General features: G+C 31.4%; 7 protein-coding genes and 3 long non-coding RNA genes across 16 annotated transcripts; 5 read left to right on the top strand and 5 right to left on the bottom strand.

The window, feature by feature from the left end:
• The first annotated feature begins 5,616 nt into the window (after positions 1 to 5,616).
• On the top strand, positions 5,617 to 14,143 carry LOC129322816 (uncharacterized). 2 transcript variants are annotated; one of them, XM_054969223.1, is made up of 6 exons: positions 5,617 to 5,635; positions 5,789 to 6,043; positions 7,978 to 8,177; positions 12,264 to 12,365; positions 13,424 to 13,475; positions 13,931 to 14,143. In XM_054969223.1, the coding sequence occupies exons 2-6, from the start codon at positions 5,953 to 5,955 to the stop codon at positions 14,047 to 14,049; spliced, it is 564 nt and encodes a 187-aa protein (XP_054825198.1). In that variant the 5' UTR covers positions 5,617 to 5,635; positions 5,789 to 5,952; the 3' UTR covers positions 14,050 to 14,143. The 2 variants fall into 2 exon arrangements, with proteins under 2 accessions (XP_054825198.1, XP_054825197.1); XM_054969222.1 differs by lacking the exon at positions 5,617 to 5,635 and having other exon boundaries at positions 5,680 to 6,043.
• Positions 14,144 to 15,784: 1,641 nt separating this feature from the next.
• LOC129322480 (uncharacterized) lies at positions 15,785 to 18,823 on the top strand. The gene is made up of 5 exons (XM_054968792.1): positions 15,785 to 15,833; positions 16,313 to 16,344; positions 16,462 to 16,469; positions 16,910 to 17,009; positions 17,102 to 18,823. The coding sequence occupies exons 1-5, from the start codon at positions 15,785 to 15,787 to the stop codon at positions 18,821 to 18,823; spliced, it is 1,911 nt and encodes a 636-aa protein (XP_054824767.1).
• Positions 18,824 to 23,982: 5,159 nt separating this feature from the next.
• Positions 23,983 to 24,768, top strand: LOC129322481 (probable nucleolar protein 5-1). Its single transcript, XM_054968793.1, has 3 exons — positions 23,983 to 24,190; positions 24,248 to 24,318; positions 24,397 to 24,768. The coding sequence occupies exons 1-3, from the start codon at positions 23,983 to 23,985 to the stop codon at positions 24,766 to 24,768; spliced, it is 651 nt and encodes a 216-aa protein (XP_054824768.1).
• Positions 24,769 to 30,352: 5,584 nt separating this feature from the next.
• On the top strand, positions 30,353 to 37,935 carry LOC129321366 (uncharacterized). Its single transcript, XR_008595985.1, has 6 exons — positions 30,353 to 31,320; positions 36,220 to 36,437; positions 37,124 to 37,216; positions 37,318 to 37,392; positions 37,470 to 37,765; positions 37,859 to 37,935. It is a non-coding gene; the product is annotated as an uncharacterized LOC129321366 (long non-coding RNA).
• A 9,643-nt stretch (positions 37,936 to 47,578) lies between these two features.
• LOC129284473 (uncharacterized) lies at positions 47,579 to 48,943 on the bottom strand. Of its 2 annotated transcripts, none has more exons than XM_054919966.1 (3): positions 48,761 to 48,943; positions 48,548 to 48,629; positions 47,579 to 48,385 (listed from the first exon to the last, which is right to left on the bottom strand). In XM_054919966.1, exons 1-3 carry the CDS (start codon positions 48,770 to 48,772, stop codon positions 47,964 to 47,966), a joined length of 516 nt encoding a protein of 171 aa, XP_054775941.1. In that variant the 5' UTR covers positions 48,773 to 48,943; the 3' UTR covers positions 47,579 to 47,963. The 2 variants fall into 2 exon arrangements, with proteins under 2 accessions (XP_054775941.1, XP_054775940.1); XM_054919965.1 differs by having other exon boundaries at positions 47,579 to 48,394; positions 48,761 to 48,936.
• Positions 48,944 to 49,778: 835 nt separating this feature from the next.
• On the top strand, positions 49,779 to 50,635 carry LOC129321661 (uncharacterized). The gene is made up of 2 exons (XR_008596057.1): positions 49,779 to 49,917; positions 50,277 to 50,635. It is a non-coding gene; the product is annotated as an uncharacterized LOC129321661 (long non-coding RNA).
• A 1,387-nt stretch (positions 50,636 to 52,022) lies between these two features.
• Positions 52,023 to 53,361, bottom strand: LOC129284455 (protein PYRICULARIA ORYZAE RESISTANCE 21-like). Of its 2 annotated transcripts, none has more exons than XM_054919945.1 (3): positions 53,207 to 53,361; positions 52,992 to 53,073; positions 52,023 to 52,835 (listed from the first exon to the last, which is right to left on the bottom strand). In XM_054919945.1, exons 1-3 carry the CDS (start codon positions 53,216 to 53,218, stop codon positions 52,267 to 52,269), a joined length of 663 nt encoding a protein of 220 aa, XP_054775920.1. In that variant the 5' UTR covers positions 53,219 to 53,361; the 3' UTR covers positions 52,023 to 52,266. The 2 variants fall into 2 exon arrangements, with proteins under 2 accessions (XP_054775920.1, XP_054775919.1); XM_054919944.1 differs by having other exon boundaries at positions 52,023 to 52,844.
• A 4,028-nt stretch (positions 53,362 to 57,389) lies between these two features.
• On the bottom strand, positions 57,390 to 61,205 carry LOC129322483 (uncharacterized). The gene is made up of 5 exons (XM_054968794.1): positions 61,200 to 61,205; positions 60,967 to 61,071; positions 60,735 to 60,875; positions 58,317 to 58,398; positions 57,390 to 58,111 (listed from the first exon to the last, which is right to left on the bottom strand). Exons 1-5 carry the CDS (start codon positions 61,203 to 61,205, stop codon positions 57,567 to 57,569), a joined length of 879 nt encoding a protein of 292 aa, XP_054824769.1. The 3' UTR covers positions 57,390 to 57,566.
• Positions 61,206 to 81,878: 20,673 nt separating this feature from the next.
• On the bottom strand, positions 81,879 to 89,052 carry LOC129284526 (uncharacterized). 4 transcript variants are annotated; one of them, XR_008586882.1, is made up of 7 exons: positions 88,960 to 89,048; positions 88,797 to 88,851; positions 85,202 to 86,959; positions 84,288 to 84,372; positions 83,606 to 83,730; positions 82,371 to 82,459; positions 81,879 to 82,002 (listed from the first exon to the last, which is right to left on the bottom strand). It is a non-coding gene; the product is annotated as an uncharacterized LOC129284526 (long non-coding RNA). The 4 variants fall into 4 exon arrangements; XR_008586883.1 differs by lacking the exons at positions 81,879 to 82,002; positions 82,371 to 82,459 and having other exon boundaries at positions 83,318 to 83,730; positions 85,202 to 85,262; positions 85,667 to 86,959; positions 88,960 to 89,052; XR_008586884.1 differs by lacking the exons at positions 81,879 to 82,002; positions 82,371 to 82,459 and having other exon boundaries at positions 83,318 to 83,730; positions 85,202 to 85,717; positions 86,556 to 86,959; positions 88,960 to 89,047.
• Positions 89,053 to 115,148: 26,096 nt separating this feature from the next.
• On the bottom strand, positions 115,149 to 115,993 carry LOC129322484 (protein PYRICULARIA ORYZAE RESISTANCE 21-like). The gene is made up of 3 exons (XM_054968795.1): positions 115,982 to 115,993; positions 115,767 to 115,848; positions 115,149 to 115,609 (listed from the first exon to the last, which is right to left on the bottom strand). The coding sequence occupies exons 1-3, from the start codon at positions 115,991 to 115,993 to the stop codon at positions 115,149 to 115,151; spliced, it is 555 nt and encodes a 184-aa protein (XP_054824770.1).
• Between the last annotated feature and the right edge of the window lie 28,186 nt (positions 115,994 to 144,179).

The raw sequence follows: 144,179 nt of genomic DNA on the forward strand, positions 1-144,179 counted from the left end.
TAAATTAATATGGAAAAAATTTGTGAGCATGCCTGACAAATAATTTACATGTAATTTCTAGTAGATTACATGTAAATTAAATACACAGAGAGCACATCCCTATCAATCCTCAAAAATTACATAAAAATAACTATAGATTACATGTAAATCAATATGTGAAAAACTCACAAGTATGACTAAAGAATAATTTACATGTAATCTCTAGCAGATTACATCTAAATTAAACACATAGAGAGTGCATCCTTGTTAGTGCCCTAAAATTATATGAAAATAAATAAAGATCACATGTAAATTAATATATGAAGAAATTCATGAGTATGACTAAGGAATGATTTACATGTAATATTAAGTGGATTACATGTAAATCAAACATACAGAGAGCACATCACTGCCAATGCCCTTGAATTACATGAAAATAACTATAAATTACATGAGAATGACTAAGCCAAAAGCTTTGCACTCTAAACTAGATCCCATGCACCTAAGCCATAATGCATGCACTTTAAGCCAAAAGCCTTACATCCAAGCCATATCTCCTGCACCTAAACTAGAACCCTTGCACCCAAGTCATAAGCTTTGCACTTTAAGTAAGAAACTTTGCACCCAAGCTATACCTCTGGCACCTAAGCCAAAATCCTTGCACCTTTTAGTTCTGGTACCCTAAATCAAAAAATATTTTATAGGGAGTAAGAATAACATCATGCCTATGTTAAATTACATCTTACCCTATACAAAAAATAAATAAAGGAACACTCACAATAAGTTCCATTTTGTTTAACTATTATACATTAAATAGCAAGCCATATTAACCTATAAATGTTGTGGATTGAACAACGGATGACAGGTAATTTCCCCTAAAAAACAAGTAAATGTCAAGAAAGAGATTGAACAACAATAATTTCAATGAAAAAATATTAATTTCATTAGGTTTGATCTCTCTTTATATTAAGTACAATAAAAAAGATAAACAAAGATCATAAGGCACCCCACATCAAAAAATAGACTATGAGGGGTAAGAATGATATCATACCCATGTTAAACTACATCTTACTCTATACAAAAAATAAATAAGGGGTATAACTGTAAGTTTACTTTAAAATACAATTAAATTTTCATTCAATCTTCTAAGAGAATTCCTTGATCAGCATTTTCTTGTAGTTCACTTGAGTTATGTGACGCAAGCAAGAGCTTCTTGACTCAAACTTATTTTTTTCTCCTCTTTAGACAAAACCTTATGCTTCTATGTGTCTAAAACATTATGCTTGAAATAAAAATTATTAGCCATCACAAGTAGGCCATTCAAGCATTAATTGATCACTACATTATGAGGTGACATTTAGAAAACCTTCTCTTCAAGGTAGAAGAATCAAATATTTAAAAAAGAATAAAAATGAAGTTGGTCTCAGTTACATAGTTTCAGGGATTCTTTCAAACTACTGAAGGTAAAAAAAATTCAAAAACTTGTGCAGGAGTGATGAGATGAACTAAAATATTTTTCATGATCACATTTTATAAATTGTAGCATGTGTGAACAGCAATCATTCTTCATTTAGAACAAGAAAGCAAGCAACACAATGAAATTTTTTCAAGCCTATTATAGTACCTGAAAATGGTTTTGGAAACTCAATATTAGATGGAAATTTTCAATAGATTTTTAGCAATGCATACATTCTCAAAGAAAAATGAAATTTTGACACCACCAACAATGCTTGAACAAGAAGGGTTAATGAAGAAATCCACTTACAATGAAGTCATGTTTTAAAGACAAGCTTTCTCAGTTTAAGGCTTAAAATCATAATTCATATCACATCTAAATTGAAAATTTGTTTGAATTCATAAATGAACAAAAAAGGAATGCAATAATTAAGGTGAATATTATATACATGACAAAACAATCAAAAAAACCCATTTGCTAGTATTTGCTAGTATTATATCTTCAAGTTTAATGCTGATGATGTAAAGTCCCTTAATTCATCCGAACTTTACTATTTTAAATAGACAATCACAATACAATAACAATACAATATCATAGTAATAGCCCTCAATTTATTGTTAAAATGCGGGATCCTGATTTCATCAAAAGTAAGTTCACATAAGAGGACTAATAGAAGTGTAAACATAAATCTCAAGACTCAATAAGGCACAACCACTTTTTGAGAAACATGCCATGCATCATGACTCATACCACCATGCACCACGACTTGTGGTACAGAGCAACATGCCCTATTTCTCTCTGTACAATGCTCCGCGGCATGGCACACAAAGCACCACAGTACATATGATAGTAAATTTTGCTATCATATGATAGTTCAAAAGGCAAACTTTTATCATTCACCAATTTCACATCCAACATCCGATTAGAGTGATTCAAAAGCCTACATAAAGCTTGCAACATATTCTATCTAATAAGATAAGTTTGGATACAATCCAACAGTTAGATCTAAAATTAGATACATGGGTGTAAAAAGCTACTTTTTCTTTCTAAAACTTGCACCCTAAGTGTTCAATTCTCATTCCTTATCCTATTAGACCATTTTAGACCTTGAACCAAGTTTAAAAGGACCATATATGCCCAATTAACATTACAAACACATATATCACATCATATACTTATTTTGACCTCTCAATGCCTCATTACACACTTGTAGGCTTATATAAGGCATAATACATTTAACCATATACACATATATACTTATTCCCCTTTAATCATCCAACTTCCTCATATGAGGCTAAGTCTTACTATATGGTCAAGAATCACAAATATACTCAACTCTTATAAATAGGGCTTAGCCTTACCATTTTTGTCAAGTTCACACACACATATACACACATAATTTCACAAGAAGTTATCTAATAAGATACACTTGCTTGATTGGAATTTAAGCCTACCCATGTACCCACTACTGTGGTACCCTCAGTGAGATGTAGAATCATATACACAAGCAAGTTTTCAACCACAATTCATATACATGTTCACATATTCATATTCACTTACACTTATGCATCCTAGTTGGTAACTCGGATCTCTAATAACAAATTTATGCATTCATTATATAACTAGGTAGTCATACCACTACCACTAGAGGCTACTCTTTTCTTGCCTCCTTTCCTGGCTTTCTTGTGTTCTCTTCACTTGTGTACAAAGGTAATTGGGATGTATGTCATACTCTATTACTCTTAAACACAAGTGAAGAGAGTAGGAGAAGGTTACGAAAGGAAGCAAGGAAAGAATAGCCTTGATTAATAGTGATATGACTATCATTAAATGAAATGAATGTATAGATGTGTTTTTAGAGTTTGAGTTGCCAACTAGGATGCATGAATTTATGTGAATATGAGGAAGTGAGTTGTGTTGTGAAACTTGCTTTTATATAGTATATGATGTTGCATTGTGTCGAAGGTATCTTAGTGGAGGATATGTGGGTAGGCTTAAATACGAAACAAGCAAGTATATGTTGTGTTGTAACTTGTTCCACTTGTGTATATATATGTTGATTGTAATTTGAATGTGAATTGTGTTGTTATGTGAACTTGACATAAATGATAAGAACTTGACACAAATGGTTAGGCAAAGCCTCATTTGGAAGAGTTGAGTAAATTTGTGATTTCTTATCATATGGTGAGATGGAGCCCCACATGTAAGAGTCGGAGGGTTAAAAGTGAAACAATTCTAGTTGTATATGTGATTATGTGTTGTACATGTGTTTTTCTCATATAAGACTACAATTGTGTAATGTGACTTTGAGAGGCTAGAATGGGTTATTGAGCATTTAGGGTGTAATTTTTTGAAAGAAAAAGTGACTTTTTATACCCGAGTGTCCAATTTTAGATCAAACCATCAAATCGAGTCCAAACTTATTTCATTGGCTAGTGTACATCGTAAACTTTGACTTCATATAATGCTTACTTTATAATCATTAGCCTATAAGCTATCCAAATGACCATAACACCCTCCTAACTCATTTATTCACCAAATTCTTCATTTCTAACCTAATCCTTCAAGCTAATTTGAGCCTAAACTCTTAAGACTCAACCATTTAATGCCAGACAAGTTGCAAAACCTTAGTTTCACATTCAAAAGCCCTTTTTAAATCTTTCTTTTAAATTTTAATTCCTTAAAACTTCTGTTTCAATTTCTCTACTGACTAAACTTAGAGAAAATGGGGTAGAAATGTAGTGTAGCACTATACGATACTTACTTGATAAGTCATTGGCCAAAACAAACTCACGAGCTCTTAAAAATTGATGCCTTAGTAGATCCAAGCTTTCTTGCCTCTTACACACGATTTCCTCAACCTCCTCTTCTGATTTTATGAGCTGACCATGTCAACTTTAAATGAATTCCGTGCAATGTGCTACAGCGCATGTAGCACTTGCCATGGCACATGACACAGTGAGGTTAATTTCACTTATGCTCGCGCGTTATATCCCGAATTGCCATTCTATCATCTATTCATATAACCATACTAACCAATCAGCACAACATATTAACTCAACATCCAAAACCATAATCAATTCACTAGTTACTAATATACTCTTGATTAACAACTAGTTCCTTGGATTGAAATTCAAGATGTTATAGGTGAAGAAGCATTAAAGGCTCAGAGAAGTTTTTTTAGAAAGTTTAGCAACACAAACTTTAAAAGTTGAACATACAAGCATAATTGCCATTATAGCAGTAGCTTCCATAACCCATGATAGAGGATTCCACATAAAACACAATTACTTCAAAAATTTGCTCTCCTGAAAGAATATTTACCAAAAAAACTAGCACTTTTTATTTTTTATTTAGCTTTGATTGAAAAACAGTGCTAGGAGAAGGGAAAGCTATGGGATAGGACAAGTTTTGAACCTTTTTCTCTTTAAGTTTGTTATGCTCGAAAATGATGAGTCTCTCTTCAGCTTTGCTTTCAAGGGAAGGAGATGATTAAAAACCAAATGAAGAGGAAACAGAAGCAACAAAACTAAAAGAAGACGAAGAGGAGAACGAAATTGGTGCTGAGTGTGGTAGGAACCACTTGGTAGTGAGGAAGTGAAAAAACATTCGACCTCTGTCACAGCCAACTTGTCGAAGCTTAGCTAGTGATTTTATTGTGGAGGTTGAGACCATCTCAACTTGTGAGATAAGGCAGCATTGTCGATCAAAGAGTTGTTGGCAATGATATTGGCAATGTGATGATGACCTGAATAAAAGGGCACAACCAGAGTAAGATACAGACACGATGAAGAGTGGGTGAGGCACATGGGGTATTTTAGTAAAATGAGGAAGTAGTTAAATAAATAAAATAACAACCTTAGTCTTTTAATAACATTTGATTCTTAAGGTTAATTTTTATTTCAACTAAATCATTTTCACCAATTTTTTCAAATAAAAAAAGGAGGAATAATATTCAGTAATATCTCGGGTTGGAATAAACAGCACTAACGATTTTGATAGGTGCTAGTTATAGGTTTCTTTCCTTTTGTTTTTTGTTTTTAAATATTGGGTTAAGTTGTTCCCATTTTACTATTTTAGCATGCAATTGTTTTGAGAATTGGTCTGATAATGCATGTATAGTTTCTAATTTTTATCTTCACGCTGGAAACAAATTTGGGACTTTATGATGCATTTGGGAGAACATTATAAGGAACACAAGTAAGAAACTATATCACTGAAAATTAAATTTGAGAACTTATGAGGATATAAATTACAAGTCTTCTCACTGTCTTGTCGGTTAGGTTTTCCAAACATTCGTGCGGATTTAAATTTGATTTTTAATAATCCCAACAATCTGAATTTTACATGCAGGCGGGTGTTTGATAGAATAGCTCAATAGGTTTGCCTTCTTGGTGGGGTTGATGTAATAAGAATTTGGGTGCTTAACGCGCCCGTGAGTTTTTTCCGGCCTTCGTCTCCCTTATTGCTATTTCTTTTTGCCACAACCGTCTTGCGATTTGATTGTTTGGATTGAAATGGAGGGTCCTCCTTCCAACGATCTTTGTTCGGTGTGCCACGGAGACTACAACAATCCTTGCCAAGCCAATTGCTCACACTGGTTTTGCGGTAATTTTCATTCGCTTCTTCTCACTTGTTGGTTGCTGAGATAATATATATATGTGTGTGTGTGTGTGTGTGTGTGTGTGTGTGTATTTTATAGCTATTGAGTATCTTATCTGTTCTTGCCTTTTCCTTCAGTTTTTGTATGATTGGTTAATTTCGAGAAATTTCACTTGCAAGGATATATAGAAAGCTGAATGGGTTTTGATTATATCACACCCCTAAAACATCATGGCACCCGATGGTGCAGAAATCATGAAATTTCTGAACAGCTTTCAGGTTCTTTAGAGTTCCATGCTTTTTCATAATGAGATTTTCTTTTTTAGGAATATTGTCCTATGCGTGTGGCAATTGGAGCAAGCCTGAACTGCCGAGTTGGTTTTAAGCAAGTCATCTGTAATTTAATATGGGGGCAACATTCTTATCTGTGCTTTCAAAAGGAGAAATACAGCTCAGCTTAAGGAATATGTCATTATATTTCAAATGGAGAAACTGTTGTCAGTACTCAGTATGAATTTAAGATATAGGATACGCTAGTTAAGTTTCCGCATCTCCAGTTTTTGGTTATTGTATTTTTGCAGGAAATTCTTGGGGAACTTTATATTTTTGGTCTATTAGTTATTATTTTCAAGTGAAAATAATTTCTCCCAAACTGTATTCGTCCTATATTTTTATAACGAAGATGGAAACATTCTCATAGAATCATTTTCTGTTAATATTCTTTCCATTGATGTCATGTGCATACGATCTCATTTTTGTCTATTTCTTCATTATTCTCTTCCCTTTTACCTTTTATTTTTTATTTGCGACCTTTAAATTGTAATCTATTTTTAAACATTGGGAAAGCATAATCAAATTTTTTTAGTCAAATTGTAGAGTATGCTTTCCGATAAGGGTTGAGTTTGGAAACTTTTGGCTTGAAATAAGTTAAAAAGGAAAGGAAAGAAAGAAAAGCTTCCTGATGATGATTCTATATAACATGTCATAATGATTAGAAAGCAGAGATTAGAAATATGTAGTTGCCTTTTGAAATTGTGTCGTTTTGATAAGTTGGTGTGTTTTAATCATGTGCTGTCTCGTGAATATCTTTTTCTGGCATGCGTCTTCTGCTTCTTGGTGTCATTTATGTTTTATGTCTTGTTTGTGTGTGGGTTGCTGAATCAGCTTAGGAGGTTAGGATCATACAGTAGTGCAGGAACTATTTTGTAATCAACCCCAAATGTAATCATGAGTTTGTCAATCTTATCTATATTAGGTGTATTATGCATGTTCTGTTAGCAGGATTTTAAGTAATCAGAAATCGGATTTCGATCTTTTGGCCTTCATATACCAATGTAAAATGGTGCTGATGGTAACACCTGCATTAAAACAGAGGTGGAGGGCATGATGGTGGGATCAGGAATGTATATACACGTTCTCAAGAAATCAGAAATGGACTTCATATTACTAATGTCCTCATGATTGTGGGTTTTTCAATTGTTTTCTTGTCTTTATTCTCCCTAGCATTTCATGTTACTACCAGTAGCACTTTTCTTTCATTGGTGAGATAATGATCATTGCAATTTCATACTGTGCTGGTTTCAGCACAGACAAATTTAGCCATAGGTGAGATTGGCATGATTCATTTAAGGAAACAAAAAGGGCGAAGATCTTCATGAAACAGTTTCTTACTAAAATTAGCTGAGGATGGATTGCCCTAAACTATAATACAGTGGGATTAAATTTTGGATTTCAATTTTTTATATTTAAAATGGCTTCTAGTTTGCTCTCCCATGAAAATTTTATAGGCCAAAAACTTATGATTTTGTACTGATAGTTCATAATTCATGAGGCTTAGTTACATTACCCTTCCTTCATGGTTTAATATGCTTCTTGTACCCAAAAAATTGCTTCTAAAATAGTGAAGTCAATAAGGTTTCTTCCATTCATCCTCTCTTCAGGAAGTTGTATTATGCAAGTGTGGCGCCATGGATCAACTGTCAGGCCATGTAAATGCCCCCTATGTCGTCGTCAAATTACTTTGCTGGTTCCAACAGAGGACTTGTTGAGGCAGCGATATGACCCTGAAGTTGCTGAGGTTCTACAAAATATTGAGGCATACAATCGTTTGTTTGGTGGTCAGGCAACTGGTCTTGTTCAGGTACTCATGCATCGACAATGTTCTTTTGCTCTATCTTTTCTTTCAACTTCCTTCCATTTCAATTTCTTTAGCACTAATATTGATTCATTAAATTAACCAAGGAGAATAAGAAATTATTCTTCATTTTTTTTTTGCTACATCATATTTTCTATATGACGTAATATAGTTTATGAGAGAAATATTGCTATTTTTCATGTCTTCCCAGCACATCAGTTTCCATTATTGTAGTATTCAATTCATACTGTTACTAACACATTATTTGTGTGCCTTTTAATGACATATTTGTGATTGGAATAAAAATGTTATTGAAATCACTCGATGTCTTTTCCTTAATGGATGATGAAACTCTGCAACTCAAGTATTATTTATGCCCAAAAGTTGCAAAATTCCTCTGTTTCAATATAAGAATTCAGAGAATAAATTGAATAAATTCCAGAAGTTACATCGCAAGGCATGAAAATCACATAAAATTTGAAAGATATATCACAAGGATAAATCATCGTAACTTTTCAAGTTGCTAGACGCTCCTCAAACAGTCACCATGTCTGTATTCCCCTCTTGCCTGCCTAAGCCTACATTACCTCTGCCAAAGTCAAAATGCTTGTTTGTGGTATTCTCAATTCATTCATTCCACTCATGGGCCTGGGCCTGGCTTTGGGCTACCAATCCCTTCCTCTTCCATTGATAACTCCTTGGAGTCTCATTTGCATTAGACTCTGTGCTTCGGCACCTCCTCTGGTGGTTTGGTCTCACTAGGCCCAAGTACATAAGTGGGTTCCATGTGGACTTCAAGCACAACAAGGATTCTAGGGAAACTTAGGAATAAAAATGAGAGCAAAAGTTTTTATTGTTAAGCTGAATGACTTGTCCTTCTGAAATCCGAGAGCTAAAGCCAAACAAATGTTGTAGGGATTTCCCATTTGGCAATGCCTCATTGATATTGTTATCAATTCCCTGGCTTGACTGGCTATCAGAGATAGCTCATACCATCTGAGGCTCTTCCCGCAATAAATTTGTTTGCTTCTGTTTCAATTGGAACACAAAACTCAGATTTACAGCTCCAAATAGTAAACCAGATGATCAGAATATGTTGGACCAGGGACCTAGCAATGTTTATGGTGGAAAGAATTCTAGGTAGCCAGAAAGTGTCCCCAAGAAGAATTAACTCTCACATGCTACATGAGATGAGGATGGAGGGGAGGGCCTTCCAGAACAAACAAACGTGGTTATTATTATGTATGTGAGCTGGGAGCTTAGTAGAGTAGAGGGGCGTAGAAAGAATTCAGTCTGCATTAGGGGGATTTGCTTGCTTGCATTTTACTTGCATCTTTTCTTGACGTATTCCATTTCTTCTGCAATTTTACTATTTTCTTCTGGGAGGATTTGCTTGTCTTACCAAATGCCAGAGAATATAAATGAAGTGTGGTTCTGAAAAATATTATTCTCCATCCAAGGGCCCAAAACTAAATAGGATATTCAGCATCATCATGGAAGTTTCCCATCCATTTTACTTTGCTAAAATATCGTAGCCTATATCTTAGCGTTTGCCTATTAATATAATACACCTTCTACTATATACTCCAGATTGTCAAAAGAATGATGGGATAAGTGGCTGTGTTTGCTCAAATTATTGAACCATGTATGACTAATATCCGGTGGTATCCTATTTATCATCTGAGACCGGTACTGGTTCTATCTAGTACTTTCTGTAGACTAGACAGAAGCATAAACAGTTGTAGTTTTGTATATCCCAACATTCTTCCCAAGCCTGACTTCTATAAAGGCCACATCCATAGAACAAACAATGAAGATTTTTGAAGTACAAAAGTAATTGTTTGAATTTTGAAAATTGGGCATGTATAACGTACAATTGTTCAAGGGAATAAGCATGGGCTGGGCTGCATCTGATCGGCATGTCAGAACATAATTTCATCAATGTTCTTGGATGTGTATAAAACATGAACTAGACTTTAAGACCTGTTCAATAAAACCAGGCCTTTGATCATGAATATGGTACTAGTTTTAAATTCCTTTGGATTATGGAACTTTGTATTTAGAGTTAGTTTAAGATTCTTGGCTTTATTAGTTGTTTAAGATACTTGCTCATCTTCTACTAAATATTTTCCTTTATTCATTTAAGAAGTTAGATTTTGATCTCATATTTTAGTAGTGATTTTTCTTCCTTCTCCCTCTCTCTCTCTCTCTCTCTACTTATTTTTTCTTCCTTCATTCTCTCTATTTATGATCCTATCAGTAAATTTATTTCTTCTTACATTCTTCTATGATGTCTTTTGGTGGAAATTTATTTTTCCCCCAAGATGCATCCTAGTTACTAATTTGGCCTCTCTTAAGAAAACTTTTCATAATTCCTTGCTTGTACATTTGTTCCTCTCAAGAAACTGTTCCTGGTATTTCTTGTTTCCCCCACTTCTATTTGATGAAATCATGAAAGAGACATCAATTCTTGGAGTTTTGCAATTCCCAGTGTGCAATGATGGTAATGGCCTAAAGAATCTAACCACCCCTCCCCCAAAAAGAAAAAACAAAAAATAAAAAACAAAATACAAAATATTCATCTTCATTCAATCTAGCTGAAAAACATTGACAACTTTATCTTGCAAGAAAGATAATCTAAATCTTCATATTTTTTAATACTTTCATTTTGTCTTGGCTGCGTTTATGCTTCTGTTGGATCTCCATAAACTGGTCCAAAGCTTCTTCTCACAGTTTCTGCATACATCCTATGGAATCCTACTGCTACTGCCTTCTTGATTTCTGTCATACATTTTAAGCCATTTGAATCTTTCTACATCTGAATGCAAATTAACAGTGGTTTTGTTCATCTCTTCTGTTGTTTTTTAAGTTAGCCATTTCTTAGAATCATTGGCTGCACAAATTGTTCGATTAAGAGGGGTAGAGGAAGGCCTAAGAGAATAATCTTGGAAGTTGTTGAACGCGATCTCTTAATTAATAATATTCCTAAAAGTTTGATAAATGATAGAGCACAATGGCATCTTGCAATCCATGTAGCCGACCCCATCTAGTGAGATAAAGGCTTGTTGTTGTTGTCGTTGTCGTTATTGGCTGCACAAATTATTATTCCTCGTTAGGGTTAAATAGAAACCTTAGGCAACTGACCTGCCTAGCATGGCCATAAAATTAGGAAGAATTTTTTCTAAAAAATAAAATCTAATCTAAACAGAAAATAAGAAACTAAGTAGCTGTTTGGGATCCCATTTAGTTGGCTCAAACTATAGTTTGTAGGCCTAAAAGCTTGTTAGGTAGGGGTTAAAAAAATATGTTCGGATAAGAGTAATTGGCAAATGAGCTTTTCTTTCCTTACTATAGGTAGGTCAAAAGCTAGATTTTGAAGCTTTTATATTAGTTGCATTGCGAATGTAACCATTGGCAACATTTAATGTATTTTAAAATTACTGAACAACTCATTTATCCATCCATATAATTTTGAAATTTGACATTTTTATGATTTGTGATTTATATATATATTTTTCTTTTTTAAATAGATCTAATTTAGCTTTTCAGTAGTTTAAAATATTTTTTAGAATAATATGTCAACTCTTATTTTTATAATTATAATTCTAATGTTTTTTCTTAAGTTTATCAATTTGCATACTTATAATTTATATATATATATATGTGGTTGTGAGACATAAAATTCATGTCATTTTCAGTCATTGTACCTGCATTTTAATTATATCATTCAAACAAATTTTAATTTGTCAAATTGACTCTTTTATAGAAAAGTATCCAAACATAAATCACATTATAATATCTAACTTGTACTCTAATTTCAATTTACAAACTGTAGTTTTGCAAATATTAATCCAAACAAGTTCTACATTACTGCTTAATAAATTAATAATAAAGAAAAAACAAGTTTTTTAATTGCCAAAATTGAAGCGCTTGTATGGTTTGTTACATCATATTACAGTGTTTACAGCTGCTAGGCAGTATGAGATTCTGGTATTCACTTTTCAAAGTTTGATCTGATTTTTTTGCATCTTGCATTGTTATATAACTTATTTTATTTTTTTAATTATGTAATGAGTTGACATCTTTTGACAGAGAATGCAAGATCTTCCTTTTCTCTTGCGAAGGCTGCTGCGAGAGCTGATGGATCCTCACAGAACACTTCCCCTTGTCATTAAGGCTCGTGTCTACATTGCAGTTAAGTACAGCTTCGCAACGTTGAATAATTTTAGTATATTGAATTTCACTGAAAGTCTTGCACAAGTTGAATGACTTTAGTATGTTAAATTTCACTAGTCTTGCGCAAAAAGAGCTTTATGCATCTCTTTGTTTTTCATTTTACTCGTCATGTTTGTATCTTTTGACCCTCATGATTTTTATCAGCTTGTTGGAAGGGAGTACTCCTGGTTACTGAATCATTTATGTAATGCTTTATTTTTTTTTTTTATGAAAAAAAAATCTCATAATGAAATAATGGTATGAACTTGTAAGAATGTAGTATTTCTCTTTACAGTATTCCTCATGTGAGACTAATATAGCAGGACTTTTTTTGTTAATCCTAAATCGGTATTTAGCACTGCAACTGAAATAGACACGTAGCAGAATTAGGCTAGAAATTTGGGTTGGTGACTTATGCTGCTGATTTGAAATAGCGTTGGCAGTTAAAAGTAGCAACATTGCCCCCAAAAGAGAGGGGGGGGGGGACAATGTTGTGGGAGATAATTTTGTTCTTAATTTATTGGAGAAACTTGTAATGCGTTAAAACTTATTAACTGTAACTTTTGGAATTTGTTAAGAAGATTTGCAGCATGTTATATATGCAATCCTGTAATGAGAAAATTAACACTCACAATTCAAATGCCTTTGAATGGTCAAGGTTTGATCCTCTGATCTCATAATAAATTTTCCTCTCTAGAATTCTCTAAGTCCCTCTATATCGGTCCAGATGCCTTGGTAAGAAGCAAAAATATAAAACTATGCGGGCTATGAGGGATTGTGGCCCAGGATGGCATGCGTGGCAAATAATAGGAAGGATATGGATGTAAAAGCTCTAGGGAACATAGTATAGATTTGATTTTATTGTCATATAGAGAACACAGAATAGTTTCTGATCGTGGAACTGCATACCATTGCGAGACGTAAGGTTTGATTGCTGATCTACCATCCATTGATAATTTCCTATTCTGCTTCTGATGCGAAATCAAGTTGCTTTAGTGGATTATCTTGTGCAAATCGTCATTGTGCCTTTTGTACAGATGATATCAAGTGCTGCCTACATTGTAAGCCCTGTTGACATTATTCCAGAAGGTATATATGCTCATTGTATATTGGGTTAATGCGAGGGAAAAAAAATATTCAGAAATTTTTTTCTCAAGGAACTTTTGGTATCCTTATCCTTAAATCAATAATGATATAAATACTTAGAAATTTTTTCTCTAGAAACTTCTGATATCTTTAAATCAATAATGGTATATGAGTATCCATTAATTTTATAAGAGGCCAACTTTCCCCGATTCATTAAAATGGCCTGACAGTCAAACATTTGTTGTCCTTAGAACTTAAGAATCAACATTAGGCCATTTTAATAGATTGAGAAAAGTTGGTCTCTTTTTTAAATTAATCAGTATCCATGCACCATTATGGAGAAAGGATACCAGAAAAAGTTATTGGTTATTTTTACACCTTAATCCTTGTATTTGATTTGTTGAACTTGAATGATCATTCCAGTAAATAACTATTGCTTCTTCTCTTCATTCCTGCAGCGATACTGGGAATATTTGGTTTGTTGGATGATGTCCTTATTGCGCTCATCTGCTTCCTTTATGTTGCTTCTGTTTATAGATCAGTACTCTATTTCCGTCATGGGGGCTCCCGGGCCTGAACCGGTATAATTTGCACTGCAAGGTCCTTGACAATATGTGCTTGTTTACATTGTTTTATACGTAATTTGTTATACATTTGCTTTTTCTTTCTTTGTTCGCCCCCTATTTTTGTTCTGGCCAACCAAGTAGTTTCATAATTGTATCCTGTCTAATGACAATTAACACGTAATGAAAGTGAACGAAGAACTTGATTAACATCCGGGATCAATGGAAAGTTGAAATCTTATAATACTCTTCCCAGTTTTAAACATGAGAGATGATGTAGATAACTATTTTGTGGTTTTTTTTTTATACGTTAATTTATATACTTAATCTCATAAAAAATATCAATATTTCGAGTATTGCCCTTTAATGCGATAAATGACTACAGTGTCAACTCGAGATTAAAAACAATCCAATCACACCATGAGATTAAATTCTAAATTCAAGTCACCAATAAATGAGGGAAGGGTAGGATTAGAAAAAATAAATGTAACTACATGTAATTTTATATTTTGGATCAAGTAGAATGTTTAGATATTGTTTTATAGTTAGGATCGAGTGAAGTGCTTAATTCTCTTATTAGCATGACCATCCAAAGCATGTTTCGTTGGCTTTTTATAATGGTATTAGTAATCGTGGTAGTCCACGTTCATAGTTCCATCCATGTAAATCTTGTTAGAAATCGCAACACATCTAAAGGGGGTGAGTTCAGTGTTTATCAAAATTTTCAATTTTTTTAAACATCTTGGAAAATAGAGTACATGTATGTTTAAGAAAAATTAAGTTTTAAACTTTGTTTATAAGAATGTTGGGAGTTTTACGTAAGAATGTTTTAGATCAATTTAAAAGTGAAAGTTTTAAGTAAGAGCTTGTAAACACTTGAAGTGCAGTTTTAATGCAAAAACATAGCGTAAATAAGAGTTGTTGGAAATGTAAAAACACAATAGATTGAGAAAGTTTGATTCAAGGGAAAATGACAATTACAAACCTTAAAAAAGTAAAACCATTTTAAATGACTGTGGTCTTTATTTACAATTAAAATTTTAACAAGTTTACAGAATTACCTTTAAAAGCAAATGCAGCAAATATCTTATCAAAGTGTCATTTATTCAGCGTGAAATCCTTCTCCTAGCTTCAAAACTGCTTGATTTGCCTTAAATGTTGGTTTTCGTGTGAAGTGGGGCGTCTTGTAACCTATATTTTGGTCTTCGATAAAGTGCGTCATCTAACAATCTACATACGTGCATTCCTTTGTTTTTTTGGTTTAAATATGTGGACCTGTGACTGGTTTGATAGTGTTGTAAGCGTAACTACTGAAATCATTAACATGAGATGAGAATATTTGCAACCATAGTTGTGAGAACTAGGAACCATATTTGGAATTGGATTGTTTCCAACTTTGGTTTCTAGTTTTTCCAATTATATCAACAATATTTCCAATTTATGTTAGCTAATTCCATTAGTTAATATTTATCTAACAAATTGCATGTGCACACATTTAAACCAGAGAAATAAAGATATATTGGCATCATGCCAGTATTATATCTCAAGAATGTTAGCTAATTTCATAAGGGAGAATCAGTCTAAAGTCCCATGAAAGCACTTTAAATACGCTAAGGTCCCATGAATTTAAAAAATAGCTGCCAGGTCCCTAGGGACCTAAGGGTGAATAAGTCTGAAAGTGAAATTACCCATTTGCCCTCTAGCATTGAAAATAAGATTTTGCTTGCGCGCGCACGTCTGAGGAAACCCATGATCAGCAATAGTGAAGGTTGCTGCATATCCATGGTTGTTGATCACGGTAGGATCATCTTCACTTCCTCACGTCCATGATTACAACCGTTGTCTTCATCTAAGTGAGTTGGGAGTGTTTCTTCTGTAACAGCAGCATTTCATCGGCAGAAAATAAATTTTCTAGGTAAACGATAGTTGGCCGTAAACGATTACGTAAATTACCGATCAACAGTAGCATATCCATTGTTAGCTGGGTAAACGATTTCTTGTGCGTTAATGATTTCATTATTGTCTAAGGGTAGGATAATGCTTTCTGGGTAAACCTACGATCATTCAGTTTGCATAGCTGATATATGGAATAATCTGGCGCAACACTGTTCCGTTGACAAATATCTGATATGAATATCCCTCTACATGTTGTCAATAGTGTTTTGTTGTGTTGTCAATATGAGATGAATAGTTGTCAATACACTATACTGTGCAGGCTAACCAGTAAAAATGCAAGCACTACTGGAAAACATGTATTATGTTATTTTTTTCATATAGGACAATTTATATATCATTCTCAAGCATCTGAGGTAAGCTTGTTTTGTTGAAAAATCTCTGCTATTAATGAACACTATGTCTTGTCAATAGTGGATAAATATGTTGTTAATATACATTGTTTAGTTGTCAATATACTGTGTGTGGTGCAGGTTGACCTGTAAGATGGCAAGTTCTTCAGGAGAACATATATTATGTTTTTTCCATATAGGGGGGCATTTTCAAAATGATGACTAAGGAAGTATGCAATATGTTGGGGGGAGTGTTAGAACTAGAACAATAAAGGAAAGGACAACATATGAAGAGTTGACAAGAATGATATCATCAATTATAGGAAATGAAAGTAATATAATCAAGTTAAAATTCACAGTCAATGTTGATACATGTACACTTGTAGATTTAGTTGATGATGATGGAGTAGAACATCTGATCAAATATAACAAACAAAGTGGATATGTGTATGTAGTTGCAAATGGGAATGACACCATAGAAGCATCAATGGATTGCCCATTAGAGAACCAACATGTATAAGTTGTGTAAATTTGTTTGTTAATGCAAATATGTTGGAAAGAACAATTGTAATGTTGTCATTGAATGCAGGATTGATAATTTATTGAGAGTTTCAGATGGATGCTCTTTCTCTCCACCAAGTATCTATCCTGAGATTGAAGACTCGGAATTAGCATGCGCTGTACAAATGGTACCTACACCAATACCTGAAATGAGTTCTATGAAATGGAAGGATTTGTTAGTAGGTAAATGACAGTTTTTTCCTAATGTTGATGCCTTTAGACAAGCATTGTACAAGTTAGCATCTCTCACAAGTTTTCATACAAGTTTAAGAAGAATAACAAAGAGAAGATCATTGCATATTGCAAGGTGGAGGGCTGTGAATGGAACATTGCAGCATATTCAATAGGGAAAGATAATGAGATTTTAAGGGTTACAAAATTCAACAATGATGACACCCATAATGAGCAAGACAACCTTATTGTGTCACACCCGGCAAGGTCAAAATTAACATCATCAATCATGGTTGATGCTCTAAGGTCTAATATAGATAAAGGTGCCAATGAACTTGTAAGAGACTTGTATAGAGAGTATGGTGTGCGATTGAGCTACAGTCAAGCCTATATGGGAAGAGAAAAAGCATTGCGGGAAATACATGGTCGTGCAGAAGATTCTTATAGCATAATTCCTTGGATTTGTGATCGATTAATGGAAACTGATCCGATGACAGTTGCAAAATGGAATGCCTCAAATAATAGATTTGAGAGGCTATTCATTGCTTATGGATGCTCTATATCTGGTTTTTTAGGAGGTTGTCGAGCCATACTTTATGCGGACGGATGTCACCTAAGCAGTCCATATAAGGGAACAATGCTGTCAGCATGTACATATGACGCTGATAATGACTTATTTTCGGTAGCATATGCCATTGTTAGTAGGGAAACATTAGAAGATTGGTCTTGGTTTCTTCAAAATGTCAAAGACATAACAAGATCAGTGGAATTAACAATTGTTTCTAATCGAAATAATGCGATTATTGGTGCCGTGCAAGCTATATTTGGTAGTGGTGAGAGACATGCATTTTGCTACCGTCATGTGAAGGAAAATTTTAACACAGCATTTACGAAAATCAATAGAGGTAAGACGTGTACCTCGAGCAATATAAAAGATAATGCATTGAAATTACTTGATGCAATTGCCTATGCAAGGCATGAGGCTGAATTTAATGTTGCAATGGGGAATCTAAGATTGTTTTGTCCACAATTGGCACAATGGGTTGAAACCCAAGGGGATGTACATCAATGGGCTCAATGCAAGTTTGGATATAAACGATGGAATAATATCACAACTAATCTTGCAGAATCCTTTAATGCTTGGATTGTGAAAGAGAGAAAACACAATGTTAATGTCTTGATTCATGAGCATAGAGAGAAATTGGTAAAGAAGATGGTCGCTAGCAAAGCGGCTATGGGAAATTGGAAACATGGTGTCAAGCCTAACGTTGAGGCAAAAGTTATGGAGCAAGTTGTGAGAGCTGAAAATTTACACGCACAAATTTATAGAGAAAATTTGATCTCTATGCAAACTATATCAGTTAATGGACTAATACACTTGAATGTTGATCTTGCAGCACGTACATGCTCTTGTTTAGCATGGCAAATGAGTGGAATACCTTGTGCACATGCTTGTGTAGCAATCAAGCTACTTCATGGCAATGTGTACAATTTTGTGGATGAATGTTACAAGTTTACTGCTCAAGAACAGATATATGCCACCAGTGTGAAGCCGATAGCCACACATGACTGTCCACATCCAGAAGCATTGACGGTGACAAATTTATTAACCGAAACCTTTTTGGAGCCACCAATGACTAGAAGGCCTCTTGGTAGGCCAAAGAGTAAAAGAAGGGAATCTCAATTCCAAAACAAAAAGGTGTACCGTTGTGGAATATGCCATGAGATTGGTCATACCTCCAAGACTTGCAAGAATCCTAATCCATGCTAGAAAATATTACAGACAAGTGTATTTTTTTGTTTATATATATGGAAGTTGTTTTTGTTTACTTTTTGGTTTATTGTACATAATGTATTAGCACTTTTCAATAGCAAATGCATAAATTGTAAATGACTTGATACCTTATAGTCAAAGACTAATGGCAAGTAGTCAATAAGTTCTTGCACCTGGTTGATTTTTGTAAGGATTAACAGCACCAAGTGCGTCAACACTTGTCAATAGAGAATTAACACATTGTCAATATAGTTATATCCACTTGTCAATAGGCAACGGAAGTAGTCAACAGGTTCTTACACCTTGTTGAATTTTAAAGAGAATAATAGCACTTATTGCTTCAGCACTTGTCAATGTCGAATTACTACCTTGCCAATATAGTTAATAGTACTTGTCAATATCCAAAACTAAGTAGTCAACAGGTTCTTGCACCTTGTTGAATTTTAAAGGAAATAACAGCACTTACTGCCTCAGCAATTGTCAATGACGAATTACTACCTCGTCAATATAGTTAATAGTACTTGTCAATCTCCAAAGCTAAGTAGTCAACTGGTTCATTTAACTAGCTGATTTTCCAAGGAAACGACAGCACTTACTACCTCAGCACTTGTCAATGGCGAATTACTACCTTGTCAATATAGTTAATAGTACTTATCAATCTCCAAAGCTAAGTAGTCAACTGGTTCATTTAACTAACTGATTTTCCAAGGAAACGACAGCACTTACTACCTCAGCACTTGTCAATGGTGAATTACTACCTTGTCAATATAGTTAATAGTACTTGTCAATCTCCAAAGCTAAGTAGTCAACTGGTTCATTTAACTAGCTGATTTTCCAAGGAAACGACAGCACTTACTACCTCAGCACTTGTCAATGGCGAATTACTACCTTGTCAATATAGTTAATAGTACTTGTCAATCTCCAAAGCTAAGTAGTCAACTGGTTCATTTAACTAGCTGATTTTCCAAGGAAACGACAACACTTACTACCTCAGCACTTGTCAATGGCGAATTACTACCTTGTCAATATAGTTAATAGTACTTGTCAATCTCCAAAACTAAGTAGTCAACTGGTTCATTTAACTAGCTGATTTTCCAAGGAAACGACAGCACTTACTACCTCAGCACTTGTCAATAGCGAATTACTACCTTGTCAATATAGTTAATAGTACTTGTCAATCTCCAAAGCTAAGTAGTCAACTGGTTCATTTAACTAGCTGATTTTCTAAGGAAATGACAGCACTTACTACCTCAGCACTTGTCAATGGCGAATTACTACCTTGTCAATATAGTTAATAGTACTTATCAATCTCTAAAGCTAAGTAGTCAACTGGTTCATTTAACTAGCTGATTTTTTAAGGAAACGACAGCACTTACTACCTCAGCACTTGTCAATGGCGAATTACTACCTTCTCAATATAGTTATTACTACTTATCAACGGTGAATTATTAACTTGTTAATGTACTTATAGACACTTGTTAATAAAGTGATAACAACTTGTTGACATGCAATTAATAAAACAGATTGTCTGCCACATTTACAAACTTGTAATCAGCTTTTATAACCAGCGTTATCTAAGTTAACTACACAAAATGAGCTAACTATACAAAGGGATATGATGATCAATAAAATTATATCCTAAGGTTCTATAAAAAATCTTCTATTTCCTTTTCCTCGTCGCTTGGGATCCTTTTAACAAGGACATGGCTTCGGGCTCCTTCACATTGTTACCATGACTCAGTAGCCACCACAAGAGTTCTACCTTCTTCTTATAGAGGTCATCCTGCACCACAAGTAAGTCTTATAAGGGACAACAACAAATATGTAGTACAAGAAAAAGGGAAAATGTAAAGCAAAGAATGCATACGTTAGAGTATTTTGGCATCGTATACCCACTCTTATCCACAGTGTTGTCCCACGATTGTAACCATGTCATAATGTGCACCCCACAAGTATGGCTAAAAACAAAATAAAAAACATAACGTAAAATTAATTTTTCACATGTAAATATAAGCTTAATGATGTATAAACATAAAAGGAACTCACGTATCAGTTTGCACATGAACTTTAGCCCATATAATGTCCGTGCTAACATCATCCTCAAACAATTGTGGCTTGACTGCACGAAGTAGAGAGTGAAAGCAATTCCTCTGCAAACTCAAGACTTGCAATGTTAGTAATGTTAATTTACAACTAATCAAGAAGACAACGACAAATATAGATGTTGGTAATGTTGAGTGACAAGTATAGACATACGCATCCTCTTACTATCATTTCTTTGGGATCTAGTTGTCCTTTCTTCTTCTTCTTCTTCTCCTTTCCCTTGCCCTTCTTCTCAACATTCTCTTCTTCTTCTTCTTCCTGCTGTCTTTAGAAATAATCCCTGTTACTGACCAATGAATCTAACACATAGAAATTCTTACTCTTGGTCTCAAAGACATAGCAAAACCAGTGACTATGGAAAAGAGTTGGGCCAAAAATGAAATCACAATCAGCAATGTTATATCCAACAAACTCAGGAAATATTTCTCCCTTGTTGTCATCTACCGTCCATTTCAATGGGTTGCTGATCATTTTTAGCATGAATTTAGAACCAAAGATATGTCTTCGGACTTTCCCTTCTTTTTCCTTTTGGTCACCTACCAAAGTTCGGGCAACCATTGACATCACCCTATCACTAATCCATCTCTTTCCACTAAAACATTGTAGCTCTGCACGAGTCAAGTAGTAATTATACAAATCTACAATGATCCTGTTGAAGAAGAAGGAAAAATTAAATAGATTGTCACTAATACTTTAGTCAGTCAATTTTTAGGCACAATATAGGGACTTACTTGTCTCCCTCATCTTCCTCACATGGTGTTATGCATATTTGAAATAATTGCTCCTTCTCATCCATTTTTCTCTTCTTTCCAACATTAGTTCTAACCCATAGAGATTTCACAGCAGATCTTTTATATCTTTTTAATCTTCTAGGATGTTTACTTGATTGTTCTTCTCCTCTTCCTTCCTCATCCTCGACAGAATCTTTCCCTCCTACACCTGCCTCCTTAGCCTCTTCCTCCTTTGAATCGTCATTGTTGCCCTTTTCTTTAGGAGAACCTTGCTGTTCATCATCTTTTTCTTTATCTTCTTCACCTTCTAATTTTTCTTCTTCATTCTCTTCCTCTTTTGATTGTTCAGCTCCTTCTTCATTGTATTCTTCCTCTTCTAATTTTTCTTCTTTATTCTCTTCCTCTTTTGATTGTTCAACCCCTTCTTCGTTATATTCTTCCTCTTCTAATTTTTCTTCTTCATTTTTTTCCTCTGAAGCTGTCCCCTCATCAACAAGTCCTTCCTCTTCTATTTTTTCATCTTCATTCTTTCCCTCAGAATCTATCCCTTTATCATCATCTTCTTCCTCTTGTGATTTTTCACCTTCTTCCTCTCTTGAGCCTTGTCCAAGCGGCATTGATTGTAAGCTCATTAACTCCTCTCCAATGTCAGACACAAACAACAGCACTTTTCCATACAGCCTCCTTACTTCCTGCAAAACAATTACTAACTCAGTGCATAAATAAGACCATATATATTTGTCCATTGTACTCTATTTTATACATACCGGGTGAACAAATGTCGATTCTTGATACACCTTGGTAGATGAACTACCATGTACAGTAGTTGGCTAATGCAAGATGCCTCGATTGCCTTTTTTCTCCAACTTTATTCTTATATTCACTTTATCATCGTCCCAATATTTTAGAGCATCTACGGCTTTTGGACAACCTTGGCCAACTGGAAAATTCTGGAAGCCCCATACCTAAAAACTTGACAAATCAGTATAAACATAAAACCTTTACATGGAAAACTTTGAAAGGCTATCACTTTGGATTAATGTAAATTGAACACACACTTACCATTAGAAAGTAGATACATCCCCCAACGTTCTTCCTCGTCCTTCCCTTCCCTTTGCTCAGCTGTTTCTTGTAGTCTTCTACCTCCTTGCAAAGTTCATTAAAAATGAACGTACCCCAATCATATGCGCTTGGTTTCTTTTATGTCTCATAAACGACCTTCAATATACAGTCGCTAACCTTAAGACTTGCGGTTGGCAATAGCAAGGTTCCCAATGCATACATTACAAAAAGTAACTCAAATTTAGCTACCTCCTTTCCAGATATAATCATTTCAGCTATTTCCTTGTAAGGCATTTTATAGTAAGTATTTCTTAAATTCTTAAAAGCTCTATCATTCACATTGACATCCCCAGTAATCTGCTTACCCTCACTACGTAAGCCCATCAAGTCATTCACATCCTTGGCCTTCATTTGCTTGATTTTCCCCCTTATGCATATTTCACGAGTTGGGGGGTCAAAGGCACGCATCAACTCTCCACAAATATCTCTTTGAATTTTTTTACAAGACACATCAAGAAGCCTATGGAATCCTAGCTTCTCAACCCTTTTTTGTAATTTCTCATCTTTCTTAACATATTTTGCCACTTCACCAAATTGGCTAGGAGAGCAGCGCGTATGAAATGGTACGGTATATCTCTTCACTGTTGTCTTTGCTTTATCTTTCATCTTCCTTTATCTAGAAAACAAATAGAAAAGTTCAATTACATGTGTTGAAAAGAGATATATGCATACTAGTCATTACTAAGTTCCAACTCACAGATTTCTACACTAGTATTGTTTATTAGTAAGAAAAAAACACAAGTCACAAAGGCATGACGGTTCACTAGTTATGACAGTTCTCTAGTCAATAGAGCATACTGTTATTGTCAGTGGAGTTTATGGTTGTAGTCATTGAAGTAATTAGTTGTCATTCATGGAATAAATGATTTTGGTTAATACAGCATATGGTTGTTGTCAACAAAGAAAGCAGTTGTCGTCAATGGAGAAATTCATCCATATTTAAAATTACATATTTTTAAGCAGATTTAGAAGTTAAACTAACCACAATAAAAATATAAAATGCAAGAGGAGTAGTTGAAAGTTGAAACATGCAAATACGCGCCTTAAGTAATTACAAAAATCTCATGCATAGCTACACTTTTGCAACATATTAGAAATATACTTGGTAAGCTTGACTTGATAAACATTAGAGAACTGTGTGACCAGGTTTTGTCTCTTTCAGAGTACAGAGCACAACTATATGATTATCTTAAGAGTAGGATGAACACTATTGCACCCAATTTGACCGCTCTTGTTGGGAATCTTGTTGGTGCTCGCCTTATTGCCCATGGTGGTAGCTTCCTCAATCTTGCAAAGCTACCGGGGAGTACTGTACAGATACTTGGTGCTAAAAAGGCTCTCTTTAGGGCCCTAAAGACTAAGCATGCTACCCCAAAATATGAGCTTATTTATTATGCATCATTAATTGGTCAGCCTGCTCAAAACTTTAAGGGTAAAATTTCTTGATCACTTGCTACAAAGACAGCATTGGCGATTATGAAAGATGCTCTTGGACATGGTCAACATAATTCAATGGGATTGGAAAACAGAGCCAAGGTGCTTGTGCTATTCTCTAGTTAGTTCTCCTACTTTTGTTGTCACTTGCTACCATTTCTTATATATACTTATACACAGCTTGAAGCACGCCTAAGGAGTCTTGAAGGCAACGAACTAGGTAGACTTGCCGGTTCAACTAAAGGAAAGCTAAAGATAGAAAGCTATGACCAAGATTGGAAGAAGGGAGTTGAAGGCTTCCGTCAAGCTCCTCACGGTGCGTCTGTGGATGAGGAAATGCAAGAGCTTCCTGTTGCTGAAGAAAAGAAAGAAAAGAAGAAAAAGAAGAAAGAGAGAAGTGGGGACAATGATGTTGCTCTACAAGCTGATGCTGGCAAGCAATCAGATCAGGTGGAAACTACAAAGAAGGAGAAGAAGAAGAAATGTAGGGATTCTACTGAGGGTGGCCAGGTGCAGGCTGAGGAGGATTACAAAGATGGTAAATTACAGTGAGAAGAAAACCGGCATACAAGCAAAAAAATAGAGACGGAGAATTACAGTTATGTGCGAAAATGGAGATGCAAAAAATTAAAGCCACAATCGAGATACCAGCTAAAAAAAGAAAAGAACAAACAAAGGAATAATGGGAGAAGAAAATGCATAATGAATGGCAGTTGAACCTGTGGTGGCGAGACGGCGGCAGAGGACGACAAAGATAGTCGGATGATGGCAATTAGGGCAAATATGAGTCGCTGAAGTAGGAGCGAGCAACTCTCATTCTTTACTCCTTTGAGTTTTTCACTCTCTAACCGCGAGAATAGTGCTCGGCCGTTAGCTTTGGAGCACGATAGAATGAGGAAGACACAGCCGTCTTCAGTTTCGTGGGTTAGTGGGAAGCAGACCGATTTTTCATATTTCAAATAGAGGGCAAATGGGTAATTTCACTTTCAGATTTATTTACCCTTAGGTCCCTAGGGACCTGGCATCTATTTCTTAAATTCATGGGATCTCAGCGTATTTAAAGTGCTTCCATGGGACTTTAGACTGATTCTCCCATTTCATAGTTATATCAAACCAATTAATTTTATCCAAAATGTTGGCTAATTTCAGTTGTTAATATTTTATCCAACGAAATCCTTCTGGATGTCAATTATGTTATGAGTCTGTTTCATTAACAATTACCATAGCAGAAGACCTTCCTACTAACATTTTTATATATCTTAGCCATTTGCTTGAACACAAGAAGAACATGGGAAAAAAATTAAAGAGCTATTGAATTATTATACAAAACTACTGAATATATCTAACACCACTGTTGAGTATACATTATTATATATCTTAGCCATTTGCTTGAACACAAGAACATGGGGAAAAAAGTAAAGAGCTATTGAATTATTATACAAAACTACTAAATATATCTAACACCACTGTTGAGTATACATGACATAACTCACTACTACAAAAATGAGATTTAGTAGCATGTATTTTGTAACAATAAAAAATAAAACATTATTAATATTAAAGCCGGAGTAGAGAAGTGGCATTTCTTATCTCAAATGCCAAAGCTCATAAATTATTTTTTATTTATAATTTTAGAAAATAACAAGAGGTGGCATTTCAAGAGTGATAAAATGCCACCTCTCTCTTTTTTTTATCAAATTAATATTTTGTTAATCACCAAAAGTAGATAAGTAATGTTTCCAATTAATGATTTTACTCTTTTAATCAAATTAAATAATAATTTTATGATAATTATTTAATTAGTAATTTTAATTAGTGTATAAAATTATTTAATAAATAAAAGCAGAGAGGTGGCCTTTTTGGAGTTTGAAAATGCCACCTCTCTTTTGATTTATTTTTTTATTTTATTTATAGTTAATATATAAAATTATTTAATAAATAAAAGCAAAGAGGTGACGTTTCTTAGGTGAGAAACACTACTTCTCTACTTTTTATTATTTAAATATTTTTATGAGATAAAATAATTACTTTATTATAATTTATTTAATTAAGGATTAATATGTAATTTTATCTTTAAATTATTCATCATAAGAATGTTACTCTTAAACTAATTAAATTGGAGCAATGTTGCCCACGTCATTAAAACGTCTATTATTGTAGCTAGTGGGGTCCACTTTTCATGAGTTAAGGTACAATTTTACTCCTAAATTATTCTCAAATGAGCAATATTTTTCTTATCATTTAAAAAATCATAAAATTAAAAAAATTATAATAATATTAAATGTATATATAAATATAAAATTATAGAATGTTAATAAAATATCATAAATTAAGAATATTATAAATTATAATTTTATAACTTATTAAATATAAGTAAATCTTGGTTAAATTAGATATAAGTGGAGTTAAAAATTTCTGCATTTATACCTATAACTATTGACCGGAGCCATTATTAACAACTCAATTTGGACTAAAAAAATTATTTTCATGATTGAGTTAGATTGGACAAGAGTTATGTTGCTATTAAGCTACAAACCAAAGTTGAATTAGGAACTGGAGCGGTTTTAAAAAAATTAGATGGTTTTAAACATAATATTAAAAAGATTAAAAAATTTTAAAAAATAAAAAAAATTCAAAATTAGATCCTACTAAAAGCTAACTTTATTTTTGAACAATTTAAATGTATAAAATATGATTTGAGACCTTTTTTAATAAAGATGTTAATAGTTATAGGTGTAAATGTAGATACTTTTGAGTCTACTTATATCTAATTTAATCAAGATCCACTTATATTTGACAAGTTATAAAATTATAGTTTATATTTTTTCTTATATTTATTTTTATATACATTTAATATTATTTTACTTAATATTATTATAATTTTATTTTTATATATACATTTAATATTATTTTATTTATTATTATTATAATTTTATTTTTATTTAATTTTATAATTTTTAAACGGTAAGAGCAACATTGCTTCTTTGAAAATAGATTAGGGACAAAATTACACTTTAACTCATGAAAAGTGGGTCTCACTAGTTGCAGGAATGGACATTGCTCTGATTTGATTAGTTTAGGAACAACATTATTATAATGAATAGTTTAGGGGCAACATAGCTCCTTTAAGAATAATTTAGGGGCAAAATTTTACCTTAACCCTTTAATTAATAATTTTAATTAGTATGTCATATTAGATAAATAAAAGAAAAGAAGTAGCATTTGCTTACCTTAAAAAAATGCCACCTTTATACTCTATTATAATTTAGTATTTTATTTTATCAAATTAAACATTTATTTTCTTATAATTTATTTAATTAGTATTTATGATTAATATATAATGATATTTAATAAATAAATAAAGAGAGGTTGTGCAATATTCACCTTGATATTATTAGAATAACACTCCAAACAACACTATTATGATAATCTAGATTAAGTAAATTTCTTATATAAGGCTATCATAACATAAGGGTTTAGAAAAATAAATAGTTTAAATATTGAGATCCCATGAAAATATTTTTTGAAAAGGAATTTGAACTCAAAAAATCATTTAAAATCAATTAAACAAGGTAACGAAAGATAGGAGTCAATTGCAACTCTTAAAACACATCAAATAGACATTTTGAAAATTTTTAGAAAAACCAACGTCTGCCACAACACAGGTATCACCTGCCACAGCGGACGACACAAAGGGACTTTGTCCTTCTTTGTATAGTGTGCTGCCACGCAAGGCAACACTCTTGCTATCATGACAACTCCTCTAGCTAACTTTCAAAGTACGCTATTTCACCATTCAATATTCAATTTAAGCGATTCAAGTCTTCACACATCATCTATTAAGCCTTCTAGCTATTGGCACTAGTCTCATACCTAAACAATCAACCATTTAAAAGTTGGACACCTGAATACAACATGATCTATAATACTTTTAAAACACATATAAGGGTGTCCAAAACCCACAATCTAATGCCAATAGCCTTGGAACCATCTGGACTAACTCAAATGGATCACACATAACCTGATAGATCAAATATACAAGAACAACAACTGTCTATACATAATTGGCAATCAAAACCCTAAATTCATAATAAATCAAAGGGGTGATAATATAATTTTACATAATAGTCTTGGTCATCCACACATGTAAAACATCACAAAAACATCACTTGTACTAGTAGTATCTCAACCTCTAACAATAATTCATTACCATCCATAATATTCTATGCTAAGATACTTATAACATTCTTAAAATTTAAACTTGATTAATTAAGCCTGATTAGAGTAATTGTGTTTATTAGTGAGGTGTGTGGCCAGAGTGGTCTAACGGGTGTATTTGGTTGTAACTTCAACACTAAATACAGGTTTGAAGTGAAGTCAAGTCACCCAGATGTGAACAAAAAAGAAAATTTGAAGGGTGAAATTTTATGCCACATGTCGTGGCTTGTGGATGACCCACTATGACACGTGTGCTAATGTGCCTGAGCAAGACTTCTTTGTGCCATACGCACATATGGTGCGTTTTGTATCTCATGAATTTTGAGAGAAAAGAAAGATAAAATGAAGAGAAGCACAAGATTCCTTTGCTAGGGCTTGCTTTCTTAAAGGTTTGGAAACATATTAGAGCTAGAATACATTTAAAGTAAGATTTTTAAGCTCATTTCTACCTTAGTCTTTAATTTTCTTTAATTAGGAAGTTAGTGTTTGATTGAGAAAGATAATTTTTGATCCATAGATACTATGGGACCGAACCCATTAATTTAAATAGAGTTAATGGGGGTTGATTAAGCTATTAAAACTGGCATTATGGCTTTGTGAGTGTTGGTGGTTAAGGGGCATTAAATATCCAAAATTTCACCATTAATGAAGTGATTAAGGCAATGTGGCTCCATTAATAATTTTTAAGAGTTTGATGAAGTTAGTATGAGTTAGAGGAAGATAAGAAACCCTATAGGTACCCTTATATGGAAAGAGATTGAATCTTACGAGTGAAGAAGTACTTAAGTTAATAGTAGAAATTATCTAAAAAGGGATATTAATGAATTATATTATGATTAATTGTAAAGTAAACATATTGGCACCATTCAAGCTTTATGAAAAGCTTTGGGAGTAAGTATTTGAGGGATGAAACCTTTGACCTCTTAAAGGTTTGAGATAATTGGGAGAATTCTTTCTTGTGCTTTTGTATATTAATTGATTTATTGAGTTATATTTGAAAATTAAAATGTGTGAAATTGAATAGAATGCAATTGTAGTATGAATTACTTGAAAAATCCACTATGATGATTTTATAAAGTCCAATGACATGTTTCCTTTAAAGTTCAATGATTTTATATTAAGTGGAGTGTGAACACCGTATTTTATCCGGACATTTTTTTAATTTAATAATAAATAATCAAAAAATATAAAAAATACAAAAATAAAATTTAATCCTTTTTTAGGATTATATTTTCAAAAAAAAATATTGCTTAAATTTTTTTTAAATCTCTCTCAAATTATCCAGCCATTCAAAGATATTGAAAATCAATTGTTTTTCTTTTTTTTTTAGACTTAGATATCTTTAAATTTCTCTCCTTAAATCTTTTTGTTCTCCATTTAAATATATATATATATATATTAAAATTAAATTTTCCTTTCCTTCCTTTAATCTAATTAAAAAAAGCATTAACAAGAATGGCAACAATGCTAGACATGTACATACAGAGCATGAGAAGCTTCACAGAGCAAGAAAAGCCCAGATGCAGACCAAAAAAAAAACTAAAACAAACACGAAAACACTTTGAGCTAGACGCATGCATGCACAGCAAAAAAAAGTGCAGAAGGAGCAGCAAGCAACCAACATACGTACACTTTTTTGGCTAGCAGAAAAAAGGAAACAGAACCAAAAATGCAGCATGCAGAGTAGACAAAATAGCAGAGAAAGCAGATGTTACAGCAAGGAAAAGGTGAGATGAAACAGAGCACAAATGCAGCACACACACGCCAGCTGAAATGAGCACAGAAAAATGCAAAAAAAGGAAAAACACACAGCCACACAAAAATGAATAAAGCAGAGCATAAAAGAGGAGAAGACAGCGAAAAAAAGGGAGGATAGAGCATAAGAGACGAAGAGGAGAAGCAGTCAGGGAGGAGAAGAAAAAAGGAAAAAACGTGGAAAAGAACACTGGAGACGGGACACAGAGAAAGAGAAGAAAAAATAGAGGAAAGAGAGAGCTGAGAGAAAATACGGAGAAGACAGAGAGGAAAAGGAACATTGGAGACGAGAGGCACAGAGAAAGAGAAGAAAAAACTGGAGGAAGAAGAGAGCTGAAAGGAAAATCGAGGAAGAGAAGAGAGGAGGAAAACTGGAGGAATGGGAGATGAGAAGAAAACAGAGAAAAACAGAGCACGAAGGAGAGAAAGGAAATGCAGAAAAAAATAGAGAGAAGAGAGCATTCGGAGAGAAAGAGAGAAAGAGAGAAGGAGAGATGAGAAGGAAACTAAAAAACAGAGCTTGAAGGAGAGGGAGGAGAGACCGAAGGAGGCAAAAAAAAAGAACAGAAAGCACAAGAGCACGGGGGACGGAAGAAAAGAAACTCAAACTGAACGAGAAAAATGGAGCAGAAAACCAGACATAGAAGAAAAGAAACTGGAGCATAAGAAGCAGAGCATCGAGACGAGGAATTTCTGGGGGAGAATAAGACAGAGAAGGAGTGCTATATCTGGCAAGAAGATTCTTCTGAAACTTGAAAAAATGAAGGAAGATAAATTGGCGGAAAGTACTGCGCCGGACACCATCATCTTTATCTCACCCCAAAAACTTGGCAAGCTGCACAGGACAGCTGCATCTCTCATCTTGCTGCTTCTCTTTCACTTTATGTTTCTTCCTCTTATGCCTATGGCTTTTACTTCGATATTTTTCCTTATTCTTCTTTTGTCTGTTATTCTTCTTGTGCCTTTTTGAATGATGAGATGAATCATGCTCGCTGTTAGATGAACTTTCACTTCTGGAGCAGTCGGACATGGAAGATGAATAATATGAATTAAAGAGCGGTGGTGCCTACGACATGGTTTGCAGTAGGATTTAACCTTTAGGGCTTCTTTATCTCGGACCCGGTGACTTATGTACGTTCTTTCTTGCTTAAAATTTTGTACTCCTTTTAAAATTTCATGTGCCTGTTTCTTTCAATCATATTATTTTGGAAAAAAATTAAGAGTATGCATATGTTTAATGTAAGACTATTGTTTATTCACAAATAACTTTAAGGCATCAACTTCATTTTGATTTTCATGCAAAATAAATTAGGTAATTAATGGTGGTGATGGTATGCGGATCTTGTTAATTTTAATTGTTGGATGCTATTACCGTTACTCTTATCATTTTCTTTCGAAAGTCATATCTGAGCATTAAACCAATTAAAAAAATTTGAGAAACATATCTTCAAGTCAAAAAAGGAGTGAAGTGTCAAAATAATTTCTTTCTCTATTCTTTCGAAAGCTAACTCATATTTTGTACCGACTGCAAATGTAAATATTTTGATTATCTATTTGTCGTGTGAGATTTTAAGAATCTCCGTAGACATTTAGAATGATTTTATACTGTGTAAATCAATAAGATTTTGCAGATATGAAGATCAATCTTATACGTATTTATAAGGGTTTCAATGACCCACCATAGAAACTTAAATTAATCACATCATTGTGGGGATAATAAGTCCTCACAGATGTATTGATTATCAATTTTTATAATAAATAAATAATTTTTGTAAATAATGATATAATACATAATTTAGAAAAATTAATTAATCAAATTAACGTATTTAAATTGTAATCATATTTACCAATTATATCTTTTAGTCATGTGAGATTTTTAAATCTTCGTAGACTTCTAAGATAATCATATTATCGTATGAGTCAATAAGACTCTGCAGATATAACAATTAAATTTTTAAAATATATATATATAAATTATATATTAAATTAATCAAATTAAGGATGTATTTAAATAAATTTAATTCATTTATCGTGTGAGATTTTAGAATCTCTGCAGATATTTAAGATAAATCGTATTACCGTATAAGCCAATAAGGCTATACAGGTATGATGATTAAAATTCTTTAAAAACATGTATCTACATGCTAAAAAATTATTATTAACACTTAAAAATGTACATAAGAATATAAATAAATAAATTAAATTGCTAAACTCTTTTATCGTGTGAGATTTCAGAATCTCCGCAGATATTTAGAGCAATTGCATTACCATATGAATCAATAAGGCTCTGCAAATACTGCGATTAAAATTCCCAATCATAAAACATAAAGAAAAATAATTTTAAACCCTTTCCTTTCTTTATTAAAAATTCAAAAATGGAGAAAATAATTAAAATTAAATTACCTTTTGTAATTTAAAACACACATATCAAAATTTCAGAAATTATTTTATTTGCAAAATGGTGAATAATTTCTAATTAATTTCTCTTAAAAAAAATATTTTCACCAACAAACTTTTAAGCCCGAACTACATGGACTTTGATCCCCATCACAGGGTACGTAGGCCTCAGAGTTAGATTATGAGTCAAGTCTGTCCTCCCTCGTAAATAAATAAATATTTCTCACTTAATTCTTATCATTTTTTTAAATGCATGAATATAAAATGGATAATTAAAATAATTATAAAATCATATTAATAGAGCACAACAAACTTCAAGTAACCGTTCTGATGAACGGGTGTTGTAGGGTGCCTAACACCTTCCCTACACTCAACCGACTCCCGAACCTATTCTCTGTTTTCATAGACCCTTATCCTCCTTTTAAACGGTTTCTTGAGATTTACCTCAAAATCCCGGTGGTGACTCCTTGTTCGATCCGGTTCCCGCCACGAGGGCTAGGACCTCCGCTCGTGCGCCGTCTGCGTCGCATTTTTTCGAGTGCGACATGGAGTCTAATGACTTTATGTGTAAGAAGTACAATGAAATAGTATTATGAAGTCCTATGATGTGATGTTTGAGAAGTTTAATAATTGTGTGATATGTGGCATTCAATGATTAATTGTAAATGGAGTTTATGACTGTGTGTTTTGGAAAGTTCAATGACTATGCTTAATGTGGAGTTCTATGATTAATTGTGAATATGTGTAATAAGAGTACCATAAGATAATTAAGCATGTTTGAGAAATGAATACTTGCATATTGTGAGTTATTGCATATTTATGCATTACATAGTTATGAGAGGTGGGAGTTTACCTAAGAAGAGGAGTAGAGAATTAAATCTACATGGCAAGGCTTCTATTAGAGCTTGATGGTTAGCCAGGATTGATTATATTATCTTACTTATTCAATAAGGGACTATCCTATTGGTTCAATGAGGGACTCAAACCTAGCTAGTTATCCACTTGTTTAATGAGGAAACTAGTCTAGGGAGGATGACATCCTATCGTGTGAGAAATAAGGGAAACCATGACTCACAAGTAAGTTGGGAGACCTTAGCTAGGTAACTTTTCACACATGTTTTGGCTAAGGTAGTCTCAATGTATAGATGATCCCAATGTGTTTATAGTCCATAGTTACATGTCAGAGGAATAAAGAGAATATAAGGGAGGTGTGATCATACATCTAGTAATAAAAAGAGCCACATGGTCGTTTGTTTTGTGACCCTAGTAAAACAACTCATGTAATGAGTTCTATTTCTACATAGAAATGTGTTACTTAATCATTATTTTATAAGCATATATATTATGAATGATAATTTGAATTATTCTCTTGAACATGTTAAAGGATTTGAAATTAATTATCTCTACCACTTGCATTTAAATTGATTCACATACATTAGTATGGGTTAGATAGACCTTGATTATTGAGTAGTTGCTAAAGAGGATAAGATCGAAGAAGACAACCTAAGGCATAGGATTAAGATCCTATTAGTAGGCCTCCTTTACTTTTTGAGTATTTATGTGTATTTTTCACATGAAATTGCTAACTAAGATTACTTTATACTGTGACTTACTTGCACTATAAGTTTTATTAATTTATATAGTATATTTTAGGCCCTAAGGTATATGTGTATGGACTATGGGATCTATGGTAAGGCCAAAATACTAGTTCAAGTGAGAGATGTATATGATATGTGAATTACGTTATTTAATTAATGAAATATGAGTATTAGAGCTCCCTCTTCTATTTTTGAGATTAAGGGATTGAGCAATAAAAACATGGTCTATGAGTTTTATTAGTGATATGGTGTGTTACATAGGTCCATCTTAGTCTATTGAGTGTGGTCTAGTGGTGTTTGTAGCTTTTTGCTTTTGATATGAGTTTTGGGCACTCAAATTTTATGTAAATGGTGAAAATGAGAAAATTTTAAAATGAGTGTCCGAATTTTGTATGACAAATAATTTAAGTGTGAAACTAAAGTCATTAGCTAAAGCTACAAGAAAACTCTCTATAGACACCCAAATTACATCAATCAGATATTAAATAGAGAAATGAGATAAGATAGAAGTTGTCTCGGGTGCTGTCAAATGACAATAGAATTCTATTGTCAAATAGCGTGCAATGTATCATAGCGCATTGTGCCTGAGCCATAACGCATGGCACAAAGGCTTACGAGCCATGGCGCAGGTGCAAAAAACTACAATGCATGCCTCAATTTTTGCACTATTTCACTGTTTTCCAATTTTGAGCAAATGCACTAATTCCTATAATCCCATATTTCCACACATAAAATAAACTCTGATTCTTTATTGTAAAGTTCTTTTAGAATGTTTTTAATTTTGAAAACTTGGGATCTCACTTATGAAATTTGACAAGATTGGTAATTATCATAATATTTATGAGTTTGGGGAGGATTAGTAAGGATAACCTTACTTGTCCATCCTTGAGTTTACAACTTGCTATCAGGATATCACAATACCCACAATTCACATATATCGATGCAAGTGACCCTAAAAACACACATAATCCTAAGTTAGCATAAAAATTCATAAGTTATTCGTTACAATATCAAAATAAAAAGAGGAAGAACTATACAAACTAAAGCTCTTCAATTATCGATAAGCCCTTCCTTCCTTTTGCTCTTAATAGATCTTTCAGTAATAGAATAACTCACAACTATGTTTATCACTTGGTTTGATAAGAGTGGTGAATTGGTACTCCATGTTTATGGTTAATGGATTTCAATTTCACATACAAGATCGTGCAATGGGGAAAAAAAACTCAAAACAGTGGAGTGATGGCTTTGGGTGATGATACTAACTTTAAAAAGGAATATTATGGTGTGTTAGAGCATGTTTATGAGTTGTCTTACATAGGGAATAGAATAGTATACTTGTTTAGGTGTCATTGGTGGGATGTAAGTCATATTGGTAGGGGATGTAAGGTTGACAAGTATGGATTCACAAGCGTGAACACTCAATATTCATTATAGACAGATGAACCATTCATTTTAGCATCTCAAGCAAAGCAAGTTTTCTATGTGGAAGACATTATCAATCTTAGTTGGCTTATTATTATCAAAACCAATCCACATGACTTATTTAATATGCCATTTGATAATGATATTGGTGCAATTGATAACAATGTTGTGATTAATGAAAAGGCCTATCAGCAGTTGGTGGTTGACTTGAATATATTTACTGAAAGTTTAATACAACCTGAGCTATTTATTGACTTGCTTAGAGATCATGTGCCATTAGAAACTTTTGTTGAAGTGGGTGAACCATCACAAACAAACAATTACACCACCAGCAATTTAAGATTCATTGGAAACACTAGTACACAATCACAATCACTAGTGAATAAAGATAGTAAGGAAGAGGAGTTACTTGATGAAAGTAGCACAGACACTGAAAGTGAGAGTGAAGAGAATGAATTATAGGATATCAAATCACAAGAAATTGATGCAAGTAAAAGTGACACAAAAGACCAAAATATATGTGTTTTAATACTATATATTACTTCTTACTTGATCAAAATGTTTTAATGCTATTAATTTTGCTTTATTAACCTTACTACTTGTGTTCTTGTAGGATATGTCTTCAATGTGTAAAGGTAGATATTGAGGAAGAGGCCAAGGTGGTAGAGGTCTTACTCTTAGAAGAGGAAGAGGAAGGCTTACTAGTATTGCTCCACAACTTTTACCCATTCAACAAGATAATAACACATTTCAAGCCCCTCAAGTAGATTTGCAAGAACCATTATTTTGAACAAGATGCAACCTCTCCCGTTACACAGATGAGTAGCGCAAGTAAGTTTTCTTTAACTTTAAATAATACAAATCAACTAGTTTTCATAATGTGTTGCATCTAATCATTTCCTTCCTTTTATTTGAAATATAGCTTCTAATAGTTCCTAAAAGAAGGGTAGAGGTATTTATAAGGAAACTAAACTTGACCTTCAGACAAAGAATGGTATTAAGCTTAATTTGAGACTTGCAGACAATGCAAATAGAGTATTGGAAGAACATGCGAGGGGGTTTGCATTACATTGTGGTTATGTTGTTAGGATCACAATTTCTTACCAGTAATCCTCAAGCAACCCTGATGTTGCTATTGAAAAGTGTTGGGATGAGTTTTTGTTGAAAGTTATGGTATTATTTTCACCAAATATATATAAATTTACTATATCTTTTCTTATTAAATTTCTAATAAGTTTATATGTTTATGTTTGCTTTAGGAAAAATATCAACCAAAGGAGACAATGAAAAAACAAACTAGGGATTAGAAGAGTAAGTTACATAGAGATTATTATCAAAAATATACTACTAATGAAGAGATGTTAGGTAAAATACCTCCATCCATTAGACCAATTGAGTGGGCTTCATTTGTATAACATTTTAGTTCTGATGAATTTAAGGTAAGCTTTTATATTTTTGTAAAGTTATAATATTCATAAGTAAAGTGAAATATTAATCAATTTAAAATTTTATTGCAGGCAATAAGTGCAAGAAACAAAACAAATAGAGGAAAGCAAGTAACAAAACATATTTGTGGACCTCGATCATTTGTAGAACTTGAAGATAGATTGGTAAGTTTTTAATTTTAATATCTTTATATCTCTATCATATTTTTTTCATTCATGTTTTTTTTAGAGATCCTGTTACTAGAGATTTGCCGTCACCTGATCAGATGTGGGAAATACAGCATACAAGGAAGATTATAGATGGACATTTTGAGTGAGCAGATCATTCAGAGAAAATTCATGTATGCATGTTCTTGTATCATTCAACTCTAACTTATTATATAAATCAATTTATTAATTAACTTTAATTTTTTTACAGGCTTGACTCAAGGATCTTGTACAACAACAAGATTCAAACAATGATTCCCAATTGACTTCAGATTAGATTTTAAGCCAAGTTCTTGGTAAAAGGTCAGGGTATGTCATATGTAAAGGTTGTGAAGTGCATCCTGTGAAAAAAGGGCTCAATCTCAATCTTTTGAGATGGAAAAAATATGACAACAAATGAAAGTAGATTTTAAGAGGAGACTTCAACAAGAGCGTGAGCAGATGGAACAAAATTTTTCTCAAAGAATTCGAGATAAAGTGGCTGCCATCATGGCTTCATTTCAGTAGGTAATTATTAATTTTACATTACTTATATTTATATTATTTAGAATTTGATTAATTATTTTTAAGATAAATTATAATTCATTTTGCTTTTTCTAGGGACAGTCTCAAGCACCAGCTCCAACTCCAGGTTCAACTCCAACAAATGATATATGAAGTGGTGGTGTTAGTTTCAATAGTTTAGCTACAAGATTAGCTTAGTTGTTGTATTGCTTTCCCTCTCATACATTGTTGGATTGCTTTTGTATTTTAATGTTGAATCAGATTGTTGTTATTACAAATTCTTGTATTGTAATTCTAATTCTATGTCAGTATTGTGTTATTATATTATTGGTTGTTGAATTTTAATGTTATTATTGCCATATATTATGTTGGATACAAGGAATTAAATGTAAAATTATAAATTAAAAAATTATTTTTTCTGCAAACAACTTTTAGCTGTAACCATAAGTTGCCACAAAAGAGTTGAAACATTAGTTTTATGCCTTGGCCTTTAGCGGCAATAAATTTTGCCACCATAACTATCGTTAGCAACGACAATCTTTGCCGTCAAAAGTAGATAAATTTTTTCTGCTTGACTTTTGGTAGCGACACTTTATTGCCGCCAAAAGTTTTTATCATTAACAACGACATAACTCCAAAGTTTTGGCGAAAACTTCCTAACTTTTAGTGGGGAGGTCAACTTTTGGCAACGACTATTTTTGTCATCATTAAAACTTTGTAGCAACAATCATTATGTCAGCAAATTTTTGTCACTGCTAAAGACCTTTAGCGACAACATTAGCAATTTCTGTTGTCACTAAAAGTCTTATTTTTTGTAGTGTAATCCAGGCTTAGCACTTTTCAACTTCCTAGCGTTAGCTCTGCTCTCACAAGCGTACAACATGCTATCAAACATCCGCGCAATTCAAACACATGCAATCTCAACCTTGGGTACAAGGGGAGTCTACTAACATACAGCCAAAATAGTTATAGTAATCTATTAACAATAATATCAAAAGCATTCAACATCAGTATTCAACTCTACCTAGCACTCGGGGAGCACAACAACATCATTTAGTATCCATAAGTGTCCTCTAGCCCATACAGTCCATCATACAACATGAAACCAAAGTATATTAAAACAAAAACCGAACATGTTATGTAGTCCAAGGGATCCTAATGTCATGACAGCACATCTGAAACAGTAGGAACAGTCAACAAGTGAGTCTAAGTCTTTGTAGTAGGAATCCTCCCTTTTACTCCACTGATATTGTAATGCTCTCCTTACCAAACCACACTTAACCATGATTATCTACACTACCATGATAATTAAAATACAACTAATCATCATCAAGTTTTACCATGATAGAAAAGGTTTAACCTTCTTTAAAATAGCCAACTGCAGAAAAGAATAAAACCATAGTTAAATTGTTTACTGTAGTTGAAAACGAGCTTACTTGTATAATATAATATTAAGAAAATATTCTGCTTGTTGGATAATAATAGCCAGACACCAAAGGAGGGTAAATTGAGTGTTCTTTAAACTTTTTTAAAAAACTTTTCCCAACCCAAAATTGAAGATGAGCGAAATAGAATTTAATGCAGAGATTTGCTAAAATAGATTACCAAACTTATTCACACTTATCAAACAAAGATAATTAGAAGTCCATGAACCTCTAAATTAATGTTAATCACAAATATTAAAAACATAAAAACTAATTCTTTAATAACTAATATCAAATATTATTTTGTGCATCAAAAATTATTTTGTTTAATAGTTAATAGGAAACATTATTCTAATATTTATAATTTTTAATTCGAAATCACTGAACCAAACTGCACTTTGTAAATATCAATAGCTAGCATTATAAAGTTTAGTTTAAAAATTATTTTTACTTAACAACATTTTATATTTTAAATAATCATGAAGTATTATTTTTTACTTAAAATTATTTTTTATTTTTTATCGACCCCGTGCATTGCTCTGATCATGTACTAGTATTTATAGAAATTTAATACTGTGTGTGTCTGTGTGTGTGTGTTTTTTTTTTTTTTGGGAAAACATGCTAGCATGGTACCTTATCGTTGCGTTTTTTCTATAAAAGCTCTCGCCCTTCTTGCCTTATGATTTTAGAATGTTTTTAAATAAAAACACTTCGACATAGGCGCTCCGGTAGCTTTTTCCTGCAGCAGCATGTAGTAAATTTTAAAACTAGTTTATTTCTTTTTTGTTATGATTGACTTGTTTTAATTATGGTCAAGCCTTTTTTACTATAGTTATCTTTATTGTAATTGATTATTTTTTAATTACTCCAAAGAGTAGATTATTTGTTGGTTAAGTTAGTGCAAGCTATCGCAGAACATGCAATAATCCTTTTTTTAGGAGCTTTAATGACAAGTGTTTTCTTTTCTTTTCTTTTCTTTTTTTTTTATCGACGATAAGATGAATATTATACAACAGCGAACTTTCCCCAAGTATATATATATATATATATATATATAAACTACGTCCATTTTGATTTGACTATATATAGTAGTAAATCAAAATCCAAATATTTTTGCCACGTCCCAGACAATTTTTTTAAGATACAACATGTTAATATATTAAAAAGAACGTGCCAGACTATTTTTAAAGTGAAATGATAACGGAGCATTATTGTTTGTTTATATGTCATCGTCTAGTGAAGTCACATCATATAAAAAAAACACCATTAAATCATGCAATAGCATCACAGCTCAGTTCGATGCCTTAAAGTTGTCACGAGTAAATTCGTGATAAGACCATTTCCTGTCTGCTTCCTAGCCAGACGCCATCACTGACCTAGCTGTAAATGCACCTTCTATAATTGTACGGATAATGACGATGGAATATAATTATAGTACGGACGAATAACACTTTTTTTTTTTTGGAAGTTAATGCATTTAAATCACAAACAAGAATCATTTCTTTAGAAGAAAAAATGCCTGCACTGAATCAGAAAGAAGATAAAATATCCATCAATGAAGGTTTAGCTTCGGACCAGGGAAACTTGACTGATAGGTTGAACGTATCAAATTCGACCTGGACTATATATAATTTGAATGCAGAGGTCTCACACTCTTGCAAGCTATGTTTTTCTGCATATCTCTGCTCAGTTTTCATCTTCAGCTCTTTGATCTAAAGACTACACGTAAAATTGTTAACATCTTTTATTATTTAAAACTTGAATTATAGCATCTTATTCTTGTCCATTCAAAGACAACAACTTGAAGTATCTAATTCTCACCTGGAAAAATTGGAAAAATCTATCCAAGTGTTGGTTGAAGAAAAGGAAGAGTTGGCAATGGTATGCACATGCTATGTTGTCTCTTGATTGTGGTGTGTCTTTTTTCCTTGGTAGCTTTTTCTTTATATCTAGGCAAAGTTGATTTATTTCTTGATCTCCTTAATCTTGAAGCAACTTACAAATTCCTTTTTGGAAATGAAGGAGGGAAAGGCAATGGTCTGCAAAGGAGAAAGTTGTAGATCAAGCTATAGAAGAAAAAAAGGCATGGTTAATGATGTGCAAACTAAGTCATTATCATAGTTGGTATTTATTGACAAGCCTTTGTTAGTTATTTCTTATATATTTATTGATAGGCTCTTGCAACAGTTGATATTTCTTTGCATTTGCTTACAAATGGTTTATGATTTAGTTAGGTAGATTTGGATCATTTGAAGTTGTAGAATGCTTTTGTAGTAATGATTATATATATTGTTATTGAGAAATAATGTTGTTTGGTTTGATATATACGAATTTTGGATGCTTTTAGAATTTTGTTGCACACTAATTTGTTGCTGGAATTTGTTTTTGTATTATGTAATATAGGAGCTACATTTCTAAAAAAAAAGAAAAAGACTCAAATATGTGGTGATTATTTGAAAATAACTGTTATATAGTTAGAAACTGTATAACGATAATCTTGAATAAGCATTATATAGTTTGATTTATATAGCGTTATTTTCAAATAATCATTATATAGTTTCGTCTCCAAATTTTATAGTGGTCACTTTAAAATAACTATTATATGTATCCCACAATTATTTGAAAATAAACATTATATATATTTCTAATATGTAGCAGTTAACTATCATTATATATTTATTTTGGGTATATATGGCGTCAAAATATATAGCTATTAAAAATCATTATATATATATATATATATATAATTAACCGCTATATATACCTTTTGTATGATAAAAAATGAATTAAAAATTACAAGAAAGGTAAATAAAAATTTCTTGGCCCTTTTCTATAATTTTTTAAATTATTGTCTATAATTTTGGATCCTTTATTATAATTTTTTAGCCCTTTCTTATACTTTTTGAGATTCTTTTTTTTATTTTTGTAATCAACTTACGAACAAAGTTAACTTTTATTCATAATAGAGATTAAATTGCACTGTTTTTTAAAAATTGAAGGGGAGTATTTTACCAAAAATAAATTTAAAGTTTCAAATGCTCTTGAACCTATAATTTAAGGGTTAATTTAGTCTTTTATCTTTTTTAAAAAAAAGAAAACCACATGGGAGAAAACACTCTTGAAGGGATCGAGGGGAGCTTTTCTTATGAGAAACGCTCTTGGAGGTCAGATTAATATATATTTTAATTTTTTTAAAAAAGGGACTTAAATTTTATTTAAAACTCTTTTTTGAAAAATAATTAAATTGTTACTTTTTTATATAAAATTTGAGAGTGTTTTTCCCAAAACATGCTTCAATATATATATATATATTCAATATCAGATATTCTTTCTAAAAAGATACCAGGGCATTTTTCACTAGAATATATCCTATACATCCTGTCTTATATTTTAGAGCATTTTTACCAATAAGGGATCTCTGATAGCTTTTTTTTTTTTTTTTTTGGTATTAGTCGTGTATAGTAGTTTTTTTTTCGGCCATCCACATGTAGTACATTTTAAAACTTTATTTATTCCTCTTTTATTGGGGTTAGTTTGTTTTAATTATGGTCAAGCCTTTACTGCCATAGCTAGTATCCTTTATTATCATTGATTATGTTTTATTTACCACAGAAGAGTAGTTTATTTCTTGGTTAAGTAAGGTCAACATTAAAATTAAAGTTTTTTGGGCCCAAACACACAATAGTCTTTCTTTTGAGGGTCTCCAATGACATTATCTTTATATTTGTGTGTGTATGAAAGACATTCTCTTTTCTTTTCTTTTTTGTGTAGATGAATATTATACCATGCCAAACTTTCAGAATATTCCAAAAAAAAAAAATCTAAACTACATTGATTTTGATTTTCAGACTCAAACAATAGTTAATTTGGTGTGATTATAAACGGTAGTCTTAATAATCCAAATGTTTTTGCCACGTCCCAAACTATTATTTAAGTGAAATACTAATGAAGCAAAATTATTTGTTGATATTTCATTGTCTAGTGAGGCCACCTAACATTAGTAAAGCCATTAAATCATGCGCATGCATCACAACTCGATGCCTCAAAGTTGTCTACGGAATAATTTCCATCGTGATGAGACCCTTTCCTGTCTGCTTCCTAAGAAGACGCCATCACATGACTCATCACCAGCTCATGAATGCACCATCTATAATTGTACGGATGATAAGGAAATATAATTATAGTACGACTTATTTTTTGTTAATTTTAGGGAGAGTATAATGAAAGTTTGGCTTAAAAACAGGAAAAATTAATTGATAGGTTGAACATATCGAATTTGATCTGAACTACATATATAATTTGAGGTTTCTGCTCTTACAATTTACATTTTTCAGCATTTTTTTCCACAAATTTTCATCTGCAGCTCTTTGATATAAAGATTACACGTAAAATTGCTAACTTATTTTATTATTTAAAATTTGAAATCTACCCTCTTACTCTTATCCATTCAGTGACCACTTCTTGAAGAATCTAATTCTCACCATGAAAAATTGGGAACATATATTGCGAAAAAGGAAGAGTCGGCAATGGTATGCACATGCTATTTTCTCTCTTGATTGCGATGTATGTCTTTTCCTTGATAGCTTTTTCTTTATATCTAAGTAAAGTTGATTTATTTCTTTATCTCCTTAATCTTTGAAGCAACTTGCACAGATTCTTTTTTGGAAAATGGAGGAAGGAAAGACAATATGGTCTGCAAAGGAGAAAGCTGTAGATCAAGCTATACAAGAAAAGTGTCATGAGCTGAGAGTCTGGCGCAGCACACGGCGCCCGTGCGGCGTCCTGGAGGACCCCATAATCCTCAGGACAAGCCTTAACACATACGGATCACACTGGTTTCGCCCTGTCATGGGCTCATCAGGGAGGCGGCACCAGCCCCCGACCAGTTGTGCACACAGTCCGAAGACTGAGGCAGAACACCCCCAATGCTAATGTCGCCCCCTTTACCCATATTGTGCGAGGCTAACTAGCGGATCGTTCATTACATTGGTCTTTACACGGTCACGGAGATATCATCCGTGACATTCTCCCACACCCAATCTAGCACGCTCTCGTGCTAGGGGAGAACGACTCCGCCCAAGGATCGTACGTACAGTACTGCCACAAACACATCAGCTTACTGTTGAGTGGCCACCCGAGTCCTGCACTCTTCGGACCCACTCACACCCGCGAGCCAACAGGAGTGGAGTCGACAACGGCCAACCTTCCCGCCCGAGTCCCCACTTTTGGACCCACCTGCTCGGAGGCCATTCTGAAGCGGTGTCGAGGCCGACCAGTCCCAACGTGGGACCCCACGCGCACACGACAGTAAAGTACATCCCGCTCTGATACCACTCTGTCACGGGCTGAGAGTCTGGCGCAGCACACGGCGCCCATGCGGCGTCCTGGAGGACCCCATAATCCTCAGGACAAGCCTTACCACATACGGATCACACTGGTTTCGCCTGCCATGGGCTCATCAGGGAGGCGGCACCAGCCCCCGACCAGTTGTGCACACAGTCCGAAGACTGAGGCAGAACACCCCCAATGTCAATGTCGTCCCCTTTACCCATATTGTGCGAGGCTAACCAGCGGATCGTTCGTTATCTTGGTCTTTATACGGTCACGGAGATATCATCCGTGACAAAAGGCAAGGTTAATAATGTATTAATGTGCATACCATGTCATTATCATAGTACATATATATTTATTGCAAGGCCTTTATCACAGTTATTTCTTGTATATTTATTGATAGACCCATGTCACAGTTGCTATTACTTTCTTTGCATTTACTTTTCTTGTAAATATTTTATGATTTAATTAGGTAGATTTGGATAATTTGAAGTTGCAGATGACCTTTTTAATAATGATTGTATATATTATCGTTATTGAGAAATAATGTTGGCGTTTGAAAGTGGTTCGATATATACAAACTTTGATGCTTTTTGGAATTCTATTGCATGCTAATTTGTTACTATAATTTGTTTCTGTATTATATAACGTAAAAAAGCCCCATATTTCTTTTTTTCTTCTTAAAGAAGAGATTCAAATATATACATTAATTATTTAAAAATAACTGCTATATAGTTGGAACTATGTAGCAGTCATCTTAAATAATCGTTACATGATTTGATCCATGTAATGGTTATTTTTTAATAATTGTTATACATATAGCACCACTACAAAAAAATAGCAAATTAATGATGAAATTTAATGATGAAAATTTATTCCATTACTAGTCCGTCACAATTCCGTCACTAATTTATTAACAAAATTTAGTGATGAAATATTCTGTCGTTAAAAAATAGTCGCTATTCCATTACTAAATCATTAAAAATAATTTTACCTATGGCATTTAGCGACAAAACATTTTGTTGTTAAAAATTTCATCATTATTCCATCACTAAACCCTTAGAAATAATTTAGTGATGGAATTTTTTTATAAAAATGGCCGTCATTAATTTTTAAGATACATTATTCTTATTTTGTGATAGCATTTGCAACGAAAAATTCCGTTGCAAAATTTTTCCATCATAATTGTTTAAATTTTATTATATGATTTGTAATATATATTTATATATAATTTATTATCATGTTATAAATAAATAATTTAATAATTATAATTTATTATTTTAAATTATTTAGACATTAATAATAATTATAATAATTTAAATTATTTATTTACTTATTATTTTTGATAACATAGTAACATGCCTAATTATTGTTATTTAAAAAATATAAAATGTTATATATTGTAAAAGTATAATAAAATTTATAGTGATGATAAAGCATTTGTTCATTTTAATATTAAAATTTTTTATCAAAATTTTTTTTTAAAATTATAATTTAAAATTATATAAAAATTAATTTATTTTATTGATAAATAAAAATAATGTTAAATAAAATAAATATGTTTAAATTATATATTTATTGATGCATGTGTGGGCAATTAAATATTATATATTTAATTTATCAATTAAAGATTAAAGATCTTCTTCAGCTCAACTGGAATAATGTTGGATGCAAAGACTCATGAATGTGTAAGATTATGAGTTTAAATTTAGCCAAAGCACACTTGAAATTATTTAAAATTAATATATGATGTGGAGGTGACATGGTGGTGATATGGTAATGTGGAGGCAAAATGGCAAGAAGGGGTCATGAGGTGGCAATGACATGGCGATGAGGTGGCACTAGTCCACTTGGTGATGTGGCAATGATGATTTTTATAAAATTTTCATTTGCGATGAATTTAGGGATAGAATGCATTCTGTCACAAAATTATAATAATTTATCCTTATTTAAAGATGAAATTTTTTTATCACTAATGGAATTATAATTCTGTCACTAATAATGAATTAGTGATGGTATTTTTACTGACAAACTTATTTCATCGCTAATTTTGTTACTACCCCATTTAGCGACAAAATCTATATTGATTAGCAATCTACTATTTTTTTTTTGTAATGCTGGTTATTTAAAAATAATCGTTATATATTTATATATTTGGTTGAAAATAGGTCACATTTGTTGTGGGAATATAGAGCCAAAATATATAATTTTTCTCTCTCCTTTTTAATAACTTTTTGGCTCTTTCATAATTTTTTACTCAATTAATAATCAAAATAACTTTTATTAATGATAACGATCGCATTGCATTATTTTAAAAAATTAAAAAAAAATATTATATTAAAAATTAATTTAGGATCCCATGTAGGCGCTGGGGAGCTATAGTGCGTTTTAAAGTAAAATTACTCTTCAGCGCAATACCTGTATAATAATTATCTTAAGTTAATTTGGCGCGAAGTTGGTGCGGGTTCCTAGTTTCTAGAGAAGTTTTAATAACAATAGAGTTAATGTGGAGTATCAAACTTATTTCAACAAAGTTAATAAAAAAGAAGCCACGAAAAGACAAAAGACTATGATTAGTTTTTTTTTTCAATTACATGTATTGATGATCATATTGACTTGATTAATAAAAAGTACATTTTCCTGATTAAAAAAAAAAAAAGTGCTTCTTCCTCGTGGGTCAATCGTGAAGTAATGTGTTTAGAAAAATCATTACTTTTCCAAGAGCAAAACGTATATATATAAAGTGGACGAATCTATAACCATCACCAGGCTCCCATATTTTTTCCACGCCAAAGTTGTTCCCTTATTGTGTATTTTAAAAGGTTTACGATATTGACATAATATGTAAAACTTTTCAAAATTACATATGAAAGCACTTACATCACAATCAAATTTTGTTTCATCTAGTAGTCTCATACCAAACCTTATCACAAGCAATAGTAGTAATTCATTTCAATTGAGATAATTAAGTGACCCTTAATAATTCTTTTCCCTTTTTGTTTCAATTCATCAAAGTTTTTTTAATAAATATATATAAAACCATCGAGTATAAGAATACAAATGAACAATATATCATTAATTATATTCATCATATATTTGATCTCCCTCTACAAACTGCGTGCACCATGCAAATGAAATCCCCTCAAAATACTTTATTTATTCAGAAAAATCTAAAACATATATAACCAACTCCAATAAACCCTATTTTTGTGGCCATCATTTTCCCTCTCATACATGAACCATTTTTAACAATTATTTTTATTATTACAAAAACAAAGAACATAACTCTCATGAGGATCCACTTATACATATAATAACATATATGTATATAACTCTAAATAGAAATATATCTTTATTCATTATTCTCCATACAAGACCACAGCAATAATGATTAATGAGTCTTTAGCTAACATTATTGTTCACCCTATTACGTTATCTTCATTAACTTAATGATCACAGCGACTCACGCAGCAAGGTCGTGCTCCACCATAGCTACTCCAAACATAAAAATACCCTCCATAACGTGGTGGAGGCCCACCGCAGCACCCAAAGCATGACCCACCAGGCCGGCCTCCCCAGCACGAATCACAACACGTTCTACCTAGAACCAGCGTTGAGACCACTGGTGGCACCAACTGGCGGGGACCACAACCCTCAAAGCATGGCCCACACGGCTGGCCTTCGTAGCACGAAACACAGCACTTTCTATCTGGACATGGCTTGCAATCCGAATCAGGTGGTGGTTGGACAATTTCGATGCTCTTAATGGCGCCACAACCTTTACAGCAAAGCTGATCCCTAATCCTCTCTGGGCTACAGCACACCACTTTAATCGTCACAAGGTCCTGCTTCTCATCGAACACCTGGTCTTGAATTTCTCGTGTTCACAAAAATCCAAAACCACACAAATCCACAAGATGAACTCAATTTTGTGATTCCAAAGAATAGTACGCATGCGAATTTCAAAAGTGAATGAAGAAAAAGAAGGGATCGGAGAGGGAGAGAGCTATGAGTATTGAGAGAAACTTACGAGGGAATTGACAGAGAACATTCTTGACCTTCTTGTAGCATTTCTCACACTGGAGATCAACCTTGAGCTTCATTGTGGTTACCTAAACATATAATTACAAGTAAGGAACAGAATCAGCATCCATCTGATCGATATGATTCACATGGATGATTAAACGGAAGAGATCATCAAAATGAGGGATTTAGGAAGGAGATCAAAAGGAATTGTATGTACCTTTTTAGTCATGGCTGAATGATGAGGAAATGGAGCTCAGAGATGAGAGAGATGAAAATGATGGAAGAAGAAATTGAAAGTAATAATAACAATGGGAATGGAAAGAAAGCGAAGCTATCCTGCACGTTCCGCCTTATATTTTAGAGCGTTTTTACCAATGTGGGAGCTCTAGTAGCATTTTTCTGTACTAGTAGTGTGCATTAGTTTCTTTTTTACTTTTTTTGGGCCATCCATATAGTAGATTTTATAACTTAATTTATTCCTTTTCTATTATCGTTAGCTTGTTTTAATCATGGTAAAGCCTATGCTATCATAGTATCCTTCATTATCATTGACTATCTTTTATTTATCATTGAAGAGTGGTTTATTTCTTGGTTAAGTAAGGTCAACATTACAATTTTTTTGGGCCCAAACATGCGATAATCTTTCTTCTGAGGGCCTCCAACGACATTCTCTTTTCATTTGGAAAAAAGAGACATTCTATTTTTTTTTTAGGTGAGTATTATACCATACCAGACTTCAAGAATATTTCAAAGAAAAAAAATCTAAACTACATTCATTTTGATTTTCGGACTCAGATAATAGTAAATTTGGTGTGATTATATATAGTAGTAATAAAAATCCAAATATTTTTGCTAGGTCCCAAACTATTTTTTTTAAGCGAAATACTAATGGAGCAATATTATTTGTTAATACGCATGTCATTCTCTAGTGAGGTCACTTGATATAAAAAAGCCATTAAATCATGCACATGCATCACAGTACGATGCCTCAAAAGTGTCTGAAGAATAAATTCGTGATAAGACCATTTCCTATCTGCTTCCTAACTAGACGCCATCGCTGACCTGCTTTGTGAATGTATCCTCTCTAATTGTACAGATCACAATAAGGAAATATAATTATAGTACGGACAAATGAATTATTTTTTTGTTAATTTAATATATTGTCATGGTTTTGGAAGAGTACAAAAAGCTGGAAGTCATCGCATTTGAATCAGAAACAAGAATCATATCTTTGGAAGAAGAACTGCATGTCTGCATTGAATGAGAAAGAAGATCAAATATCTATCAATGAAGGTTTGGCTCCAGAACTAGAAAACTTGACTGATAGGGTTGAACATATCAAATTCGACCTGAACTATATATTTGAATGAAGAGGTTTGTGCTCTTATAATTAAGCTGCGTTTTTTTTTTTTATTGCATATCTCTTCTTAATTTTCATCTTCAGCTCTTTGATCTAAAGATTACATGTGAAATTGCTAACATCTTTTATTATCTAAAGCATGAAATGTAGCATCTTAATCTTGTCCATTCAGAGATAACAGCTTGAAGAATCTAATTCTCACCATGAAAAAATTGGAAAAATCCATCGAAATATTGGTTAAAGAAAAGCTATGCAAATGCTATTTTCTCTCTTCATTGTGATGGATCTTCTTTCCTTGGTAGCTTTTTCTTTATATCTAGGGGTAAAGTTGATTTATTGCTTCATCTTCTTAATCTTGAAGCAACTTACACAGATTCTTTTTCGGCAATGGAGGAGGGAAACATAATATGATCTGCAAAGAAGAAAGCTGTCGATCAAGCTATAGAAGAAAAAGGCAAGGTTAAAAATGTGCAGACTATTTCATTATATTATCATAGTAGATATTTATTCACCAGCCTTTGTCACTGTTATTTCTTGTATATTTTTTGATAGGCTATTGTCACAGTTGATATTTCTTTGCATTTACTCTTCTTGTAAATACTCTACAACTTAGTTAGGTAGATTTGGATAATTTGAACTTGTAGAAAGCTTTTGTAATAATGCTTATATATTGTTATTGAGAAATAATGTTGAATTTTGAAATTGGTTCAATATATAAGAATTTTGGATGCTTTTAGAATTCTATTTCATACTAATTTATTGCTGGAATTTGTTTATGTATTATATAATGTAAGGATTGTTAGAAATGTAGTCCCATATTAAAGAAAAAACAGAAAAGACTCAAATATATAGTAGTTATTTAAAAATAACTACTGCATAGCTAGAACTATATAGCTATTATCTTGAACAACAGTTATATAGTTTAATCTATATAGTAACTAATATATATATTATTAGTTTAGTCTTCAAATTAAATTATATAGTGATTCTTTTGAAGTAACCACTATGTATACCTTTAATATATAAAATGATTAAAAACTGTTATATGTTTGTTCTAGTACTATATAGCGCCAAAATATATAATTTTTGTGACCTTTTTTAAAATAATTTTTTAGTTTTTCATAATTTTTTAATTGACGAACGATTAAAATTAATTTTTATCAATGGTGAAGATGACATTACATTATTTTTAAAAATTAAAAAAAATATTATATTAAGAATTAATTTTGGATTCCATGCAAGCTCTTAAAACCTAAAATTTAAGAGTAAAATTACTCTATAACCCAATACTTATATAATAATTATCTAAGTTATTTTGGCGCAATTTTGGCACGGGTCCTAGTTTCTAGAGAAACTCAGATAACAAGAGAGTTAATGTGGAGTATCGAACTTTTTTTATAAAAAGAGGCCACGAAAAGAGAAAAGACTATAATTGGTTTTTTTTTTTTTTTTTACCATCCTTCTCGTGGGTCAATCGTGAATTAATGCTTTTAGAAAGTTCATTACTTTTCCAAAAGCAAAAAGTATACATGTAACGTGGACAAATGTATAACCATCACCTAGTTACCATGTTTCTTTTCCCACCAATGTGTTTCCTTATTGTGTAAAAGGTTTTCGACATTAACATAAAATCCAAAAGCAAAAAGTATATATATAAAGTGGACAAACGTATAAACATCACCTGGTTACCATATTTCTTTTCCCACCAAAGTGGTTCCTTATTGTGCAAAAGGTTTTCGACATTAACATAATATGTAAAACTTTTGAAAATGATATATAAAAGCACTTACATCACAATCGAATTTTTTTTTTTCATTTAGTACTCTCATATCAAACCTTATCACAAGCAAAATTAATCATTGATTTCAATTCAGATAAAGTAACCCTTGATAATTCTTTCCCCTTTTTATTACAATTCATCAATTTTTTTATAAACATACATATATACATACATACATATATAACCATCGAGTATAAGAATACAAATGGACAATATATTATTAATTGTATCCTTCATATATTTTTTTTTATTGTCAATATTCTTCATATCTTTGATCTCCCTCTACAAACTGCATGCACATGCTAATGAAATCGCCTTAAAATGCTTTATTTATTCAGAAAAATGTAAAACATATATAAACAACCCGCATTTTCCCCCTCATATGAACCATTGTTAACAATTATTTTTATTAGTACAAAAACAAAGAACATTTATTTGATTTGACTCATGAGGATCCATACAAGAATTCATAAATTTGATTAAACAAAGAAATTAAAACACACATATATATAACTCTATATATAGCAATATATCGTTATTCATTATCCTCCACACAAGGCCACATCAATAATGAGCCTTTAGCTCACATTATTGTGCATCCTGTCACGTTATCTTCGTTGACGTATTGTTCACAACGGCTCACGTAGCAAGGTTGACGTCCTCCACCATAGCTGTCACAAGCAGGCCTGGCATAAAAATACCCTCCATAACATGTTGGAGGCCTACCATAACTCTCAAAGCATGGCCCACCATGATGGCCTTCATAGCACGGAACACAGCATGTTCTGTTCGGAATGGGTGTTGGTCCTGGCTTGGGTGGACCACAACCCTCATGGCATTGCCCACTACGCCAGCCTTCATAGCATGGAGCACAACACGTTCTATTTGGAACTGTTATCGGTTTCACCGGTGGATTCAGCTGGCACGGTAGGGGTTCAGTCGTGGGGTTTTCATCTTGGCACTTGGGCTTTCCCGGATCAACAGGTTTCTGGCACTTGGGCTCAGGAGGACATTCGATCTTCGATGATTCGACAATTTCAATGCTCATGATGGCACCACCACCTTTACAGCAAAGCTGATCCCTAATCCTCTCTGGGCTACAGCACACCACTTTAATCGTCACAAGGTCGTGCTTCTCATCGAACACCTGGTCTTGAATTTCTCGTGTTCACAAAAATCCAAAACCACACAAATCCACAAGATGAACTCAATTTTGTGATTTTGAAGAATAAACGCATGCGAATTTCAAAAGTGAATAAAGAAAAAGGAGGGAGAGGGGGAGAGCTGTGAGTGTTGAGAGAAACTTACGAGGGAATTGACAGAGAACATTCTTGACCTTCTTGGAGCATTTCTCACACTGGAGATCAACCTTGAGCTTCATTGTTGTCACCTAAACATATAATTACCAGAAGTAAGGAACAGAATCAGTATCGATATGATCGATATGATTCACGTGTATGATTAAACGGAAGAGATCATCAAAATGAGGATTTAGGAAGGAGATCAAAAGAAATTGTATGTACCTTTTTAGTCATGGTTGAATGATGAGGAAATGGAGCTCAGATGTGAGAGAGATGAAGATGATGGAAGTGGAAATTGAAAGTAATAATAACAGTGATGGAGTGGAAGAAAGCGAAGCAAGGTCCGCCTTATATTTTAGAGCATTTCTACCAATGTGGGAGCGCATTTTTTGGTAGTAGTAGTTTATAGTAGATTTTTTTTTTGGCCATCCATATACTAGATTTCATAACTTAATTTATTTTTTTTTCTAGTATGGTTAGCTTATTTTAATTATTGGTCAAGCCTTTGCTACTCTAGTATCCTTTATTGTCATTGCTATATCTTTTATTTATCATAGAAGAGTAGTTTATTTCTTGGTTAAGTAAGGTCAGCATTACAAATTTTTTGGGCCCAAACATGCAATAATCTTTTTTTGAGGGTCTCTAATGACATTCTCTCACTCTCGCTCTCTTTGTAGATGAGTGTTATACCATTAGAGTCGGTAATTCGAGCCAAATCGACAGGCTAGTCAGAATTGATTAGAAAAATTTTAGGGTCGGGCTTAAAAAAAAGATATTTTTTTATGTTCGGGCCTATTCGGGCCGGCCCGAATAGGCCAGAATACCCGAATAAAAAAATTATATTTTTAAAAAATATATATAATATAATAAATATTAATTAATTCTTTAAGTTTTAGATCATTTTATACTAAAATACCATATATTTAAGTCCTAGACATCATTTAAGTATTAAAAAAATATATTTTATATTTTTTATAAAATAAAATAATTAATTTCAAAGTAAAAAATAATTAAAAATAATTTTAAAAATTAAATTCGGGTATTCGGGCCGCCCGAAGCCCGAAAGAATTCGGACCGGGCTTGACTATTCGGGCTTTTCAAGGAGTCGAGCCTGTTCGGGTTTGGGCTTATTTGGACCGGGCCCGAATAGGCCCGGCCCGCCCGAATTCCCGACTCTATATACCATTCAAACTTTAAGAATATTTCAATAAAAAAAAATCTAAACTACATTCATTTTGATTTTTAGACTCAAATAGTAATAAATTTGGTGTGATTATATATAGTGGACATAAAAATCCATGATCGCATTCGGTGCTCATCTCTGTAGAGAGCACTGAATGTTTATCAAAACTAGGAGTAATCCTGACCCTTCATTTCAGCCCATATTGTTCCTACCATCCATTTAAATTAATTTTAAAATATTTTTAATATTATCTTTATTAAAATAAAAGATATAAAAAGTTTAATATTAAATCTTGATTATTTAGAGTACATTTAAATAGTTAGTTTGTAAAATTTATAAATTTTTAATATTAAATTAAATTATTTAAATTATATCTGAATTGTCCAGAATTTATCTGGATAGTAAAACCATAAAATTATAAAAATTTTTAATATTAAACTAGACTGTTAAATTAAATCTGTATTGGTTAAATTAGTAATGAACAAATTTATTAAAATTTTAAAATTTTTTATATTTTATATTAATAAATATAATATTAAATATATTTAAAAATTAATTTAAATAAATAAAAGGGATAAATTTAGATTAAAAATAGAGGGTCAGGATTGCTCCTGACTTTAATAAGCATGCAATGAAAACTGAATGCAAATCCATAAAAGTCCAAATATTTTTGTCAGGTCCCAAACTATTTTTTAAAGTGAAATATAATGGAGCAGTATTGTTTGTTAATATGTCATTCTCTAGTGAGGTCACTTCATATAAAAAAGCCATTAAATCAGGCACATGCATCAAGCACCGTGCCTCAAAAGTTTTCTAACGTGACAAGGCCATTTCTTGTCTGCTTCCTAGCTAGACGGCATCACTGACCGACTCATGAATGCACCTTCTCTAACTGTACGGATGATGATAATGAAATATAATTGTAGTACGGACAAATGAATTATACATATATGCATACATACATACATATTGTTAATGTAATATGCTGTCGTATGGTTTTGGAAGAGTACAAAAAGCCGGAAGTCATTGCATTTGAATTAGAAACAATAATCATATCTTTGGAAGAAGAACTGTCTGCATTGAATGAGAAAGAAGATCAAATATTTATCAATGGAGGTTTGGCTTCACAACTGGAAAACTTGACTGATAGGTTTGTGCTCTTGCAAGCTTCGTTTTTCTGCATGTCTCTTCTCAATTTTCAGCTTCAGCACTTTGATCTAGCATCTTTTATTATTTAAAAGTTGAAATATAGGATCTTGTTCTTGTCCATTCAGAGGCATCAACTTGAAGAATCTAATTCTTACCATGAAAAATTGGAAAAATCTATCGAGGTGTTGGTTGAAGAAAAGCAAGAGTTGGCAATGGTATGCAAACGCTATTTTCACTGTTGGTTGTGACGCATCTTTCCCTTGGTAGCTTTTTCTTTTTATCTAATTAAAGTTGATTTATTGCTTCATCTCCTTAATCTTGAAGCAACTTACACTCTTTTTTGTAAATTGATGAGGAAAAGGCAATATGGTCCGCAAAGAAGAAAGCTGTAGAGCTAAAGAAGAAAAAGGCAAGGTTAACAATGTGCCCCTATATCATTATATTATTATAGTAGATATTGACTGACAATTCTTTATTACACTTATTTTCTATATATTTATTGATAGGCTATTTTCACAATTCATATTTCTTTGTAATTACTTTTCTGATAGATTTGGATTATTTGAACTTGTAGATAACTTTTGTAGTAATGATTATATGTATTGTTATCAAGAAATAGTGTTGGATTTTGAAATTAGTTTGATATATTCGAACTTTGAGAATTCTATTTCACACTAATTTGTTGCTGGATTTTGTTTCTATATTATATAATGTAAGGGCCATTGGAAATATAGCCCCATATTTAAAAAAAAAACAAATGACTCAAATATATAGTGATTATTTAAAAATAACAGCTAGATAGTTAAAACTACATAGCAATTATCTTGAATAACCGTTATATAGTTTAAACTATATAGCATTTCTTTTGAAGCATCCACTATATATATCTCTAATATATATAATGGTTAAAAAATGTTATATGTTTGTTGTTGTAATATTTAGTACAAAAATATATAATTTTTGTATCTTTTTTTAAAATAATTTTTTTATATTTTTTTGTAATTTTAAAGAATCAAAATTAACTTTCGTTAATAATAAAGATGATATTGCATTATTTTTAAAAGTTAAAAAAATATTATATTAAAAATTAGTTTTGGGTCCTATGCAAGTGCTTGAGATCTTGTGGTCTGTTATGAATGGGCCTAGTGGATAATGGGCTCAAAAGCTGTATTCAATTGGGCTTGAGAAGGTGGAAAACGAGGGCATGAATGTAACCGACAAAATGCTGAAGCAGAGTATCGAGCAGACCATCAAAGATTTTGCTAAAGCTTGTTCCCCTCGAGTCTGCTTTCCTTCTGCCTGAATATTCTGCTCTACTTATTTGCATCCTTCTATTATTTTTGCTGTTATTGCTTTAATTTGGCTGCAATTGGCTTGACTGAATACACCTTTGATCTAAGCTTTACTAATTGATGAATATTTCAAGTTGAATATCAGTTTCCTTCATTATATTATTTAATTCTTACTTAAGAATTGGTGATCATAACATGGTCAATCGTGAATTAATGCTTTTAGAAAGTTCATAACTTTTTCAAAATCAAAAAGTGTGTGTGTGTGTAAAGTGGACAAATCAATAAGCATCACCATGCTACTATGCATATTTCTTTTCCCACCAAAGTAGTTCCCTTATTGCACGATATTAATATAATATGTGAAACTTTTGAAAATTATATACAAAAGCAATTACATCGCAATCAAATTTTGTTTCATTTAGTACACTCATATCAAACCTTATCACAAGCAATAGTAATAATTCACTTCAATTGAGATAAAGTGACCCTTGATAAGTCTTTTCCCTTTTTGTTTCAATTCATCAATTTTTTTTATAAATATATATATATATATATATATGTATGTATAACCATCGATTATAAGAATACAAATGGACAATATATCATTAATTATATTCTTCATATCTTTTATCTCCTTCTACAAACTGTATGCACACGCAAATGAAATCGCCTCAAAATGCTTTATTTATTCAGAAAAATATAAAACATATATAAACAATTTTAATTAACCCTATTTTTGTGACCCGCATTTTCCCTCTCATATATGAAGCATTGTTATCAATTATTTTCATTATTGCAAAAGCAAATAACATAAATTTGATTAGACTCATACGAGGATCCATACAAGAACTATAAATTTGATTAAACAAAGAAAACACCCACATATATAACTCTATATAGCAATATATCATTATTCATTATTCTCCATACAAGGCCCCATCAATAATGAGCCTTTAGCTCACATTATTGCGCACCCTGTGACGTTATCTTCGTTGACGTATTGACCACAACGGCTCACGTAGCAAGGTTGTCCTCCACCATAGCTATCATAAACAGGCATAGCATAAAAATACCCTCCATAACATGGTGGAGGCCTACAATAATCCTCAAAGCATGGCCCACCAGGCCGGGCATCATTGCATGAAGCACAACACGTTTTACCCGTTGTCGGTGGTAGCGACTTCGGAGGACCACAACACTGAAAGCATGGCCCACATCGTCGGCCTTCATGGCACGGATCACAACACGTTCTATGTGGAATCAACTCGGGCTTAAAGCATGGCCCATCATGCCGGCCTTCATCGCACGGAACACAACACGTTCTACTTGAAGGCGGTGGTGTCGGCGGCAGTGGGGTTGGCTTGTCCTTCTGCTGTTTGGTTTTCTTTTCCTCCTGCTGCTCCGGCTGCTGTGTGGTTTTCTTTTCCTCCTGCTGCTCCGGCTGCTGTGTGGTTTTCTTTTCCTTCGGTTCGACAATTTCGATGCTCTTGATGGCGCCACATCCTTAACAGCAAAGCTGATCCCTAATCTTCTCTGGGTTACAGCACACCACTTTAATCGTTACAATGTTCTGCTTCTCATCGAAAACCTGTTCTTGAATTTCTCTTGTTCACAAAAATCCAAAACCACAAAAATCCACAAGATGAACTCAATTTTGTGATTCCGAAGAATAATGCGCGTGCGCGAGGGGGGAGAGAGAGAAACTTACGTGGGAATTTACAGAGAACATTCTTAACCTTCTTGTAGCATTTCACACACTGGAGATCAACCTCGAGTATCATTGTTGTCACCTAAACATATAATTACCAATAGTAAGGAACAGAATCAGTATCGATATGATCGATACGATTCACTTGTATGATTAAACGGAAGTGATCATCAAAATGAGGATTTAGGAAGGAGATCAAATGGAATTGTATGTACCTTTTTAGTCATGGCTGAATGATGAGGAAATCGAGCTCAGATATGAGAGAGATGAAAACGATGGAAGAAGAAATTAAAAGTGATAATAACAGTGATGGAGTGGAAGAAAGCGAAGAATGTAACGAAACATGAATGAGAAAGAAAGCGTAAGAAGGATTAAGTACGCAATTGCTTGGGCTTCACTACAAGGTCCCCTGACCAATCATGTGCGACCACGTGGCATAGAGTTGTTCATAGGATTGTTGTCATATGGAACTAGAAATTCGTGTGGGTGAGCGTGCAATTGACACCTTCGCACACCACGTCCCTCAGGCTTTTTTTAATTTTTTTTAAATTATTATGTAATAATATGGTCTGAACATTTTTCAATTTAATATAATTTTATCTTATCATCAATGTTTGACTATATTGACCATTATTTGATTTATTGACCATTATTTGATTATTTTGTGTAGTGCTGGTAGCCATGTTCCATATTTTAAAAATCTAAAAAAAAAAAAACAAATAGATCCATGTAATCTTTTTTATTGTAAGCTCCTCTGTGTCCACCTCCTCCTCCTTCTTCATCGCAACCTTCATTACTAGAAATGAAAATATAGCAAAGCAAACAAAACCCCAACAACCTTAATTAATTGCGATTGTAACAAACAATAAATCTTCATGCTGTGAAACTCCAAAACATTATATCATTATTTAGTGAACAAGTTTCATATTTTAAACAAGAACCCAAATAAAAATAGAAATGAATAGGCCATCGAACAAGAAGAAATCAGAATCCAAATCGAATGAAGATTTAGAATAAGAAAAAATAAATCGAACAAGAAATAACGAAGGAAAAACCTAGATCTAGAATGCAACATATAAGTCCAATTGAGAATGCTAGGCAAAAATAAGTTAGGAAAAAAATAAGAACGAAACTTCATATGAAATTAACAATAATTGATTCTAAGGACTTCTATTTAACAATTTAAATGCAAAATAAAAAACAAAGATAATAGATCTGGAAAAATTAAAGAAGCATTCTCATGAAGGAGATAAACTCGAACTAGTATCACACAGTTTGAAAAACCACATATCTAAAACAAAAAACTACTAATTGTGGTTACAAATTTGAAATATTAGTCTTTCATTTAATAATATAACCAAGGATGATAATGACATAGAGTTGAGAGAGAGTGGCAGCAGTGAGATAGGGTACCACACAAACTAGACGATGGTGTACGGAGTAGTGCAAGCACAAAACAGAGGAGAAGGGACACATGTCACGTCGAAGGCCACGGTTGGAGTTGATCTTGTGAGTGTTGAAGTGAGAGAGATGCTTGAATAAGAGATAATGTTAAGTATGGAGTATTAGGGGAATGAAGTTGTGTGAGAGGAAGAGAAGGAGAGAGAGGGTTGAGTGTTGTGAAGGTGAAGTGTGGGGCATAGGTTTGAATGTGAGAAATGACAATGAAAGAGAAAAAGAGTATGTATGCCATTAGATAAAGAAATCATTGGTTCAAGGATAATGATATCATCAACTGTTTTGCATATAAAATATGTACATTTTAAAATTTTTTTGAGTTAGAAAACTATATAATGGTTTTTTTAAATAACTAATGTCGTACTCGAAAAATACGACGCCGACGGTGCGAGAGCGAAGGTTCCGGCCTTTGGGAAGAAGACTAAAGAAATAGAAGTCGTCATCAAAATTTTGAGGAAAATCTTGAGAAATCGTTTAATGGTGGATAAGGGTAGTCTACGAAAACAGAAAATAGGTTCGAGAATTGGTTGAGTGTGGGGAAGGTGTTAAGCACCTTATGACACTCGTTCATCAGAATAGTTACCTAAAGTTTGTTGTGCTCTATTAATATAGTTTTATAATTATTTTAATTATTCCTTTTATATTCATGTGTTTAAAAAATGATAAAAATTAAGTGAGAAATATTTATTTATTTATTTATGAGGGAAGACTTAATTCAAAATTTAACTCTGATGCCTACGTACCCTATGGTGGGTAGAGCCGGGCAAATGGGTTTAACCCAACAGGCTAGCCCATTAACCCGTAATTTTTTGTGGTTTGGGTTGGCAAAATGAGCCCATTTAAAAAAACGGGTTGGGTTAGCCCGAACCATAAAATTATGCGGGTTAAACAGGCTAGCCCATAAATTTTTTTTTAGCTGAGGAGGGTTGAGCAATGTCCGGCTGCATAATGCACACACACACGCGGTCCACACTCCACACCAGTGCATAGTCCATACTCCATGCCGCCCAGCCCACAGTCATACACACACACGAACATGATCCAAAGTCCAATCCAGAGTCCACTCTCCAACATTCCAAGATTTAAGTCAGCAAGTCCAGTCTAAGTCTAGACAAGGCAAGCAAATTGAAACACGAATCCACCAGTCACCAGACCACCACACAAAGAAAGAAGGGCAAGGAAATCGGCAGACCGTAGCAGGCGTAGGCACACAAATCCACGAAGAAGAAAGGAAAACACTCTCACCGTGGAAGTCTAGAACTGGGCAAGGGAAATCGACAGATCGCAGATACACGAACTACACGAATTCATGAAGAAGAAAGGGCAACAGTAACACAGCAAAGCACACGAAGTCATGAACCCTAGATGCTCAGCTCAATAACTCAGAGTTCAGGCACAGACTCAGCTCGTCGACCTTCGGCAGACCTTCATTAGGTAGACCTTCGATCTAGTTTTGCTCAGAATTTGGTTTTGCTCAGTTCATCGATTTGCTCTGTTCTATGAATCTATCTTTCCCTCATTGCTTTTTGATCTCCTCTCTCACTCAACTTAATGGAATCTCGTTCAACTCAGCTCGCCGTCTCTGGTCTCGGCTAAGTTCTTCTTGGTCTCAGCTTCTCGGTCTCGGTGTCACGGTGTGGTTCTTTTCCTTCTCGGTCTCAGTCTCAGCTTATTCTCGTAGTATCTGTGACTTTGTCCAAGTCTCCAAGAGCCCACTCAGGAACTCACTAACTCTTCTCAGTATCCGTCTCCTCTTCCTCCTTTTCTTGTACATAGGTACTTTGACTTCCTCTATACCTCCCATGCTTCTGATTTTGTTCATAGGTTTCATTGTTTTTTTTAATTAGTGAACCATTGTAATGACTGGCACTAGATAATACTTTTGATTTAGATAATTTTATTTTATTGAATAAAATGTTTGCCTTGAGAGTGATTTCTGATTGATATAATTATATTTTTGTTAGATAAAATGTCTGCTGCATCTCAAAGAATTGATTCTATAGATGATGAGTTAGATTTTGAAGGGTCTGAAACTGATGATGAGTTAGAGTTAGACAATGCTAGTGTTGCTAATGCTGGACCCTTTAATACTAATGATGAAGAAAGAGAGGAATGTGGTGGGACTAATGAGAAAAAAAAAAGAAAGATAAAAAAAGAAAGATCTGCTGTTTGGAAGTCTTTTACCAAGGTAATTGTTAATGGGATACCAAAAGCTAAATGTCGTGGTTGTGGAATGCTATACAAGATAGGTAGTAGATCACATGGGACTTCTACTCTTCGCCGCCATGTTCAAACTTGTCAACCCCTCACAAAATATCATGATGTTGGTGTAATGATATTGAATCAAGAAGGAAAGCTTGTTTCTAGAAAAATTGATCTTGGAGTTTTAAGAGAGATGCTTACTATGGCTATTATTGAGTATGACCTTCCTTATTCTTATATTGAATACAAATGGGTAAGGAAAATACAGCAGTATTTAAATCTCGATGCCACTCTTTTTTCTAGAAAAACTGCTGTGTCAGATATTAGAAAGTTGTATGTTAGTCAAAAAAGAATTTTGAAGCAAACAATGTTAAAGAGTCCTGGTAGAATATGTTTAACATCTGATTGTTGGACTGCAATAACTTCACAAGGATACATATATTTAATTGCTCATTTTGTTGATGATAAGTGGAGGTTGAATAGCAAAATACTTTCTTTTTGTAAGATGGAGCCGCCACACTCTGGGGTTGAATTGGCGAGAAAAGTGCATGAATGCTTAATAGAGTGAGAAATTGATAAAAAAGTGTTTTCTATTACATTAGATAATGCTTCAGCAAATGACAACATGCAAGAAATATTGAGAGAGAGATTAAGTTGGCAAAATAGGTTGGTATGTAATGGAGAATTTTTCCATGTGAGATGTTGTGCCCACATCTTAAATTTAACAGTTCAAGATGGTTTGAAGGTGGCAAGTTCTACATTGCAAAAGATCAGGGAGAGCATTAAATATGTTAAACAATCAGAGATGAGAATGATCACTTTTAAGAGGTACATTGAGTAAGTTGGGGGTGTTGACACATCAATTGGCTTAAGAACAGATTGTCCCACTAGGTGGAATTCAACATATGCAATGCTTAAAAGTGCAATTAAATATCATCGTGCTTTTAGTAGCTTTTCTATAACTGACAAAAATTATAAGTTTAGCCCTTCCACTGAAGAATGGAGGAGAGCGAAGGAGATATGCACTTTATTGGAGCTCTTTGATGTGATTACCAACTTGATTTCAAGGACCTCTTATCCAACCTCAAACATCTATTTCATGCAAATAGCAAGAATTGAAATCTTGTTGAATGAACACATGATGAGTGATGACCCTACACTTCAAGAAATGGCAAGCAAAATGAAAGATAAATTTCACAAGTATTGGAGTGATTATAGTATGATTCTTACACTTGGTACTGTTCTTGATCCTCGAATGAAATTTGAAGTGATTGAACATTATTATCCTTTGATTGATCCTCTCCATGGCCATGCAAAGATTGAAACTATCAAGCTGAAGTTGATTTATATATTTGATCAATACAAAGAAATGAGTGGTGCACTATAATCATCTCCAACTAGTCAATCATCTCTGGGTCCGGGGTTATCAACATCAACTCATCAATCATCTATGGGTCCACATAACACTGGAAAAGAAAGGATGAAAAAAAGGCATTATCTCAAGCTTATGGTGTAAGTTTTTTAATTTTATCTATTTTTTCTTAGCACTTTATTTTGAACGACAATTTATTAATACTTGCTTGAATTCAATAGGATTTTCTTAAAGTAAAGATTCGTGATGCTTCTGCCATTACAAAGTCTAAATTGGATTATTATTTGGAAGAACCAACTCTTGATCTTAATGCATTTTTGGAAATGAATGTTTTGGATTATTGGAAGAATAATCAACATAGGTTTCCAATCCTTTCAAAAATTGCATGTGATATCTTGAGCATTCCGATCACTACAGTAGCTAGTGAATCGGCCTTCAGCATTGGCTCACGCGTTCTTACAAAGTATCAATCTTCACTCCTTCCAGAGAATGTTCAAGCTCTTATTTGTACAAGAAATTGGTTGCTTGGATGGAATTATGATGGTAATTTGTTCCAAAATAATATGTTTTATTATTGTTAATTTGTTTAACATACTTAATTTATAATATATGTTGTTGATCAATATGTGTGACAGGTGAAGCTTCTGATGAAGAGGATGATGATGACAATAGGGGTGAAGTTGAATTGATTATATCTAATGAGGATAATCATGTAGCAGAACAAGCTTCTAATGCCATCATTAATTTAATATGAGTTGTTTTAATTTAAGCATTGTCTTGAGTAGATTGTTAATTAGTTGTTTCATTTGAGTGGACTTTCTTTACACTTAAGAAGTGTTGATTAATGATTGTTAAACAATTTAAATGAGTGAGGATGATTGTAATTTTAGATGCTTGTTAGTTTGAATTTAATATTCATGCAAAAAAAAATTCAGCATATTTATGCGGGCTAGCCCGCGGGTTAGCTAGCCCGCAGTAAAATGGGCTGGGTTGGGTTTTTTAGCCTGGTCCAACCCAGCCCGCGCTGGCTAACCCACGGGCTAGCCCGCAACCCGTATGCCCAGTGCTGATGGTGGGGATTGAAGTTCACGTAGTTCAGGCTTTGAAAATCATTGGTAAAAAATTTTTTTTGAAGAGAAACTAATTAAAAATAATTCACTATTTTGCAAATAAAACAATTTCTGAAATTTTAATATGTGTGTTTTAAATTGCAAAAAAGTGATTTAATTTTAACTATTTTCTCAATTTTTTAAATTTTTGGAATAAAGAAAAGAAAAGGGTTTAAAAATTATTTTCATCTTTTATTAGTTTTTTTTAGAAAATTTAACTGTTATACCTACAGAGCCTTATTAGCTCATACAATAATACAGTTATTCTAAATATCTGCAGAGATTTCAAAATCTCTCACGATAAAAGAGTGAAATAGTATAAATATTTTAAGTATATTTTAATGCGTAATTATATAACTTATATTTCTAAACGTAGAAATCTTAATAGCTATACCTGCGAAGCCTTATTGACTTTTACAATAAGATGATCATTCTAAAGGTCTATAGACATTCAAAAATCTAATATGACCAAAAGATCTAATGCATTAATTCTATTAATTATTCTTATTATAAAAAGAACATTTATAATTTTATTTAAGAAATTTATTTATTTATTTATTGTATAAGTTAACGACCACGACATTTGCGAGGACTTATTATTCTTCACAATGAGGCGATTAAGCTAAATATCTATTGAGATTTTTTAAACCTCTCACGATATCATTCAAATGTTTTAATTGATTATATTTGTAAAATAATAAAAACAAACTCCTTCATTTAACCACACATTTAAAATCTCCATATGAAAATAATGTCATTTAAAATTAAAATTATCTTCAAGAATTAATCAATTAATATCAAATGGAAATACAAAATAATGTATGACTTTGAGAAATAAAGAAATAAAAATTAAATTTAGGTTGATTAATACTCTTTTATGCTAGAAGACAAACTTGAATCCAACTTATCACTTAGCTTAAAAATAAAATTTTTTGTTCAAAATCTTAGAATCAAAAGCTTCATGCGAAAGTATTATAACTAAATCAACCTCATTTTGTAAAAGCAAATAAACATATGTTAGAGCATATTTAAGGTAAGAGACATTATTTAGAGAAAGAAAAACACAATCCCTTTCATGATAAAAATCCACACACATATCTGTTGCAAGACTTTAGAATAGGAATGAGATAAAACAAGAACCAGTATAACTTATCGATGGTAGAGTAGAGAAAGGAGAAAAGAAACAACTCAATCTTCATACAGAGATGTAAAGGAATAGCTAGCTCCCAATTTTGAACTGAAATGCTGCTCTTTCGTCAAGTAAGACGCAGCCTTCATTCTTTTGGCACAGAGAAGGACCTCTCCTCCTTTTCCTCTCATCCTCATTTTCTTTTCTCTCATTTTTGTGCTCTTCTTCTCGGTATACTGAATTGTTTTCTCTCTTCTCTCAGTCTCGGTGCTCTCTTTTTTGTCTCAGTCTCTTCCTCTTTCTGCCTCTATTTTCTTCCTTTGGTCTCTCTTTTCTCTCCCCTTTCTATTTTTCCATGCTCTATTTTTTTAAGCTTTTTTTTCATCCTCCATCTGCGTCCCTTCCGTCCATCTCTTCCTCTTAGTCTCGATGCTCTTCTGTCCATGTTCTTTTCCCTCCTCTTGTGCTCTTGTTTTCTACGTTTTTATACTCTCGATCTTTCCCTCTCGGCTTCCTCTTTTTCTCCTTTTCTGCCATTTTCTTTTAATGCTTTGGCTTTTCAGCGTTTTTTTCGTGCATGCGTGGCTGTGTGTTTTGTTTTTCCCTTGCTCTTCGGCTTTCTCTGTTGTGTGTTTCAGCACTGGTCTGTTGTTTTAGCTTTCCTTTTCTCTACGTCTGACCAAGTGGCTTCTACTCGTGTGTGCCTTCTGGTTTTCTTTATCTTTGTGTGCATGGCATTTGAGTGTGTTGTCTCTATTTTTGTGTTTCTGCGTGCGTGCTGCTGCATGTTTTTATTGCGTTTGCATGTGTCTAGCTCTGTTTCTTTTGTTTTGCATTTACTTTTTGCGTTTCTATGTATTTTGCTTCTGCATACTTCTACTCGTGTGTGCCTTTTATATTTTTTTTTGAGTTTTGTGTGTGTCGGTGCTGTGTTCTCTAGCTCCCTCTCTTTTGGGCTATGGGGAAACACTGCACTTCACCACAGCCTTATATATTTTTTTAATTCTTTTCTTTTTCTTTTTAGATTCACACACACACACACACATGTATATATGTATATTTTTAAATGAGAAATAAGATTTAAGGAGAGAAGTTTAACTCACAAAATTTGACTCTCAATATTTTTAAATGATTGGAATAATTTGAAGAGAGATTTTAAAAGATTTAAACAAGATTTTTTATTTTGTTAAAATATAATCATAAAAAGGATTAAATTTTATTTTTTTATTTTTTTATTTATTTTATTTTATATTATTATTTTATTTTATTTAAAAAAATGCCAGGACAAAATCATGTTCACAATTGCTATATAGTCACTGACTACATAGTTGTTATTTAGAAAGAACTATTATATAGTCTCTAGAAAAAAATTAAAAAAGGAAAGAGACGATATAATGGTTCTTTCAAAAGAACCGCTATATAGTCTTGAAACTATATAGTGATTATTTTGAAAGAACTGCTATATAATTTTTAAGGAAAAAAATTCTAAAAAAAACAAAGAGTATATAATGATTTTTTAAAATAATTGCTGTATAATTTCAAGATTATATAGTGGTTATTTTAAAAGAAATGCTATATAGTTTATAAGAAAAAAATTCTAAAAGAAAAAAGACTATATAGTAGTTTTTTTGAAATAACTACTATATATATAATTTTAAGATACTATATAGTGATTATTTTGAAAGAACTACTATATAGTCTAAAAAACATTAAAAAAAAGAGAAAGATTATATAGCAGTTTGTTGAAATAACCGCTATATTGTTTCAATACTATATAATGGTTATTTTGAATAACTACCATATAGTTTCTTTTCTTGAATTCTGCCTCAATTAATATGGTGACTCTTTCAAGAATAACTATATAAATAATGCTATATGGCCATTTTTTTTAATAGTGAAGACCCAATTTGTGCCTTATTATTGCACATTCCTTTGACTCTAATAGAGTCTAATGAGGATTATTTATGTTTTTATCATTGGTTTACGCTAACAACAGTGTTCATGAATATTAACGATGGATTTAAAGTTAATCCTAACTGTAATAAATCTAGATTAAGCCAATTAAATTAGTCAACATTGTTTATTAAGCTTAATGAGGGTTAAACATGTTAATAGAAGCAAGTTATGGGATTGGTTTCTCTTAATCACACTTAATGAGGGACTAAGGCCTTAACTATGATTAAGGATTAATTAAAAATAATTAGTCATTAATTATATTTTTAATCCAATCTATAAATGGATTACTTTTGAAGCTTGTTAGGAAGCTTCGTTGGAATCTAAATTATGCTCTTGGGGTGTTAAGCCCAATATTTGAGGTAACTAGAAGTTTAATTTTAATATATAATACTATTTGTAATTTATGAGTTGATATATTTGTGGCATGAATTATATGGCAATGAATTGAGAAGGTTCACTTGCATAGTTGAGTCAATGCCATGAGTTGTGATTCTTGAACATGTTGGAATGAGGTTATAATGGCTATGTTATGTGTTAAGTGATATCATGAGTATGGATTGAGAAGATTAATAATGAGCATGTGATGATTTGAGTACAGTAATTATGCATATCAATATATTTTGGGCCAAAAAATATAGCATATTAAACTTGATATAAAGCAATAAGTTGAAAAAAATTACATTTGGTGCTTCCACAATTCGTAGAGATGGGCATTTTGGATGATACTTCTTGATATGAATGCTAATAATATTTGGTACATCTAGAAGGATAGTGTTTCCAGTGCAGGAAGATCGATATGAGACTCATCATTTTCATTCTCATTTGACACATAGTCTTCATGGTCATATTTTCCAAAAACATATTTCAATTTATAAGGTCCATCAATATCTGTAGATTTTAGTTTTTGAATACCTTTAGAAAAAGTGGATGGAAATATAAATTCCAACTTATTGCAATTTGAGATTTGGCACCTTTCTAGATTTGGGAAGCTGGAGGTGCTGTTGAAGTTGTCTTCATCTTTTCTTTCATTTGTTATCATGTGCTTCAACTCTTTACAGGCTTTGATGTCCAAGTCCTTCAATATGATAGTTATGGAAATGGATATACTAAACAATAACTTTAATTTTGAACAACCTTGAGGTGTCATAAGTTTGATATGTTATAGCTTCAATGGCTTACTCATAAGACACTTAGCTCCATGAAATATTTGAATTAATTCCATTAATGCGGGTAATTCATACAAAGATACATTTTTCCCTTATATTCAACTCATAACTAATTTGTTAGTTAAAAAAAACTCAACTAATTCAATCATCTAATGCTAGTACATTGAATTTAAGGGAAAAACATATATTAAATAAAAAGCAAATGTGTTAAGTATCAGGTGTTATATAAATTGTCACAAGTCATAGTTGGCATTTAAGATAAAAACATCAAATATAATGAAAATAATAATTACATGTTTTTGTTACTCTTCTTTTCTAACTTCATGCACTTTCTATTTATTAAATTTTCCATACAAGATTTTTCTCTTTTTAATCTATGTAATAAATCTTAGCTAACAATTTTCCTTTATCATAATATATAATCAATTCTAGAATTATATTTTGTTCTTACAGAATTATTTTGTCCTTAAATAATTAGAGCTATAGGTTTAAAATAAATAAATAAGGGCGAGACTCATGTGCACATAGTCCTAAAGATCCTTGTGTCTTAGTGCTACAAGGTGTATTGATCTAGGTATGGTCCCTTATTGCCTCTCCTGGGCAAACTTAGGCAGCTTTAGGATCCTCAACCCCTTACTATCTAAACTCATAGATCTCTAAGTATAGTGACATGAGCTCACACACATAGATCGTTAGTTGAATTCTTTCTTATACATAAATTTCTTAGAGAGTCAAGTGTAGAGTATAATAACATCAAACTATTGTTCAACTCCATGAATTTAGATATGAACTTTGAACATGGTAGAAAGGGTTGCATCTGTGAGCTTGACATTAAAGTCAGGTGCTATAATAAGAACCACACTTCCTTAGTTGAGAGTAGTTAACATGGCACCAATTAAGGTGTTTCCATATGACTTAAAGGTAGTATCTAATAAAGCAACTTCAATAGTAGTTGCTATAGCTTTCCTGCCATGAAAGGTTAAGATAAAATGAATAGCTCCAACATAGAGGTAGGTATAACCTTGGTTGATTCAGCCATCAATCAAAGGTTGGGCTATTTCAAGAGTGATATATTGTTCAACAGTTGCGGCAGGGACACCACATTGATCTAGACTAGAAGTTTGGATTATCTCTTTTGGTTGAGGAGAGCCTATGTAAATTAGGGATCTGATTCTATGAGTGAAAGAGTTTCCTCGATGGTAAAGATTATAAGGATTAAGGAAAGGAAGTTGAGTAGTTAAGATACGAGTATTCTTAGGAACAATAGAATCTGTATGAGATTTTCTATTTTTTGAGAAAGAATTCTTTTTGCAAAAGAAGGGATTCTATCAAAGGAAAAGACTAAAAAAAGAAGTTCAAAGGAAGTAATAGTAAGAGTTTCTAAGGAAGAGCTTTCTGGGAATCCACTCATTTTTTAAAGTTGTCCTTACTCACTTATAATCAATAATATCTGAAAACTATCATTTAAGTGGTAGGAAAGCTATAGCAACCATTGCTAAAGTTGCTTTATTAGATACTAACTTTAAGTCATATGGAAACGCCTTAAAGTTGCTTTATTAGATACTAACTTTAAGTCATATGGAAACGCCTTAATTGGTGCCACGTTGACTACTCTCAACCAAGGAAGCGTGGTTCTTACCACATCACCAGACTTTAATGTCAAGCTCATAGATTTGACCCCTTTCTACTAGGTTCAAGGTTCAGATCTAAATTTATAGAGCTAAACAATAGTATGATGCTATTATCACTACCCTACATCACCAAATAATTTTCAAGCTTCAAGATCATTCATTTGATCTCAATTTTCCCAATGCTATTAGAGATGCTTTATATATGATTGCAAATAATCTTAAAGATGTGTTAAACCTTTAAATCCCAAGACTTGCCTCCTGAATAGTTAGCTGATATGATGTGCCACTAGAATGGATTAACAACTATAAAAGGCAGTTCCATGGTATCCAAAAAGATGTCCATACTACACAACCTCCTATGCTTTATAGGCTACAAGATGGCATTTTAAAATGTGTTTTCGAGAAACCTGAAACTCAAAATCCAAATCAGATCTTTAGAAGAATATTATCTATCTCCTCAGCCTTTGTTGGAAACAAAAGAGATCCTCCTATTGAATGGTTTATTGTAGAAGCCAAGCCTGCCTATGTCTTGCACATCAATGGTCATTTTATTGGGGATTATGCCCTAAAAATATTTGATTCTAATTGTGACTATTATTTTTAGAATGATTCTGATGAAGATGGCTATTGTAAGGTCATCCTTACTAAACCATAATTAACTCTAAAATTGAGGTAATCATAAGACTAACCCAAATGGATTATTAAGTTTGAAAAAGTTACATAAACGGAATCCCAAGTTTTCAAAATATAAAATGCTATAAAATCATTTCATAAACTAAAATCAAAGAAAAGCCTGTATACAAAAGCATAGATATCATACAGGTAAGATAACATCAAATTGGGGTCAAAAAAGAAAAAACAAAGATTCTAGCAAAATATGTTGCAACATAAAATGTTATACTGCGGCATTACTGCACAACCCATAACAGCCTATTATTATAATAGATTTTTTGGTCAACTTCTGACGCACTCCATATTTCCATTCGATATTCGATTAAGGTGATCTAAGTATCCATAAAAAGATTATTTGAACTCGAGCTAATGGCACTAGTTTTACATTTAAATCATTTTTCAATCAAAAGTTAAACACTAAAATACAAACTCACTCATTTATGCCTTCAAAACATAACTAGGGTGTCTAAAATTCAATCCAAGTGCCAAAAGCCCACACCAACTTTAGACCACTCTTAATAGACTATAACGAACTCGTGTAATACATTACAACAATCAAACAACATACACATTACATTTTCACTACTCGATCCCTTGATCACAAAAACATAAGAGGGAGCCAAATTATGTAATTTCATGCCTAAATCACCATCATTCACAAAGACACTCATTCATTACTTGTACAAGTAATTTTGCCTTAGTTAAATATCTTAACAAAAAGATACCACACGTATTAGGTCCCAAATATATATTTTAATACTCAATATTTAATAGTACAAGTATGACAAAATATGAACATCCTAGCTGACAATATCATGATGATTACACATTTAATCAAAAGTAATTGAAGCATTATAGTAAAAAATTTGATTCCTAAACCTCATATGCCTTTTCCTTGTCTCGACCAATGCTAGCACCTGTAAAATATTAAATAAGGGATGGGTACAACCATAAGGATCAAGGAACATCCATTTTAATCCATTATGCTACTAACATTTTACAAAAATTTAAATAATCAACTTGTGACTCATTAAATGCTTTCTTATTTTTGTTATCTTTCTTAAACAAGAGCATTATGGATAAGGAGTGAATGTCTGCCAACCGTCTATCCAAAGAATATTAGGATGGGTGGAAGACTTTGTTAAATGTGTAGTAAGTAATACAAAAGACTAAGGCCAAATTGCTTGCCCTGGTTTAAGTTGTGGCAATGTGAAGTTAGTTTCTCCATAAACATGTGAACTCCATAGTTTCTCCATAAACATGTGAACTCCACCTATTTAAATATAGAATTGATCAAAGTTATAAGTATTGGGTAAAGCATGGGGAGACACTTAAAGATGTCAATACTAGTAGTCAAGAGCATTGGGAAAGTTGTTCATCATCACCAGATTTTAATACAAGTGCATGTGAGGCTGATTGTCTTAAAAAATTTGGCTGATGTAATTGAAAGAAAACTCGAGAATTTTCCAAAGAAGTTGGAAAGGTTGAAGATTGATGTGAAGACACCTTTGTACAAGGGTTGTACTTAGTTCACTCTATTGTCTATTGTGTTAAAATTGTACAACTTGAAAGTTACAAAGGGGTGTAGTGGTACAAGTTTCTCAAGCTTTCTCTCTCTGATTAGATTAATGCTACCAAAAAATAACAAGCTTTCAAGGTAGTTATATGATGTAAATAAGGTGTTATGCATAGTTGGCTTGAGTTATAAGAAGATACATGCTAGCTCCAATGATTGCATCTTATTTGGGAATGAATATGAAGAGCTAACCTACTATCCTAAGTGTGAGGCATCATGCTATAATCAAAATAGGAAGACTCTAAAGAAGGCGATGTGGTATTTTCCTATTATTCCAATTCAAGCACTTGTATAGCATATGTCAAGAGACTAAAAATTTAACATGACATACAGATGAAACTGTTATTGCTAATGAGGATATCTTGGAGAAAGCATTAGGGAATACTAACCATCTCGTTCATGTTCAGAGCATTAGCTTTGGTGTCACAAGGAAAGAGTACTTTGGGCCATATTGCAGTAAAAAGATTGCTTCTTCTACTGAGGTTCAAGAATTGAAACAAGAGCAACAAAACCAACAAATGCAAGCACAACCATAACAGACATAAGAATAATCTAGAATCATTGAGTCACTACTAAATGGGCATAGTTTGGGGCTTTCGCTGGGTGATACTAGCCCTAATGGGAATGATAGTTGCACAATCCTGACATTAGGCTACATATAGTAGAGATGATTAATCAATAAGTTGATTAAGTTTTATGCATATTTGTTCACAACTCTAGTTGTTTCTATATGCTTATATTGACTTTTTTATTGCACTTTAAAGCTATTGTCATATACCATACTGATATTGATAAGCAATTTTGACAACTAATAAGAGGTAATGATCACTTAGATATAGTGGCATTATGAATAGTTGTCAAAATATATGTATTTATCATTAACTATATTAGCAACGTAATTATAAGTCATGTCATACCGTTTAATTTAGTGCCTAAACAAAGCCAAGGATTGTGGGTATGCTATTATGAAATATATAAAGGATATAATCCAACATGCTCTCGTCGGTACTCTTCCAGATAATGTATATATATTTTCAACCTTCTCATTATTATATCATTTTTATTAATTAACATGATTTTAATTTGTTATTGTTGTTTTTATATTTAGTACTATGAGGACACATACAGTGACATGCTTACTTAGGCTTAAATTGAAGAAATCCTTGAAGAGTTAGTAAGTAGCATTTTCCAAGCTTGGTTTAGCTTTAACAACCAACCCCAATGAAGAAATTGTTGATATAAGTATATTTAAAGTTTACTAGCATATATATGGTATAGGTATACTTGGCCAATTTTTGGTTCAAGTTAAGAAACTTGAATTATATGTAGCTTGTTTAAGAATTCATAATGTAAATTTCATGTAAATGATTATTTTTTGCTGTTGAAATTCTATTTTGGATGTGTTGGAAATTGTATTTTGTATGTTCAATGCAAGGGTCTGCTATAGAAATGCAACCCCCTATTTTAAAGATTTGGTCACTATCTTAAATAGTTTTTTAATATTAAATAATTATTTAAAAAACGTTTAATATAGTGACCAAATCTATAGTATAAACATATTAGATAGTTTCATGGAAAAGCTGTTTAATAAAAGAAAATATTAAACGCTTCTTTGACAATAACCGTTTAATATAAAGACAATGTTAAATGATTTTGTTCACAGAACCGTTTTATATAATCTTTCCTACATGACACTCAACCATATATTAAATGGTTTTTGCACAGAACCGTTTACTATTATAAGAATATTCAACGATTGAGAACCGTTGAATATAGTCTCTTGAAATATTAAGTGACTGTTTATTTAATGGTTATAACTATTTAATATCGATAAAAATAACCATTTTACGTACAGTATTTTATAGTAGTGTTCTATTTAAAAATAGAGTGAATAATAATTTAAATTCATTCAAGTTTATAAAAGGCAAGCTAAACAGCTTGCAGTTGTATTTTGAATAATATTCAAACTCATTGAAAACCTCAGTTCCAAAACTTAATTTGAGTGTTAAAGGTTTATTAAAAATAACTTGAGCATTTTTAGTTATAATTTTTTTTTTCAAAATAGGATGGGGAAAAAGTTAGGTAATGTTTAAAGCTAAGAGTTATGGCTTCTCAGGTTAGTTGGTACAATAAAAAAAAAAAAAGCCAATTTCTCCTTTGGTTTCTCTTTTCTAAAGGCAAGTTACAATGATATCACACGGAAAGGGGAGGTGGTAATAATACCACATGAGGAGGTGGTTGCTTAATGGCCAAAACTTAATTGGATGTGATATATTTTTAAATCAAGCCAAATATAATTTAAGAATAAGTTTAATCTAAGTTCTTATCATACAAGTTATAAAATAAAGCCTTTTAACGAGTAAGGTAATTGATTTTAGAAGTTATGCTAAAAACTTAACAAGTAATAAGTTTAAACACATGGACTTTACAAGTTATAAAGTTATGGAGTTAGTAAGTAATATAAAGGAATAAACAAAAGTAAAGTCAAGGGAATTAAAAATTCTTCTTAAATATTAGTAATCATGTTAGTTGCAACATATTAGACATAACAAGTAAAAAATTAACAAGTAAAGTAACACAAGGATTTTACAAGTATTATAACTATTTAACAAGTTACAGATTCAAATATCTACATAGACTTCTATTGTTAATCAACTACATTATTTATTAAATACTTTACTTCACTTGTTAATTCTCTTGTATTACTTATTATACTACATCATATTGAAAAATGATATTGTATTTTAGTTATTTTATTTTATAATTTTATTTCAATTTAGGCCCAACATTCTGCAATGAAATTTCAAAATGTTTTGGACCTAATTTAAAAATATGTGACATTTCAATTATTATCTTTATAATTATGATTAAACTTATGGTAATACCGAACTTTGGTAAGAAAAAAATTGAAATTAAGGTGCAATTCATAAAAGTTATTGTCAAAAATGTTTTACAAAATAAGAAATGAGAGGATTTGAGAGAAAGACTAATGAAGTCAACAAAGAGGGCTGACAACCGAGAAGGCGGCCCCATTTGAGAGATATACGGAGAGAAGAGGGACGAAGAAACAATAAATTGTAGGAGCTGACTAAGTTGAGAGTTGGGTAAAGACTTCAATGAAATAAAGAAGAGCTGTTATATTTATGATGCTACAAGTGAACTTAATTAACACAATTGCTTAAAATCTCATTAAGATGAAATTAAAGATTCAAAAATACATTAGCCAATAATTCATCTATTCCTATTTATAAATCATTTCTAATTAATTTATTAAAATAAAGGTGAATTAATTAAATTACTATCCAATTGTGCCTCTATATTTAAAAAATTTGATTTGATCTACAAAAAGAATTTTCTAAGAATTTGCAATTGTACATCTTTTTAGAATTTATTAAAGTATTGTTTCAAAATTGTATATCAAGAACTTTTAAAATATGATTAATAAAAAGGATAAGAGGAGGGAGTACTAGCATGCTAATTTGTGCTTGACTCACAAGAAAAAAATAGAAAGAAAAGAAAATGGGAGAAGAGAAAATGGAGAGAAGAGAAAGTAAAAGGATGCAATTTTTTCTCAGTTTGCTTGGCTGAATGAGAGAAAATAGGAAGGAGAAAAAAGTTGTTAATGTTATACGGAAAGTAATAACCTTATTATTTATAAAAATATTAATATAATAAAATTTTATATTTTAATATTATATATATAATAATTTCTAATTATATATTATTGATTGAACAAAAACATAATTAAAAATTATTTTATCCAGTTTAAAATTTTATTTATTAAATTATTAAATATATAATAATTTTAAAAATTTAAAACTACAACCAAATATAAAGTACTTAATTGAAAATTAATCTAAAAATTTAGAATTAGTATTTATCTAATTAATTTAAAAATTAGATATATTGCGTGTTTAACAAAGGTCTATAATCAAAATATAATTACACTATAAATATTGTGATAAAAATGGAGGGAGGGAAGAGTTCAGAATGAAAAAATTGGCGGATAAATTTAAAAATAAAATTCTCTTCAAAATCTCACACATATATGGAGAGAAAAGTTGGAGATGAAAATATGTGGATCTCACAAGTTATTTTTCTCCCACTAGATCTCTACTAAATGTGAAGATTTCAACTATTTTTACTTGATATATGAATTTTCACTTTTTTTTATTTTTATCAAATAGTACATAGTTACATACCATATAGAGTTGAAATGATAAAATAGACCAATAGAGAATAAGAATGATGCATTGATATGCATTGTATTTATTCTATGAAGAATGGTTTCTAGGTTCCCAAATCAAATAAATTATATTAGTACCTAAGATTTAATACATTCTGAATTTATTTTACAAGAATATAAGCCTTACATGCAAATATCTTTTCTAATGAAAAGACTCAATTGTCCCTCAAAAATAACATCATGTGTTGAATATTGTATTGTTAATATAAAGACTTTGTCATGTTATTACAAACATTCTATTGTTTATACATATGAAAAACTTATACATTATTACACAACTAAATCACACAAACTATGTAAAATGAACAAACATTATGTTATTAATGTATGGACATTATCATGTCATATACAGACATTATATTATTCATAAATTTAAGAAACTTGTACATTATTATTCAACTAAATCACATGAATTATGTATAATGAATGAACATTGTGTTGTTAATATATGGACATTATCAAGTCATATATAGACATTATCTTGTTCATAAACTTGGGAAACGTGTACATTCTTATTTAACTAAATTAACCACATGCACTATGTATAATGAAAGGACATTGTATTTTTAATGTACGGATTTTATCATATTATATATAAACATTATGTTGAAACTTGTACATTTCAAACAAGGGGAAACAGGTTTTTTCGTTAAAAAACATACTTGCATCTAAAGCCTTTGAACTTGCATATATAATAAATTTAGAATGTATTGGATTTTAGGTTCAAATTTTTTGATTTGGGGGCCTTAGATGCATTCCACTTTCCCTTTATTCATCTCATTTCACTTCATTTTCCTGCCCACTAGCTTGTTTGGTAATGTCTAAACTCCAAAAGCAACAACTGCATATATGATGAAAAAAGAATGAAGCTTGAATATAGGCAAGTATAAAAGTTTTTTAGTTGATAAATATTTAGGCTTTTCTAAATTATTATTTAATTTTTAGGAATTTGTCTGATATTTTAATTTTTAGTGAAACGGAATATTTGACTTAAGTGATTAATATATGTTGAAAAAGGATTACTTTGATTTGACTGTTGACTAAAATCAAATTAAAAATAACTACTTTCTACAAATTTATTTATTAGCCAAGTGCAAGTATTAATCAGTCATTATTATACATTGAAAAATGACTCCTTTAGTTGAATTACTGACTAAGATGAAATAGAAATCACTATTTCCTTGTTGTAAATTTATGACGTATAAACACACTAAAAATTTATTAGTTTCTTTTTGAAAATAATTACTTTAACTACATTTACTTGATAAACAAATTTGAAAAAAAAAGTGATCGTTTTCTATTCCAGTTTAATGAAATGGCCCGATTAAAATAATCATTTTCCAATGTATAATAATCACTAAAATCAAATGTGTCATTTCATCGAAATCAAATTCCTAAACAAGTTCCGAGAGATTAAATAATAATTATCAAATTTCATAATACTTAATTGTCATTTACATATTTTTGAAGTATTTTTTATTATTTTAGTGAGAATGACAGTTAGGTTCTAAAAAATTAAATAATAACAATTAAGCCCCCAACAAAATTTTTTAGAAATGAATTATAATTATCAATTCAAACGGTTACAAACAAAAATTTATATTATAATATAAGAGTTACATTTGATATTTAACCATTTGTTTGCAATTGAAATTCTAGTATTTATAATTATCTAAATCAATATTTTTAACTTATTTTTTTAAAAAATTTAACTGTCATTCTCTCATTATTATTCTATCTATTTTTATTTTTTATTCAATTTATTTATTTATTTTGGGGAAAAAGCCGCTAATAAACCAACGATTGAAAATGACATGAAAAAGTGAAAACGGAAGATCGAAAAATCTGTTTAATAATAAAAATGCATGTGAATAGAGGAAAGCTGAACAAAAAATTGAAAGTGAAAAAAATATATTGATTTGAAAGGATTGAAGGTTCTATACAGTAGTTAAAAAGATTTATTATCAAGAAATTTAAGTAAACTAATCTTAGGTCTCCAAAATTAGTGTTTCTCAATATAAAACATTTAATGAAATTACATCTTTTCAATATTGGTTTTATTTAAAATAATTAATTATGAGAGAAAATATAATACAAATTTAAAATTTTTATTTAAATCATAATAAAATTAAAATTTTATTCTATTTTTAAATAAAATCAATGTCTTAGCCAACTCTTATTAAAAATGCTTTATTTAAATAAGAATAAAATTGAAATTTATTTGTTTTGGATATTTCAATTTTGTTTGAAGATGTCAGCTAGGGTTCTACAAAAAAAATCTCCTTTTCATCATCTTTCCCTTTTTAGTGTTGTGGCAGCCAAAAAAAAAAAAAAAGACACACACACACACAATTTATGAAGACAAGACAAATTTGAAACAAGAGATGAAAATTAAAATAAGACGTCAAAAAAAAAAACCAGCTAAGCTCAATCAGAAGATATTAAATATGGGGTAATGAAATAATTAGGGCATGTTTGATTTCTATTCATAAAAATTATTTTTAAAAAAATAAAATAAAAATATCATACGTAAGTATTTTGGATTTAAATATTTTTAAAATTTTTCTCATTATTTTTTTTAAAATAGAAAAAAATCTTTAAACCATTTTCATTACTAAATTACTATCAACACCTATTTAATGATTGGGGGCAGACTGAAATAATGAAGCAAAGAATGGGGGCCAAAGTTTATTTTAAACTAATTAATAAATAAAAACATAATATTTACATTTTCATTAATGTCATTAATCATTGGAGACCATTAACATCTACTGATTTTTCAACTTTAAAATTGTTTTCAAATTAACATAATTAAATATTTTTTTCTTTTATTTTGAAAAAAATTAAAAAAAATGGGAACAAAATCAAACAAGCTTTTAATTTCTCCATTTTTAACTTTCTGGGGATGTTAAATATAATGAACAAAGAAATTATGGATAGCCATCGCAGGAAACAGGATTTACATTACAGGAGAATTAAAAAGATAGGAAAATTCACTTCACATATGGTCATATATAGAGCCCATATTGTCTATTGTTAGTCACTGTTTATTTGCTATAACATCATATTGATATTAATAAATATGCATTTAGAAATAAATAATTTGATTACTCTTTTTATTTCTTTTTTGAAAAAATTAGTCTTTTAATCCTTTAATTTTTAACTCACTTATAACTCAGTCCCTCAATTATAACTTACTGCGACTCAATTCCTTAACTTTTGATTTACCTATAACTTGGTTCTTATTTTTTAATTTTTTATAATTTCTTATCAAATAAAGGGGATAAAAAAATGCTCATATATTATTTTAAAATACCCTCCTCTTGCTCATGGATGTGAGATATAAGCTAAGATGAAAAAAAAATTAACAAAAGTTAAGGGACTAATTTTTAAGTGATTCAAAAGTTGAGGGATTGAGTCATAGACGAGTCATAATTGAGAGATTGAGTCACAGCGAGTCATAATTAAAAGATTGAGTTACAAGTACATTAAAAATTAGAAAATTAAAAGATTAATTTTTTTTTCATAATAGCTTAAATATATCCTGTTCAAACCCGTTTATTCAATTCCTCTAGTTTAAAAATTCAGGTATTTTTATATAAAAAGATTTTCAAGTCAAAGATATTTAAATCTTGAAAAAATGGTTTCAGGTTTGGGCTATCCATTTAAACCCACATTTATTTTTCCCACTAAAAATGAGATATTTCAAACTTTTAGATTACATTTAGACTTTAGAATACGTGTTTGTAATTTAAATTAGGATTTACATGACTTAATTTTTAATTTTTTATCATTATAATTTTCATTTTGAAAAATAAATATGTAATATTATAATGAAAAATTAAACATTTAAAAGTTCAAAGAAAATTAAAATAAAAAGAGCTTTCAGGAGCTACCCTTAGCTCAATTAATAAAGGCTGAGCTTGAAAAATAAATTAATTTAAAAATGACCGAACATTTGAACTTGAGTTTATTAACCCATCGTATGAGTCAAGCCTTCCCATTCACTGGCTCTCTAATAATAAGATCATTATTCTAATAAAACAAATATGCATATAAATTAAACCAAACCAAAAAGAAATAAAAAGCTAAAATGAAGAATTAAAATGCAAACAAATTATGGCACCCCAAAGGTGGAGCTTCAGGGATCATATCAAATTATCAATACATAAAAGATGAAATAATCAACATGGATAATAAAATGAAATTTCTACGTTTAATTTTGTTTAGTGAAATTATATTCAATGAAGAAATTAGCTAGGGCCCAAAAAAACAAAACAAAAGGGGGAGTAGATGTTCTCGAATTATTAATATTTTTGATATGTTGCTAGCATTTGTGATAAATCTACTCAAATAAAAAACTTGTAACGTTTATTAATTTCCAACAAAATATTTCTGATTTTCAAGAATTATATTATAAGATTATGAAAAAGAATTTTAGCTTATACAACTTGACAGCATTTTTCTTAAAGTATAAAAACAATTTTATAAACTTTGCCTTAAACTATTTTTTTATGAATATTGGATATTTTATATATACTATGATGTGATGTAAATTAATCCAACAACTAAAAAAAATGTCGCGACTTACACCTTCCTTCCATTTGGTTGTAATGTCCATTTGTGAAATCCACGTTCATTTAACAATCTTCTCTTCTCTCTCTAGCTAAGGTTATCTTTTTTTTTTTTTTGGTATTTTTTGATACCAACCAAATCATCAAGCAAAATATTTGTTCACAAATAAATGTCACCATTGGATGGACAGAAAGTGTAAGTTGCTACATTTTTTGGTTGATGGATTAACTTGCATCACATTATAGTGTATAGGATATCCAATAAAGATCAAAAATAGTTTAAGGGCAAATATGATCTTTCACCTTTTATAAACTTTCATTTTTTTTAATTAGAGTTTATCTTAAATGTAACGTTTCCACTTAAATTTAAGATATCAAAAGACATAAATACCCATAAAGAATAGTCAAATTTCAAATTTTAATAACTGATATAAATGATCACTTTACCTCAAAAACGGAGTGCAATAAAGCTCTTTTTCTTTCTTTGTTTTCTCTGACCTGAAGAATTCAACTATTTGGAAACAGAGACAGAACAGGAATGAACAGAGGAATTAAGCCTAACTGCCATAAATTTGTTAAAATATTGGTACAATAGCTGCAAGAAAAATGGAGAAAAATTAGTTTGATGCACAGATATGAGATAACGAAATGACTAATATCTCTATTTTTTATTTTGTAAAATTTAATCAACAAATGCCACTAGAGGCTCAGAATGGAAGTCGAAAAAAGTAATAATAATAATAAGAATGCTTATTTAGAAGTACCTTTCAGGAAAAAATATCGTCACGTTTTATAAGAATTATTTATGTCTCTATCCAATAATTAATCGATTTTATGAAAGCATCATGTAATTTGTCATAAATAAGCATAGAGAGCATAAACTAAATTTGATATTTGAAATTGAATAAATGATGATATAAAGAAAAGGAGACCAATTTATCTCAAAATGACACGAAACTTAACTGTTTAGAAGCAAAGAAATTGGAGAATGGAAACACAAGTGAAGCCAATCTGCCACTGCCGTTAACATGAAGAAATTACCACACACAAAACTGCAATAAAAGATAAACTTCAGTGCCTAACAAATATGAGACTCAGAAATAGAGAAATATTACTAATTTCGATTTTTTTTTCAATTTTCATTTTTATTTTGTGGAATCTAATGAATAAAGTATAGATCATATTTCCATTTTTCAATTTAGTGAAGTGCGAGAAAAGTATCAAAACAAATAAGAAAGCTATATGATATTTGTAATTTACTGTTAAAAAAATATACTCTCTCCATTAAAAAATGTAAGGTATTTTTAATCGAATCTCACCTCTCATTAAAGTAGTTATCCATTTTTTAACTAACTCTATCTTTTCACATTTATTCCTGTTAAATACCTTATAATAAATATAAAGTTATTATTTGTAAAGGCACTTTTAAAAAAAAATCAATGATTACACATCAAAAAACTAAAGATGCCTTATATTTTTGAATATCTAACTCTTCAAAAGTGCTTTATATTTTTAAACAGAGAGAGTCACTTCCTCCCATCTTACCATGGCCACAAAAATATTTCAGGCTTAGTAAATAAAGCACTTTTATTTAGAAAAACCTTTAAAAAAATACTATAAATTCAAGGCATTCATTAATTTTTCTTAGTAATAGCCGTTCAAAAGTGTGATACATTTTTTAAGGGTTAGAAATGTCTCAACACATAATTAATGTATTTTTTAAAACATACACATAATCAATAAATTATTTTATATTTATTATAAATTAAAACACCTTGTCTATAATTTGTGTTGTTCTCTCTCCAAACAATTTCTAAAGCAACAATTCCAAAACTATAAATATATACTTTGTTTATCATGTAACTCCTCATTACATATTTAGAAGCCATGTCACTATTGAAAAGAGAATATGCAACACCCATAAATTAGTGATTTTACTAAACAAATGAAATATTGATGTTTCTAGGATCATTTGAATGAGAATGGCTTTATGCAATAGCAGATCATACAACACAGAGGAAGTGCATGGTGAAGATAAATTCTGTTAATGAGCAATCAAATATAGAATTTAATATGGCATAATACATTGTTCAAGCTATTCGGGTGCCAATGTGGGTATTATCATCATAATCGAGCTTTGCTAAACTGAAGTCAAAGATCTTGGCATTCACATCCTTATCTAGCAAGATGTTAGTTACCTGAATATCCCTATATACTATTTTTTGTCTTGATTCCTCATGAAGATAAGCCAATCCCCTTGCTATTCCTTGACAAATTCTCACACTTGTGGGCCAATCCAAGTGGATCATTTGTTCTTCACAGCCTAGAAGTAAAGAAAACCAAGGAAAAGGAAATTATCTTGGAATCACTTTACAATTCAGAATTAGGAATTTACACAAGCAAGGTGTACATGATGAACTTATCATATTTTGTAAAATTGCTAAAGCCCCACAACGATAGAAAATCACTATCATATTCATACGAAAGGGTATCAATACAAAGTAAAAAGAATAAAGCCATGAACCACATGCTATAATAGAAAGGAAAGTCAATTAGCTGCCAATAACCACAAGTTGTAGAACAAAGTTCCCCTTATAGGAAATAATTTATCCAACAAACACAATCCAATGGGCTAGTGACAAAAAACAGCATTCTGTTTTCAAAATAATGATTGGATCTCAAAAAACTTATCAATATCCATAAGGCCCCTGTATGATATTTATATTTTGTTCAAGATCAAACTTGAAATTAAACTCCTCAGTTTCTCATGGTTATAGCATAAGATATGCATATAGTAATAATTTTTCCTACTAACCCACATAAACTTTGTTGAACAAGATAAAACATTATTCTAAGGATTGTAGAGGATGGAAAACTCACCTTGCAATAGAGTCTTCAACATACTCTAATGAATCGCCGACAATGCCAACAAAATAAGTTTATTATCATCATGGATTAGATTTTCCTGAAGCAAAGAGATTGTCAACAAAGTTTCTTTTGTCTTGGTAGTATAAGTTTCTCCATAATAGCCAAAGAACAAATAGAACAAAAACTGGAAAAGAATAAAATCAACAAACAATGTTGATATTTATATTTCCAAGCACTTCCATGCAATGGGATAATGAAAAAAATAGAGAACTAAATTTGGCAACTAATGGAGTAGCCTTTTGTTGAAATGACTGAGTTTTCAAGCAATTTTCTCAGCCATGTTATTTTGTTTAGCATCATATGTATAGAGATTTTGAGGCACCAAGCTTGCTTCTCTAGCTCTAATAAATCTAGTTTAAATCTATTTAATAACTCTAGAAGATAAGATGATAAAAAATTAGACAAAAAATCTAATAGATAAAATACTTAATGGATAAATATCTAGATATTAAATATTAAATATTTAATATCATAAGCCTTTATCAGTGACTTTCAACATCTAATTAGCAGGCAGATTGTCCATTAGGGAATAATCCAACCTATAAGAGCTGGATGGCGACAAAGTTTTGTTATAACCAAGGCTTAAAAAGTTCATAAAGACTATTAAAGAATAAAGGCTATGGTTATATTCAAGGAAAAACTAACCACACTCTATTTACTGAGTTATACCCTAAAAGTAAAATTGCTATTTTGATTAATTGTCCATGTCAATGATATCATAATGACTCATGATTTTAGAAGAAATCATGCGGCTTAAATGAACCCTTGAAAATTAGTTTGGGATTAAGTTTCTCGCTGACTTAAAGAATTTCATATATAAGGAACTTGCCAATTCAAAAAAAAAATTGATCACATAGAAAATATACCTTGAATCTTCCGGAAGAGACTACATGCTGGCTTGAAAGCGAGCAGAGACTCCAATTGAACCTATGCATAAGATGTGCTTCAAAGACAATAGACATCGAGAGATACAAAAGACATGTAAGGAAACTAATCGGCTTGTCTCATATGAGGTGAATGTCAATTTCTGACCTGTTAGCCAGTTTATAAATAGAGACCTATAGAGAAGGGCATTTTTTCTATTATCAGAATCTTAAGGTGCTTGAAGATACACTAGGAAAATGTCTTCCTAGTAAATTAAGCATTGCTATTGAAGCACCTACAAAACTATCAATGTAATAATATGGCCCCAATTGTCAATATACTAAATAACTCTGTATACCTTGATAGAACAAAACATGTGCGGAGCTTGACAAAAATTTAATCAAGAAAAAGCTTGAAAACAATACTGTTAAACTTCTTCACTCATCTAATAATTTAAAGTACTACACCTGTTGGCCAAAGCTGTGCTAGGAGCTAAATTTGAGAACCTGACAAGAAAGCTAGAGATAAAAGAGTTACATCATGGCTAAACAGGCCCCATAATGGAGAAAATCAGGATATGGAAAAGCTATTCATAACTTGTAGAATATTGAACATGGACTCATCCATATAACATGCCAAGCAGAAGTCTTTATTTAATTTCCTTAAGATTTAATATCACATAGAACATTATTTTGTCCTCTACTTGGTGAAGCGTTTCAGTTGACAAACGACCACACATTCCAAAAAACCTGAACCCAACCATTCTCATCTACTAACGGAGCAAAAGTTGGACTACTGGAATTACACTCAAGATTTCATAAAGTGAAGAAAGCAAAACCATAATGAAAATCATAAAACAGTCAGGATATTGTAGAGATTAGATTGTCATCATAGTCATTATATATACACCATCAATGTTTAGTCAACTATAGTTAATCTGTTGCAGGAGATGAATTATGGTTATTAGAGTTAGCATGTATATCAGAAAATAGCTACTTTGAAGCATCATGAAGTAGCAATTGAAAAATAAAAAGAGTATAGCTAACTATGTCTATTTTGACCTAATGCTATAGGCTTTGATGAAAATGAGAATAGCAATAACATTTGATTTCATGATATATCCTTTTAGAAGTACTTTTAATTTTTTTTAATGAAAAGGGAAAATACATTCAAAAGGAAACAAAATCTAAAGTACCAAAATATCTCTTTGATTTTAACACAGTGCAGTCTGGATAAGGATCATGGAGGCAACCATCTATCCAATTGCATCACCTACGCATTCCTCATCAAAATATGAGTGGCAACAATGATTTAATGAAAGGACAATACACAGAGAACCCACAAATCATACATTACCTCATTGTCAGCACCATAAAACTGTGTTCGCTTGACACTAATCATTGGAAGTCATTTAGAACCCATAGACGAAAGTAGAGATCCCAAGCACAGTGACAAACTTAACGTGTTCAGCCACTTGATTCAACAGGGCTGTGTAAAGTCAAACATAGATCTATCGCACAGTGAAGTGTAAGTAATTATGGATGCTTCTCCACCATTATGGGTTTGGATGGTAAGGTAGTGAAGGTCTTGGATTAAAAGGTGGATTCCAATGTCACCCTTAGTTTACGAAGCTTCTGCCATCAAGTTGAGTGAATGGAAGTACTCGTCGATAGTCACAAACAGATGACTCCCACCAAAAAAGGGGCAATTGAAGGATCCTCTTCTGCATCCACACTTATGGAGGGACGGGTAGGGCGTACCTAGCGTGAATGCATGAGAAATGGAGGATATTAGAGGAGAAGAAGTGGCAGAGTGGTGGACAAAATTCAGAGCGACTGAGGGAAGTAAATGATCATGAGAACTTGTTAATGGAAATTGGAGAGGTGCTGAGAAGTTAAATAAGGGAAATACTTAAAAGACTGAGGCTATGGAATGTTTTTGATAAATGTATCTGTGTATTTGATGATTAAAAAAAGAAACTCACGTTGGTGCCATTGTTCATTTAGTGTTCAAAGGAAGATCCCAAATTTATATAGGAATTTGATGATTAATGGTTGATTGCTCTGCACATACGAATATCACACTAGGCAAATAATATATTTAAAATTTCACCTGGTGGTGCGAAATGGCACCATGAAAATTACCAAGAATTCAAAAATTATTGAAATCCCGCCAATTGACCCATTCACCTTCCCATTTAATCTATCCCATGAATGCAAGACCAGCCTCCCCTTTATTCGTCCTTTTTCGTGTTATAGTAGTTAAATTCAAAATAAAATATAAAATATTAGCTGAGATGAGAAAAAACAAACAACAGAAACCATCAAATATTATAATAATATTAACACTACAATATTTGAATCTCTATCTCCAATATCATAATATTATGTTATAATTATAATAGTATAATATTATTATAATTATAATACTACAATAGATGGAGAATTGGAACACGTGACCTGGAACGTGCAATTAATGAAGACAATAGATGGAGCTCTAATATAAAAAAAAAAAAAAGATAGCAAAAAGATAGCACAGTTCATTTACTGTAGATATGGCCATCCCGTGTTGATAAAAGTAATAGATAATAGATTATTTCATTCTTTGAATTTTTGTGGGCCGTTATCCAGTATCTAATTACAATTCTTCGATCTGGGTATTATCAAAGCTAAAACGTACAGTGACTATTTTGTTAACTGATCTTTGTTGATATTTGATTCAGGCCATTTAAATCTTATTATTTTTATATTTTTTATCTAAATTTTTATTTATGAATTGATTGTGAACATGTTATTTTTTTATTTTAGTTTACTCCTAAAATAAGAAATATTTAAAATTTAAATAGTCCAAATTAGATATGAAACCTTTACCTAACATGAGATATTATCGATCATTACTTACATTTAAACTTTTAATTTTATCATAAGGTTTAGATATTATAGGAGATAGACAAGAATTATAAGAAAATGGACACTCTCTCGGATTAAAAATAAAAAGTATTTTTTACAATTAGATATTAAAAAATAAAAAATATTTAATGTGTAATTAATATTTTTAAAAAATATATATCTTTAATAAAAAAACGTTCAACCGATCATCTTTTTTTTTTTTAATTGACCATTGGTGTACTTGATTGGACACTAAATATAAGTATTTCTCCCAATAAAAATTCTAACAATTTACCTTAAAGTAAGGCATTCTATTAAATAAGGGAAAATATAAAAAAATGGTGCTCATTTAAAGAGAATTAACTAATTTATTGAGGTGTATAATTAGATTAAAAATACTTTATATTTTTAAAAGAGGGAATAGGAATATAATTTATAATTATCTATTAAAAAAATTACTATTTCCATTAATATCTATTTAAACCATTTATAGTTATCCAAAAATCGACTTGATAAACAAATTGCTTATCGTAATACAATCAGAAACACCAAATATTTTAGTCTATTCATGATTTAATTAAATATTTCCCCTCAACTCTCAAATACTGGAGGAATTCAAGAAAAACAAAGCAGAAGCGTAAGAAATTATAAAGCAGAAGACACACACATATATGTAAACACGATGAAAAACCAACGCCAAAGGTATTACCTGTGTAGAGCAGCTGGTTTTGGGATGCTTTCCATGAGAGGGAAATCTCCTGTTTCTGTTTAAAAAATTTGATTTTAAAAAAATGAGTTGAGGTGAAATAAAAGAAGAAGAAAATAATTATAAGAAAGAAACAATCTTAGATTAAAGGAAGAATGAAAAATACCAGAAAATTAGAGCACAGAAACTGCAAAAGCTCTCGCTAGAGAAATGTTCAGCGACGGAATGAAGAAGAAGAAGTATTGGTCCATGATCATTTAATGGAGATGATGCGCCTTGGAACTAATAATAGTGTCAAAGGCTAAAAGCTTCTTTTGATCGTTTCTATGCCTAATTATTGTCAAAAGAGCATTCCACTGCAAATTTAAAATAATTATTAGTGCACTAGAGCAACTTTTCATTTGCTCAATTTGTCAAAAGAACATTACTATGAAGTCCCACAAAAGCATACAAAATTTCCAAAGGTACTGTAAAATCACTAAATATCTATCAAGTCCCAAAGGAATGAAGGATTGGGGGTGAATGCGTTTTTTTTTTCCTGAATTGACTAAAACATCCCTGTTTGATAGAAAAAGAAACACACTCTTGTTCTTCTACCTTCCTTCCCCAGCCTTTTACTGCTTCAAAATTCATTGTCGCTATATATATATATATATATATAAATGTTTTTGCACAATCTTTTGATCCATATAAGAAGCACCAGGTTCTTTCGAATCTCATTAACCAACTCCGCAAAGCAAAAATACCTTTGGGAAAATGACACTATTGCAAAATAGACTTATTGAAGTAACCATATACACGCACTTACTTTAAAAATGCTCCTAAAAAATGAGGCAGAGCATACTGAAGCACTTATTAAAAAAAAAAGCGCTTTAAAAGGTTAGTTCTTCCAAGTACTTTCAACAAAACAAAAAAAATTAAAAGACTTAAAAATAAAATTATTTTAAAATTATATATTTTTTCAAAGCACTTCTTCCCAAAAGCGCTCTAAAAAAATATGATCTTCCAGAGAACATGAAGTGCTCCGGAAGACCCTTTGAAATTTTTTTAGTATAATTTCTTAATAATTTAATTTGGTGTTAATTACTTTATATTTTATGTTATTAATTGAAGTATTATAATTATTTTAGATATTAATAAGAATAATTTATAAAATATTATATTATAATTTTATTTAGTATTTTAATTTTTTAGCCAATTAATTAATTTTAAATTTATAAATTTATTATAAATTAATGTTTAATTAATTAATAACTTAAAGTACTTTTTAAATATTATTTAATTTTTTATTATTTAACACCAATATAATAATTGTTTAATAAAAAATTGAATTATAATATTAAATTTCAAATTATTTTTTTTAAAAAAAATGAAATGCCTTTAGGAGTGCTTTCATGTGGAAGTTGTAACATCCTAAATTTTAAAATTAGGAATTATCAGTATTTCCTTAGGAGGAGGCTAGGTTAGTGTTTAAGTGGGCCATGGTACAGAATGGAGTTTAAATTTTGGTGGGACTTTTTGTGCCATGTGCTACAGTGAGCGTGTCAATGCACCATTGCACACGTGTAAAATCAGATGCAAAAAACAAATCGAAAATAGAAGGAAGAAAGAAGGAAAATGAGAGAACGACGAAGAGGAGCTCGTGCACTGCTAGGGCACGATCCCTAAGCCACATTGGGAGCATTACGAGGTTGAATCATTCTTTGGCAAGTTCCACATTCCCTCTCCTTTATTTTTATGCGAAGATTTCTGACTTTTATGGCAATAGGGGCTTTGATTTTGATTTCCTTAGGTTTAGAACAAATCTATTAGATTATTTAAGGTCTTGAGGGGTCAAATCAATCCTTTAACCCTAAGTTTATGGGTTTTATAGTGATTGAAAATTTTTGTTGAGGGTTTGGATGAACCCTAGGTATAATTTAATGATTTTGAGACAATGTGGGGAATTAGATGATGAATTTGGTGTGTTGGGATGTTTAATAAGATGGTTATAGTATTTTGAAATGATCGGTGTAGTTAAGTAAGGAATTTAGGTGTTATAGGCACTAAGAACCTAGTGAATTCAATGTTATCTAGAGTGATAATTAATGATTATCACTTGATTGTGTAGATTAAGTGTTGCTCGAACTAACTAGTACATATAAAATTTGTGCAGCTAATGTTGAGCCACAGTAACCCTTTTGTGTGATAAAGGGTTGAGGTAATGGAATAATTTACACTATTTGATTATATTGCTTAACTATCTATAAGTAGATATATTAATTTGAACTTGAGATTTGATAATCTTGCTTATTGTGAAATGTGATCTTGTGCATGAAAAACTATTTGTAAATGATGACAATATTAAAAATTTATATGGATTGGTTAAGAAATTCGAAACGTACATGTGTTATATATGATGAGTGTGAGCATGATCATGTTAAAAGGTGAGAGTTCACCTGTAAGAAGGAGTAGTGAAAGTTTATATGGTATGTATCTCCTTAGTATTTAGTGAGGCACGGTGTTGGAGATTTTCTCTTTAGTATCCATGTAAGATATGGAATTTGAGAGTGACGCTCCTTAGTATCAGTGATGCGGTGTTAGAGTAACGACACCCAATTGTGTGCGATAGAGGGAGACCATAGTCCAAAAGTGGGATAGGATACCTTTGGCCAGGTGATCTTACCATCGAAGGTGAGCTCGAACCATGGTGAATGTGTAGTTGGTTCAAGAGCTAATAGTTTCAATTGAGATATGGAGACTCAAATGGTAGAATAATCATGCCAGTGGTAAATGATTTGTATTCATCAAAAGATTATGTTATAATATGTAAAAGTAAATTTGGTGTTTAATAGCTTTACTCCCTAATGGTTGTGCATGTTAATTAATGGTAATGAATTATTCTATTATTAAGATGTTTATCTTACCCTATAGTTATATTTCACAAGTGAGGGCTTCGGCAGGGGTAAGGGGAAGGAAGGAGTAATTAAAGAGTGAAGAGTATTTTTGTATGGCTCTTCCCTTTTCTTTTTGTGGGTTTGTAATGAATATGCTATGTTATTAAGTCAACTTAGGAACATAATATTATTTTGGTTATCATTTGAATGAAATTGTGATAAATGTGTGTGTATCTTAGTCCAAGGTTGATGTTGTGGATTAAGTGTGTGTGCTTGGCCAAGTTATAATTACAACTGATATATTTGAAGTGATTTATGTACCAAAATGACCAATTGACATGTCTGTTAAATTTTATCCCCCTTTTGTATTATTGTCAAATGGGGGTTTGGTGGTCATTTTGAGTGTGATTGCTTATTTGTGTGATATAAATGATCTGTCATGGTGTGTGTGGTCCATTTGAGGTGGTCAAAGTATATCTGGGGCTAATGGCATTTGGTATTGTGAGTTGGACACCTTTGTATATGTTTTAAGGTGAAAATGAATTATTTTAAATTCAGGTGTCATATTTTTAATGAATGATCATTTGAGTGTGAGATTGGTGCCATTAGCTAGAGAGCTCAAAAGAGCTTTATGTGTATACTTGAACCGCCCAAATTGGACGCGGATGGCAAAATGATGCACTATAAAAGTTTGGAGTGCTGTCATGACAATAGGTATGTACCGTGGCGCATGGTAGTTGCACCACGATGCAAGTACCTTCCTAAGGGATTCGTTCCTTTATGCCATCTGTCGCAGCGGGCGTAGCTTGCACCGTGATGAATGGACCAGATTTTTGAGAAAAGGTTTATTTCAGCCTATTTTGAAGGCCATTGGATTTTCATGCTTCCGTATTTGTAATCAATTAATTTTTAATCATGGTTTGAGCTCAAACAATACTTAAAAAGGATTTTTTTGATGTCCCATTATTTTATACTAATTATCTTTTAAACCTTTAGGTTGTGATAACTTCTTCTTCAGATTTTATCTAGTCCTAGTTATCACAACGGCTTGTATGTTTATTATCTTGGTAATGTTAAAGTAGACATTACAATTTGGTATCAGTTTCAAGCATTCTAAGACTGGTATGTGTGATTGTTGTGTTAGATTATTTTTCTTGTCACATTCATGTGTAGAAGTTGGCATATATATTTATTACACTTATCTTTCCTTTACAAAGTTATCTAATTTAACACACTTTTTGTGTGGTTACTTCTATCCTTAGGAGGAGAGAGAGGATGGTAAGAAGAAGAACTGCTAGAATTACCGCGAGTGGTAACCCATCTAATATAGATGTGGTACCAGAGATCAATAAGCTACCGCTAGAGAATCACATTCTAGTTGATTAGAACTTAGAACAATCAAGGAATGAGCCGCAGGGTAATAAGGCCTTGCTATTGGAGATGAGGAATTTGATGCAAGAAATATGCAATTCAGTACGGGGTCAAGAGGTACCTAGGAATAATAGAGCAAAGGGTGATAGTAGAACAATAAAAAATGAAGAAGAGATGTATGAGGAAGATGAAAGAGCGTATGAGGACAGCGCACCTAAACAATCTAGAGCTATGGGTGGTACGGTTCACAAAACTCCATAGGTTGAGCATGGAAGAGTTTTTTTACAGCTCCATCCACTTACTTTTGATGGGACTATGAAAGAAGGCAAAGTCAAAATGTATCGAGAGAATTGAAACAATCTTTAAGGTTGTGCCTTGCTTAGAACGGTAGAAGGTGACTTTGGCCTTGATGTTGTTTGTAAAAGAGGCTAAACACTTGTAGAAGTCAGTGAAACCGACTAGTAGAGTTGAGTAGACATGGGATGAGTTTAAAGTGAGGTTTTTCAACTTCTACTTCTCAGTAGCCTTGTACAGAAAGAGGTTAAGTTCCACGAATTCAAGTAAGGGAATCTTGATAAAGAAGCATTCATTGCTAAATTCAATTAATTGTCAAAGTACTCTACCTATCTCATAGGAAATAATGACTCGAAATGGATGGTTGAGAGACTACTTGAGAAGATGAGGCCTGAGTACCGACATTAATTGACCTTGTTTGAGATCATATCTTATGATGAGATGTGCAACAAACTAAGAATAGTTGCAAGAAGGGGTAGAAAGGTAGAGACTGAGAAGAGAAGAGATAGTTAGGGCAGATTCTCATAGTCGCTTGGCCCTAGTGGTGGAGTTAGCAAGAGGTCTAGTTTTAGCTCTGGTAGTTCTAGAAGCTTTTGGAAAAAGAAGACTTTTCACAAGGGATCACAGTCCTGAGGTTCCTTCCAGAGGAGTAGTGGACCCAAGAATGGTGCCAGTGGTGTATAGCTATCTCAGCAAGCTTCCACAGTGCCTGTGCCAACTCTTAGCATAGCCAAAACCCTTTAGTGCTTGAAGTGTGAGAGATACCATATGGGAAAGTAATGGGCTTGCTTTAAGTATGGCAAGATGGGGCACATAGCTAAATATTGTGAAGAGGACAGAATGGGTACCACAGAGCAGAGATCGCCTGTTCCTAAGAGGGTATTCACGTTATACCAGGAGGAGGTAGGTATGTCTTTAAATTTGATTAAAGGTAAAATATCTCTGCATAATTGTGAAATAGATTCTTTGTTTGATTTGAGTGCTACCCATTCTTGCATTTCTGATGACTGTGTATTGAGGTTGAAATTGTCTATACATATCTTGCCATCTGTGATTAATGTGTCTACGCAGGCGAAAATTTCTATAAGAATCGACCGCGCTTGTCCAGATGTTGATTTGAGATTTAAGAATAGATCAATCACTATTGATTTGATCTTTCTACCCATGATTGGGATTAATATAGTGGTTCATATAGACTGGTTATCGACAAACAATGCAACACTCGATTGTGCAAGAAAGGTAATATCCTTGCCAGTATACACTACACCTATAGTGAAACCTAGTCAATCAAAATTCTTGTCTGTAGTTCAAGCAAAAAAGTGCATTCAATAAGGTTGTTAGGCATATATGGTATTCTTTTCTATTCATGCTGCTTGTGATGGAGGAATTGAGAGAATTAGAGTAGTGAATGAATTTTCTGAAGTATTCTCAGAAGAAGTGTCTGGATTGCCACCTGAGTGAGAGGTGGAATCCTTTATTAATCTAGTGCCTGGAACAGAACCCATATCGAAACATCCGTATTGAATGTCTCTATCTGAGTTAGTAGAAAAAAACAACTGGAGGAATTGCTAGAAAAAGGTTTTATAAGAACGAGTATGTCTCCGTGAGGATCACCAGTATTTTTTATGAAGAAGAAGGATGGCAGTATGAGACTGTGCATTCACTACAGACAATTGAACAACATGACAGTCAAGAACAAGTATCCTTTACCCATACTTAATGACTTACTAGATCAATTAGTTAGAGTTGTGATGTTCTCGAAGATCGACCTACGATTAGGCTATCATCAGCCGCGAGTCAAGGTTCAAGATGTACCAAAGACTACCTTTCGTACTAGATATGGTCATTATGAGTTTCTAGTGATACCATTTAGATTGACAAATGCTCCAATACTATTTATAGACTACATGAATAGAATATTTTGTCCCTGTATTGATAAGTTTGTGGTGTTGTTCATCGATGATATTCTAATTTACTTAAGAGATGAGGAAGAGCATGCGAAGCATCTTCGTACTATCTTGCAACTTTTAAAAGACAATAAGTTATATGCCAAACTTAGAAAATGTGAGTTTTAGCTGAGGTAAGTGAGATTCCTTGGTCATGTTGTGTCAGCAGAAGGGATTGTTGTTGATCCACACAAGGTGGATGCTATTTTGAAATCGGAACCACCTACCTTAGTAACAGAGATTAGAAGTTTCTTGGGATTAGTAGGTTACTATCGATGATTCATTCAGGGGTTTTCACAGATTAAGTCTCCATTGACTAAGTTGACTCGAAAGGATCATCTGTATGTGTGGATCAATAAGTGTGAGTTGGCATTTTAAGAGTTAAAGATGAAATTGATGTCTTCTCTAGTACTAGTTATTCCTAATCCTCGATTATCGTATATGGCTTATATGGATGCATTGTTGAAAGGTTTAGGGTGCATTTTAATACAAGATAAGCAAGTTGTTGCTTATGTCTCAAGAAAATTATGATCGTATGAGGAGAATTACATGAATCATGATTTGGAGGGAGCAGCAGTAGTTTTTGCCTTGAAAATTTGGTGACACTATCTCTATATATCTGTGTTTGAAGTATTTAATGACTACATGTAACATCCCTGCTTTTGATTCCTTAATTTACTAAAATTAATAAGGACAATTAAGTAAGTTGATGTAGTGTGTGGTCAGAGGAGAGTAATAAGTGTTTTTAGTTGGAATTACAGGTATAACTTAGGTCTAAAGTAAAATTAGGTCACTTAAGGACCAAAAAGTAGAGAAAAACAAGCTAAACAACCTCCGTGCCATATATCGCAATGAACGAGGCCATTAAGCAAGAATTTCCTTTTTTGTATCACATGTCGCAGTACGTAGGGATAGGCGCCATGGCACACAGTGCGAATTCTGTAAAAATAATGCATGATTTAATGCGAAAAATGGAAGGGAAGAAAAGGAAAATAAAGGAGATGCTCATTTTCTCTGCTAGGGCACAACCTAGGATTTGAGAAGGTTTAAAGCTTCAAATTATCCAAGGTAAGATCCTTAAACTATTTCTCTCCTTTTCTCTTCATTTTTCTCAAGAATTTGAGTTAGGGTTTAAATGAGGATGATGACTTCAGTCCATATAGGTTATGGGTCTGAATCCATTGACTTAAATAAAGTTAATGGGAGTTTTTTAGAGTATTTAAACCTAGTACTAATGATTTTAGTGGTGGTTGGAAGATGAGCTCCATTAATATTCAAAATTACATTTATATGGGTGGTTGGAAGAGTGTGATGCCATGAATGAAAGTTTAATGGCTCATTAATATTGTTTAGGACTAAAGAGGTATAATAAACCTAATGAATAGGCTTAAACTCATGTAAAGTGAATATTGGGCAATTTAGCAGAGGAGATTAAGGTTTTAATGTTTGAATTGGTAATATTGATAAAATTTCACTTGGTTGATTGTAGTTTTGGCTCGTGGACATCTGTCTTGACTTGAAACTCAAATTGTGGAAGCTAAAACATTAAGAGGTAAACCTTTAACCTCTTAAAGATTTGAGGTAACCGGAGGAAACCCTACTTTGAGTAGTTATATGTTAATTAATTATAAATTGACTTTTAAATGTGAATGTTATATGTATGGGTTGATTTTCAATATGAAAAGCATGTGTTAGTTTCAATAAGTGTATGAAAATTTAATGTGCATAATGTTATTGTGGTTTGAAATGCAAATGCTAAATCATGATGTTTTTAAACTATGAATATGCATATGTCTTTAAAAAGATGAATGTGATGATGTGTTATCAATGAGTAGTAATTGATTAATTTGATAAAGATGAGCAATTGTGATTGAAAAAATAGGTATATGCGATAGAAGTGAAAGATAAGAAATTGATGTACACTTAGGTAGCACTTGGTCGTAAGCCCAATATGTTGATTTTGATAATGAGCAAAGGAAAAAGTAAAAAAAGTGAGTATTGTCTATGGCATGATCAGTGGGTGAGAGTTCATTTAAGGATTAGGAGTAGAGAAAAATTCATATGATATTTAGGCTACCCTCCGGTGTATGGGGGTATAACCTTATCCCACAATTTATTGAGGGATTGTCCCATAATTTGTTGAGGGACTAGAACCTAACTAACTCCACCAGTTCAATGAAAAGAATAGCCTAGGTTAAGAGACACCCTAAAGATTCAAGAATAGGGGAAGCCGTGGTCTGAGAGTGAGTCATGTGATCTTTGGCCTGGTCGCACCTCAAGATTAGTGAGCTTAGGTAGTTCAATCACACGGATGGAATCCTATTCAGTGTTATAGCCCACAGTTTTAGTCTGAGCAAATAAGGAGGTTATAAGGTTGGTTGGTCATTGCCTATACAAGTATATGACATGTCACACATGTTGAGTTATGGCAAGTTGAGTGAATAAGGGGTCATAGTCACATATTAGAAAATATGATGACAATGCACCTAGTATATGTGAAATAAAGAAGTTATTAAATGATAAATGACAAGTTATGATATGTGTGAGCATGTTTTACATACTTAGTTCCTTATGCATTACTTAGTTTATAATTGATATATAACTACATAGGGTAAGCTTAACTTTTCAGGCTTTACTCTAGTATAGAGAGGGAGAAGGCTTAAGAGGCTAAGAATTAGCATATTCCTTTTTATGTACCTCTAGCTTAGTTTATTTTGTGTAATATTATATGTTTTCCAATTCTAGATCCTTGGATAGCCTTAGAAGGAGGCTAGGTCAGTGTTTGAGCGAGCCATAGCACAGAAAGGAGTTTAAATTTTAGTGGGACCTTCTGTGCCATGTACCGCAGTAGGCGTGTCAATGTATCATGGCACACGTGTAAAATCTGCACTTATTATATGCAAAAAACAAACTGAAAACAGAAGGAAGAAAGAAGGACAATGAGAGAGCAATAGCAAAAAGATCGTGTACTGCTAGGGCACAATCCCTAAGCCATATTAGGAGCATTAGGAGCTTGAATCATCCTTGGCTAAGTTTCACATTCCCACTCCTTCATCTTTATGCAAAGATTTCTGACTTTTATAGCAATGGGGGCTTTGGTTTTGGTTCCCTTAGGTTTAGACCAAATCTATTAGATTATTTAAGGTTTTAGGGAGTTAAATCAATCCTTTAACCCTAAGTTTATGGGTTTTATGATGATTGAGAATTTCTATTGAGGGTTTGGACGAACCCTAGGCATAATTTAAAGATTTTGAGACAATGTGGGGAATTAGATGATGAATTTAGTATGTTGGGATATTTGATAAGATGGTTAGAGTATTTTGAAATGGTTGGTATGGTTAGGTAAGGAAGTTATGTGTTATAGGCACTTAGAACCTAGTGAATTTGGGGTTATCTGGAGTAATAATTAATGATTGTCATTTGATTGTGTAGATTGAATGTTGCTTGAGCTACCTCATGCATATAGAACATGTGGAGCTAATGTTGAGCTATGGTAACCTTTTTGTATGACAAAGGGTTGAGGTGATGAAATAATTTATATTATTTGATTATATTGCTTAACTGTATATGAGTTGATATATTAATTTGGACTTGAGATTTGATAACCTTACATATTGCAAAATGTGGTTTTGTGCATAAAAAATTATTTACAAATGATGAGAATATTGAAAATTTATATGGACTGGTTGAGAAATTTGAAATTTACATGTGTTATATATGATGAGTGTGAGTATAATCATGTTAGGGGGTAGGAGTTCACACATAGGAAGGAGTAGTGGAAGTTCATATGACATGTATCTCCTTAGTGTCTAGTGAGGTACTGTGTTGGAGATTTTCTCTATAGTATCCATGCAGGATACAACATTGGAGAGTGATGCTTCTTAGTATCAGTGATGTGGTGTTAAAGTAATGACACCTCGATTCATGTGTGATAGAGGGAGACCATAGTTCGAAAGTGGGATAGGACGCCTTTGGCCAAGTGATCCTACCATCAAAGGTGAGCTCAGATCATTGTGGATGTCCAGTTAGTTCAAGAGCTAATGGTTTCAGTCGAGGTGATATGGAGGTTCGGATGATAGAATAATCATGCTAGTGGTAAATGATTTGTGTTGATGAAAAAGAGTATGTTATAATATGCAAAAGTAAATGTTGGTATTTAATAGCTTTACTCCCTAATAGTAGTGAATTGTTCTATTACTGAGATGTTTATTTCACCCTGTGGTTATATTTCATAGGTGAGAGTTTCAGTAGGGGCAATAGGAAGGAAGGAGTAACTGAAGAGTAAAGAGTGTTGTTGTATAGCTCTTCCCTTTCTTTTTATGAGTTTGTAACGAATATGCTATGTTATTATGTCAATTTAGGAACATAACATTATTTTGGTTATCACTTGTATGAAATTGTGATAAGTGTGTGTGTATCTTAGTCCAAGATTGATGTTGTGGATTAAGTGTTTGTGTTTGGCCAAGTTACAATTATAACTGATATATTTGAAGTGATTTATGTGCTAAAATGACTAATTGACATGTGTACTAAACTTTATCCCCCTTTTTATTATTGTGAAATGGGGGTTTGGTGGTCATTATGAGTATGATTGCTTATTTATGTGATATGAATGATTTGTCATCCTGTGTGTGATCCATTTGAGGTGGTCAAAGTATATCTGGGGCCAATGGCATTTGGCATTATGAGTTGGACACCTTTATGTGTTTTTAAGGTGAAAACGAATCATTTTGGATTTTAGTGTCATATTTTTAACGGATGATCATTTCAGTGTAAAACTAGTGCCACTAGATAGAGGGCTCATAGAGTTTTGTGTGGATACTTGAACAACCCAAATCGAACATTGGATGGTGAAGGTGTGCTCTAAAATTTCAAAGTGTTGTCATCTACTATCATGATAGTAGGTGTATGCCGCAGTGCATGATAGTTGTGCTGCGGTGTAAGTGCCTTCCTGAGGAATTCATCCCTCTGTGCCATCCGCCATAGTAGGTGTGGCTTGTGCTGCAGCAGATGGATCAGATTTTTGAGAAAAGGCTTGTTGCAGTCTGTTTTGAAGACTATTGGACTTCTATACTTTCATATTTGTAATCAATTAATTTTTAATTATGGTTTAAGCTCAAACAATATTCTTAAAAAGGATTTTCTTGAGATTCCATTATTTTAAACTAATTATCTTTTAAACCCTTGGGTTATGATAATTTTTTCTTGAGATTTTATCTAATCCTAGTTAACACAATGGCGTGTATGAGTGTTGTCCTAATAATGTTAAGGAGGACATTACAGAAGCCCTGTAGAACTTGAATAAAATAATAAAAAAAAGATTGTAAGATCTGTTCAATGCCCTCAACATATTTGCTAGACTCTTTGAACCCCCTCCCTTAAAGATATATTCGAGCTTAACTCTTCGAACCCCCTCCTCTAAGGATCTATTTGAGTTCAACTCTTCAAGTCCCTAGATTTATTTAATGCCAAGAACCTTGCACTGTCAAGCCTCAAAGATCTGTTCACCATAGCATCATATTCAAAAGTCCAAAGAGTCTTTGAGTCATCGATCCCTATCCGCCATAGTTATTTCATCCAATATCCAAACACCACTGCTCATCTCTATTGCATCATGCTGCAATCTACATCTTTATCATTGTCTAGTTACTATCATCTCCATTTCAATCTGCTCATCTCGCCCTTCATCTAGATCCACAATTTTGAAACTCAATTCTACTTGGGTTCATCGTTCTACTATCACTACTATAGAAATGGGCTTTGGTGGCATTTAAAATTTTAGTTTCATGGTGTTTATGAAATGCTATAAGATTCAATGCTTTCTTGGATCTTATGTAGTGTTTTATAATTAATAAAACACTACAAGAAGCTAAGAAAATACCACCTCTTTACTTACTTTTAAAAAATAAAAAGGAAGAGAAGAAACATCGCCTCTTTACTTACTTTTTAAAAAATAAAAGGAGATAGGTGGCATTTCCAACAAGAAATGCCACCTATCTCCTTTTATTTTCTAAAAAACATTAGAAAGCATCACTTTTTAATATATATATATATATATATATTGTCGCAAGCAAATCATGATCTCCCAAGAAAGGGAAATCAATAAATGTAAGAGTCGCCACCAAAATTTTAAAAGGACAATTTTGAAAACCTTTAAAAAATAAAATGGCCTACAATAATCAGAATAGGGTTCAGGAGTCGATGTGCGTGGGAAAGGTGTTGAGCACCCCACGTCACCCGTCTGTGAGAACGGTTACCCTAAGTTAACTAAACAAAATTAATATAGCTTTAAATGAAATTTAATTACCCTTAATTAATACAAAAGAAGAAAATTATAATTAAAAAATATTATTTATTTACAAGTTGGATTTGACCTAGGATAAAACCCTAAGGCCTACGTACCTTTTAAAAGGATTAAAGTTCACATAGTTTGAGGGTAAAAATGCATGTCGATTTGTTAGTATTTTTTGGAAAAAGAATTTGTCACTTTTCAAAATTTTTTTAATTCGGTTGGTATGTTTTAATTAGAAAAAAAATATTATTCTCTTATTTGAAAAATAATTTTTTTAAAATAAAATATATTGAAATTCCTGTGGAGATTCACAAAATCTCACACAAAAATTAATTTATTTTATGCTTGCTGAGATTCCAAAATCTCACACGGCATATAAATTATTTTTTGACTTATTTATATTTATAAAAAAAGGCTCCTTTTTTTTTAAAAAAAAAGGATAAAACAAATCAATTAAGCACTGTGATTGGTGTGTCTGTGATGGCACATTGCCACACACAACAGATAAATACACTAATTACCTATAGAGACTCTAAAAATCTCATACGGTATAACTAAAATACACACACACACACACACAAAAGTCTCAAATCATATGGTGTAGTGTGTGCTAGAGAATGTCCAATAATAAAGGTAACTCTAAAAAAGGGGATCAAACCTTTGAAGCTTTACCATTTGTAGTGACTTAGGTGATTTTTCCAATCATCTCCACTTCATATGCACAAGAAATAACCAGCCAATACATATGCTTACGTGTATGTGTTTGGGTGTGCTTAAAAATTATGCATACAGTTCTATATCTTTCTATGAGAGCTTATAAATGGGATGTCATTGAAAAGAGATGAAAAGGAATAAGATGAGAAAGAGGAAATAAAAGGCTTCACAGGCACACATCCATACATGTATAAAGATGATGTCATGTTTTAAGGGGAATAAAATACAAGGAAGAATAAAAAAGAAAAGAAAAATAAAATGGCAAAAAGAGACAAAATACAACAAAAGCAAATGAAAGAACTGAATAATCATGTTTTAACTCCCTTTAGCCGCTAACATTAAGATTCATATGTGAACCACAATTACATAAACTGTTGGCTTCCTTAGGGTTTACTTCGATAAATATACATGCCGATGGTTATCATGCACTTCTTTTTTTTTTTTTCTAACTTCATATTATCATGCAAAGAGAAGAGAGAAAATGATTATCTCTACCTTTATCGAGCAAAATTCCTTCTCTATCTTCTCAAACTCCACTCTCTCTTTTTTTTTTGCCTCTCTTTTTGCCTTGATCACCACTTTTTTATAGATGAAAATTAGGGCTTTCCACTTTAATGGTTGAATCCCATTAAATCATAATTTGTGATTGATTTTATTTGACTTTCACCATTTTAAATCAAGAGACAATTTTGGGGAATGAATTTCCATTTGACTTTTCCTAATTGAAGACTCATTAAGGCACAAAATTGGGGATTTTTCATTTAATTTCATTTTGTATTATTTTATTAAAAAAAAGCTCTTCAATTTTTTTAATCTTATTCCTTTAATTTTTTGTGGGGCCCTAGACAAAATAGGGCCTTCACATATATATAATCTTATATATTCATCAATTTATATACATAATTTTTTTTAGTCAATATACAATAAACTTTATTCTTACAATTAACAAAAATAAATAATCAATTTGATACTATACTAAACTATGATAAATTTAGCAAGGTCATAAAAATTCAAGGATAAAGAAAAAACATAAATTAAACATTAGTGAAGAGATATAACAAGGTTTATTAGCAATTTTTACAATATAGTTGTAAAAAACAATACCTACAATAAAAATAAATAAACAATAGATTTGAAAAATTAAGTTGTTTATCACTGAAAGTACGAAGATTGAAGATCCCACTATCTATTCCCTAAATCTCAATAAAACTTTACACTTAGAGAATTGTTTCACCAATATATATGCCTATTAACAAATTAAAAGCACAAACCATTCAAGATTGTGGAAAAAAAATTATCAACTAAAAAGAAATAAAAGCAAAATCATGAAGATCCATATAAATACATATGAATAGGTAGGTAGATAAGAAGTAAGAAAAATAAAAAAAGGAACCTGTTATTAGTGTACTCATTGAAGCGACTTTAACAAGAGAAGACAATGAAAACAACTTCAAAAATTAGAGAACAAATAACTAGTGACTTGTAAGAACGAAGAACAAGCGACTGGTTGGAGAAAACAACCAATATAAAAAGATTATGGCTTGAAAATTTCAAGAAAAATTAAAAACTATCTTCAATTTTTAAAAATAATTAAAAAATACAACGGTGGCTTAAAATAACATAAATTAATAAATAATTTAATTTACAAGAGAGAGATGGCGTTTTCGTCACTTGAAAATGCCACCTCTCTCATTTAAACAATTTTTTTATTGTTTAATATTTGATAAAAATATTTAATATATATTGATTTTAAAAATAATATTAATTAAAGAATAATTTAATTTATAAGAGAGAAGTTGCGTTCCAAGCCTAAAAAAGGCCACTTCTCTAATTTTTAATTATTAAATAATAATATGTATTAATAATTAATATTAATTAAATAAATTATAATAAAATAATATTTTATCTTATAAAAATAAATTAAATACTAAAAAAAGAAGAGAGGTGACATTTTAAAGTTTGGAAATACCACATCTCTTCATTTGTTTATTAAATATTATTATATATTAATTATAAATACTAAATAAATAAATTATAATAAAAAATTATTTAATATGATAAAAAAATTAAATCCATAAAAGAGCATAGAGGTCGCACTTTCAAGTTCAACAGGCATCACCTCTTTAATTTTATTTATTAAATAATATAATATACTAATTAAAATTATCAAGTAAATAATTTTGATAAAATAATTACTTAATCTAATAAAAAATGCTAAATTAATAATAGGACAGAGAGGTAACATTTTTAAGCTCAAGAAACTCCGTCTCTCTATTTTTTAATTATTAAATAAATATATATTAATAATTAATATTAAGTAAATGAATTATAATAAAATAATATTTTATCTTATAAACAAATAATTAAGTATTGAAAAAAGAAGAGAGGTGACATTTTGTAAGATTTGGAAAGGCCACCTCTCTTCATGTTTTTGTTAAATATCATTATATATTAATTATAAATTTTAATTAAATATATTATAATAAAATAATTATTTAATATTATAAAATAAAATACTAAATTAATAATAGAGTATAGAAGTGGTGTTTTCAAGTTTAACAAACGTCAGTCCTCTACTTTTATTTATTAAATAATATGATATACTAATTAAAATTACTAATTAAATAAATTATAATAAAATAATTATTTAATTTAATAAAAAAACGAAATCAATAACATAGAAGAAATGTGGAATTTTCAAACTTAAAAAATGCCACGTCTCTACTTTTAATTATTAAATAATAATATATTAATAATTAATACTCATTAAAACAATTATAATAAAATAATATTTATCTTATAAAAAATAATTAAATAATAAAAAATTTAAAAACATCACCTCTCTTTATTTACTTATTAAATAATAGTTATACTAATTAAAATTAATAATAAAATAATTATTTAATCTAATAAAGTAAAAAGTTAAATCATTAATAAAGTAGAAATGTGACGTTTTTAATTAAAAACGTCAACTTTTTACTTTTGATATGAACAAAATATTAATTTAGTATGAAAAAAAGAGAGAAGTGGCATTTTGCTACTCTTAAATACTATTTTTTGTTATTTATTAAAATTATGAATAAAAAATAATTTATAAATGGTAGCATTTGAAATAAAAAACGTGGCTTCTTTATTTGGACTTTAATATTAATGATATTTTATTTTTTGTTGTTATAAAATGCATGTTATTAAATCTCATTTCTATAATAGTGTTTCTTGTTCGATTGATTGAACCACTAAAAGGAAAATATAACTACTATAACTTAAAATATAGTTTTTTGATAACCTATATATATATATATATATATATTTTAAAACTAATATTAAGATTAAGAGTAATTATTTTTAAATTATATATGCTTAATTAAAAATTATCAATTGAATATAAAAACAATAATCAATTATTTTTTACATAATATTAAATTAAAATAAATTTAAAAGCTTGGAAGAGATTAAGAAATTAAAATGACAAGAAATCTCCGTAAAAATCATAAATAGAATATAGTACATGATAAATTTCAAGAAAAATAATACTATAAAATAATTATATTTTTTAAAAAATTAGCCTCATTCAATGAGGATAATTAAAATCACTTTAAAAGCAATATGAATTAATTCACAATCTAAAGAGAAAATTCAGTCACCACTTCATCCATTAATAGGTTTCAACTAATTCCAAGAACAAGCTAAGAGTGTTTATAGGTGAAATTGAAGACCCCTCTGTGGGATTGAGCAAGCTTTTACAGAGTGGGAGTAATTCTCACCAAGATGCAGTCAATTTCAATGGCGGAAGAGGAGGTGTTTCGGCGTTATGGGTCAAAGCTTTGTTACTGACAATATTTCTAATGCTAATAATTGAAGACAAAAGCTCAGAGGCGGAGACAAAAACGTAGAAAGAGTGAAAGTCGAAAATACCCTTGTTCATACTTATTTTTCACATTCAATGTTTTATAGATTTCATGATAAGGATAATATTGTATCTTTTTTAAAAGTTTTAAAGTAATATTATTTCAAATAAAAATTTAAAATATCAGGTGGCCCTCGTTGAATTTTACGAGATATACACAAATAGAGAACTCACTCATTTCATTATCTCATTGTTTGTGTACCATTTTAAATTTTCTATTTTTCTTTTCAATAATTTTTCTTTTGAAATGCCAACCAATTTCGAGTAAAATCAAGTTCGGTCGGATGGAATTTGAAATTGAAAGTCACAGTAATAAAATCAACAAATTAAAAGGGAAGTTTATGATAGCAAATGTGATGTGCAATGTTGACTTTTATGTTCTATCCAAGCTAATTAATTTGCCCGCCGGCCTTCTTTCAGAAAGTTATTATTTTAGCTATAAATAAAATATTCAATTATGAATAATTATATGTCCTTTCGATTTTTATCATTTTATGACAGTTGCTTGTAAAACACTCCCTCGTCCATTTTATAAGAATTTTTTATTGTAAAATTGTGAATACTGATAAAATCAATTAAATATAATTTTTAATCTTAATTTCATTTAAAAAATTATATAAATTCAAAAAATAATATTAATTTATTTTCGTTATATATAAATTCAATATCAATTTTTTTAATAATGTTTATAAACTATTTTTTCAATAATAAAATATTAAAAATACTTTAAAATTAATTTAAAATAACAGCGATGATTTTTTTTCGATGAAATGGCAATCCAAAGGTTGATGAGTTAATGCCTCTTTAGTTGGGAGCAAATTTAGCAAGGAGAAGACTATCTTTTGTAAAAGATTAGTTAATTCAAAATTATTGATAATAAATCATTTTAACTAATAATAAAGCCTGCTTTGAATTCAAATCAACGTTTTTTTTTTACCTTTTCATTTGTCAACCAAAAATACCAATATAGTTCAAAAAGAGGGGGGGGGAATCGCATCAAAGATTTCCCAAAAGTTTTTATTATGAAAAAGAACCAATTAATTTTGAAATTTCTCTGTATAACAAAGGGATCTAACTGCAATTAAATTAGGCAGCAAAAAGACTAAACTATCCCCGAGTTTTTTAAAATTCCTTGATTACAATTCCCCCTCCCCCCCAAATAAAAAACTATTCTTTCTGTCTCAAATTATAAAACTCTTTTAAATAAAATTATATAGACAGATAAAGCTCATTTCTTCACATGAAAGTTGATTCTTCCTTTAAATTTGTTCTTAATTTGTTATCTTATATTTTTTTTAAATGCTTCCAACAGAGAAAAATAGAAAAAGGAGACTCTCTTGTTGAAGGTTGCTGTGCCCAAAAAATTAGGTGTGGCTAGCATAGGATATATGCACAAACACACATCCCTTAAGTATTGACCAAGAAAATTTTAATTTAATATTTTAATTCATTTAAAATATGATTGGAAATCACAGTAACATTTTTCACATAAATAAAAGATTCTTAAACTTTTTGTAGAGATTTTGGTAGAACTTTCTTTGTAAATATGACCTCTTGAATCTCTACAAAAACCATTTACAAATAAATTAATAATATGGAGCTTTGCTTCTCAACAACATACAGTGAATATAAATTTACAAATCGGAATCACATATATATTTAATGTGGAGCACCTAAATTATCAAAATAAAGCACATAATTGAATATATATATCAAAAGAAAAGGCATCTTCAAAATAAATATTTACCTAGCTCAATGGCAAGCCTTTCGTTGATCGGCAAGAGGTTCAACATTAACTAATGAATTTGAGATCAAAATATTTTTCAGTGAATATCATCCCTAAAAATAGAATTTAAAAGAGTTAAAATAATAAACTTAAAAAATTATGTAAAATAATTGAAAAGATGATAATTTAATATAATAAGCTTAATAAACATATAAATCTTAATCATAACCATAAAATTAGAGTGAACTAAAATTGCTTTATTCTATCATGCTTGAAGAAAATAAATTATTCAAATGTAAATCAAAATAGTACACTTGTTAATTGGAATCATTAAAATTTCAAATACATTAGTTAATTAAAACTTTAGAATTTTGAAGATTTAATAGAATAGGTAACAAACGTGAATACACAATTTACGAGGATAAAATAATCAAATGCAACTTATGCCATGAAGACAAATTTGAATACGTAGTTCATGAGGGTAACTAACTAGATGTAGCCGAAGCAACGAAACAGATGTGGACACATAGTTCATGAGGGTAACTAATCAAAGGTGATCGAAACCACGAAACAAATTCAAATACAAGACCCATGAAGAATAGAAGTAAGAACAGAGCTCACAAAAATTAAATTAGTTAGTCATTGACCGTGGCGCTCTAAAGGCTACCAAAATTTTCGTTAGCAGCAGTGTTATACTTAAAGTCCTCTAAAAATTACTTTTGAAATATGTGAGAAGAATTGTCATTTCTAAAATACAATTTGTATTCTCAATATCAGATTAGCATAAACAATTTCAAACTTCAATTTAGTACTTGTCAAAATAAAATTTTATAAATAACATCCATTCTTGCGTTCATTTGGTAACCAAAATTTTCAAAGTTAGTCAAAATAATTTCATTAGTCCTAAAAATATAATTCATAAGGAAAATATATGTACATGTCATATCTTAATTATTCCTTGTCACAACTCTGTGTGTGTATATATATATATATTTTCATAGGATAAAATAATTTAATTAAAAAAATGCCCAATACTTAACATAATTATTAATAATAATTAAAAATTATCTACATAAAATGCAATATTTAATAAAAGAGATTTTATTAGTTGATCAATTGAGATGTTACTCACTTATCAATTAGATTTCTAAATAAATAACTTATTCCCAATTGGTCCTCTTGCCACAATGCTTGGCCACTAAATCCTAGTATGTAACACCATTTGTTATTTTCTTTTATAGATTTTCATTATCCAAGATCTTCAACCTGAAATAACTCACCAAAATAGTACAAATTTTAATTTCAGTCCCTCCCTAAACATTACATCTAACATTCTACAGATATTCAAGGGACTGACATATGAATAGCAATTTGATATTTGAACTACTAATGAAAATACTCTTTTCAAAAATCTCTATTTCCATTTTCAAACATACACTGAAATTATTTCAATTAAGCATTTTATCGAACATTTTGTATGTATTAAAATTCAAACAAATACCAGGCTTCTTCCTCCTCAATTCCCTTCTCAAAATTTTTCAAAATGGGTGTCGATCAAACTTGGGCGGACTATAATCCTTAAAGTATGGCCCACAACGTCAGCCTTCATAGCACAAAACACAACACATTCTATCCAGAATGGGTGTCAGTCTTAACTTGGGCAGACTATAACCCTCAAAGCATGGCCCACCATGCCGGCCTTCAAAGCAAGGAACACAGCATGTTCTATCTGGACTTAGTGGTGGCGCCAACTCGCACAGTGGGGATTTGGTCTTAGGGATTTCAGGCTTTTTACACGTTTCTAGTAGAAGCTTTAGAGGGCTGGTGGGCTCTTGGAACTTGGGTTTTTCCTTCTCAACAGGTTTCTGGAACTTGGGCCTTGGCTTCTCTGGCTCCACAATTTCGATGCTCATGATGGCGCCATAACCTTAACAGTAAAGATGATCCCCAATCTTCTCTGGGCTACAGCACACCACTTTAATCCTCACAGTGTCCTGTCCTCATCGAACACCTGTTCTTGAATTTTTGTTGTTCACAAAAATCCAAAACCACACAAATCCACAAGATGTACTCAATTTTGTGATTCCAAAGAATAGAATGCCTGTGAATTTCAAAAGTGAATGAAAAAAAAGGAGGGAGAGGGAGAGAGCTGAGTATTGAGAGAAACTTATGAGGAAATTGACAGAGAACATTCTTGACCTTCTTGTAGCATTTCACACGCTGGAGATCAACCTTGGGCTTCATTGTTGTCACCTAAACATATAATTACCAGAAGTAAGGGACAGAATCAGTATCGATATGATCGATATGATTCACTTGTATGATTAAACGGAAGAGATCATCAAAATGAGGATTTAGGAAGGAAATCCAAAGGAATTGTGTGTACCTTTTTAGTCATGGTTGAATGATGAGGAAATGGAGCTCAGATATGAGAGAGATGAAAATAATGGAAGAAGAAATTGAAAGTAATAATAACAGTGATGGAGTGGAAGAAAAGCGATGCTATCCTGTAAGTTCTGCCTTATATTTTAGAGCGTTTCTATCGATATGGGAGCTCTAGTAGCATTTTTTGGCAGTAGAAGTGTGCGTTTGATTTTCAATTTGTGAAAAGTTTATTTGGTGAAAATCAGTTTAATAAAAGTTAGTTGTTATAATGAAATTTGTGTTTGGATATATTTTTTTAAAAGTCAGTTTGATACATTGAAAGTTGTTTGGTTTCTGATAATGAAATGTACTTTTAAATGTACAATTATCAAAAAGGATATTAATTTATAATGATTTATAATTTTTATTATACAATGTAATATATTTAAAATATTTAAAAAAATATAATAAAGATTTTAAATAACATAAATTTTGATCTATAATGCTAAAAATTTGATCTCTAGTTATTTGTATTTTTTAATTTGTAATTTTAAAAGATGTAATAAAGATTTATAATTTTTATTATATATTAATGCTAAAAATTAACATGATTAATTACTCAATTTATAATACTAAAAAAATTGATACCTAATTATTATTATTAAAATAATAATTATATTTTAATGAATTAACTATTTTTAAATAAAAGAATAAGATATTAAACTTAGGGTAGTATGGTCAAATAACATCCTACTTTTCAAATTTACTTTTCAAAAGATTTAAATAGTTACGTTTCATAAATTTACTTTCAGCTATTGTTTAAATATACTTTCAGGATGTATTTTCCTGCAAAATATTCTATCCAAACAACTTTTAACTTTCTGAAAATAAAATCTTGCTCTCTGAACGTGAAACAGAGAAAAATCAAACAGACCCATAGTGTATAGTAGATTTTATTTTTGGCCATCCATATAATAGGTTTTATAATTTAATTTATTTTTTTTAGTATGGTTAGCTTATTTTAATTATGGTCAAGCCTTTGCTACTATAGTATCCATTATTATCATTGCTATCTTTTATTTATCATAGAAGAGGAGTTTATTTCCTGGTTTAGAAAGGTCAGAATTACAAATTTTTTGGGCCCAAACATGCAATAATATTTCTTCTGGGGGTCTCCAATGGCATTCTCTCTGTTTTTTTAAAGGCATTCTCTCTCTCTCTCTCTCTCTCTCTCTGGTGTAGATGAATATTATACCATACCAAACTTTAATAATATTTCAAAAGAAAAAAATCTAAACTACATTCATTTTGATTTTCAGACTCACACAATAGTAAATTTGGTGTAATTGTATATATATATTAGCCATAAAAATCCATATCTGCATTCGATGCTCATCATTGCTCATCACCAAATGCTCATAAAGGGTAGGAGCAATCCTAACCCTCCATTTTAGTCCAAATTGATCCTTGTTGTCCATTTAAATTAATTTTTAAATATTCTTGATATTATATTTATTAAAATAAAAGATATAGAAAATTTTAATATTGAATCTGAATTATTTAGAGTACATTTAAATGGTTAATTTATAAAATTTATAAATTTTTAATATCAAATTAGATTATTTAAATTATATTTGAATTGTCTAGAGTTTATTTGAATAGTCAAACTATAAAACTATATAATTTTTTAATATTAAATTGGGGTGCTAGATTAAATTTATAGTGGTCAGATTGGTAATGAATAGATTTATTGAAATTTTAAAAAAATTTATATTTTTATATTAATAAATATAATATTTAAAATATTTAAAAAATAATTTAAATAAACAATAGTAATTAATTTGGACTGAAATGGAAGCTCAGGATTACTCCCGACCTTAATGAGCATGCAATGAGTATTGAACGCAAATTCATGAAAATCTAACTATTTTTGCCAGGTCCCAAACTATTTTTTCTAAAGTGAAATACTAATGGAGCAATATTATTTGTTAACATGTCATTCTCTAGTGAGGTCACTTCATATAAGAAAGCCATTAAACCATGCAAATGCATCATAGTACCATGCCTCAAAAGTTTTCTAACATGATAAGACCATTTCTCGTCTGCTTCCTAACTAGACGGCATCACTGACCTACTCATGAATGCACCTTCTTTAATTGTACGGATGATGATAATGAAATATAATTATAGTACGGACAAATGAATTATATATATATATATATATATATTGTTAATGTAATATATTATCATGGTTTTGGAAGTGTACAGAAAGCTGGAAGTCATTGCATTTGAATTAAAAACAATATATCTTTGGAAGAAGAACCGTCTGCGTTGAATGAGAAAGAAGATCAAATATTTATTAATGGAGGTTTGGCTTCGTAACTGGAAAAACTGACTGATAGGTTTGTGCTCTTGCAAGCTACGTTTTTCTGCATATCTCTTCTCAATTTTCATCTTCAGCACTTTGATCTAACATCTTTTATTATTTAAAAGTTGAAATCTAGCATCTTATTTTTGTCCATTTAGCGGCAACAACTTGAAGAATCTAATTCTTAACATGAAAAATTTGAAAAATGTATGGAAGTGTTGGTTGAAGAAAAGCAAGAGTTGGCAATGGTGGTATGCAAACGCTATTTTCATTGTTGATTGTGATGTATCTTTCCCTTGGTAGCTTTTTCTTCATATCTAAGTAAAGTTGATTTATTGCTTCATCTCCTTAATCTTGAAGGAACTTACACTCTTTTTTATAAATGCAAGAGGAAAAGGCAATATGGTCTGCAAAGAAGAAAGCTGTAGATCAAGCGAAACGCTTTGGAGAGTTAAAAATAAGCGTAGATCCAGATATTTCTGAATAGGTCAACCTTTTGAATTGTTGCTGAATCTATGGACAATCAAGTATAGAAGAAAAAGGCAAGGTAAACAATGTGCTGACTATGTCATAATATTATTATAGTAGATATTGATTGACAAACCTTGTTACTGTTATTTCTTGTATATTTATTGATAGGCTATTGTCATAGTTCATCTTTCTTTGTAGTGACTTTTCTAGTAGATTTGGATTATTTGAACTTGTAGATAGCTTTTGTAGTAATGATTATACATATTGTTATTCAGAAATAATGTTGGATTTTGAAATTGATTCGATGTATATGAGCTTTGAGAATTTTATTTCACATTGATTTGTTGCTAGAATTTATTTTTGTATTATATAGTGTAAGGGCTATTGGAAATATAGCCCCATTTTAAAAAAAAAAACAAAAGACTCAAATATATAGTGATTATTTAAAAATAACAGCTATATAGTTGAAACTATATAACAATTATCTTGAATAACCATTATATAATTTAATCTATATAGTGTTTATTTTCAAATAATTGGCATAAGTTTAGTCTTCAAATTAAACTATATAACGTTTCTTTTGAAGTGTCCACTATATATACCTTTAATATATATAATGGTTAAAAAATGTTATATGTTTGTTCTTGTAATATGCAGTACAAAAATATATAATTTGTGTCTTATTTAAAAATAATTTTTTTCATCTTTTTTTTTAATTTTAAAGAATCAAAATTAATTTTTATTAATAATAGATATGACATTGCATTATTTTTAAAATTTGAAAGAAAATATTATATTAAAAATTAATTTTGGGTCCCATGCAAGTGCTTGAGACCTTGTGGGTCTGTTATGAATAGGCCTAGTGGATAATGGTTCAAATGCGTTATTCAATTGGGCTTGAGAAGGTGGAACATGAGGGCATGAATGTAATTGATAAAAGGCTAAAGCAAAGCATTGAGCAGGCCATCAAAGATTTTGCTAAAGCTTGTTCCCTCAGTGTCTCCTTTCCCTCTGCCTGAATATTCTACTCTACTTCTTATCTGCATCTTTCTATTATTTGTTGTTGCTGCTTTAATTTGGTTGCAATTGGCTTGACTGAATATACCTTTGATCTAAGCTTTACGAATTGATGAATATTTTAAGTTGAATATCAGTTTCCTCCATTATATTCTGTAATTCTTGCTTAAGAACTGGTGATCATAACAGGGTTAATCGTGAATTAATGCTTTTAAAAAGTTCATTACTTTTCCAAAATCAAAAAGTGTATATACATATACATATACATATATATATATATATATATATATGTATATGTGTATATATATATATGAAGTGGACAAATCAAAAACCATCAGCATGCCACTATGCATATTTCTTTTCCCACCAAAGTGGTTCCCTTATTGCACGATATTAATATAACATGTGGAACTTTTGAAATTATATACAAAAGCAATTGCGTCACAATCAAATTTTGTTTCATTAGTACTCTCATATCAAACCTTATCACAAGCAATAGTAATAATTCACTTCAATTGAGATAGAGTGACCCTTGATAATTCTCATCCCTTTTTTTTCCTTTCCAATTCATCATTTATATATATATATATAACCATCGATTATAAGAATACAAATGGACAATATATCATTAATTATATTCTTCGTATCTTTTTTTTTTTTTCATTGTCAACATTCTTCATATCTTTTATCTCCTTTTACAAACTGCATGCGCATGCAAATGAAATCGCCCCAAAATGTTTCATCTATTCAGAAAAATATAAAACATAAATAAAAAACTCTAATTAACCCTATTTTTGTGACCCGCATTTTCCCTCTCATATATGAACCATTGTTAACAATTATTTTTATTATTACAAAAGCAAATAACATAAATTTGATTAGACTCATACGAGGATCCATACAAGAACTCATAAATTTGATTAAACAAAGAAAACACACACACATATAACTCTATATAGCAAGATATCATTATCTCCACACAAGGCCACATCAATAATGAGGCTTTAGCTCACATTATTGTGCACCCTGTGACGTTATCTTCGCTGACGTATTGACCACAACGGCTCACGTAGCAAGGTTGTCCTCCACCATAGCTATCATAAACAGGTATAGCATAAAAATACCCTTCATAACATGGTGGAGGCCTACAACAACGCTCAGAGCATGGCCTACAAGGCCGACAGTCATGGCACGGAACACAACACGTTCTATCTGGAACTCGTGGCTTAGGCTCAAAGCAAGGGCCATCATGCCAGCATTCACAGCATGAGTCGCAACACGGTGGCGGTGGAGGAGGAGGCGTCGGCGGCGGAGATGTCGGCCGACGTCGAGTTGGTGGCTTACATGGGACTTTTTCGATGCACTTAATGGCGCCACAACCTTTACGGCAAAGCTGATCCATAATCTTCTCTGGGCTACAGCACACCACTTTAATCGTCACAGTGTTCTCCTTCTCATCGAATTTCTGGTCTTGAATTTCTCTTGTTCACAAACATCCAAAAACCACACAAATGCACAAGATGAACTCAATTTTGTGATTCCGAAGAATAATACGCATGCGAATTTCAAAAGTGAATAGTGAGGAAAAAGGGTGGGGGGAGAGCTGTGAGTATTGAGGGAAACTTACGTGGGAATTTACAGAGAACATTCTTGACCTTCTTGTAGCATTTCACACACTGGAGATTAACATGGAGCTTCATTGTTGTCACCTAAACATATAATTACCAGAAGTAAGGAACAGAATCAGTATTGATATGATCGATATGATTCACTTGTATGACTAAACGGAAGAGATCATCAAAATGAGGATTTAGGAAGGAGATCAAATGGAATTGTATGTACCTTTTTAGTCATGGCTGAATGACGAGGAAATCGAGCTCAGATATGCGAGAGATGAAAATGATGGAAGAAGAGATTGAAAGTGACAATAACAGTGATGGTGTGGAAGAAAGCAAAGAAAGTAACGAAACATGAATGAGAAAGAGAGCGTAAGAAGGATTAAGTAGGCAATTGCTTAGGCTTCACTACAAGGTCGCCTGACCAATCATGTGCGAACACGGGGGATAGAGCTGTTCTTAGGATCGTTGTCATATGGAACTTGAAATCCGTGACTGAATGATGAGGAAATCTAGCTCAGATATGAGAGAGATAAAAATGATGGAAGAAGAAGTTTAAAGTGCTAACAACACAATAATGGAGTGGACGAAAGCAAAGAAAGTAACAAAACATGAATGAGAAAGAAAGCATAAGAAGGATTAAGTAGGCAATTGCTTCGGCTTCACTACAAGGTCCCCTGACTAATCATGTGAGAACACGTGGCATAGAGTTGTTCATAGGATTATTGTCATATGGAACGTGAAATCCGTGTGGGTGAGCGTGCAATTGGCACCTTCGCACACCATATCCCTCAAGCTTTTTTTTTTTTTTTAACGTAATAATGTCATTAGAACATTTTTCAATTTAATATAATTTTGTCTTGTCATCAATGTTTGAATATATTCACCATTATTTGACTATTATGTGTAGTGCTGGTAGCCATGTGCCATATTTTAAAAATCTAAAGAAACAAGAAATAGATCCATGCAATCTTTTGCATCGCAAGCTCTTCTTCATCCACCTCCTTCTCCTTCTTCATCGCAACCTTCATTACTAGAAATGAAAACATAGCAAAGCAAACAAAACCCCAGCAACCTTAATTAATTGCTATTGTAACAAACAATAAATCTTCTTGCCGTGGAACTCGAAAACATTATATCATTATTTAGTGAACAAGTTTCATCTTTTAAACAAGAACCCAAATCAAAGTAGAAATGACAAGGCCATCGAACAAGAAGAAATCAGAACCCAAATTGAATGAAGATTTAGAATAAGAAAAAAATAAATCGAACAAGAAATAAGGAAGGAAAAACCTAGATCTAGAATGCAACATGTAAGTCCAATTGAGAACGCTAGGCAGAAATAAGTCAGGAAAAAAATAAGAATAAAACTTCATATGAAATTAACAATAATTGATTCTAAGGACTTCTATAACAATTTAAATGAAAATAAAAAACAAAAATAATAGATATGGAAAAATAAAGAAGCATCCTCATGAAGGAGATAAACTTGAACCAGTATCACTTTGAAAAACCACAGATCAAAAACAAAAAACTACTAATTGTGGTTGCAAATCTGGAATATTAGCCTTCCATTTAACAATATAATCAGGAATGATGATGAGATAAAGTCAAGAGAGAGTGGCAATAGTGAGATGGTGTACCACACAAACTAGACGATGGTGTATGGAGCAGTGCATGACAAAACAGAGGAGAAGGGACACATGTCACGTCAAAGACCATGGTTGGAGTTGATCTTGTGAGTGTTGAAGTGAAAGAGATGCTTGAATAAGAGATAGTGTTAAGTATGGAGTATTAGGGGAATGAAGTTGTGTGAGAGGAAGAGAAGGAGAGAGAGGGTTGAGTGTTGTGAAGGTGAAGTGTAGGGCAAAGGTTTGAATGTGAGAAATGACAATGAGAGAGAGAAATAGTAGGTGTGCCATTATATAAAAAAATTATTGGTTCAAAGATAATGACATCATCAACCTATTTATCATATAGAATGTGTACGTTTTAAAATTTTTGAGTTAGAAAATTATGTAATGGTTTTCTTAAATAACTGTTACATAGTCACTAACTACATAATCGTTATTTAGAAGGAACTACTATATAGTCTCTAGAAAAAAATTCAAAAAGGAAAGAGATGATATAATGGTTCTTTTAAAATAACCGTTATATAGTCTTGAAATTATATAGTGATTATTTTGAAAGAACCACTATATAATTTCTAAGGAGAAAAATTCCCAAAAAAAGAAACTATATAATGGTTTTTTGAAATAACTGCTATATAATTTCAAGGCTATATAGTGGTTATTTTAAAAGAACCGCTATATAGTTTATAAGGAAAAAAAATTTAAAAGAAAAGAGACTATATAGTAGTTCTTTGAAATAGCTACTATATATATAATTTCAAGATACTATACAGTGATTATTTTGAAAGAATCGCTATATAGTCTAAAAAACATTTTAAAAAAAGAGAAAGATTATATAGCAATTTGTTGAAATAACCACTATATTGTTTCAAGACTATATAGCAGTTATTTTGAATAACTGCCATATAGTCTCTTTTCTTGAATTCCACCTCAATTATACAGTGACTCTTTCAAGAACAGCTACATAAATAATGCTATATAGTCATTTTTTTAGTAGTGAAGACCGAATCTATGCCTTAGTTTTGAGCATTCCTTTGACTCTGATGGAGTCTAATGAGGATTGTTTATGTTTTTATCATTGGTTTAAGCTAACAATAGTGTTCATGAATATTAATGATGAATTTAGAGTTAATCCTAATTATAATATATATAGATTAAGATAATTAAATTAGTTAGCATTGTTTATTAAGCTTAATGAGGGTTAAATATGTTAATTGAAGCGAGTTATGGGATTGGTTTTTCTTAATCATGCTTAATGAGGGATTAAGGCTTTAACTGTGATGAAGGGTTAATTAATAATAATTAGTCATTAATGATATTTGTTAATCCAATCTATAAATGGACTACTTTTGAAGCTTGATAGGAAGCTCTATTGGAATCTAAATTGTGCTCTTGGGAGTGCTAAGCCCAAGATTTAAGGTAACTAGAAGTTTAATTGTAATATATAACAGTGTTTGCAATTTATGAGTTGATATATTTGTGGCATGAATTATGTGGCAATGAATTAAGAAGGTTTACTTGCATAGTTTAGTCAATGCCATGAGTTGTGATTCTTGAACATGTTGGAATGAGGTTATAATGGCTATTTCATGTGTTATGTGATATCATGAGTATGGATTGAGAAGATTAATAATGAGCATGTGATGATTTGAGTAGAGTAATTATGCATATCAATATATTTTGGGCCAAAAAATATAGCATGATAAGCTTGATATAAAGCAAAAAGTTAAAAAAAAAATACCTTTGGTGCTTCCACAATTCGTAGAGATGGGCATTTTGGATGATACTTCTTGATATGAATGTTAATAATATTTGGTACTTCTAGAAGGATAGTGTTTCCAGTGGAGGAAGATCAATGTGAGCCTCATCATTTTCATTCTCATTTGACACATAGTCTTCATGGTCATATTTTCCAAAAACATGTTTCAATTCAGAAGCTCCATCAATATCTGTAGATTTTAGTTTTTGAATACCTTTAGAAAAAGTGGATGGAAATATAAATTTCAAATTATTGCAATTTGAGATTCGGAGCGTTTCTAGATTTGGGAAGATGGAGGTGCTATTGAAGTTCTCATCATCTTTTCTTTCATTTGTTATCATGTGCTTCAATTCTTTACAAGCTTTGATGTTCAAGTCCTCTAACATGATAGTTGTGGCAATGGATATACTAAAACAATGACTTTAATTTTGAACAACCTTGAGCTGTCATATGTCTGATATGTTGTAGCTTCAATGGCTTACTCATAAGACACTTACTTCATGAAATATTTGAATTAATTCCATTAACGTGGGTAATTTGTACAAAGACACATTTTCCCCTTATATTCAACTCATAACTAATTTGTTAGTTAAAAAAACTCAACTAATTCAATCATCTAATTCTATTACATTGAATTTAGGGGAAAAATATATATTAAATGAAAAGCAAATGTGTCAAGTATCAAGTGTTATATATATTGTCACAAGTCATAGTTGGCATTTAAGATAAAAACATCAAATATAGTGAAAATAATAATTACATGTTTCTGTTGCTCTTCTTTTCTAACTTCATGCACTTTCTATTTATTAAATTTTCCTTGCAAGATTTTTCTCTTTTTAATCTATGTAACAAATCTTAGCTAACAATTTTCCTTTATCATAACATATAGTCAATTCTAGAATTATATTTTGTCCTTATAGAATTATTTTGTCCTTAAATGATTAGAGCCATAAGTTTAAAATAAATAAATTAGGGTGGGATTCATGTGCACATAGTCCTAAATAGTGCTACAAGGTGTATTAATCTAGGTAAGGTCCTTTAATGCCTCTTCTGGGCAAACTTAGGTCGCTTTAGGATCCTCAACCTCTTAGCACCTAAACTTATGGATTTCTAAGTGTAAGGACATGAGCTCACACACATGGATTGTCAGTCGAATTCTTTCTTATACACAAGTTTCTCAGAGAGTCAAGTGCAGAGCATAATAGCATCAGACTATTGTTCAGCTCCATGAATTTAGATATGGATCTATGAGCTTGACATTAAAGTTAGGTGTTATAGTAAGAACCACACTTCCTTAGTTGAGAGTAGTCAACATGGCACCAATTAAGGCGTTTTCATATGACTTAAAGGTAGTATCTAATAAAGCAATTCTAGCAGTAACTGCTATAGCTTTCTTGCCATGAAAGGTTAAGATAAGATAAATAGCTTCAATGTGAAGGTAGGTATAACCTTTGTTGATCCAGCCATCAATCAAAGGTTGGTCTATTTCAAGAGTGACATATTGTTCAACAGTTGTGGCAGGGATACCACACTGATCTAGACTAGAAGTTTAGATTATCTCTTTTGGTTAAGGATGGTTTGTGTAGATCAGAGATCTAATTCCATGAGTAAAAGAGTTTCCTCGATGGTAAAGATTATAAGGATTGAGGAAAGGAAGTTGAGTAGCTGGGATGCGAGCATTCTTAGGAACAATAGAATCTGTATGAGATTTTCTATTTTTTGAGAAAGAATTATTTTTATAGAAGAAGGGATTTTGTCAAAGGAAAAGACTGAAGAAAGATGAACTGGTTCAAGGGAAGTAGTAGCAAGAGCTTTTGAGGAAAAGCTTTTTGGGAATCCACTCATATTTTCTAGAGTTGCCCTCACTCGCTTATCATCAATAATCTATAGAATCTATTGTTTAAGTGGTAGGAAAGCTATAGTAGCCATTGCTAGAGTTGCTTTATTAGATACTACCTTCAAGTCATATGGCAACGCCTTAATTGGTGCCATGTTGAATACTCTCCACCAAGAAAGTGTGGTTCTTACCATAGCACCTGATTTTAATGTCAAGCTCACAAATTCAACCCTTTCTACAAGGTTCAAGGTTCATATCCAAATTTATGGAGCTAAACAACAATTTGATGCTATTATGGTTACCTTATATCACCAAATGATTTTTAGGCTTTAAGATCATTCATTTGATCTCGATTTTCCTAGCACTATCAGAGAAGCTCTGTACATGGTTGCAAATAATCTAGAAGATGTGTTGAACCTCTGAATCCCAAGACAGTTTCCTACTGAACAGTTAGTTGATATGATGCCACTAGAATGGATTAACAACTATGAAAGGCAATTCCATGGTATCTAAAAAGATATCCATACTATAAAACCTCCTACGCTTTATAGGCTACAAGATGGCATTGTAAAATTTGTTTTCAAGAAACCTGAAACTCAAAATCCAAATTAGATCTCTAGAAGAATATTGTCTATCTCCTTAGCCTTTGTTGGAAACAAAAGAGATCCTCTTATTGAATGGTTTATTACAGAAGGCCAAGCCTGCCTATATCTTGCATATCAGTGGTCATTTATTTAGGATTTTGCCCTAAAAATGTTTGATCCCAATTGTGACTATTATTTTTAGAATGATTCTGATGAAGATGGCTATTGTAAGGTTGCCCTTACTAAACCATAATTAACTTTAAAATTGAGGTAATCGTAAGACCAACCTAAATAGATTACTAAGTTTGAAAAAGTTACATAAATGGGATCCTAAATTTTTAAAATTTAAAATGCCATAAAATCATTTCATAAACTAAAATTAAAGCAAAACTTGTATGCGGAAGCGTAAACATCATACAGGTAAGATAACATCAAATTGGGGTAAAAAAAATAAAAACAAAGATTCTAGCAAAATATGTTGCAACATAAAATTTTATGCTATGGCATTACTGCAGAACCCATGACAACGTGTTGTTATGATAGATTTTTTGGCCGAACTTCTAACGCATTCTATCTGATATCCGATTGAGATGATCTAGGTATCCATAAAAAGATTTCTTTGAACTCTAGCTAATGACACTAGTTTTATATTCAAATTATTTTTCAATCAAAAGTTAAACACCAAAATGCAAACTTACTCAAAAGATACCACATGCATTAGGGCCCAAATACACATTTCAATACTCAATATTTAATAGTATAAGTATAACAAAATATGAACGTCTTAGCTAGCAATATCATGACAATTACACATTTAATCAAAAGTAATTGAGGCATTACAGTAAAAAATTTTATTCCTAAACTTCATATGCCTTTTCCTTATCCAGACCAGAACTTGCACCTATAAAATGTTAAATGAGGAATGGGTACAACCATAAGGATCAAGGACATCCATTTTAATCCATTATGCTACTAAAATTTTACAAAAATTTAAATAATCAACTTGTGACTCACTGAATGCTTTCTTATTTTTGTTATCTTTCTTAAATAAGAGCATTATGGATAAGGAGTAGATGTCTGCCAACTGTCTATCCAAAAAATATTGGGATGGGTAGAAGACTTTGTTAAGTGTGTAGTAAGTAATGCAAAAGACTAAGGGCAAATTGTTTGCCCTTGTTTAAGTTGTGGCAATGTGAAGTTAGTTTCTCCATAAACATGTGAACTCCACCTATTTAAATATAGAATTGATTATAATTATAAGTGTTGGGTAAAGCATGGGGAGACACCTAAAGATGTCAATACTAGTAGTCAAGAGCATAGAGAAAGTTGTTCATCATCACCAAATTTCAATACAAGTACATATGAGGCTAATTGTTTGGAAGATTTGGCCGATGTAATTGAAAGGAAACTCGAGAATTTTCTAAAGAAGTTAGAAAGCTTGAAGATTTATGCGAAGACACCTTTGTACAAGGGTTGTACTGAGTTCACTCTATTGTTTGTTATGTTAGAATTGTACAGCTTGAAAGCCATAAAGGGGTGTAGTGGTATGAGTTTCTACTTGCTCTCTTTGATTAGACTAATGCTATCAAAAAATAACAAGCTTTCAAGGTAGCTATATGATGCAAAGAAGGTGTTATGCATAGTTGGCTTGAGTTATAAGAAGATACATGCTAGCTCCAATGATTGCATAATGAATATGAAGAGGTAACCCACTGTCCTAAGTGTGAGGCATCACACTATAATCAAAATAGGAAGACTCCAAAGAAGGCGATGTGGTATTTTTCTATTATTCCAATTCAGGCGCTTGTATAGCATACGTTAAGAGACTAAAAATTTAACATGACATCTAGATGGAAAGATTAAAGATGACATACAGATGGAACTATTACTGCTAATGAGAATATCTTGGAGAAAGCATAAGGGAATACTGACTATCTCGGTCATGTTCAGGGCATTGGCTTTAGTGTCACAAGCAAAGAGTACTTTGGGCCATATCATAGTAAAAAGACTACTTCTTTTACTTAGGTTCAAGAATTGAAACAAGAGCAACAAAACCAACAAATGCAAGCACAACCATAGCATATATAAGAATAATCTAGAATCATTGACTTACTACTAAATGGGCATAGTTTGGGGCTTTCGTTGGGCGACACTAGCCTTAATGGGAATGACAGTTGCACAATTCTGACAATAGGCTACATATAGTAGAAATGATTAATCAGTAAGTTGATTAAGTTTTGTGCATATAAGTTTACAATTCTAGTTGTTTCTATATGAATATTTCTCATATTGACTTTTTTTTATTGCACTTTAGAGCTATTGTAATATACTGCATTGATGTTAATAAATAATTTTGACAACTAATAAGAGGTAGTGATCACTTAGATATAGTGACATCGTGGACAGTTGTTAAGGTATATGTATTTATCATTAACTATAATAGCAACGTAATTATAAGGCATGTCATACTGTTTAATTTAGTGCCCAGGGCAACCAAACAAAGTCAGGTATTGTGGGTATGCTACTATGAAACATATAAAGGACATAATCCTACAAACAATTATTTAAGAAAATGTTTAATATAGTGACTAAATCTATAGTATAAACATATTAGATAGTTTCATGGAAAAACTGTTTAATATAAGAAAATATTAAACGGTTCTTTGACAATAACCGTTTAATATAAAGGCAATGTTTAATGATTTTGTTCACAAAACTGTTTTATATAATCTTTCCTATGTAAGACTCAACCATATATTAAATGGTTTTTACACAGAACAGTTTACTATTATAAGAATATTCAATGATTAAAAACCGTTGAATATAGTCTCTTAAAATATTAAGTGACTGTTTATTTAATGATTCATAACTAATTAATATTGATAAAAATAACCATTTTATATACATTATTTTGTAGTAGTGTTATATTTAAAAATAGAGTGAATAATAATTTGAATTCACTCAAGTTTATAAAAGGCAAACTAAACACCTTGCAGTTATGTTTTGGATAATATTCAAAATCATTGAAAACCTCAATTCCAAAATTTAATTTGAGTGTTAAAAGTTTATTAAAAATAACTTGAGCATTTTTAGTTATAATTTTTTTAAAAAATAGGATGGGAAAAAAGTTACGTAATGTTTGAAGCTGAGTTATGGCTTCTCATGTTGGTTGGTACAGTGAAAAGAAAAAGTCAGTTTTTCCTTTGGTTTCTCTATTCTAAAAGCAAGTTATAATGGTATCACACGGAAAGGGGAGGTGGTTGCTTAATGGCCAAAACTTAATTGGATGTGACATATTTTTAAATCAAGCCAAATATAATATAATAATAAGTTTAATCTAAGTGCTTATCATACAAGTTATAAAATAAAGCTTTTAACGAGTAAGGTAATTGATTTTAGAAGTTATAGTAACAAAATTAACAAGTAATAAGTTTAAACACATGGACTTCACAAGTCATAAAATTATAAAGTTAGTAAGTAATATAAAGGAATAAACAAAAGTAAAGTCAAGGGAATTAAAAATTCTTCTTAAATATTAGTAATCATGTTAGTTGCAACATATTAGACATAACAAGTAAAAAATTAAAAATTAAAGTAACACAAGAATTTTACAAGTATTATAACTATTTAACAAGTTACATACTCAAATCGCTACATGGACTTCTATTGTTAATCAACTACATTATTTATTAAATGCTTTACCTCATTTGTTAATTCCCTTGTGTTACTATACTATAACATACTGAAAAATGATACTGTATTTTGATTATTGTTTTATAATTTTATTTCAATTTAGGCCCAACATTCTGCAATGAAATTTCAAAATGATTTGGACCTAATTTAAAAATATGTGACATTCCAATTATTATCTTTATAATTATGATTAAACTTATGGCAATACCAAACTTTGTTAAGAAAAAAATTGAAATTAAGGTGCAATTCATAAAAGTTAGTCTCAAAAATGTTTTACAAAATAAGAGATGAGAGGATTTGAAAGGAAGACTAATGAAGTCAACTAAGAGGGCTGATAACCAAGAAGAAGGCCCCATTTGAGAGATATACGGAGAGAAGAGGGACGAAGAAACAATAAATTGTAGGAGCTGACTAAGTTGAGAGTTGGGTAAAGACTTCAATAAAAAAAAGAAGAGCTGAAGCATGCCATGGATTGTTATATTTATGATGCTACAAATGAAATTAATCAACACAGTTTCTTAAAATCTCATTAAGATGAAATTAAAGATTCAAAAATACATTAGCCAATAATTCATCTATTCCTATTTATAAATCATTTCGAATTAATTCATTAAAATAAAGGTGAATTAATTAAATTACTATCCAATTTTGCCTCTATATTTAAAAAATTGATTTGATCTATAAAAATAATTTTCTAAGAATTTGCAATTGTACATCTTTTTAGAATTTATTAAAGTATAATTTCAAAATTGTATATCAAGAACTTTTAAAATATGATTAATAAAAAGGATAAGAGGAGGGAGTACTAGCATGCTAATTTGTGCTTGACTCAGAATAAAAAATTACAGGAATGAAAGAAAATGGGAGGAGAGAAAATGGAGAGAAGAGAAAGTAAAAAGATGTAATTTTTTTTTTCTCATTTTGCTTGGCTGAATGAGAGAAAATTGGAAGGAGAGAAAAGTTGTTAATATCATATGAAAAATAGTAACCTTATTATTTATAAAAATATTAATATAATAAAATTTTATATTTTAATATTATATATATGTAATAATTTCTAATTATATATTATTGATTGAACAAAAAAAATTAAAAATTGTTTTATCCAGTTTAAAATTTTATTTATTAAATTATTAAATATATAATAATTTTAAAAATTTAAAACTACAACCAAATAGAAGGTACTTAACTGAAAATTAACCTAAAAATTTAGAATTAGTATTTATCTAATTAATCCAAAAATTAGATATATTGTGTGTTTAACAAAGGTCTATGATCAAAATATAATTACACTATAAATATCGTGATAAAAATGGAGGGAGGCAAGAGTTTGCAATGAAAAAATTGGTGGATAAATTTAAAAATAAAATTTTCTCTCCAAAATCTCACACATATTTGGAGAGAAAAGTTGGAGATGAAAACATGTGGATCTCACATGTTATTTTTCTCCCACTAGATCTCTACTAAATGTGAAGATTTCAACTATTTTTATTTGATATATGAATTTTCAAATTTTTTTTATTTTTATCAAATAGTACATAGTTACATATCATATAGAGTTGAAATGATAAAATAGACCGATAGAGAATAAGAATGATGCATTGACATGCATTGTATTTATTCTACAAAGAATGGCTTCTAAGTTCCCAAATCAAATAAATTATATTAGCACGTAAAATTTAATACATTTTGAATTTATTTTACAAGAATATAAGCCTTACATGCAAATATCTTTTCTAATGAAAAGACTCAATTGTCCCTCAAAAATAACATCATGCTCTGAATATTGTGTTGTTAATATAAAGATTTTGTCATGTTATTGCGAACATTTTGTTATTTATACATATGAAAAACTTGTACATTATTGGACAACTAAACCATACAAACTATGTATAATAAATAAACATTGTGTTATTAATGTGTGGACATTATCATGTCATATACAGATATTATGTTATTTATAAACTTAGAAAACTTGGACATTATTATTCAACTAAATCACATGGACTATGTATAATGAATGAATATTGTATTATTAATGTGTGGACATTGTCAAGTCATATACAGACATTATCTTATTCATAAACTTGGGAAACGTGTACATTGTTATTTAACTAAATTAAACACATGCATTATGTATAATGAAAGGACATTGTGTTATTAACATATGGATCTTATCATATCATATATAAACATTATGTTATATATACGCCTAGAAAACTTGTATATTTCAAACAAGGAGCAAATGGGTTTTTTTCGCTAGAAAACATACTTGCATCTAAGGCCTTTGAGCCTGCATATATAATAAATTTAGAGTGTATTGAATTTTAGGTTCAAATTTTTTGATTTGGGGGCCTTAGATGCATTCCATTTTCCCTTTATTCTATCTCATTTCACTTCATTTTCCTGCTCGCTAGCTTGTTTGGTAATGTCTAAACTCCAGAAGCAACAACTGCATATATGATGAAAAAAGAATAAAGCTCGAATACAGGCAAGTACAAAAGTTTTATAGTTGATAAATATTCAGGCTTTTCTAAATTGTTATTTCATTTTTAGGAATTTGTCTGATATTTTATTTTATAATGAAACGGAATATTTGACTTAAATGATTAATATATGTTGAAAAAGGATTACTTTGATTTGACTGTTGACTAAAATGAAATTAAAAATAACTACTTTCTGCAAGTTTATTTATTAGTCAAGTGAGAGTACTAAAAATCAGTCATTAGTAGATATTGAGAAATGACTCCTTTAATTGAGTTACTGACTAAGGTGAAATAGAAATCACTATTTCCTTCTTGTAAATTTATGATGTATAAACACACTAGAAATTTATTATTTTCTTTTTGAAAATAACTACTATAACTACATTTACTTGATAAACAAATTTGCAAAAAAAAAAAAGTGATCGTTTTCTATTCCAGTTTAATCAGTGGCCCGATTAAAATAATCATTTTTCAATGTACAATAATCACTAAAATCAAATGTGTCATTTCATCAAAATCAAATTCCTAAACAAGTTCCTAGAGATTAAATAATAATTATCAAATTTTATGATACTTCATTGTCATTTACATATTTTTGGAGTATTTTTTTTATTATTTTAGGGAGAATGACAGTTAGGTTCCAAAAAATTAAATAATAACAATTAAGCCCCCAACAAAATTTTCTAAAAATGAATTATAATTATCAATTCAAACAGTTACAAGAAAATATTTATATTATAATATAAGAGTTATATTTGATATTTAAACATTTGTTTGCAATTGAAACTCTAATATTTGTAATTATTTGAATCGATATTTTTAACTTAATTTTCAAAAAAATTATTGGGGACTTATTAATTTAATGTTTTGGGACCTAACTATCATTCTCCCCTAACTTTATCATAAGGTTTAACAAAAAAACAATATTTATCATAAGGTTTGCAAATTGTTCAAATGCTCGAAGGGTCTACTATTTCTTTTGATTTATGCAACCTTTCTTCTTCTTTTTCTCCTCCTCCTCGTCCTCCTCCTTCTTCTTTTTGGACTATTTTTTTCTTGAAGAATCCTTCTCTTTCAAGTTAAAGTGCACTCATGGACACATCAAAACTTAAGAGAGCTATACTGTTCATGCTAAAGTCATAATAAAGCTGTTTTAAGAGTTATTAGAGATATGATTTAATTTGGATTGAGTCAGATAGTATCATAAAGAGCAGCAAAGTTCTGCAACATGGAGCACCACCGACTTAGCCAACTCCATCTTTTTCTTTGATAGCAGCATCTCAATCGATGAACTACTTCGCTTAATTAACACCATTTTGGCATGTATGAATTATATATGGGAATATGGGAATAAACCTCAAAATATTTTATAAAAAATATGGTAATTTTGCAAAAACAAATTATGTCAGAAAAGTACTTTGAGATTTCAGAATAGTTACCCCAATTCACGATACCGTTATATCATTTACATATTTTAAAAGGATTTTTGTATCATTTTCCATAGAATTATACTACAGAAAACTGAACAACATTTTCAAATGAAAAAAGAAAAAATCAAATTGTGAGAAATATTTATTTCTTCAGGTTTGACCAGGACTATATTCATCATTTAACAAAGTATTATAATATAAATAAACTAAATCGGCACAATTACTTAAAATCTTATTAAGAACGATTCGAAAAACACATTAGTCAATACAAGATTCTAAAGCCTAATTATAAGTCAAGTAACTAATATCAATTAAAAAAAATTACAGAGTTACACTTGCTTAGTATTATACAATTCAATCATTTGTTGTTTCCAAATTCCTAAAAACATCTCTATAAACAATATTGGTAGTTGTTGGTTGGCATATTACATTCAGTCCTTGCATACTCTTCATTCTTGGAAAAACAACATATAATTGATCATATGTAAATATAGATTTTAATAATAATTTTTTAACGTCAATTCAAGTATTAAATGTGACTATACATGCGTGGTATTCAAATTCAAGAGCTCTAGTTAAACAAATACAATATCCTGCCAATTGAACCAAACTATTGATAGTAATTTTCTAATGTCAAGTGTGGATGCTTTGAGTGATCTGATTATTATGATTATTAAGCTTATATTATCTTCTACTACTACCTCTACATCTACAAGCTCTGTTTCAAGCTTGTATTGCTCAATTACTTCCTTATTTTATTGTTATAAGCACTAACAAGTGTTGAATGGCCATTCCTCTTGAATATTCACCTTAATATGGATCCAAAGAATGAGAGCCTCTAACGGGTCCATTTATTAATTAATTATAAAACATTGTTCTTAAAAACTACTCTATGAGCATTATCAAAAAAACGGAAAATACTCTCAATTGCTCTTTTTGTAAATAATTAATTGAAAAATGATAAATATATGCTTGATTGCTCTTTGTGTAAATGAAGAGTGGAAATTGAATAGCAAAAATACTTTATTTAGTTAAAGAGAAAAATAATCATAAAAATTTTCTCTAAGAGTATTTAGTTTCCTTAAGCAAGGTCGGGTGCAAAAGTACCTATAACATTTATTTAAAAAGTGCAGCAGTTCCAAAATCATTGAAAAAGCTAAATGTTGGTTAAATGCCTCTTCAGTCACCGCCCATGTGTTGCTAGGTGTCTTCTTACACAAATTTGACCGTTTCAAACATGGATGTGCCTGTAGGTTGTCTTTTTCCCCATTAAATTTGACTCTCTACAAGTAATAAATCACTCACCAACTATACCAGAAGCACTGGCCGAAAAATAAGGAAGGTCCATCATCTTCATTAGGCTTTGACATGGCGTCGTCTTCATCATCAACCACAGGAAGTAGCAAGAGGAGGCTTGCGCTCATTAGGCAAGGTAGTCGCAAGGAGAAATATGAAACTCTAAAAAAGTACCGCCATTGTGGCTTGGTGGTTCCTAGATGAACAGCATGGACCGAAGGTAATCTTGCTAGAAGATTGTATTGTTGCCAAAGGTATGGCCAGGTGCATGCTTTTGAAATTAATTTATCCTCCCTTTAATTTGTTCCATAGAATCCGTGGTATTGATGTTAAGGCTGAACTTGATAGGGTGCTGATTGCAACTTCTTTAGCTGGCACGACAATGACTTAGGAGACAGGGAGAAGGTTGTGACAAAAGAGCTTCTTGATGATATAGACAACTATCATAGTGAATTAGTGTTGATTAAATTATTATAGTAGATGTTTATTCTCTATAATAAAAAGTTGGAAATAAAGGTAAGAAATTTTTAAAAAAAAAACATTCGATTAATAATTATATGTCCAATTTTATTGTTTCTATGTTATCTTTGAGATACATATAAAGTATTTGATGAAATATTTGAGTCAAGGAAGTTTATGAAATTGTTTATACATGGGTGATAATATTGATTAAATCATAGTAGGAGTTGTTTATTTTTTACACAAAAACTTGGAAACTTTGAATTCTATTTATATATGTATTGTTGAGATTTTCCTTTCCCATTCTCTAAATTTGTTTGGATTGAAGATTTTGGATTTATAAGTGTATAAAAGAAAAAACAATAATGTTCCTTTGGGCATTAGGGAATTAAGGCATGGACAATATTACAAAAATGACTAATTAGGAGTAAGTTATATATTTGAAAATATTTCAAGTAAGTGAATAGCATCCTAATGGCTTGTTCTCAAATTTATTTTATTGAAGATATTACTTGAGCATATTCATATGCTACATCTCTATTTATATAAACCTTTTGATTCCTTAAAAATAAAATATAAAATGTTTCTAATTTAGTCTTACTTAATGATTTATGATTTTAATTTTATTATCAACAATTTAATTTGGAAAATGTTTTGTACACAAATGAATTTTATAGAAATAGTTGGGATTATTTTCTTCAAATGAATATCCGAAGGCAATTGCTATGTTGATCTATATGTAAGAGAAATCATGTTGATTTTATATCCATGCATATTTGATTGGAAATGTAAAATTGAATCATGCGCTAATTGCTAATAGTAGTTCTATTCGCCCTTAGTGTGCCATGATACACGTAATTAGTAGGGTGTTTGTAGGGGGTGCTAGCTCCACATGCAAGCTAACGCATGTAGAATGAAGGAACGAATATTTGTGAGCATTGTACTTACACTCGTTTCATGGCTCTTGTAGCTCTCATTTCTTGGCTTCATGCCATGCTTGTCTAGTGGCTTTTGGTTGTGCTTGGTTATTTACTTTTGTGGATTATGTGTCTATACTTATTAGTTATTCACCCTCGTAAACTTTGTATCCATAACATCCTGAAATTTTGACCTAAGTGCTGATAGGTGTAGGGAAGAAGGTTTTTGATTAGCATGCTCTTTTTTAATTAGAAAGGAGCTAAAAAATGGATTAGAGATGTACTCGAGATAGAAAAGAGAAATATCGACAATTAAAGAATTTTTAGAAATTTACCAGTGTCCAGCTATTATATTATAAATTATTGTTGGGGAGGATACAGGAAATGCTCCAAAAAAAAAATTTAAAGATGCCTTAGAATAGGAAGGAAAATTAAGGGAAACAAAGTCAAAAAGGACTAAATAATAAACCAAATAGTACCCTAAATTTTTGGGTGAATTAGGGAGAACGTTAATCACAATAAATGGGTACAAGTTATATTTTTAGGGCATCAAAATAACACTATGAGGAGAAATGCAAAATTAGAAATGATAAATATTTATTAATTTAAGTCTAATGAGTTATTTCTTGGAATTGAATTTACCATTTATTTACATGAAGAAGAAGAAATAACCCAATATGAGATAAAGTTTAAGAGTGCAAAGTATATTATTCATTAAGCTAAGCTAAGCTTGGGAGATTGGTATATATACGTTAAATATTAAGTAGAATACATTTGCTAATCCAAGAAACAAATATTATGTGAATAGGTTATCTTATTTGGATATCACACATGCGGAAACAAGGAATCTTTTGTATCATACATGCAAATTAAATAAAATAATTATCACAAGAGTCATGTATGGAGGTTAGATGTCAAAAGGAAATATTAGAAGGATGAAGTTATTTGAATGGAGTAAGTTGACACATCAATTATATTCTCTTTCCCACAAGCTCTCGCCCATGCAAAAATGGTAAATGGAATTGCATGAGGTGGCGTGTTGGGAGACTAAGAGAAAGAAGGAAAGAGGATGTGAATGCAATTGTAGAATGAAACAATCTTCTTTTAATTATCCAAAAGTAAACTGTGTTACATAGATAAATTACGTGGCAAGGTTATGTTTAATAGTGGTAATGTATTAGGTGACGTGTGATCATGAGAAATCAAGAATAGTGCTGGCATATAGTTTAAATTCAGCTGCTGCCACGTTATGTTCTTATATGAAGGTGATAATTTGGTCAAATGAATCAAGCAAGCAATTCAGGCGCTACCATTATATTAGGTGTCAACATTTTCAATTAACAGTGTGAACCTTGGATTACGTGGCGATAGAAGAGATTGCTAGAGAAGAAATTATCTTAGGTGGCAATAAACTGATTTAGGTGGCACGAATATAGAATTCCATTGAAAGATAATGGAAAAGGTGGCAGCATAGAGAATTTACTTGAATAAACATTTAGCTTCGGTGGTGATTTACTAATACTATAAATACCCACCACTCAATACCCACTCTTCTTCAAGACATGTGTAAACACTTTAGCCTTTTATTTTGTTGTGATTTAGTTCGGCCAGCAAGCTGAGACATAGAGGGAGAGTGAGCGAAAGAGAAATGAAAGGATAACCAAGACGATAGAGCGTATAAGAAGCTTGAGCTAGGAGAAAGGAAATGTTATCTCATGCTAGAGTACAAAGGTAGCAAACCTATACTCTTATACGTTTTGGCTTGCTTGAGTGCGTTGATTCAATTATGTGCTTTAATTTGTTTCTGAATGAGAAAATTTCAAAGTTTATGCTACTGAATGTATACTTTAAGTTAATCAAATTGGAAATTGATGTATTGCATGCCATGCATTCTATGTTATAGTTATGAAATCCAGATTATTTGGCATGTGAGTATGTCAACTTGTTTAAGGTTAGCCATGCATATTATGAGTGAATATATGCTTTGCTACTGAGGTTGTTATAATCTCACACTCCAAATAATATACTAAAACAGGTCCATATTTGTAATGAGGAAAGCAAGGAAGTTTTGGAGAGAAGAGAAAGCAAGAAGTCAAGCTTAAATCTTATACTATGGTTAATACCATAATTTGAGAAATGTATGCAAAATAACGTGACTTGAGAAACATTTGTAGATTTTTTTTTTCCCTTCCCTATGAATTTCATGTCTTTAGAAGATGTTTATGAATGATGTATCTAAACTGGTTGGGGTGGCATGATGATTTGAAAATCCAGCAAGTCGTATATTTGAGGAGTCATTCATAACAATTACATGTTTTTGGTGAAAAACTGGACCTCGTGACTTTCAAATTTTTACTCTAGATATAGGGTTCCCTAAGCTTTACAATATGTCTCAAAATAGAGTAATTGGACGTATGTATCGTGAGACATGCATAAAATGGCAAAGTTCATAAAAGATTCTGGATTGAGCTATATGGTTAGATTGAGTTTTCAGCTTTTATCTTTAAACTGTATCAACAACAACAACAACAAGAAGCCTTTATCCCACTAGGTGAGGTCGGTTACATGGATTGCAAGATGCCATTGTGCTCTATCATTTATCAAGCTTTTAAAAATATTATTAATTAAGAGATCGCGTTCAACAACTTCCAAGAGTGTTCTCTTAGGCCTTCCTCTACCTCTCTTAATCGGACTCAAAGTTATATGTTCCACTCTTCTCACTGGTGCCTCCCTTGGTCTTCTTTGTACATGCCCAAACCATCTCAACCGATTTTCTACCATTTTTTTCTCAATACGTGCCACCCTCACCTTTTCGCGTATGTGCTCATTTCGAATTTTATCTTTACATGTATGTCCGCACATCCATCGTAACATTCTCATCTCTGCTACTCCAACTTTATGCTCTTGCTGTCCCGTTAGAGCCCAGCATTCACTACTATATAACATTGCCGGTCTGATAGCAGTGCGATAAAACTTTCCTTTAAGTTTATTAGGCACCTTACGGTCACAAATAACTCCTTTAGCTTTTCTTCAATTAAATCACCCAGCTTGAATTCTATGTGAAATATCTCCACTGATTTCGCCATCATTTTAAATAATGGCTCCCAAATATCTAAACTTTTTCACTTGAGGTATAATTTGATCTTCCAATTTCACTTCCAAATTATTGTCGAATAGTCCTTTACCAAATTTACAATATAAATATTCCGTCTTACTTCTACTCAAGTTCGCAATTAACCTCTTCTCTTGTCTCTGCTATAAGAACTATATCATCCGCAAAGAGCATACATTTCGGGATTTTCTCTTGAATATGTTCCGTCAAAATATTTAAAATCAAGTTAAACAAATAAGGACTCAGAGATGATCCCTGATGTAGTCCAATCTTTATAGGAAAATCCTTTGTTTGACCACTAAGCGCTCTTATACTAGTTTTTACCCCCTCATACATATCTTGTATGGCTTTAATATAAGCAATCCGTACTCTCTTTTTTTTCCAACGCTTTCCAAAGCACTTCTCTTGGTATACGGTCATAAGCTTTTTCCAAATCAATAAAAACCATGTGTAGATCTTTATCTTTACAACGATACTTTTCCATTAATCCCCTTAGTAGATAAATCGTCTCTGTAGTTGATCTACCTAGCATAAAACCAAATTGATTCTCAAAAATACTTGTCTCCAATCTCAACCTGTACTCAATTACTTTCTCCCACAATTTCATTGTGTGGCTCATGAGTTTAATCCCTCTATAGTTAGTACAATTCTGAATATCTCCTTTATTTTATAAATAGGAATTAATATACTTCTCCTCCACTCATCAGGCATTTTCTTGGATCGTAAAATCACATTAAATAACTTAGTTAACCATCTCACCCCTTCTTCACCTAAACATTTCCACGCTTCGATAGATATACAATCAGGTCCGTTGGCTCTACCATTTGCCATTTTCTTAAGAGCTTCCTTTACCTCCTTATCATGTATTATTCGATAGAATGACAAATTTTGTTCTCCTTCACCAGTTACTAAATCCTCCAAGTTACTAGATGAATCCTCTCCATCATTGAAAAGTTTAGAAAAGTAAGTCTCCCATCTATTTTTAATTTTATCATCTGTAACTAAAATTCTTCCCTCTTCATCCTTAATACACCTTACCTGTTCTAGATCTCTTGATTTTCTTTCCCTACTCTTGGCAATCTTATAAATATTTTGCTCTCCTTCCTTCGTCTCAAGGTTCTTATAAAATTCTTCAAAAGCTTTAGAACGAGCTTCACCCACAGCTCTCTTAGTTTCTTTCTTAGCCATACGGTACCTCTCCCAATTTTTCTCATTGTTACACAAATGTATGGCTTTAAAACAGTTCTTCTTATACTTGATTTTGTCCTGTACACTATTATTCCACTACCAAGACTCCTTATCTCTCAGACCAGAACCTTTCAATTCTCCTAAAACTACTTTTGCAACCTCCCATATCTTTTTAGCCATATCCTTCCATATGATGTTAGCACTTCCCTGAGATTTCCAAATTCCTTTATCCAAAAGATTTCGCTTGAAAATATCTTGTTTCTCACCTTTTAATTGCCACCACCTAATCCTTGGTGTTACTACTTGTTGACGTTTTTGGATTTTACTCATAATACACACATCAAGGACTAGGACCCAATGTTGTGTCGTTACAGCATTTCCGAAAATCATCTTACAATTTTTACAAAGTCTTCTATCTGTGTTCCTAACCAAAAGAAAATCAATCTGTGACTTTGAGGCTCTACTTTTGTAAGTGATGAGATGCTCATCTTTCTTCTTGAAACAAGTGTTGGCAATCTTAAAATCATATGCCAATGAGAAATCAAGAAGAGTTTGTCCTTTATTATTTAGCTCTCCAAAACCAAAACCGCCATGCACCCTCGCATACTGACCAGCTTCCCTCCCGACATGCCCATTAAAGTCTCCTCCAATAAAAATCTTTTCATTCTATGGTATGTGTCGAATCAACCCCTTCAAATCCTCCCAAAATAATTCCTTAAGACTGGCTTCTGTCCCGACTTGCGGCGCATAAGCACTAACAATATTAACAGTCTCACGTCCAATTATCATTTTTAAGGAAATAATTATGTCTCCAATTCTGCTAACTTCTACAACGTTCTTCTTCCACTCCTTATCTATAATGATGCCTACTCCATTGCGTGCACTTACTTTCCTTATATACCAAAGTTTGAAACCTTGAATATCCTTAGCTTCTTCTCCACGCCATTTTGTTTCTTGCAGGCAAAGGATATTGATTTTCCTTTGAATCATAACCCCTACAACCTCTACAGATTTACAATTTAATGTCCCAACATTTCAAGTACCAAATCTTTAAACTGTATCAACTGGGATTATTTGCATTATGTTTCATATTTTTATATCACAAAATACTTGAGAAGTCTTTTCAAAGAAGCTCTAGATTAGAGTATTTGGATCCCCATAACTCAAGTTGTGAATCTTGAAATTTAGTCCATAAAATATGGATCCAGTGTGTAGCTCGGATAAGAAAGTCTTAAAGATTAAGTAAACTGTGTCGATTGGAAAATTTAAAGTTATGTTTCATATTTTTCCCACTGAGATAAATTCATTAGGTTTTCAAAGGGCTCAAGATCACGTCAATTGAGGCTCTGTAACTCTAGATATGAATTTTATATGATTGGACTCAGAATTCTGGTTCCAGTATGAATAAGAACTGATCACTTTTCGATAATTTAATAAACTATATTAATCGAGACATCCTAAGTCATGGTGATATTTTTATCTCATAAAGGACTTCTGTATCTTTAAAACAAGCACAAGAACACGTGAATTGGATTCCTATAACCCAAGATATGAATTTTCAAAGTTAGGGCTAGAATTCTAAAAAGTTGGACAGGGAAAAACAGAGCAATTTAGCTAAATGGATCAACTGTATTAATTTGCTCTATAAAATTCAAGTTTAGTATTTTTCTATATAGACTCATTTAGCTTTAAAAGGAGACAAGAACAAGCTCAATTCAAGTTTTCTAGAATAAGTTATGAATTTTTGAATTTAATAAAAAAATTATAGAAATATCAAGATAAAGCAAATCAAGATTGAGTTTGAAATTTTTAAGTCCTTCTTGTCCTTGTGGAATCTAAGATAGCTTCCGTTGCTAAATTATGATTTCTAAAATAGGATGTTTCAGTATCCACACACTTGTTATTCATTCTAATAAAATTTTACAAAAGAAAATTTTGAAATTTCTGTCTTTAAATTAAACATATTAAAGAAGCTGGTTTTCATAAATAGATTTCTTTATAATGAATGATACTGCTCTTAACTGCTTGATGTGAGCTTGATAGTTGGAAAGTGGAATTTGATTTTTGTGGCGTCATCCTATGAATATGTTTTCAAGTCAAGTTTTTAAATGAAATTATTTTAAGTTATCAACTTTTCCCATACTAAATGACTATTTTAATTAAATTCATGTTTACTCCATTTATAATTCTTTTTTTATTTTCTTTAATATTAAGTTGGAATGTTATTCATTGAAAAAATATAATTTGAATATCAGATGATATAACTCAATCTGTATCTCGAGATGTTCATTAAGTGGATTTATTGTTGAAATGAGGTTCATGTATTGCTTTTGTTGTCTAGTCCGAGATGTTCCATGTAAATTATAGCATGATCCAAATTTTTTTTATAAAATTGTATATTTTTTCGTGGGAAATGGAGCTTCGAGATTATTGATGTTCTTTGTTGAAAATTTTTGAGAGAGAGCTTAATTATAGAAGAACACCTCTTGAAATTTTTCTTTGCAAGAAACTTAATGTTTGGCATACATGGAAAATATTAAAAGACATTATTTTTTTTTGTAATAATCTGTGTTCAAGGCTTAAGGAATGTGGATCTGATAAGCATATCTTGTGCTGGTCACTTCAATTTTTAAGAATTTTTAAGGGTATGACAAGGTTTAACTTTTTTGAATCTAGCAAGCATTTTTTTTTTCATGTTTGAGGCTTTTTTTTTCTACTACAAGGCCACAAAAAAATCAAGCAAAAAAATAGGTCAAATCAACTTGTATAAGAGTGCAACAGTTAGGCAAATGGTTGTCGAAAATCAAGATGTCATTATATTGTTGTTTGTCAATTGATGGGCAAGCTAGTCTGCACACTTGTTAGCTTTTATAAACATATGATTGAAGTTGATGATCTAGTCCTTCATGATTAGGTCTTTGATTTTCAATATAGTTTCATTGAATGGATGGTCCGATTTATGGTAATGTTGAATAAGCGACAAAACTTCAAGAGAGTCGAAGTAAACATTGACGTAGTTGAATTTTTGCCCCCAACAAAGAGAAAGACCTTCAAGGACATGCAAGAGCTCAGTGGCAATACTTGGAAGTTAACTAAGGTGTTTGGTAAAACCTTTTATCCAATTGCCTTAGTTGTCTCGTATAAGGCCACCATAGGCTGCAGCTCCATTGATGGAGATAAAGCCATCAACATTCAACGTTGCCCAACTAGGTTTGGGGGGAATTCATCTAGTAAGAGATCTTTCATAATTTGAATGCACATTTCAAAGTTGAGCTTGAAGACAGTGGTCATTCATGATTTTTTGGGTGTTGAAGAAGATGATATCTTTGTCAGGAATATGTTCTTCAAAATATAAATAAGAACAGCGATCTTTCAAAATATTCCAACATATGTGAGCAAAGAGTTTTTTCCTAAGGGGTTCTTTTGGTGTTCAGGCCTCCAGCTTTGATCTTTGCATTCCAGAGAACCCAATCCTATAGAGAAAGGGAAAATAAAGTGTCAAGTTTACAAAACTTTACTAATTTCATTCAAACTTGCCTTAATTTAGTGCAATTCCATAAGATGTGTATAGAAGAGTCAGGATAGTTGCAACCAAAGGAACAATTTCTTATGGCAAGATTCACATTTCTCGAATTGATAAAGTTGGTGTGGAAACGATCCCAAGTGGCTTTCCAGAGGAAGAACTTGATTTTTTCATAAGTAGGCCATTTCTAGATTGTAGATCAAATTTTGAAATTGGTTTTCTCTCACAGTTCTCGATGGCTTTATAAGCAGATTTGATGAAGAAATTACCATAAAAAAAAGGTCTCCAAACAAGGATATCATTTTTTCCATGAGGGTTGGGTGGTTGAACCAATAAAATAAAGTTGATGACATCCATTTGGATGTAGCGATAAATTTTTTCAATATTACAACCCCCATGATAGAGCGAAAATTGGAGAAAGGATGGCATCTACTTTAGGAGTAGCATAAGTAACAAGAGGCTCAGGCAGAGGTGACCATTTATCATACTAAAAGGATATTTTATCTTCTTTACTGGCGTTCTAGTCAACATGCAATATAAAAGTATCCCAAACTTTACATTTATTTTTCCAAGTATAAAAGGAGGAGCTCATTTTGCAGATTATCAGAATATTGGGTTTGTCACATTTGTATTTGTCATGAAGGATCTAAACCCAAAGACAATTAGGTTTAGTATGTTTGAGGCTTTGATGAGTTGTAGACACAGCTCAATTTTTAAAGTTTCAAATAGTTACAATTTTTTAATATCAAATAACTAACATTAAATCAAAACCAGCATATTTTATCAAACTAAAAAAAACTTTAAATGTTATTAAATATTTTAAAATTTAATAAGTTTTTACTTTCATCTCTGATAAAGATAAAGAATTATTTTTACTAATTTTTTAGCATTTAATAAAGGTACAGAAAGGTAAAGAAGAACATAAAAAACAATAATAAAATGTCTTATAAATAAGATTAAAATTAATTTTTTTCTACTATATAAATAAGAATAAAAAGGTGTGTCTCATAGGACCTTTTCTTATCATTGTTTGCTATCTGTTAACAATGAAGTGAGGGTTTATTAAAAGAACAAAAATAGCATATCAATTGAAGGCATCACTAGCTAATAAATGAACACAAAAATTTGCTTCTCTAGACATAAAGCTTAAATTAACATTGCAACTTCTAAACAATAAATAATTCCATGACGTCATATTAACATTAGCATTTCCAACAGAATGATTTAAGTGCCTGTTTGAATTTCAGTTGGATATAATAGATTATAAAAATAATTGATTAAATAGTAAATTTTAATCATAATTGATTATGTTATAACATAATCTGTTTGGATACTATTATTTTTAAATTAATTTTAACAAAATTAAAGATGTTTGGATAATTTAATTAGAATTAATTTTTAATTATATAAATTACTATATAATTTAATTCTTAAATACCAAATATCAATTATCAATTTTTTGAAGATGCAAAGTTTGAATTTTTTTAAAAAAATAGAAAAAAAGAGAATTTGGTTTTATTTTTATTAAATTATGTACTTTCTTTGTAATTTTTTCTTGTAATTTTTCTCAACATTTTTTGACAAGCTTTTCACAAAAGCTCTGCTTTCAAAAATAATATTTTTGGCTCAAAAATTGATTAACAAAAAAAGTGAGTGTTTGGATAATTTTGTGGAGAATTGATTTTTTGAGCCAAAAATTCATTATTTTTGCTATCCAAACACACTAAGTTCCATAGAATCTAATAAGCTTCATTAGTCCTTGAATCCATCCCAAACCTCCACGTTGACAAGTTTTCTCCATTTTGCTTCAGCTCTTGAACAATCTCTATGCACATGCATAGCATCTTCCATTAATAATTTTAGTTTCTACAGTTAATAAAATATACGCAACGCACCTTGAGCAATTGACGTGGCACAAAGAGTCTTTACATTGCTCTGACTCAGCTACACGTCAAAAATGTGGGAAAACAAAACACTCGAGTCGAGAGATCGGCTGCAGCATTCGTTTCCAGTTTAAAGAAAAACTGTTTTTTTGTTTTTCCTGAAACGAAAAAATTAGTTAATACTTTAAAGGGAAAGTATAGTTTTGTTTATAAAAATATAGTTTAAATTCCTGCGATTTATTTTGATTTCATTGATGCTTTATAGTGTTGGCCATTTTAAGTTTTTAATCCCTAAATGTTAAAGTCCATAATTTTTTCCATTAAAAAAATTTAAAAATTTTATATTTTTATTAAATGATTATATAAATTTAGAATTAATTACATTATTTTTATGACTCAAAATTTATACAATTATATTTTCTTATAAATAATTTTTATTCGTATAAAATTTTTATAGCAGAAATTAATAAAAATATAAACAGTGAATTAAGTTAATTTTTTAAAAAAAATTGGTTAAAAGTATTAAATTAAATTTTCTATAAACTCTAAGATTTTTTTTTGTGTAAAATTTAATAATCCATTATTAATTTTAACATTTCAAATTAACATGCATATATATATATATATATAACAGATCAAACAGTAAGAGTTTAATTAAAACAAAATAAATTGCATGAACTTAATTTAAAATTGAGTAAAATCTTAACTAGTTGCACATATATTTTCCCATACTTTAAACAACCAGTAGAAACAAAAACCACATATAAGACTAAGTTTATCATGTGTCCTTTGTTTTATAACAATCCATTGAAAATATTAAGCTCAAGTGCTGAACGCCTGAGCGTACCCAGAACCAGAAATTGGTTTATAATTCTGTATCATACATACAACCTGCGTGCTACTTCTCTAATGAACTCAAACCAATAATTAAGAAACCTAAAGTCCAAAAGATTTATCCAAGGCACTCACTATTTCCCTAATTTCTGCCATCTTGATAAAAAATTTCTTGCGACCTTCCAGAAGACCCAACAACTGAGAATCAATCGCTTCAAGCCATTTTTTTGCTTCTGCTCTTTGCCTATGGACCTCATCCAGCGCAATTTCACAAGTTTGCAGCTTCGCTTCCATGTCTTTCATCTCTTTCTCTGCCGCCAAGACATCAAGCTTATCAGAGCCAGAAATTTTGGCGCGAACTGATTGAATCCACTCTTCGTCAAAGCCAAGAATAGTCGCTTCCCCTAAGTTCGCCTCCATAATTGATCTATCCAATGCTGTAATGGTACCGGGAGTCGTGGTGGCGAGGATGACCAAAATGTCAAGGAGCACTCGGTAGGACAAAGCTATGATTCGATTGGTGCGTTGTTCGCGAGGTAGCCTTAGCTGTGGATATCGCTCGAGCGCATTGGCGAGCAATGCAGGTTCGCCATCTTTCAACTCCACTATTCGCAAAATTTCGCCAATCCCTAACGTCGGAGATGAAGGGGTTGCAACATCAATTTGTGCTTCTGGCATATCCAAGAAAGTTAGCAGATGATTGAATGGAAAACATGAAATCGTCACACGAAGAAAGACAGTACTTGCGATGATGAAGAGGAGATGGGATCACATCAGCAAGGACCGTATTGTCCTTTGCAGGCTTTGGCGAAAAACGTTGTTGTGAGTATGTTAACAGGTTTACTTTTGGCGCCTTCTTTGCTTTATGTCCCTCTTTAACACTTGCACTCATTGTTTCTTTCTTAGTCTACATAAAACAAAATGTTAGTTATAGTTAATTTGATGCAGGCTTTTAAAATTAAATTTGTTGTTGTTTACAACTCTATTGAGGTTAGTAGACAAAGAAGCGCGCTCTTACGAATTCTGAATCGAGCAGAGTTGACTTCGATGTTGTCTCTGAATCAGAAACTACTTCAGCAGTCTGTAAATTAGGAACATAAAAGCAAACTATTAAAGTGTTAATTTCATTAATAAGCTTATCGTGTTTTGAGAGTGATTGTTTGCCCATCTATTATATAATAATGAATAAGCGAACGTTAAAAAGCCTCTCTATGGTCTATAATACTTTAGTTCCTATATTAATTAGGAAAGGATAATTAACTTACCTGTGCCTGTTCTTTTTCTGAGAGACCAACTAATCTAGATTGCTTTATTGAATCTAAATTAATTTATTGATTTGCTATTTTGACTTCCTCTGTTCTATAATTCTCATGAAGTCCTTGTTCTATTGTCCCTTCAATACTTGAAGAAACCTAAACAAGAGAAAGAAATGTTGTAGTATCATTTATGTTGCGTTTGCCAACAAGGAACTGGTATTAAGTAGAGCAATGCTATGTGGTGATAATAAAACTAGCATATATATTAGTTCCTCAGGAATTTTAATTTTTTTTCTTTATCTCCAATTTCTTCTTGTTTGTATTTAAAATTTGGCTTGCTTGTTCATTGATCATAAAAAAGAATACCAAATATGAAGATGCACAAAAGATAAGTCTTCACCTTTTATCCATTTTCATATATTATGCAAATACATTAAAGCGGTCAAGGCAAATACAGCCGGAAACTAATTTCATGTGAAGATTAGAACCCAGTTTCAAGAATAATTACAACTCCCTTTCCTGCTTCTAATATTTGA

The sequence above is a fragment of the Prosopis cineraria genome, unplaced genomic scaffold (genome assembly GCF_029017545.1).
Source record: "Prosopis cineraria cultivar Desert tree isolate PC_DT_omini unplaced genomic scaffold, ASM2901754v1 PC10, whole genome shotgun sequence".
NCBI classification, from domain to species: Eukaryota; Viridiplantae; Streptophyta; class Magnoliopsida; order Fabales; family Fabaceae; genus Prosopis; species Prosopis cineraria.

What these genes read in the sequence shown, in the direction of transcription:
- LOC129322480 (XM_054968792.1), top strand. Translation starts at nt 15,785, where the DNA reads ATGATCAGCAATAGTGAAGGTTGCTGCATATCCATGGTTGTTGATCAC. An exon ending in ATCCATGGTTGTTGATCACG is followed by an intron (nt 15,834 to 16,312) that starts GTAGGATCATCT and finishes TTTTTCATATAG; the next exon opens with GACAATTTATATATCATTCT. An exon ending in TAGCATGCGCTGTACAAATG is followed by an intron (nt 17,010 to 17,101) that starts GTACCTACACCA and finishes TGATGCCTTTAG; the next exon opens with ACAAGCATTGTACAAGTTAG.
- LOC129322816 (XM_054969223.1), top strand. Translation starts at nt 5,953, where the DNA reads ATGGAGGGTCCTCCTTCCAACGATCTTTGTTCGGTGTGCCACGGAGAC. An exon ending in AGGCAACTGGTCTTGTTCAG is followed by an intron (nt 8,178 to 12,263) that starts GTACTCATGCAT and finishes ATCTTTTGACAG; the next exon opens with AGAATGCAAGATCTTCCTTT. An exon ending in TGTTGACATTATTCCAGAAG is followed by an intron (nt 13,476 to 13,930) that starts GTATATATGCTC and finishes TCATTCCTGCAG; the next exon opens with CGATACTGGGAATATTTGGT.
- LOC129322483 (XM_054968794.1), bottom strand. An exon ending in GTGTGCCTACGCCTGCTACG is followed by an intron (nt 60,876 to 60,966) that starts GTCTGCCGATTT and finishes GTCTAGACTTAG; the next exon opens with ACTGGACTTGCTGACTTAAA. An exon ending in GTGTGGAGTGTGGACCGCGT is followed by an intron (nt 58,399 to 60,734) that starts GTGTGTGTGCAT and finishes TTATATGTTTAG; the next exon opens with GTGACAACAATGATACTCGA.
- LOC129284455 (XM_054919944.1), bottom strand. An exon ending in TGTTCTCTGTCAATTCCCTC is followed by an intron (nt 52,845 to 52,991) that starts GTAAGTTTCTCT and finishes TGTGAACACGAG; the next exon opens with AAATTCAAGACCAGGTGTTC.
- LOC129322481 (XM_054968793.1), top strand. Translation starts at nt 23,983, where the DNA reads ATGAACACTATTGCACCCAATTTGACCGCTCTTGTTGGGAATCTTGTT. An exon ending in TTATTATGCATCATTAATTG is followed by an intron (nt 24,191 to 24,247) that starts GTCAGCCTGCTC and finishes CTACAAAGACAG; the next exon opens with CATTGGCGATTATGAAAGAT. An exon ending in GATTGGAAAACAGAGCCAAG is followed by an intron (nt 24,319 to 24,396) that starts GTGCTTGTGCTA and finishes ACTTATACACAG; the next exon opens with CTTGAAGCACGCCTAAGGAG.
- LOC129322484 (XM_054968795.1), bottom strand. An exon ending in TGTTCTCTGTAAATTCCCAC is followed by an intron (nt 115,610 to 115,766) that starts GTAAGTTTCCCT and finishes GAGAAATTCAAG; the next exon opens with ACCAGAAATTCGATGAGAAG.
- LOC129284473 (XM_054919965.1), bottom strand. An exon ending in TGTTCTCTGTCAATTCCCTC is followed by an intron (nt 48,395 to 48,547) that starts GTAAGTTTCTCT and finishes TGTGAACACGAG; the next exon opens with AAATTCAAGACCAGGTGTTC.